General features: G+C 43.8%; 1 protein-coding gene and 1 pseudogene across 2 annotated transcripts; one reads left to right on the top strand and one right to left on the bottom strand.

Annotated features, from left to right (window-relative positions):
- Positions 1-25,244: 25,244 nt before the first annotated feature.
- Positions 25,245-141,259, bottom strand: COX10 (cytochrome c oxidase assembly factor heme A:farnesyltransferase COX10). The gene is made up of 7 exons (XM_081161910.1): positions 139,574-141,259; positions 132,766-132,899; positions 130,762-131,083; positions 107,493-107,617; positions 57,130-57,200; positions 37,260-37,492; positions 25,245-27,000 (listed from the first exon to the last, which is right to left on the bottom strand). Exons 1-7 carry the CDS (start codon positions 139,614-139,616, stop codon positions 26,594-26,596), a joined length of 1,335 nt encoding a protein of 444 aa, XP_081018036.1. The 5' UTR covers positions 139,617-141,259; the 3' UTR covers positions 25,245-26,593.
- LOC308568755 (cysteine and glycine-rich protein 2 pseudogene) lies at positions 45,518-46,142 on the top strand (annotated as a pseudogene). The gene has a single exon. The product of its transcript is annotated as a cysteine and glycine-rich protein 2 pseudogene (transcript).
- Positions 141,260-144,179: the final 2,920 nt, after the last annotated feature.

Genomic DNA, 144,179 nt, shown 5'->3' with positions numbered 1-144,179 from the left:
CCACCCCCCCAAAAAATTTATGGAGCAATATTGGTAGGATTAAAGGGAGAAACAGACAACTCTATAGTGATAGTCAGAGATTTCAGTGACCCACTTTCAATAATGGGTAGAACAACCAGACAGATAACAAATAAGGAAATAGAGAATTTGAACAATATAAACCACTTTAAATTATTAGGTATATAGTATACCCCACCTAATAACAGCAGAATATACATTTTTATTAAAAGCTTGTGGAGCATTCTTATGATAGACCATATGTTAGGCCACAAAACAAGTCTTAATAAATTTAAAAAGAATGAAATTACACAAGTATCTTTTCTGATCACAACGGAATTAAACTAAAAATCAATAACAGGAGGAAAACAGAAAATTTCACAAGTATGTAGAAATTAAACAACCCATTCTTTTTTTTTTTCTTTTCTTTTTTTAAAAAATATATCTTTATTGATTTCAGAGAGAGGAAGGGAGAGGGAGAGAGAGAGATAGAAACATCAATGATGAGAGTCATTGATCGGCTGCCTCCTGCATGCCCCCTGCTGGGGATTGAGCCCGAAACCCGGGCCTGTGCCCTGACCCGGAATCGAACCCCGATCGCCCGGATCCTAGGTCGATGCTCAACAGCTGAGCCACACCGGCTGGACAAGCAACTCATTCTTAAATGGCCAATGGGTCAAAGAAGAAATCACAAGGGAAACGATGGAATATAGTGAAATTATACCTTATTAATATTGATGCAAAAATCCTCAATAAAATAATAGCAAAGAACATAACAGAATATGAAAAAAAAATTATACACCATGACCAAGTGGTATTTATTCCTGAAATGCAAGGATGGTTTGATATATGAAAATTAATCAAGAATATACCACATTAATATAACAAACAAACAAAACTCTCAGGATCATTTCAATTGATGCAGAAAAACATTTAACAAAATTCACCCTCTTATTATGAAAACACCCAATAAGCTAGGACTATAAAGGAGATTCCTCAACAGAATAGAGGCCATATGTGTAAAGTCCGGAGCAAACATCATATTCAATGGCTAAAGCTTTTTCTCCTAAAATCTGGAACAAGATAAGAATGTCCACTTTCACCATTATTTTAGATAGTATTTGAAGTTCTAGCCAGAGCAACTAGATAACAAAAAGAAATAAAAAGCATCCAAATAAGAAAGAAAGAAGTAAAATGATTTCTGTTCAGAGATGACATATTATATATATTAAAAAATCCTACAATTCTACATCCCCCACCCCCCAAAAAAAGAGACAAACAACTGTTAGAGGTAATACACATACTCAGAAAAGTTTCATTTCTATACACTAATAATGAAGAATCCAAAAAAGAAATTAAGAAAGCAATTCCATTCATAATACCATCAAAAATAATAAAACACTTAGGAGTAAACTTCACCAAGGAGGCTAAAGATTTATACATTGAAAAACTATAAAACATAGCTAAAAGTAATTAAAGAAAATAGAAATCAAATCTTGTGTTCATGATTTGAAAAAACTTAATATTGTTAAGATGGTAATACTACCCAAAGCATTCCACAGATTCAGTGCTATCCCTAACAAAATTCCAATAGCATTTTTTGCAGAAATAAAAAAAAAAAATCCATCCTAAAATTCATATGGAATCCAAAAGGACCCTAAATAGCCAAAACCGTCTTGTAAAGGAGGAACTTGGAGAACTCCAACTTCTGATTGCAAAGCCTATTACAAAGCTACACTAATCAACACAGTGTGGTGCTGACATAAACGCAGACGTACAGACCACCGGAATAGAATAGAGATTTTAGAAATAAATCCCATTGTATATGGTGAATTGATTTTCAACATGGGTTCCAACTATTCAAAGGGAAAGGACAGTCTTTTCAATAAATAATTCTGGGAAAAGGGATAATCATAAAAGAATGATGTAGGACTTTTCCCTTATATCACATATAGAAATTAACTCAAATAGATGAAAGCCCTAAGCTGGAGGGCTAACACTGTCAGACTCTTAGAAGAAACCGGAGGGGAAAACCTTCATGACATTGCATTTGGCGATGCTTTCTTTGATGTGACACCAAAGGCATAGACAATAAAAGAAAAAACAGATAAATTAGACACTCTGAAGAGAATGAAAAGACAATCCACAGGGTGGGAAAATATTTGCAAATTGTGTATCTCATAAGAATTAATATATTGAATATATAAACTCAGGAACAAAATTATAAACAACCTACTTGAAAAACAGGAAAAGACTTGAGTAAACATTCCTCCAAAGAAGATATACAAAAGGCTATTAAGCACAAACAGATGCTCACCCCGGCCCGCGTGGCTCAGCGGGTGAGCATGGACCTAGGATCCAGGAGATCGCGGTTGGATTCCCGCTCAGGGCACATGCCCGGGTTTTGGGCTCGATCCCCAGCCGGGGACGTGCAAGAGGCAGCCGATCAATGAGTTTCTCATCATTGATGTTTCTCTCTCTCTCCCTCCCTCTCCCTTCCTCTCTCTGAAATCAATGAAGATATATTTAAAAAAGAAAGAAAGAAAGAAAGAAAGAGAGAGAGAGAGAGAGAGAGAGAGAGAGAGAGAGAGAGAGAGAAAGAAAGAAAGAAAAAGAAAGAAAGAAAGAAAGAAAGAAAGAAAGAAAGAAAGAAAGAAAGAAAGAAAGAAAGAAAGAAAGAAAGAAAGAAAGAAAGAGAGAAAAAGACACTCAGCATCATTAAGCACTTAGTCAGGACCACAGTGAGATACCACTTCACACACATTACGATGGCTGTTATAAAACAAAAAGCAAACAGAAACAAAACAGGAAATAAGTGTTGGTGGCAATGTGGAGACGGAGCCTCCGCGCATTGCGGTCGGGATGGAGAACGGCACACCCGCTCGTGAAAGCGTTCTGGCGGTTTCCTTACAAAATTACACTTCGATTCACCATGTGGTTTGGCGATTCCGTTCCCAGGTGTATGCCCAAAAGGACTGAAAGCGGGGCTTCAACAGACACTTGAACATGGGCACTCAGGGCAGCGTGGTTCAGAAGCACCGAATGGGGAACCAGCCCGAGCCGGCGGCAGGAGCGGGCACGGGTGAGACCCGCGCCCAGTGGAGCGGAGTCCAGCCCCAGGACAGAACGCCGCCGGACACACGCCACAGCGACGGGCCCGCAACGCGACACGCGAGCCAGGTCCCGAAGGACACGTATGGCCCGAGTCCACTTGTGCCACCTCCCTAGAAGGGCCACATCCTAGGGACGGGACGCGGGCGGCGGGCCTGGGCTGCCCGCCGGGCGGGCGCGGGAGTGGGGCCGGCTGGGCGGCGTTTCTGTTTGGGAGGGAGGCAGTGTCAGGCCCTGCTGGTGGCTCCACGCACAGGACGTGCCCAGTGCCACTGGCGGTGCACTTAATGGTGAACGTTATGTTACGTATATACAGTAAAAAAGACGTGAAGGGACGAAGGCATTTACGAATCCATGACTGAGTGACACAGAAAAGGGCAGAGGCCAGGAAAGCCTGGGACCGCACTGTTGGTGGCAGGAAGCGGCAAATGGAGCGAAATGAAGTGGCTCACTTGGGGAACGGTGCAATGACTAAACTCCTGGGGACGCCAAGAGCACATTTGGTGGGGGCCGCAGGGAGGTCCAGGGCCAGGATGCCGTGTTCGTTGAGCTCTGCGGCGGCAAGGGGTCAGGACGCCCTCGTTAGCTCGGGTGACAGTTCCCTTCAGAACCTCTGGAGAAGGGGAGGCCCAGGCAGCGCTCCTCACAGCCACCCGTGGCGCCCCAGGGCCTGAGCGGGCTGCCCAGGGGGCCCCTGGAGCTTTCAGCGCCGCCCTCCCGCGAGCAGGGAGCCCCCGGCGCTCCCGGGCCTGCGTTCCCAGGTCTGCCCGGCTCTGCCCCTGCCTCTCCCGGCCTCCAGCTTCCAGTGACCCCGATGCTCCAGGCATTCACGCTGGGCTTCAGCGAGCCCCGCGGGCAGAGCCCCGGTCCCAGGCCCCCTGCAGGGCACCGGGCGCCTACAGGCCTCTCCCTCCATCAGCTGTGGCCTGCGTGGCGCGGAAACAAGCACCGTCTGAGGAGACGGCCTGCACCGCGTCCATGGGCACTCGGCAGGTTGTAGCTGGAGACAGGGCGCAGGTGCCAACAGCCGACCAGAGGCCCAGCCCACGGGGTGCGGGGGAGAGGCCACGGAAGTGAGTGAGGGGAGGAAAGCGGAGATGCTACTTTGCGGGCACCTACTCCCTGAAGAGCTTGGAAGAGGCGGGCGGGTTGCGGGTTGCGGGTTGCGGGTTGCGGGTGGTGGGTGGCGGGTTGCGGGTTGCGGGTTGCGGGCAGGCTTGCCCACTGCCTTGTGCAGAGGGATGGGAGGAGGCCCCAGGCCGGGGCTGGGGGTTTACCCACCTGGTTTGCTCCTCTGCCTTCCCGTTGGCCGAGGTCCGTCCGCTGGGAGTTATGTCCTCACAGGTCCAGGTTGCATCTCCCGTCCTCGTTGGCAGCAGGAAGCCGGACCCCAGCCCTACAGTGACGGGTGTTTCCAAATTTGTAACTGGACACCTGCGGTGGTTTGAACGGCGGTCTCCTGAAAGATGTGTCCGCCTGGAACCTGTGACTATAACCTCAGTTGCAAAAAGGGTCTTTACAGGTGTAATTAAATTAAGGGTCTTGAGATGAGCTCGTCCCTGCATTAGGTTCTGTCATAAGTCCAGTGGCAAGTGTCCTTATACTAGAAGGGGAGGAGACACAGGAGAGGCCACGTGCAGACAGCCTGGAGGGATGGGGCCGCAGACCGAGGACCGAGGACCGCCTGGAGCCCCAGAGGCTGAGGGAGCCAAGGAGCAGACCCTCCCGCGGAGGCCCGGCCCACACCTTGATTTCAGACTGCCCTCTGCAGCTGGGAGAGAATGAACCTGGTCTTAAGCCACCAAGTTTGTGGCCATCTGTACCGCAGGCCGAGGAAGCCAGCACGGGGCTGGGTAGGCACCGGTGGGGCTGTCCACAAAAACAGAGAGGGCAGCGGAGGGAATCTGAGGTGAGCAACATCTGCGGGAAGCACAACTCCCCCTGCAGACCTGTGTGGCCAGGGAGGCCTCAGGTGCAGCCTGCCTGTGGGTGGCAGGTGGGGGTGGAGCTGGAAATCAGGCGAGGCTGGAGGCTGGGAGCCGGAGATCAAAGGGAGTCACTGGTTCATTAAAAATGGATGTTGTTGTCAGTGAGGATTAGGGCAGGGGATGTAAAGAGAAAAGGGGATGAATGGGTAAATACAGGGTTGAGGGGAGCTGAGAGGCGGGGATGAGTGCTGGGCGACCGGCTGCCAGCAGCGCTGACGTGGCGAGAGCTGAGCAGGCTCAGGCCCTGCGGCTCAGGCGGCCATCGGCGGAGACCGGCGAGGGGCGCTGACCTGGGCCTGGCGAAGGTGGAGAAGTCTCCGTAGGAGCCCGGAGGGGGGTGTCAGCGTGGCTGTGGTAGGTAGATGCCGCCGGGGACGTCCCTTAGGGTGACAAGCTAGGTGGAGTAGCGAGAGGCTAGGAGGAGAGGGTAGCCCTGGCAGGACCGGGGGCTCTGCTGAGGGGGGCGGAGAGGGAGAGGAGCGTCTGGGTTGGGGGGCTAATGGTTCCCAAGAACAGCAGCTACTTATATTTTAAGTACAGGATAGTGGGATTTTTTTCCTTTTAAGGATGAAAGAGCTAACCTCCTGGATGTGCAGGGGTAAGAAACAAGCGGCTGATCATACAGGAACTAGAACCCGGGGCCCTGCCCTTCTGGGGGCTGAAGGGCAGCCGTGTCCCAGCCGCCCGGGCAATTCCTCCAGGCTCCTCTCCATCAGCGCCAGCCCCCGAGGACCGGGCTGTCCCTGGTCTTCAGCTCACCCCGCCCCCACCCCACCCCATGCATAAGGCCTGCCCCCCATGGCACGCCGCCTCCCGACCTATGTGGACTACGTCAGTGTGCGGGGTCCTAGCAGAGAACGGACCCTCCTCCCCGGAACTTGGCCCTGGGCCCTTGATACCCGAGCTGGGTGGCTCCTTGTGGCCTGTAGACTTGTCCTCCTGACTCAGGAGCCCACTCCAAGCCAGCCAGGGGGGTCATTGCCAGGGTCGCTGCCCCGGTTGATAGGCCACCTGGAACAAACAGGGCCACCTGGGCACACCTGTCAGGGGTGCTGTCTGTGGTGTGGTAGGCTGAAAAATGGCACCCAAGATATCAGGTCCTCACCCCCAGAAACTGTGACTCTGATCTTACAAAGCAGAACACGTGATTAGAGTAAGGATTTTGAGGTGGGAGGTTACCCTGGATTATCCAGGTGGGTTCCTTATGTGAGAGGCAGAGGGAGAACCCACACACACTCACACACCCACACACCCACACACGCGCACACACGGGGAGAAGGCAATGTGACCAAGGAGGCAGAGCTCGGGTGACGTGGCCATGAGCCACAGACCACGGAATAGCAGCGGCTGAAAGGAGCAGGAAAGGCCTCTCCTGGGCGCGCACTCCAGCTGACACCTTCACTTCAGCCCAGTGACTGCTCCCCGCTGCCGACCTTGAGAGAACAAATCTGGGTTGTTTTGAGCCCCCCGTTTGTGGTCATTTGTCACAGCAGCCCCAGGACACTAATGCACATGGGGGGGTGGAACTAGGCTGATGAGGTACCTGCAGGAAGGAGAAGCCAGGAGAACTTGGGCGCATGTCAGAGGTGAGGGCAGCTGGGTTGGATAAACGTGCCACAGCACAGCAGCCCTGTTGATGCCCAGGAGATGGGGACCCTTGAAAACAGGACAGAAATGCCATCTGCCAATGCTGCAATGCAGATCCCGGGAGGAAAGGGTGAGTGGGAGATTTGGGGCCTCTTTAGGAGGCCCTGTTGTGTGAGGATAGAAACAGTGTGTGGGGGGCGGTGAATCATGCGCCTAGGCGGAACCAGAAAGGACCAGGTGCCAAGACTGAGGGGGCGCCGCTCGCCGCAAACAAGGAAACCCAGCCAGGCACTGACACCCAAACACACACCTACACCCCGCACTTGATGGTGTTGCGATTTTGTTTTCAGTCTTGTTCTACTTCAAGGCTGCTGGCTGCATGTACATGAGGCCAAAACAATTAGGCAATTCAGTAAAATCATTAGTCAAATGAAAAGTGCAGCAGGCAGCACAGTAAAGAGCAAAGACTATGAATTATTTACTCCAGTGCCCCCCCCCTGCTTCTGCAATGGCTGGGCACTGTCCTTACAGACGGGAGGCGGGCAGAGCCGGCAGAGGCCGCAACACCTCCAGTCACACAGCCGGCTGAGAGCAGAACTCGAATCCGGATCTGCCTGACCCCGACGTGCAGGGTTTGCCGACTCTGTGGGACTGAATACACGGGCTCTCTGAGCCTTCGGAAGCAGTTTGCTTGAGATGAAACACGAGTCAGGGAATTAAGACACCATGTTGCCGACAGCGGGTTCCTCCTGCAGCCTGACTTCCTTAGGGAACCCAGGGGCCCTCCGCAATTGTTTGCAAGTTGTGCCAGCATAAACAGAGTCCGTTCACCAGGTGGCAAGGGCCCTGCGTCTGACGGGAGTCTCTGAAGATGCTAACCTTCCTGCTCAAGACGTAGGAAACCGTGGCAGGTTCCATGAGTGACCATCTTTTAAAATATAACACTCGCTGCCCGTAATTCACATGTGAAGATGGCATTTTGAGAGGAATCTATACAATTTACATATAAATACGTTTGCTTTTTTTTCAGCTTAGGCACTTCTGTGCAGGCAGTTCTGGTCACATGTAGGTGTGATATAAAAATATGAGCCCTGGCAGGTGTGGCTCGGTTGAGCACCATCCTGTGCACCAAAAGGTCACCAGTTCAATTCCAGGGATGGAGCCTACATGTGCCCAGGTTGCAGGCTCCATCCTCGGTCGGGGTGCATGCGGGAGGCAGCTGATCGATGTTTCTCTCTCTTTTTCTCCCTCCCCCCCCTCAAAAAAAAAATCAAGAAAAACATATTTTTAAAAAATTCTTTAAAAAAAAGATATGAAGTATCCCCCAAAAGCAAACCCAGAGGTTACCAAGTCATTCCCAATTACATGAAAACTTTATTAAAATTCATGGAAGCCTCGTGTCTAATTGCTCTGCTCATTTCACTGGAACTTTCTAAACCACCCAGATCTCAATATAGTGGCAAAGGTGGATTCACAGGGTAACCTCACCTATATCAGTGAAGTGTAAATAACCGAGAGAGAGCTTGGGTCAGAGGAAAGCATGGGTTTCCTCCTTACCCATTTATTCTGCCAAAAACTTCTCTGGGTTCTCCAGAGAAACAGAACCGAGAGGATTGATTGATGGATGATGGATTATAAAGAATTGGCTCACACAGTTATGGAGACTAAGAAGTCCCAAGACCTGCAGTTGGCCAGCTGAAGACCCAGGGGAGCTGAGGAGATAGTCCAGCCTGAGTCTAAAGGCCTGAGAAGCAGGAGAGCAGATGGTGTGAGTTCAAGTCCCAGCTTGAAGACAGTCAGGCAGGGAGCAGATTCCCCTCCCTCCCCTTCTTGCTCCCTTCAGGCCTTCCACAGATTGGAGGCGGCCCCCCCGAGTTGGGGAGGGCAACCTGCTTTACCAAGTCTACCCATTCAGGCGCTCATCTCATCCAGCAACGCCCTCAAAGACACACCCAGAATGATGTTTAACCGATACCTGGGAATCCCCACGGCCCAGTCAAGCCAACACAAAATTACCATCACAGCATCTGTTTCTTTACTCAGTGGTTCACCCCACTCCCAAGGTGCAGGAAGAGGGTCCCCCTTCCTCTAACGTGAAGTCCTCTCCTGCCTTCATCCCTGCCCTTCAACCCCCAAGCGTCCTTGAGAGTTCCCTAAAGGTAAGGAAACCGGCAAAAAGAAAGGTTTGCTCTTCCAGGTAATCTATCGCCCTTGTGCAGGAAAGGCTGTGGATATTGGGAAGGGGAAATAAGATTTTAGATTGCAAGCAGATCAAACCTCATCAAACACTGCAGTAGGGATTCTTTGCAAGTGAGAGAAAACACAACACAAAATAGCTTAAGGCCAAAAAATATCAATTGGCTCATGTAAGTGGAAAGACCAGAGGAAAAGCCTAGCATCAGACATTACTGAATTTAGGGGCTCAGGTAACATCGTCAGGACTTAGCCCATCCCCTTCTCTTTGCTCTGCACTCATCTGTGGTGGCTACTTTCTCAGAGTCCCTCTCTTAGGAGTGACAAGACGGCAGCCAGCAATTCCAGGCTCATATTCCCATACGTATAAGTCCAACAGTTCAATTCAAAGTCCTAGACTTGACTCTCACAGCCATGAACTGACCACATGACCGGTCCTGAACCGATTGCTGTGGTCAAGGGAATGCTGGACTTCCATTTTTCAAGCCCAGGTAAATGTCACTGGTTATAGTCGGTCTCCTCCAGATGCTGTGGGCTGAGAGCAGAAGGACGGAGTCTTGCTGGGAAAGTCAGGCTGCTGCTAATGGAGTGAAAGTGAATGATGTCTTCATGGTGAAAGCAATCTATAGATTCAATGCAATCGCTATGCAAATACCAATGGCATATTTCACAGATCTAGAACAAACACTTAAAAAATTTATATGGAACCAGAAAAACCCAAAATAGCCACTGCAATCTTGAGAAAGAAGAACAAAGTTGGAGGGATCACAATACCAGATATCAAGTTATACTACAAAGCCGCTGTAATCAAAACAGCCTGGTACTGGCACAAGAACAGACATATAGATCGGTGGAACAGAAAACCCAGAAATAGACCCAACAATAAAGATAAAAAATAAATAAAAATTGTCTGTGAGTATTTGAAAGTAATTCTAAGAGAGTGGTTCTCATGGGCTGGAGGGGGGGGGGGTTGATTTGGCCATGTGCCCAAACATTTTTGGTTTTCACAGCTAGGTGATGCTACTGGCATCCAGTGGGCCAAGGGCAAGGATGCTGCTGAAATCCTATGATACACAGGACTGACCCCTGTGTATCACTTAACTCAAAGAATCACTTAACAAAGAATCACTTAACTCAAAATGTCAGTAGTGCTGAGGATGAGAAGCCCTATTCTAAGACCTAGGATGCAGCCATGAAAATTGTGGCCCATGCCATCAGGAGGAGGAAGAGGTTTCTGCCCAGCATCCTGAGCATGCTCATGCCCTTGGGGTTCATGAATACCTGTTGGTCTTCAAGATGGGAAAGAGGCCCCAGACCCATCCCTGCTTCTTTAACTCTCCAGCCCCATCCACCCATATATCAGGGGTCATGAGCATTGACGTGGCCATATTAGAGTCAAAGTAATTGGGTGGAGGAGTCATAGTGGACATCTTCTCAGCCAAGCTTATGGGCGATAGTTAACACAACAGGTGATGAGCGCTGGCCTGTGATCTCGGTGAAGATCAGCCAAATGGCTCAGCATATTCTGTCAATTCTGTCGCACGTGCGGAGGAAGCCGCCTACCCTCTGCACCTACTGTCCTTCTGTTCGTATGGGCTGGTAAGAGCGGCACCAGGGTTAGAGCTTCAGGAGCACATTCCTTGGGGCTTCCAATGGTGCTGCTGTAGGATGTGCACCCTGGGGAGACAGGGTAAGGCCCATGTACTTTCCCTTCATGTTGTCCATCAGGATGCTTTTGGCTGCCAGTGACTGAAACCCTCCTCAAATTGTTTTAAGCAGCAGCAATTAATATTTCCAATAACAACAAGTCCAGAGGTTCTAGTTTTAATTCCGGCAGGCCTCTTGGCTCTATGCTCCCTGAAACAGTTACAGGCATCCCATCCAGGTGCTACATGCCCAGGGCAAGAGGAGGGGCCCCAATTCTTACAATTGAAAACACCTTTCCCAGAAGCCACCTAGCACGCCCCTCCGGTCTCATTGGCCAGGATCAGGTTCCATGCTCGTTCCTAAGCCAACGCCTTGTGAGTGGAATGGGATGACAATGGTTGGGTCAGGGGCCTAATCATGTGGAGCAGAATGGATGTAGGGTGTGCACCTGATGACCACCGAGCCCATTTTGTAGAGGGCACGTGATGCCCCTTGGCAAACCCAAGTTGCCCTTCCTGATGTGTCTGCAGCAGATCAGGGTTACAGCTAACAGCCAGGTCTGTTGTTGTTGTTGAAACTTGTCTGGGGCAGTTTGTAAGTTTGAGCCACAAGGGGATTGGAGCAGAATTTCCTTATGAATAAAGAACAAGCTTGGAGCAGCTCACAGGGCTGGGGGTAAGCGGGCATTTCTCTTGAGTAAAGAATTCCTCGAGGGTGGGCATAATTAGAATATTTGAGAATATCAGAATTAAAAGGAACTTTGGGTTTTGTATCAGATGTATGTATGTTTTTATCTGTGCAGCAAGTCTCTGGAAAGTAGCCCAAAACTCTTAGTTTCTATAATCCTGTGGGCTGAAGTCCAACATACCAAAAGTAGCATTTAACTAATCACTGCCCTGTAATGCAACAAACACATCCAACGTCCCCATCAGAGGCAGAAGGGCCCTTGCTCATGATGACTGAGTTGATCCCACAGTTTAGGGACTGGCACTTGCAACATTCCATTCCAGGCGCCGATGACGACCTTCAGGAGCACTGAGGGTGTATTAGGGAAATAATGTGGGAAGATACTTTGGAAGCCAAAAGTTTTAACACTTGTGGTACATTAAAAAAAGTGCAAACACAAATGAAAAACAATAGCCCTAAAGAAGAAGCATGCACATTTAAGATGCAATTAGGCACCCTTTATTAACTTTTTATTATTACCAATCACTGGATAACCTAGCTCTAATTTTGAATGCAGATGTGCCTCTTTTAACTGAGCTTTGTTTTACTGTGCTTCACAGATACTGCATTTTTTACAAACTGAAGGTTCGTGGCAGCCCTGCTTCAAATGTCTATCATCACAATTTTTCAACAGCATTTGCTCACTTCATATCTCTGTGTCACATTTTGGTAATTCTCACAATATTTCAGATTTTACTATTATTATTGTATTTGTTATGGTGGTCTGTGATTGGTGTTCTTTGATGTTACCACTGTAATTATCTTGGGGTGCCACAAACCACTCCCACGTAAGATGGAGGCATTAATCAATGAATGTCTGTATTCTGACTGCTCCACTGACTGACTGTCTCTCTCCTTCTCCTCAGGCCTCCCTATTCCCTGAGAAACAACAATACTGTAATTTTGCCAATTAATAAGACTACAATGGCCTCTCAGTGTTCAAATGAAAGAAGAGCCACACATCTCTAACTTTAAATCAAAACCTAGAAATGATTAGCTTAGTGAGGAAGGCATGTCGAAAGCCAAGACAAGGTGAAAGCCAGGCCTCCTATGCCAAACAGCCAAGCTGTGAATGCAAAGGAAATGTTCTTGGAGGAAATTAGAAGTGCTGCTCCAGTGAACACATGAATGATAAGAAAGTGAAACAGCCTATTGTTGATACGGAGAAAGTTTTAGTGGTCTGGATAGAAAAGCAAACCAGCCACAACATTCCCTTAAGCCAAAGCCTAATCCAGAGCAAGGCCCTAACTCCAATTCTTTGAAGGCTGAGAGAGGCGAAGAAGCCGCAGAAGGAAATTTGGAAGAAAGCAGGGGTCAGTTCATGAGGTTTGAGGAAAGAAGCCATCTCCCTAACAAAGAAGTGCAAGGTGAGCAGCAAGTGCTCATGTAGAAGATGCGGCAAATTATCCAGAAGATCTAGCTAAGATGGTGAATGAGGGTGGCTACACTCAACATATTTCAAAATAGCCTTATATTAAGGTGGCTACACTAAACAACATAGACAAAATAGCCTTATCTTGGAAGAAGATGCCATCTAGGACTTTCATAACCAGAGAGAAGTCAATGCCTGGCTTCAAAGGACAGGCTGACTCTCTAGTTAGGGGCTAATGCAGCTGGTGACTTTAAGTTGAAGCCAATGCTCAATTTCCATTCCAAAATCCTAGGGCCCTTAAGAATTATGCTAAATCTACTCTGCCTGTAATGGAACAACAAAGCCTGGATGACAGCACATCTTTTTACAACATGGTTTACTGAATCTTTTAAACCCACTGTTGAGACGTACTGCTCAGAAAAAAAGACTCCTTTCAAAATATTACTGCTCACTGACAATGCATGTGGTCACCCAAGAGTCATGGAGATGTACAATGAGATTACTGTTGTTTTCATGGCTGCTAACACATTTATCCCATGGATCAAGGAGTAATTTTGACTTTCAAGCCTTATTATTTAAGAAATACATTTTATAAAGCTATAGCTGCCATAGATGGTGATTCCTCTGATGGATCTGGGTGAAGTGAAAACCTTCTGGAAAGGATTCACCATTCTAGGTGCCATTACAAACACTTGTGATTCATGAAAAGAAGTCAAAATATCAATATTAACAGGAGTTTTTTTCCAGCCCTCATGGATGACTTTGAAGGTTCAAGACTTCAGAGGAGGAAGTAACCGCACATGTGGTGGAAACAGCAAGAGAACGAGAATTAGAAGTGGAGCCTGAAGATGTGAGTGAATTGCTACCATCTCATGATCAGACTTTAACAGTTGAGGAGTTGCTTCTTATGGATGTGCAAAGAAAGTGGTTTCTTTTTTTTTTTAATCTCACCTGAGGATATTTTTTCCATTGCTTTTCAGAGAGAGTGGAAGGGAGAGAGAGAGAGGGAGGGAGAGAGAGAGAAACACATCAATGTGAGAGAGATACATTGATTGGTCACCTTGTGCACGCGCCCCGACCACGGCCAGGGACTGAGCTGCAACTGAGGTCCATGCCATTGGCTGGAATCAAACCTGGGACTCTTCAGTCTGAAGGCCGATGCTCTAGCCACTGAGCCAAACCAGCCAGGGCGAAAGTGGTTTCTTGAGATGGAATCTTCCTGGTGAAGATGCTGTGAAAAGTTTTGAAATGATAGCAAAGGATTTAGACCATCACATAAACTTGGTTGCTATAGCAGTATCAGGGTTTGAGAGGACCGACTCCAGTTTTGAAAGAAGTTCTACTGGGGGTGAAATGCTATCAGACGGCACTGTGTGCTTCAGAGAAATCATTCACGGAAGGAAGAGCCGGGTGGTGTGGTGGGCGCACCGGGCCTGGCCCCCTGGCCCCCAGCAGCTGCGCGATAATTAACGCCTTTTGCATCACGTTGCAAGTGTGTCGTGGTTTGTTAGGTAGTAATAGTCTGACTCATTCTGTGAGTCTTTTCTAGACAGAAGATTCCCCACTCTCTCAACACAATTCATTCAGTGCTATATTATTGAGGACCTACCACTGTCGATCCCTGCCAAGACCACCGGCCTGGCATTGTTTTAGGAACCTGGGATTGAAAACTGAACTAAATAGACAAAGATACACGCCCTAAAGCACTTACAGTCCAGTGAGGAAAGGAGGGGGTGAGGGAGACTCACAGCCCTGTGGCTGGATGGGATCCCCAAGGGGCTGAGCAGGGAGAGGAGAGGGTGGCGACCTGAGCAGTGGAGGCCCCGCACTTAGAGGTTGAGGGAGAAAAGAGCCAGCAAAACAGGCCGAACCCCCGGGTGAAGCAGGAAGAAAACCAGGAGCTGGGGTCCTGGGAGCCAGGCGAGGAAGGGCACAGGGGAGGGGAGAGGGCCCGGCCGGTCAAAGGCCGCGGCGGAGTCGGGCAAAGTGAGGATGGACAGCTGTCCGCTGGGCTCGGGAAGTGGAAGCCGCAGCGACCCTGAGAGTGGCTGAGGCAGCGGGGGGGCGGGGGGGGGCCGGGGGGCCGGGGGGGGCCGGGGGGGTGCTTGATGAGGGTTGGAGCACAGGGGGAGGAAACAGCTGACGACAGCAAGGACAGACGACTGTCACCAACCTGCTGCAAGGGGAACAAGAAGTGGGGTGGCAGCCAGCAGAGTCGGGGGGTTGTTGTTTGTTCCCTTTTTAAATGGGAAACAGCTCTTTGCATGTTTGTGCGAAGGATTCAGTTTCTTATTCAGAAAATAAGGAGTCGGTGCTGTAGGAAAGACAGATGGACTTTCTGGAGCAACGTCTTCGAGCAGATGAGGGAGGAGTGGATTAAGGGCACACGCAGAGGGTCTGGCTTTAGGCCGGAGCAGGGACAGCCCCGGGGACAGGCCAGCGGACTTCTGGAGCCGATGGTGGAAGGCAGGGCAATGGTCCGAAGTCTGGAAACTCCGTCTGGAGTGCTTGCGCCTCCCAAAGGGGCAGCCGGCGGGGCCCGGCGAGGAGGGGCGAGGCGGAGGCCAGGGCTGGGAGGGGCAGGAGAGGGCCCAGGGCCCAGGGCCCAGGACAGGGCAGGGAGGGGCCCGCGAGCCTTGGGCCACACCGAAGCCCTTGACCCCAGCTGAGGTGAGGCGGACGGAGGCTGGGTGTTGCTCTTGTCACCGGCAGCTGGTCAGGGGCAGGCGTGAGGGGCAGAAAGCGGCCTCTACCAGGGTTGAGGGTTTTGAGGGCGCGTGTGCCACGTGCAGGCGCAGGGAGCAGCCTGCGGGCTGAGGGGCTGCGGGCAGCAGGTACACTGGGCTGTGAGCTGGGAGGAGGGAGCCCTGCCCTGGATTTGAAACTAGGAAGCCGGCCTGCCCCCAGCATCCCTGGCGTGGGGTCTGCTCTGATTTGAAGTTAGTCTCCCCGACTTCCCGGCTCCAGGGGCCACCGGACCTCCACCCAGCTACTGGGGCCCTGCGGCTGCTCTGCCCCAGCACCAGGCTCCCTGTACCAGAGGCCACCTGGGGAGCAGGGAACCAGAGCCCCTGGACGATGGGGCTCTCGGGGCCTTTCGAGTGACAGAGGTGTCCCCACTTATGAGAATGGGTGACCCACGGAGCATGCAGGCTGGGAGGCCAAGTGGACAGAAGGGTGAGGAAAGGACAGGGCTGTGGCGGAGGCGGAGAAGCAGGGGGAGCCCCTGGGGGCAGGGCAGCAGGAGGCCCAGAGGGCGCCGGGCCGCCTGGTTTTGATGTTGGGGTCTGATCACTAATCACACGAGTCTCAAAGTGGCCTTTGTCTGGGAGCAGGCTCAGGGACCAGAGGGCACCATCGTCACAAGCTAGTGATGGCCAGAGCCCCGTCCCACCCCTGGCCGTCCACCTCTCCCAGCCGCCGCAGCCTCCTGCCTCCCGCCCAGCTAATCTCAGAGCAGGCCCGGCGAGTCCCGCTCTCAGGCTGTCCCTGCCGGGCGTGCCACACCGTCTGCTGGGATGCTGATGCACGAATACATGTCAGGGCCTCCGATCTCTGAGCACGACAGAGATTCATCAGATGTTTGCCTCTCTGCCTCTTTGAAAGGCTGGTTTATAGGCTGCAGCCTCTGGCTCCTTCCTTCCTGAAACATGAAGGGATCGTGAGCAGCCAAGGTAACTGCTCACATCCTGCCAAGGAGCCTTCCGCACTTGCTAACGAACGAACTCCATCCCCGCCCACGTTTGGCCCGCGTCTGGGCTCCATGAGACTAAACAGGTGAGCGTGAAATACCTTGCAGAGAATGTGTCGTGTCCCTTTCTAGACGATTCTGAGGGGAGGGACCACTGCCCGGGGGTGGAGCACTGCTGGTGGCAAAGGTGTCATCTTCCCAGAGTGTCTGGGCACCAGCGGATCCCAGCAGGCCCGTGGCGGGCGGCGCGGGGACAGGACTGGAGAAGCCTCGCCCCCCACTGCCCACAGAAACTCGGGGTTCAGGGCTACTGTGAACAACGGACTTGGCCGGCTCACTTCTGGCTCCTCAATCCTGAAGCGTTTCCTAAGTGATTCCTAAGAGAGTCGCAGTGTCTTCCGAGACATCTGATCTGGAGAAGCTGCGGAAGACGGAGGGTGCTGGCTCCCACGCTTCCACAGGGACTGACTGGGCTCTGGGGTGGCCCTGCCTTCCTGAACGAACCCCGGGGTGTGGCTGACTCGGCCTAAGGAGCAGGAGTGCAACGAGATTTTCATCTCGTTAATGGCCTTGTAATAAACTGGCCCTAACCCGGGCCTGTGTGTAAGTGTGGTCTTTTCTTACAACGAGTGGGGACCACGGGTGCACTGCGGTCAGGACAACCTCGCCAGGGTCAGGGCGGCTGGTTACTGGTTGGGGGGTGGTCTGCGGTCTGCAAAGCAGCTGGGCTCTACCTGGCGGTAACCCTTCCCCAAGGCCCAGGGCTCTTTTCAGGGGCTCCAGCTGGGGGCCCCTTTCTTGACCCCTGACCTCTAAGCCTCTCTGAGGACCAAACTAGAGGGTGTGTCCCCTTCTACCCACTTCCTACCAAACTTCCTCAACCTTGCTCATGGGAGGGGAGGCCTGCCTCCCACACGTGGGCTCTGACCGACGTGGACAGCTGGGTTGCTCAAGAATGGAGCAAACACTAACTCAGGGCACTTGGGCCAGCATCTCAACCCCAAGTCTTTCTTTCTTACTAGGTTAGAATGAGAAGCTGTCTTCCAGCAACGATTCCCTACTACAGAAGCAACCAAAGTGGCCAGGACTTTACATTTATTCTAGACATTCCAGATGTGAGGGAGGCATGTTCACGTGCGTCCTTCCTGGCTGCATCCAGCACCAGGCACAAGGCAAGTAGTCAATAAGTACTTGTGAATAAAAAATAAATAATTAAGGGGGTTTCTATATCATAAGGGGAGACAGCCTGCCAAGAATGGTGCCAGAAACAAGTGGAGACAACAACCTGCCTGCTGGATCGAGCCATGCCTGAAGCCAGCCTGCTTCTGGGCCTTTCCACTACATGAATCAATATATTTCTCCTTTTGATTAAGCCAGTTTCAGCTGAGTTTTCTGTCACTTGCAATTATGAGTCCAAACTGATCCAGCTCCCTGCTGACACACACATTATTCTGAATATGTAATTACATTGCAGGCAGCACAGTTTTCGCCTGGGATGTGGCACATTTAGATAAAAACTAAGTGCGCTCGACTGGGTGCCTCATCTAAATCTGGGTTGGAGAATGCATATAAAGTTAGCATTCCGTTGAAAGTGAGCAAAACGTGAAGTTCAGCTATGAAGAGGTGTGTGCATCACCCAGAGTGTGGAAGTGCAGCAGCACGGACGCTCTGGCTTCCTTAGGGCACCAAGGTGTGTGTCAAGCCTGTTGAGGCCTTAGACTGCAGCTGACTTTTCCGAGGCAACCAGGACACCAACTACTTATCCAGCAGTTAAGTCAGACAGTCCTGGGCTAATATTCTGGATCTGACACTTAATAACTGTATATAACTTTGGTTAAATCTCTTAACGTCTCGAAGACTCAGTTTTCCCCACTGCAAAATGGGAGAGCAATAGTATGTACCTCATAGGATTAAATGAGATGACGCAGGGAAAGCATACTACCAGGGTACAGGATACGTTTAGGTAATACTAAATATCAATAACTCTGCAGTTGGTGTAAACTCACCCACTACACCAATAACAGACTATTCGAATGAAAGTCAGGAGTCCTGGGTTTGAATCCCCACCTTGCCAGTTCACGTTTCCATGGGTGGGTTCCTTGCCCTCTGTAGATTCGAACATGGAATCCATGGACTCAGTCTACGAAACTGGTCTCCCAACAAATACTTCCTGAGCATTCGTGATCCCAAAGCCAAGCTTTTTGTCAGCTCACCTGGTTGGCTGCTGTCTATTTGCAGAGAAGAGCAGCGCCAGACCCTGTTTTCTGCAGATCATTTTATAAAAAAGCATAAGATGTGGGTTTCTTACCCTCAACAAAGGTATAATGAAGCTCGGGACATGGGACAAACATGTGTAAGTAGTTAACATGGTAGGAGACTGTAGGAAAGCAAGTAAGAAATGACCTGGCACACGCTCTGTGATGTGCTGTACCTAGAGGAGAGGGAAACTGAGGCCGGAGCAGTCGGAGGACTCTGTAGATGGCAACATTTAAACCTTGTAAATACAGAACTTGCGCAGAATGAGGGGCAAAACTGTGCCTTCTGAGGCACTGCAGCTTCTCTCCAGTCTGCCCAGGTCTCTTCCAGGTCTTGTGAGCCCCCTGCTTTGTTTCATCCCCCCCGGCTTCCCTGGCTTCCCTCACTTCTGGAAGTAACTATTCTCTTCCACACTCCCAACCCTGTCGTTCTAGGTTCAAGTGTTTTGGGCTTTTTTCATTGTAATTAAAAATAACTTTGAATCTGACTTCTCCAAGTTCAAGCACAAATCCACAGGCACAGCAAGAACAAACTTGGCCTCGAACACCTTCAGGAACCCTACACCCAGCTCCTTATAAAGGATGTGACTTGCCCGGCCGGGCGTGGCTCAGCGGTTGAGCATCGACCTAGGATCCAGGTGATCGGGGTTCGATTCCCGGTCAGGGCACATGCCCGGGTTGCGGGCTCGATCAATGACTCTCTCATCATTGATGTTTCTATCTCTCTCTCTCCCTCTCCATTCCTCTCTCTGAAGTCAATAAAGATATATTTAAAAAATAATAATAATTTAAAAAAAAAAAAAAAAGGATGCGACTTGGATCAGTGGCTGTCCTCTCTGCAGAATTAAAATGCTCTTTTAGGTAGGGATTTGCTGCTAATAAATGTGGAAGCTTAGGGGCCAAAGCCTCTGAGAGAAGCTTGCAGGTGCCCCTACCAACTTTGTAATGGAAAAAACCAAACCAAAACAAACAAAAAACCCAGTTGACTAATGAGGACACTCTCTGCTTTGAGCTGGGCTGTGACTTTCCCCCTAGTCCAGCTCTGGGAAGGTCACTGTAGTTTGGAGGTGAGCAAGTGCGAACGGCACCTGAGGGGATGGAGCGAATGTTGGCCACCATGTGGGCTGGCTTGCGGTAAAGTTCCTGTTCTCATTTGGGAAGTGAGTTCAGATCCTCTCGCTGTTATTCAGATTGGAGGGACTCCGGTGGGGAGCAGGAGGGGAGGGTGAGCATGAGTCCCCGCCCTGAGCCTTGTGGGCAGAGGCACTGACTGAGGGTGGCCCTGGGGCCATGCTGTAAACCCAAAGCCACGCACATTGAGCGAGCTGAGCTGGTTCGGGGCGCACGCGGCACCGCATCCCGTGACTGCAGCCGGCCCTGGGGAGGCTCCAGGCAGAAGCACACCCTGGGGAGGCAGCGATCCGCGCGCACGAGGGGTGGGCCACAGGCAGCCTCGGTCTCCCGCAGGGGGCGACACCGGCAACTGAGGCCATGGGGTCCACAGGCAGAGAGAGAAGGGGGGCCCGTAAAGAGGGCTCCCCACAGTGAACAGCAGCCCAGACCCGGGGACTGGGCCTTCCTTCCTGCCAAGCACCGCCAGGCCTGCGGGTTCCCCTGCCCTCCTCTTCCCCTCCCGCACCGGCCCGCGCGGGCCCCGCGCCGCTCGCCTGGCCTCCCCGTCTCCCAGTCTGCCTTCCGCTGGGCGCCTGAGCGCTCTCTGAAGCAGGGCCCGGCCATGCTGCCTCCCCGTGCCTCCCGGTGCTCCCGCTGCCCTGCCGAGGGGAGAGGCGGCTGCCGAGGCCTACGAAGCGGGTCCCGTCTGGTCCCTCGCTCCTCTCCTGGCCCTCGCTCCCCGCTGCAGCCCTGAGTGCTGACGCCCTCCCGGACACTCAGGCCAGGCCGCTCGGACCTCTGCCCACCCCGTCCCGTCTGTGGTGCCTCCTGCCCTCTCCCCCCCTCCCTCACGTTCGGCCTGATGACCAGCGGTCTGTCCTGAATCCTTTCCTTTGAACACCAAAGCTCAGTGAGGTGATGCAGGCGCTAGGCTGTCTGTAAAGAGGGCGAGTGGGGCGGGAGAGAGCTGGGGCTGGGCTGGACTCTCAGCGGGGCGCACAGCTCAGTGGACAGGGACGGCCTCCAGCCGGCCCAGCCCCACGATGCGCATGTGGCCTGAGGCGGGGACCCAGAGTCACCGCAAGAGACACAAGCAGCAGGACCGTGGAGAAGAGACGCTGAGGAGGCACTTGGGAGGCTGAGCGAGGCCACCCTGGGCAGGCAGGGGTGAGGGGGGCCTGGTCCGCTCCCACCCTCCGCTGCACCGTCTCCACCGCATCTCTGAAGCCCGGTGGGCAGGCCGGTTCTTCTCCGTCACACACAAGGCCGAGTGCAGAGCACCCTGGGGGAATTATTTGCTCAGCAGACAACAGAATACACGGCTGTGCGTTAACCGGCCACGGGAGGGAAGGTGCCTCTCGCTCACGCGTAGTTCTGTCTGTCTGCTGAAGCTGGGAAGGGGTGCGCCTTGCTGAAGCTCTCCGATTGTCAGTCACCCCCAATCTCTCAGATGTTCCTCCGAGCAGGAGGGGTTACTCACCCAGATGATTTGTCTTGCACCCTCTGAAGTGTCCTGTGTAGTCCCCCCCTCCCCCCGCGTGCGGGTCCCCAGCTCTGGTCTCCTCTGCTTAGTGAGAGGAGCTGAGCCAAGAGCAGGCTCAGGAAGCGCCCGGCCTGCAGCGCCCCCTGGCTGCTGTTGCAGAGGACAGACTGGCTTCCACCCAGACCCTGGGACCCACCTGCCTTCACCCACCCAGTCTGGCCAACCTGCCTTCTTGAACTTCTCTGCACTTGGGGCCCCCATTCTCTGGGCTTCCACTTCCCAGGCAAACCCGATTTATAAACCGGGTCGGGATCCATTCAAGCTGCACCTGGTGCTCGCCGGCTCTCACACCCACCCGGGGGTAAGAGCTGAGCTCACAATGACTTAGTCTTAGGGGAAGATGACCGGGGAAGATGGAGTTTGATTTTCTGCTAATGTATTTGAAAAAGAGAAGCGGAGGAAGAAGTGGCCGAGAGACGCTGGCCAAGAAGCCAGCCTGACCAAGGCCTCTTCGCTGCTAAGTAGTTGAGCAAAGCAGCCCTGGAGATTGAGAAAATGGTGAAAAGTTGCCAGTGTGGAAAACAAAGACTGAGTAAAACCAGGGAGAAATAATAGTTACTCACCTTGACTCAACTCTGGCCATGTTCTTCTCAAAGCACAGCTCTACCCCGATGCCATCACAGGGTGAGCCACCTCCCGGGCCTCAGTGCCAGCCTGTGAGCTGAGCAGAGCCAACTGCTCCTCCCCCAGGTTCCTCCCTCCGGCTGCGCCTCTCCACCTCCAGCCAGTCCCCTCCAGCCACTCCTTCAGTCCACCCCTCGCCTGTGGGGTGATGGAGCGTCTGCCACAGTCACTTCGCGAGCCTCCTGGTCTAGGTGCCTAGGCCACAGCCCTGAGAAACAGCCGCGTCTGCCTTACTGAGTTTAGAGTCTAATGGTGGGAAGCAGGGACGCGGTCATAGGGCAGGTGAGGAAAACTGCAGGCTGCATATTGACGGCAGGTGCATGCAGCAGGAAGGGGGGCTGGGGGCGGGGGGCTGGCAGCGCCTCTGGCTGGTGCAGCCGGGAATGAGGACTGTACCAGCAGAGGGACAGGAATGGTTCTGAGGCCACCATTCCCCACATAGCCTTACTAGAAACGCCTTTCCGAAGCAGTGCGTTCCTGACTGCGGGCCCGCAGACCCTGTACCGCTGACCCAAGGGCCTCACATGGCCCAGGTGGGGTGATCTGTTTAAAGAGCCCTTGTTGAGCACCGACTGCACCAGGCCTTGTTCTAGATACAGGGGATAAAGTGATGCAGAGAGGAAGCCCTTGCCTTCATGGAGCTTATATTCTATGGGGGAGATGGATACGATAGGTAATGAGATCAACAAAACATGGACAGACATCGAAGGTCTATTAGTGTCATTTCAGGGAAGTCAGGAAGGGATCCTTGAGCAGAGATGGGGAGAGGACTCCAGGCAGAGGGAACAGAGGTGGGGGTGCTCCGTGGGGGGTGCACTTCCCATGCTGAAGGAAAATCGAGGAGGCCCGTGGGCAGGCTAGTGGGGCTGGGGCAGGGTGCAGGGCCAGGTCCTGTGAGGCCTTGCAGGCTACCCCAAGGACTTTGCATGGTTTCTGTGGTGTGACAGGAAGCCCTTGGCGGGCGAACAGGGGATGTCATGGTCTGCCCAGCAGGATCACGCTGGCTGCTGTGTGAAAAACAGACAGGGGAGGGGCAAAAGTGGGAGAAAGATAAACGAGGAGACTTGTCGGCGTGTGGGAGACGGTGGCAGTGCATGAGGTGAGGGGGGTCAGTTGGGGGTGCATTTTCAGAGCACTCAACCTGGTGGTCTTGGTGGTGGACGACAGAGCGAGGGGGACCCAGGGGGGCCAGTCCACATGCGGGCTCGGGGTGGCCGGATGCTGTCAGATGCCTGGCCTCTCAGCTGGTCTGTGACATGAGGTCCAGCAGCTGAGTGACGGACCTGGGGTCAGGAAGTGAGCATCAGAGGTTCTTTGATCCAGAACATCTCTACATATTACATTTCGTTAGGAAATTATGGCCAAAAGATGCTGGAAACTGCAATCTGTCCAGCATGAGGTCAATTATACTTGGGTTTCCAACAAAGCACCAAGTATATTGTTCCTGCTTAACTTCTCTAGGCAGCTTAGTAGATGTGAACTTATTTTAAAAGTCTGACAGCTGACGGGTAAAGACCACGGGCAGCCTGCCACATGTCCAAGCTGGTGGCTGGACCGCTTATTGTCCACTTGCTTTTTCTTTGGTTGCCTGGCCAGCTGACATCCCTGATCCTACTAGACAGGATGAGGGACTTCATGGGTGATCACTAACTGGCCTCTGATCCCAGGGACCCCCAGCCCAGTTCTTCATTTGTCAGATGAGGGGTGCTCCTGGATGGTGAGCGTGTCTTTATGAGGCTCGAGTGGGCATTTTCAAGCCCTTTCCCCGAGTTCCTCCTGCAGTCAGTCCCAAGCATCCTATCACTTGGAGTGTGTCGGGAAGGGGAGGGCGGTGGACAGGAGAGACCTTGCTCCAGCTGAACTCAGGAGTGGCCCCTGTGATGCCAGTCAGCAAGCAGAGCTTTGCTGTCCCTGGCACTGCCTACTGGGCACAGTGCCGAGTCCCAGCCGTTTCTGTAGCCAAGCAAACAGAAGTGGGGATATTGGGCAGGATGGGCTGCAGAAAAGAATGAGCTGTCACAGGGAAATTCAACCCTGTACATACTCAGCAAAGCGGTGGCCGGTAGTTTTGCTTCTCTCCCCCAGCACTGGGGGTGGGTGGGGTACACCAAGCCCTCTGAGGTGCCATGAAGGAGGTGCTTCCATTGGCCAGGACAGACCCCATTTCTACTTGGAAAAGCTGACCCTGGGGTGAGGCAGTGGCACCTCCATCACAAAGCCAGACCAGTGTGCAATCTGGTTTCATAATCCAGTGCCCTCACTAAATGTAAAGGAATTACAACAGTAGTTCTAGGTCAGAGGAATGCTAGCTTAAAATTCATGTTTTTAAAAAAGCTGACTAAGGGAGCAGACATATCCCTTTTCCTTTTTCTTAGCTGGTTTATTTAGAATACCAAACTGAAGTGAAGCCGTCTCAACTCTCCAGCCCCTCCTGGAGGCGTGGCCCCAACCGAGTCAGGGCCTCAGGCCTTGTCCACACTCACAGCCTGGAGGCCCGAGGCCAAGGGCCACTCCGGAGAGTAGGTACAGACCACATCTCCCAGACTGCACCCCCCAGACTGCACGCCCGACCACTAACGCCACACGAGCGCTGGGAAGTGCTGCACAGGGAACAGGTTCTGCTAGCAGGTTTGGGAAACTCCAAGGGGAGCAAACTCGGATTTTATATTTTTAACCTTGAGTCTAAGGCCTTACTATGTACCTGTGCCTAATGCCTCGCCCAGAGCTGTAGCAGCCAATATCTCCCCAAGATGCCTGGGACATATGCTTTCCCCCATGGGAAATGCTGATGGACTGGGGTCTGTATGAAAGGTGGTCAAAGTTAGAGCCTCTAGGCCGGCCTGGAAACGAAGTCCCAGGACTTCAGGAGTCCGGGTGATCGAGGACTGTCCTTGCTGGGGCTGCTGGGTCCTGGGAATGTGACTTCCACATTCCAACCTGGGACACAGAGGACAGGGCTCAGCGGCGTGAGAAGCAGCGAGAAGTCAGAAAATGGCTTCACATCGCAGCATCCTGCAGAGAAACTGGAGTGTTGGGTCTGAGCGCGGAAGCACATCTTCCTGTGCTGAGGGTCGGCAGGCCACTGGTACTTTCTGAGCAGGACAGGTCAGAGTCCCCAAGGAGGGTTTCTTCGGCGCCAGTTTTGCAGGAAGAAGGGAAGACCGGGTGATTCTGAACGGAGGCCGGGGGGCAGCAGGTCACGGCACTCGGCTTATTCGTCTTCCGGGTGCACAGTATCAAATCCAGGTGCTCCCTCCCACCACCTGAAACAGACCTGTGCCTGGGCCTGCCTTCTGCTCCTCTGCTAGCTCACAGCAGTCATCCGATGCTGTCAATTCTACCAGGAACCATCCAAACTCAGCACAGGACAATTAAATAAACTGCACCACACACTCCGTTCTTATGTACTCGTTTACTGCAGCAGAGAGAGAACCGAAGCATTTTACACATTTCAGGGCTGCAACTAGACGATCTTCCCAGACATTCCTGGGCCATGTTCCCCACAGTGAATAACCTGGACACAACCAGGAGGTAACATTTTAATAAGTAGAAACAGGATCAGATGCTGTCTGTAACCGCTTTAGAAATTTTTGAGAGAATAGGAATATTTCAACAACTATTGAAATGTCGCTTAAACTTTCCCAGTGAATTCCTACAGGGCAGCCTTGCCCTGGAGACTAATTAAAATGCCCTGTTAAGCTTCAAGACCTTCAGGCAAATGGAAATGGACAGTGGATAAAGGGCACACAGGTAGACTGATGGGACCACAGGTGATGAGGTCACACGTGGCTACAGGAGATACAGCTCCCCAACCAGCAGCAGTCCCCCCAGGCATCTGACTCAGGCTCTGGCTCTGAAAGCTGTTGGATGGGTGGAGGCTAGTTTCTGAATTCGGAAGAGGCCAGGACGGAAATGTGTTTCTCGCTAAGGGGATGAGAGCGAGAGCTATGTGGCTGGTGGCTGGGCTCACCTTTTCCTGACTTCCCTTCCCGTACAGGCCTGAGCAAGCCATGCAGCAAGGGCACAGATGGTCTGCACAAGGCTGAGGGCAGGGAGGGAGCGATCCGGAGGGTTCCTGGTACAAAGCCTAGTGCTACCCTTCCAGAAAAAAATGCTCCCGACACCTCCTGTATTGAGTGACTCTACAGATGCCTGTGATTCCTCGGAGTTTCCGAAACGCTGATGTGCATAGGCCACCGTTTGGATCCCTCCGAGTGGCTGCAGAAGCCCATCCTTGGTAATCCACAGTCATCGGAGGGGCTATTCAGCTCAAAGGATGGACGGGGTAGAGAAAGCTGGAGCTGGGGGCATGGCTTACTCTCAGGGAAAAGGGGCGCTACAGCCAGCAGCGTGATGTCCTCGGACAAGTCCTCAAGGGACCGGAGGCCACAGAACTGGGGATGTTAGAGGATGAGTGCTGGCCGGCTGGTCCCCTCGCGGGGTGGGGTAGAAAAGGAGGCACATTGCTCATCTACTCCAGGAGAAGACAAACAATAGGCTGGGGCTGGAGGAAGAGATATGTAAAGACTTCCAGAGATAAAAATACTCTATTAACCTGTTGAGCATTTTGTATGTCATTAAAAAAATTGTCGTGTGATCATTAAGCACCAAATCGTTTTGCAACCTTGTACTAAACCCAGTGATTTCTTTTTTCTGCTCCGGAATTACCAAAACATTCTCGCCTCACAGCAACAGGAAAGAGTGCTTCTCCCTGTTTGTTTCTGTTTTTCCCGTGCCAACAGGCTTTCAGCTCCGAGGCTCCCCCTTGTCGCTGCTCCCGCCTGGCGGCTGCTTACAGGTGAGCATGAGAAGCAGCAGCAAGGGCAGGTGCCAGAGGCTGCAGAAGAACAGCTTCCGGGAGCTCCGCCGGTCCGCGTCCCTGTGGAACCGGAAGCCGAGGTAGGAAATGTACAGGTTGATGGGCAGGGAGATGGCCGGGAAGGTCCACGTGGTGACACCCAGGACGGGGGCTGCCGAGGACAGCGCGATCAGGGCCAGGCAGTGGCGCAGGGCGACGCGCCGGCACAGGGCGGGGTGGGTGACCGACATCATGCAGTAGCCCCCTCGGGAGTAGTCCTCACGGAGGCCCCAACTCAGTGCGTTGAAGTGAGGAAACTGCCAGGAGTAGAGGATTCCCCCGAGAAGGCAGGCTCCTGTGGCGGGTAGGAGGCGAGAGGGAAGCAGAGATGTCACTGGGATTTTCACAAACGCATCGTTTTCATAAAGGCACCTCTGCCAGCTTCGCTTTCATCCCTGCTTGCCCAAGTCAGCCCAGCACCTACCAGCCTGGGTGGGGAGCCGCATGCTCGCCAGGACCTGGACCTCCTCCTAACCCCCAGCTTTCTCACCTCAGCAGGGAGGGACACTGGCACGGGGCAAGCCTGGGCTTCCTGGGGGGTTTTCCTACTGCAGGCTGTCGAGTCTGTGGCTCCTGCCCACCCAACACCCCCTGTACCCCAACACTGTGACGACGAGAGAAGCCTGGATGCACTGCACACGTTTAGGGCTCTGCCCACATGCTGGCCTGGCCAGAGGAGCCTCAGCAGCTGGAAGGACACTCCACACCCACTCGCCCCCTTGACAAGGCCCTCCCAGGGGTGCTGGCGGCTCCCTGCTCAGCACTAACAGAAAGGAGCCCAGCTCCCGGCCCACACAAGACACCTCCTAGGCTTCTGTCTGTGACTGAGGGACTGTTTCAGCAGGTGTCTACGGGACTTCGGGGCGGGTGCCCAGCTCGCCCTCCAGGGCCCAGAGCCTGCACGCTGCGGCAGGCAGGAGGTACTAAACCAGTGCCTTAGATGGACGGACTGGCATAAAGGCAGCAGAGCAATAACTTCGTGGCTTTACAGTGTTTCAACAAAGACCCGTTACTGCCTGAGCACAGGGACTGAGCACTATTGTGTGATGGAGACTTTACAGTTTACCCGTTAGTCCTGGTGACAGAACTGCAGGCAGGTTTACACTCAATAAACAAACAGGCCACTGACAGTTCTCCGGAGATGAAGGAGGGTTTCGGAGGAGCCCATCTCAGGGTAACGGGGCCCCGCAGGACACTGAGCCACCACCCACAGGTCAGCCAGCAGCAGGGGCTCTGTCCCCACTGAGCAGGAGACTGGTCACTCTCTCACTCAGGCACACGTTTCCGAGCCACGGAGTGGCCAGCAGGCTTGGCACGGGGGATGCACCCTGCGCTGAGCTGTGTGTGTCCCCAGGCACTGAGCTCGTGTCACTCCTCAGGCCAGGCCAGTGAGCCTTCCTCACCCTCAGTGCTGTGCAGGAAGCCACGCGGGGAGGGCCCGCAGCAGAGCACTGACCTGGCCCAGGGGAGGTGGCACGTTCTGCGGAAGGGGCGCCTGAGCTGAGCTCCCCCGGAGAAGTAAGGGAGCCCAGAGAGGGTCTGCAGAGGCCCTGGGGGGGAAGGCGAGCGGCGTGCTCAGGTATTGAAAGAACACTATACACGTGGTAGGATTCTTAGAGCTGTAGAGCGAAAGGAAAACAGGTCAGTTTTACTGCATGATAACTGAATACAACAGCAGGAAGGAAGGCTGGTGTGGCCAAGGGCAGGGAACAGGGAAGACCGCCCAGGATCCCGCTGGAGGGGCGGAGGGCAGGGCCGGCCCCGACCTGCAGGTGCGAGGCCGGCTCTGCCCTCAAAGCAACAGGACGACACGGAAGGAGCGTAATGTGTGGGCGTGTGAGGGTGTGCAGGTGGGGGTGCCGAGGAAGATCACACTGGGGGGGGCCCACAGCAGGTCTGGAGGGTCTCTGAGGAGATGAGATGAAAGGGGGGGCAGTGAGACAGAGGGAGTGAGGAGGCGAAGTGACAGGACCTGTGCTGTCAATCAGGATAAGGGGAGGGGGGTGTCAGGGCAGCCCCTGGGTGTGGGGTCCTGGCAATGCCACTGAGAGGACACACGGGAGAGGGGAGGGCGGTTCACGGAGGTGACCCTGGGTGTACTGGGTCTGACATCAGGGGTAGTGGGAACCAGCAGCTGGGAGGGGTCTGGGCTATGACATGGCCTATTGCCGAGTGGACCATGGTGGCCAATCGTGAATGATTCGTTCCTAACAGAATGCGGACAAGTCCTGAAGGGTATGTTCATTTTCCTTTGTATTGTGAGAGGGTAGAATATAGAAAGTGCCCAATACTCCTGTAAGAGAGGCTTCAGACTCATCAGTGGAAGCCACATGTAAAAAGAATAGCTTCCTTTAATTTTTATTTTTAAATTGATCTTTAGAAAGAGAAGGCGGCGCTGGGGGGGAAAAACACTGATGTGAGAGAAGCAGCGATGGGCTGCCTGCTGCACACACCCAGGCTGGGCACCAAGCCTGCAAACTAGGTGTGTGCCCTGGCCTGGGACTGAGCCCCCAGCTCTTGGTGTGCAGGCGGTGCTCCAGCTGAGCCACAGCGGCCAGGGCCAATAAAGCATTTTATTTTATTTTTTATTTATTTGCTTTTGACCCTCACCAAGGATACTGTCTCCAATGCTTTTCAGAGAGAGTGGAGGGGAGAGGGAGGGAGGGAGCGGGGGGACGCGAGAGAGGGAGAGAGAGAGAGGGAGAGAGGAAGAGAGGGAGAGAGGGAGGGGGAGAGAAAAACATGGATGTGAGAGAGACACATGGATTCGTTGTCTCCTGCATGCACCCAGACTGGGGATCGAGCCAGCAACTGAGGTCTGTGTCCCTGACCAAACTGAACCCAGGACCCTTCATTCCGTGGGCTGACGCGCTAACCAGTGAGCCGTACAGGCCTGGGCAATAAAGCTTTTTTAAAAGGAAGTGCGTACATTGTGTTTTTAGACATAACACTAATGTGCTTCTCTGGACAGTTAGTAGTTTTGGGAAATTAGGAGGCGCAGAGGGCAGGTCATACCATCCAGGTACAACCAAGCAGTAAACAGGTGACAGAAGGAGACTGCTCCTTATATTCTGATGGGAAAAAAGGACCTCTGGGTTTTAAAGGGGCCAGTGAAGAGAAAGTGCTGTTAGAGCTTCTCTAGGCATAGGGTCACTGTGAGGCTTTTGAGCACAAAGTCTGTGGAATTGCCCCCCGAGCTCACACACAGGCTCCCCTCCAGGTTTAATGCCTCCCCCACCCCAGCTCATGCAGTCTTCCCTCCAGGTTTAACACCCCCCTCCCCCACCCCAGCTCATGCAGTCTCCCCTCCAGGTTTAACACCCCCCCCACCCCGCCAAGCTCATGCACAGTCTCCCCTCCAGGTTTGTAGTCACGACAGCCATAGCACAGGGGGATGCTGGCTGGACTAAGATGTGTCCAGTCAAGAAAAACAATGTCTGTGATAACTTAGAAGCGGGGCAGGGATTGGAGAAGTCCAAGTGCAGTATCTGTTTTGTTATCGAATGGCTGAGAAAGGGCAAACTCGGTTGGGAAACCAGACTTGAAATGGTTAAAACATCAGGCCCAGATGGATTTTTCTTGTCTTTCTCAAAAGCCCTCTTCTTAGTGTGCCAACTGGAGGATTCTGTTTTGCTCAATATACATTTTTCAGTTATGCTTCTGCTTAAAATAACAATTTAAAAAATCATTTTCCTAAGAGTAGCACGCTGCTTTCTATGGGAGAGGAAATTGGGTACGGGTTTGGCTCATGTCACAAATGAAAGCGCCTTAGAAATCTCAGCTTAGCCTTAATGGACTGTAATCAGAAAACCGTCGCCCCCACAGTTCTACCTGAGGGGCTGCAACTGCCTGGGCTCATCTACAAGATGGAAAACAAATTACTCTCTTCACTAAGATAAGGTGGACTAGGAAGGAAGAACTTGAATTAGTCCGGGGGCTGTGGGGACCCACCTTCCTTGTGCAGAGAACATAAAGCACTCAGTTTACTAATTCAAGGGCCTCCCCAGCCTCGTGCCCCAGAGCAGTCTATTTTATTGGGCTGATCTTCTGTAACAACAGATACTCATGGGCGCCCACTACGGGATGGGTGCCGTCTGCTCCCTAGGCCTCAGCTGGAGTCGGGGGTTACAGCCCAGGTGGGGAGCACACAGGAGGAAGGCCAATATCAGCCTAGGAGAAGTCAGGGAAGGCTTCCTGAAAGAATCAATTTGTAAACCGAGGTCTGAAGATGGTCTGGGAGTTTTGACGCATTCACACAAACTCTGCGCTTTCTGCTTCTATTAAATGCACTTTCCTACCTAACAGCAGAATCTTTGTACATGTTTGGCTTAACTGTATCTGGAAGAAATGTCTGCTTCCTTTATTTTAATCAAGTATTTATTGGTCTATGATTATATAAAATACTGAAAATCTGAGAAACAGGTGGCATGTCTGAGGGTAAGGTTCTCCAGAGGCCAGCAACTTCCTGAGACCATGGTGCAGAAATCCCAGCTCAGAGGCCACGCCAGAGACTACGCAGGTTCTGGCAGTGTTTGCTCCCCTCCATACACAGAGAACGTCCAGGAGCACATCTCCTATGATGTGTGTCAGTAGCTAGAGGGAGCCTTACCTTACACACCCTGCTCTGACTAGGGGACATCTTGGCAGGGCAGAGCTGACAGGGTCTTCCTGGTGACTCTCTGAAAATACAGGCACTTCTAAACTCTCAGCACATCTGCCAGTCACCTCCAGAGCACACTGCCTGGGGAGAGCCCCACTCGTGGCCACCTCTGCTCATCTAACAATGTTGTCCCTGGCACACGCCCATCATGCTGCTGGGAGAAAAGCCAAGGCAAACCTAGCTCAATCGTTTCCCAAGAATGGAGAAAGAGGCTTCCAAGCTGGCGCGCTGACTTGGTACCTGTTCTTCCTAGAAGAGTTCAGTGGCTTCAGCGTGTGTCTCTGTGGTGTGCTGGCTCACATACATTCCCCCCTTCACACCCAGACCCATCCACTGCCACTCACTGTCCATGCACGGCCCTGGAGAGGACAGAGGAACGGGCCCCAGGGAACCTCATGCTGGGTTCCAGACTCCCTCCCACACAGTGGGCTCCCTCTCCCCGTGGCCCTCGCAGCTTGTCTGTTCGTGACTGGTTACCTCTGTGCCATCAAGGTTCATGGTCATGGAAATGGGGGGCTAGCTGGGGAAGCAGAGCCGAGCTCAGAGCTTCATGTTCACAGATCCCAAAGCCTCGCCTCTGAGGCTTAGCTCTAAGGAGCCCATGAGACAGACGGGGCCCAGCAGTGCAATAACCTCGTGTGGCACGGCAGACAGAGGGAGAGGATATGGGACAGTTTATCAACTGCACGGCCACATAGGCAGGACTGAGTCCTCTGAAGCTAGGACAGAGTTCAGCAGCAACTGCTCGCCCTTGAAGAACTCGTTGGCAGCGACCCAGGAACACTGAAGGGGCACAGAGGGAGCACTGACGCTTGTCCTCCACACCTCACTCAACACTCCCTGCTGTCCAGCGGGCACCCAGCCACCCGGGGTTTCATCTGAAGGGAAACACGAGTAACAGAAACACCAAGCTTTGACTCTGAAAAAAGTGCTCCCTTTTCTTTCCCTTCTTACCACCCCCCAGAGGGCAGTTTCGAGCATCTGTGGGGTCTAACATATTCAGGTGCCCCGAGCTCACACTGAAAGTCTTTCCGTCTTTATTACCCAGCACTAATCTGTCCTGCACCATATTGATCAGATGTGCACTGGGCCAGGCACTGTCCTCCAGGCCACCACACAGGCCTCAGATGTGCTCTGGGCCAGGCACTGTCCTCCCGGCCGCCACACAGGCCTCAGATGTGCTCTGGGCCAGGCACTGTCCTCCCGGCCGCCACACAGGCCTCGGATGTGCTCTGGGCCAGGCACTGTCCTCCCGGCCACCACACAGGCCTCAGATGTGCTCTGGGCCAGGCACTGTCCTCCCGGCCACCACACAGGCCTCAGATGTGCTCTGGGCCAGGCACTGTCCTCCCGGCCACCACACAGGCTTCAGATGTGCTCTGGGCCAGGCACTGTCCTCCAGGCTGCCACACAGGCCTCAGATGTGCTCTGGGCCAGGCACTGTCCTCCAGGCTGCCACACAGGCATCAGCTACCACTTCCTTCAGGAAGCCGCCAGCCCAGCTCCCTAAAAGCTCGTCACTTACTGTCAGCCCAGCACAACTGACAAGACCAGATGGAGCACACCTCGAACCAAAGTCAGCCTTTGTTATACCTCCGACCTCGGCTTCAGCAACGTTATTTCCAAAACGTTCTTTTTCAGCCTTTTGCATTTTTGTGTTGAAGAGAACAGGGCTCTAAATATTGTTTGCCGTGCTAACATTCCCATGAAAACATTCCCTGTTCGCTCTGTCCTTAAAACTATCATTTATCTGAAGCTCTAAGGCTAGTTATGAAAAAAAAAAAGCTCACACAAAATGAACATACTCATTTTGGAGTTTGATTTCAACTAAGGCAGTATTTTAAAGGAAATCTTTAAAAGTGCTTGAGTTAAACAGTGCCTGGACTTACTAAGCCCTCAAATATTTGCTGAATGAACGAGTGAATAAATTCTCTCTATTCTATTTTCTTATCCTGGAATAAAGGAGGTAAATAAAGTGAAACAGGGTTTAGCGTTTTATAGGTTACCAGCTGAGGCTAAAAAAACTCATTCTCTTTTTGTTACTAAAACCATCCATCTGCCAAATGTCACTTCCTGATAAGAGCCCATTTCTGAGTCCTCATTTGTAACTGAATGTTGTCTGACATAATTAATGTTTACCACACAACAACATCTGAATTACAAACCAAAGGCAATTTAGGAATCAGCTCCACAGACTGTCACCCAGGCCCACGCCATAAACTGGGATTTACTCAAATTTAGGAAAATTACAAAACAGAATCTGAGCCTTTTTCAGAAATGGGGGTGATGGAAAGAGAAGTGGCCTTGGCAAGGAGGAAAGAGACTTTAACCTGAAGCCACCAGAAACTAAACAGACTCCTGAGATAAACACTGTTGAGAGGCCTAATGTATATGGCTCCAGGCGTGCGTGAAGCTGGACTGTCTGCTGTCCACACTTATCTGCTGCGCCCTCCCCCCCCCCCCCCAACCCCTGTGCTAGGGCCCTGGCAGGTCACTTTCCTCCCTGCTTACTGTGAGCAGAGTCAAACCCAGCTCTTCCATCCCTAAGGCACCAGCTGGGCAGACCAGGGACCAGAACGCAGACCCTCATGTGCCCTTCCTGAGTTTTACTTGGTATGCATTTAAATATTTTCTAGTAGCAGCAGTTTAACTTAAAACAAAACAAAACAAAACACAGGCAAAGTAATTAGGCAGGTGGGAGGCCAAGGCTGAGCCTCAGAGGGAAAGGGAGGCAGGTAGAATACCATTCTCACAATGACCTTGACTGACAAGACAGCCACCGAGAGCGCTTCCTGGGCTGGCGGGCACCCGACAGCACAGCGCAGTCCTCTCTGAAACAAAACCCCACGGACAGCTGTCGGTGCTGCACACCCCAGAGAAAAGCTCGCTGCTTATAGTTCTTCTGTCGCTATAAGGCAGCAAATATCAAGAACAACTAACACTTCCTCGGTGTTCACAATTCCCACACGCTGACCTGTTTAGTTTTCTTCACCCCGCCACCACCCCGACCTGCCTTGCCTACCCTGAGCTGGACTCCCTACCAGAGGGCAGATCCAATGAGCACGGGCTTTGAGCCCACACCACTGGGCCATCTAAACAAGGAGAGATCTTTTATTTACTATCTGATAGGAAAACCCCCAGAATAAAACACAAAACAGTAAAGTGGCTGTGGGGGAAAAATCAGAGCCTGAAGAACCATCGTAATTACCCTCATTTGATGTTTTATGAAGAGGCAGCAGGCCCTGTTTGTGCTGGGCCCTCTGGAGGCTCTACCAGCCCAGTAGCCACCCCAAACCACAAAAGACCTAGCCGCTAAGACAGGGGGGCACCTATGAACAGCACCTCCTGCTCCACAGGCCACTGGACGCACACCATTTTCTATAGCTACTTGTTTCCTGTCCTGTCTCTCCCAGCTAGACAGTGCCTGCCAGGCAGAACCTGCCACAGCTGAGGCTGGAGGGTCCTCATCTCACATCGGCCCAGCTGCTTCCTCGCCAGTCCTGCCCATCATCTGCTGAGCCAGGGAAGGGCTTCTGCACAGCTGTACAGAGCCAAGTGTCAGAAATGACGGTGCTGGGTATCTGATGTCCTGGCTGAGCAGCCAGGGAAGGCGGGGCAAAGGCATGAAGTACATTCAGGGGAATCGCCCCTTCAGACATCTATCTTCCATTCTCACCTGTAGGTCATTGGTGTTCGTGAGCTGCTTTCAAAGACCACCAGGTCAATGCTTCACTAAACACTCAAAGGGTCAAATTTTGATAGGGAGGGGGGTGGGCAGGCCTAGGATATGTACAGCCCTACTGGAGAGGGGCAGGCTTGGGCAGGGGTGGGAGGGAAGCAGGTGAGAGAAGACACAGAGCTCGGGAGGACAATACAGGCAGGCTCCGCAACTTACTGATGCCAGACACCCGGGAGGAGCCAGCCTGCTGCACGCTGTGAAATAATCCCCAAGTGGAAACCGCTGCTTCCTGCCTAAGCCTCCTATGGTCTTCGCTGCTTTACGATAAGGTATAAATTCCTCAGGAGCGCAGCTCCTCTCGGATACTGTCCCTTGTCTCCCACTTGCTCTGGTTCCCATGCCTACAAACCTATGTGCACAGGCTCTTCCCTCTTCTTGGAAAGCGCGTGCCCTTCTCAGGTAAGCTCATCATGACATAATTCAGTCACTGTGTCCCAAAGCCTTCTAAGACCAGCTCGCAGCCCTCTGCAGACCCCTCTCCTGCTAAAGGTCTTAGCTCAGTCAACTATGCGATCACCTGCCTGCCTCTCCCTGAAGATGCTGAATGAGACATGGTTTCCGTGAGGACTAGACTGTAGTAGTATTTGTATCTGCCAGTGCCCAGTACACAGTAGGTCCTCAACGGACCCCTGCACAATAAAGCCTTGATGGCTGTGGTGAGCCCCAGCGGTTCCCGGTCCTGGCTGTTCCGCTGAGGTGACCTCCCAGCCTCCCCCTCCCGTCCTCACCTTCCACCCCCCTTCCTGTCAGTATCATTCCACAAGGTACTCCAAAGACTACTCTGCTCACAGCTTCTCTGCAGCGATTAGTCTCTGGAGTTCAAAGACGAAATGGTTTGGAGATACCAATGAAGAAAAGAAACACTCTGGGCCATTTTATTCTCAGAAAGGTTCTTTTAAGCAAACAAGTCCCTCAGATAAGAACTCAGAGGAGAGATGCAACCTCTGTGGCTAATACAGATGACACCATTAGTGCATCTCGAGTAATGCCCTCCGCCCAACCCCTAGGTGCTTCCAGGTATTCCAAGAGCTAAAGCTCTCTCAGGTCTGCCTGACAGTGTGGTCTCTGCAGGTGGGCATAAGCATCACCTGGGGACAAGTTAGAAGTGCACACTCCCAGCCCCGCCCCAGGCCCGCTGCTCGGCGGGAAAGAGCCTCCCACAGGCCCAGACTGACTGAGGCTTACCACAGACCAAACAAGCATGTGCACTTAGAATACTCTGTCTGTAGACTCATGGAAGGCCAACACTTACAGGATATTAAAACCTTTCTAAGAGACAACCGTAACAAAGGTGTAACCATCTTTGCACACTTGCCAAATCAGAGCCTAGAGCTTTTGTGAAAAGTTTCAGAAATGTGGCTACGGGGCAATGGTTTATGGTCAGCTGCTTTTTGATCTCTCATGTGAAAAATATGTACTTACATATACTGCAGGAAACCTCACCACTTCCTTCCTAAGTGTCGGTCAAAAAACACTAATTACTTGACTAATTAGACTGTGAAACTTCCCTTACAGATGGTAAAAATGGGCTATTTCACCCCACAAATTTAGTTGTGACATACCACCGAAAAAATGTAGAACTGTCTCAATGGTTTTATTGTAGACAGCATGAACAATTTAAGCAAATCATATAAAAATAAATGAGAAACTAATGAGAATAGTCTGTTCTTTCAGAGGGGAAAGACCGGGTCTGTGGGAGGGAAGAGCCAGTGTAGCAGGCCTGCCAAGGAGGGGATGTCCCATGGACAGGATAGCGGAGGCCTGGGGCCAGACACCTCCACGGTGGGGGTATCCCAGGGAATCACCTGTGCCAACTTGATTCATGATTTTTAGGTCCTTTCCTTTAATTGCAGTTGCTGCAGACTAAGGCAGCTTGCTTCCTTTGTTTCCTCTCACATCTTTCCAAGTCTAAGAGAGAAGCCAAGGAAACAGTCTCCTGGGGGCTCTGAACTCACAGTATTTCTGCCTGCCCCCCCGGACAGCGCCGAGGGGTCAGCACCGAGTAACGGCCTGGAACACCAAGGCCTGCAGTTCGGGGAAGGAAGCGTCTCTGGCCAGCTTTTGCTAATGCCTGCATAGGAGAGCCTCTGAGCTCCTGGACCGCGCACCTGCCCACGTGTCTGCTGCGGAGATGCTGAGACGCCGTGACACTCACCAGCATCGAGGCTGCCGGTAGCTGCTGTCCAGCCCATGACAGGCGGGATGGCCCCAACCACGGCCCCAACCCAAGTGTTGGCGATGCTGATCCTCTTCAGTGGGGTGTAACAGCAGGTATACAGGAAGATGTTGAAGAGCCCCAGGGCTCCTGTGAGTGGGTTCACCCCCCACGTCAGAAGGGCAATTCCTGGGACAGCACAGCAAGTGGCAAAGGACACAGCGAGCAGTGGGCTGGAAGAGAGCAGAGAACACAGCGCAATCACTTTCAACGCCAGTTAACTGCGTGATGGGACAGGAGCTGATGGAGAGAGAAGCATTCACCCCATCTGAGGAAGCAACCTGGGGGGCAGACCTGGCTGCTTCCTGCTCTGGGGCAGCTTCCTCACGAAACTTGTAAATGTGAAAGAAAACTGTCAAATGAAACTATGCAATGGTGATGATACTCCTAAGCCTGACTCTCAACAGTCCAGTCCAATTTTTAGAGTAAACTTTGTGTAGTCTTGTGGAAGACTCTTTGAAAGTGTACATAAATTGGATCTACTAGTTTCTGATAAAATACATGCTTATTTATTCTTTCTTAAGAAATCTACGGTTACTCCACTGTGTCCTCCCCCTGTAGAAGCTACCTGCTGCCTCTGAGGAACCGTTTCCACAGTGCTCAGTGACACCACTCAAGCTGACTCCACGCTGTGCTCCCCAGGAAGCAGGGGTCACTGGTGTGTCACTTCTTGGGGGCCGGTTCCCCAGGAAGACAACCTTTACCCCCGACATGGGAGCTAACACCCTCTATTCACAGGGCTGCGGTGTTCCCAGGGCAGGAGGAAAGCCTCATGTTCACAACTCTGCCCCTTTAGGAAAAATTTGTAGAATTATGAGAAGTTAGGACTTGGCTGGGAATGGGGGCTGTGAGAACAGGGGAGCCCAGCAGCTGGAAATACCCAGTGAAGTCAGGGAAACAGAGAAAGCTGGAAGTGACTCAGAATTCCAGCTGCCACTTTGATATGGTGATCACTCTGCCCTGGAGACAGCACCCAACAGAATGGGAGTTTGGGCGGAAGAGAGGAATGTACGAGAGGAATGTACAAGGGATACGCTACTGTCTAGCTGCTTGAGATGGAAGAACCACGCACGATGCCGGAGAGACTTGGTACTGATGTTCAGTCTGAGGGTGAATTTCCTCCCAGTCTTGGCCACCTCTTCTAAATCCTGCTGGCTACTTCCACAGCCCTTACTCTGGCACCCTCAATCTTTATTCTGCCTTTTCCTTCCATCATTCCCACCCCGATGAGTCCCATTTCTGAATCTGCTACTGACCTGCCGTCCCCACTCCTCTGGAGAACGCCCCACAGTCAACAGTCGGCCATGACAGGAGGATGGTTCCCAGGGCTGCTGCTTGGTCGGAGCTGATCTCCTTTCCCACTCTGTCCAGGTGGCTGTTTAACTCCGCTCCCACTTTCTCAAGTCTCCAGATTTACCCTGGCCCCTAATACCCTCGACAGTGACAAGTGCCCTCCTCTTTACTGCCTTTTCCTTCTCCCACTTCGGGGGAGAGGACAACTCCATTTTAAAAGATAAACTCTCTACTTTTCTCTAATATAATCTCCTCCTGAACCTGCCTTTAGCTTCTGTCTCCACTGTCTACTGATCCTTTTGATCTTCCAACCAATTACTTTGTTCATATTTCCCCTACACAGGGGACAGTTCTTTACATCCTCCAGCCCTCAACTTCCTATCTGCTCCCCACTCCACCTCTCAGCACCTACGGAAGCGGACTTCTCACCTGGCTTCCCAATACAGCACACGATGTAAGTTTTCAGAATAAAGTTTAGACGATGCCCCTGTGTTGTTCCATCTCACATGTGCCCAGAAAGGAGGAGTGAGATGGCTAAAAAGCAGTGCAAATATGATAACTGTTTTCTTCTTTCATAATGTGGTTTATAGCTCATAAGAACAGATTTTCCCCCTATGGGACTCTAAAAAGCTAGCTTTATTTTGGGTGGGGGAAAAATGTGGCTCATAAACATTTTTATTTTTCCTCATTTGGACCTTGTGTAAAAAAGAAGGCTGCTCACTCCTTCTCAAGGTCTGAGGAAGCCAGTTGGACTCAAAAGCATTAGCTATGAAAAGCCCCTTTAGAAAAGCACACCTGAATTTAATTTATCGAGATGGGCAACTGCATGTGGAAGCTTAATTCCTGACCCTTCTTGACATCACAGGAAATCATGAGGCTTAATTTTGGTGTTTAAACCAGTGTGCTCAGGGGCATGAGTAAAAACAAAAGAGGCTGGTAGGCACGTGACTGAAAACGAGAATATGTGCCCAGGGAGCCACGATCACTCCCAGCACCCAGGTCCCTCAGGGACCCGTGCCCTCCTGGGCTGGAGCCTGACCTGGTGAATGTCAGGGCTTCCTCACACGACAGACAACAGTGCTCCAATTCAAACTCTGTGAAGTTTCTTTTCATGATACTTTAATTTTTCTAAAGCATATACCATAAAAGCAATATATATTCATCTCAGAAATATTGAAACTACCAAAAATCACAAAGAAGAAATTCTAAATTGGTTATTCAGGGAAACATATTGGTTTCTTTCTTTCTAGCCTTTTCTTAATATCTATCTAAAAAATAACCGAGAACATAATGAATTGTGGTTTTGTTACTTAATTTCAATATATCTTAATAATTTCCCTATGCCATTAAGAATTCTTTTACATCATCATCATTAACAGTTATACAGTGGCCTATTCTATGGATATACCACAGTTAATTCCATCTATATACCCGGTTTGGATACTTGGTATTTTTCCATTTCTTTAAACAGAAATAATGTTGGGATGAATACCTTCTAGATAGACTGCTGTTCACAGCACTGATCAGGACAAATTCTGAGGATAAGTTCCCAGAGGTGAGGCTGTTAGGCCAGATTTTAAGGATTTTGATTTGCAGCGTCTGTCTACACTCCAGAGTTTACACTAGTTTATGCTCCAATAGCAGTACCGGAGGAAGCTATTTCCAGAACCTATATCAACACTGGGAATGGCATTAAAAACAAAACAACAAAAATTAACACAGTGAAACATGTTTATTGAGATCCTCATTTTACAGACGAGACACTGAGAATCAATAAGTAAATAACTTGGAAAAGGGGCTTGTACTCAGGTTTACTTGTTGGCTCACATTTAATCCAGAGCCCCCCAGCCCTCCGCCCAGTGAGGGGGGCACACTGGGATAATAGGACTTGCTGGCTCACTTATTTCTTGGGTCTTCTGAAAGCTGGAATCTTTAGGCTGGTTGCCTTCTACTGTGAGCAGACTCCTGTTGAATGTAAATGTTCCTTCAGTTTACCCCATTGTATAGAGAGTCTAACTTTCTACTGCACTCCCTGAGATGAAAATGACTGGAAAGCACTACATTAAAAAAAGACCAGACCTGGGAAATAACAGGGTGAGCGATACCTCGGGAGTGGGAGACAGGTAACTAGGCACTGATGGTGGGTGTGGTGCGGCAGAGGAAACCACAGTCTGGGGGCACCACGGACAGGATGCGGGGCTGATCGGGGTCACAGGGAAGGGTTCAGGAGAGAGATGTGCACACTGAGACCTAGCGGATGAGAGGGAGATGGGCAACAAGGGCAGGGAGCAGCATGTGAGAAAGCACCGCAGGTCCATCCACCTGGAGTGCAGCGCGAGGCGCTGGGGAGAGAACAGAGGCTACGAAGGCCGCGTCAGAAAGCTGAACACCGCCTCTGGGCAAATGCAGAGTCAGCATTTTTTAAAAGGGGAAGAAAATGATCAGATCTGCTTTTCAGAAGGATTACTCCACGTGCTGTGATGGCCAGCAACAGACAGGCATCCGTCTGCCTCACAAGGGAAGTTCACATCAGGGATTTCGAGGAGAAAGAATAACAGACACACTGCCACACAATGTTTATCAAATGCTAGCTGAAAGACACAGAATTCACCTAGCTTGTTCTTTAATCTACCATCCAGATGTTCCAAAATATACGGGTGGCACAGACCAAAGCAGCAGGGAGCAGGCGCCCGTCCCCCGGGTGGCCCTTAGGTAGACTCACATGAGGGTGACTATGGTTTGCATTTTTAGAATGATTATTTTTGGCTCTACTTTATCTTTCCCAAGTCTTCCTTTTATGAGGTAGTTTTTGAGTTTTTGGACAATTTTGACATATTTTACATAGCTTTACAAGTTAACTGAAGCCTTGTCTGAAATAAGGCAGAGTACAAGAGTTAGATACACAAAGGGTTTATCTCGATAAATGGCAGGATGTGCAGACAGTGAAAATATGACAGTAACAGAGGCAAAGAATTCTTTGTGAAACTGCACGTAGGAGGACTCACAGGGATAATGGTTATGGGATAGAGAAAATGTATTGAGTGGATTATTTTTTAAAGTTTCCTTTACCACGAAATCTCTGAATATCGTGATTTAAAGTGAAGTTTAGCTGTTCTAATACAAATCTATTCCTGATAGAGAAGGTGAGAGCCCCTCATTTCTCAGCTCGGCCCAGCATAACTGTGAGGCGGCCTTAGCCCTCACCAAGTCAGAGACAGAGCACAAAGGCCAGGAGGGCAATTCTGCCGGTGACTGACTTGTGGTATTTTAGGTCAATTATTCAATATATACTCTTCCTCCCAATCACACTGCTCAGCCCTTGATCAAAAACCCATTTGCTCCCCCTATTCCTAAATGGGTATGGAAAGTATCCCAAACCCGTAGAGAGAGACAGACAGACAGACACACACACACCCAGAACTGTTTCTCCTTTTATCATTTATTCTTTAAAATTTTGTTTAAATTTTTTTCATTAGCCTTTTTGTTCCTTTTGCCATTTAAACTCCTTGTGCCCCTTTCACCATGTAGGTCCACTTCCACTTCAAGCGCTGTGCTAAGGTCTGGTTTCTAGAGGCAAGACAAGAGAGCTCAGGAGGCTGCCTCGTGTTTCCCGGGCTGCGGGGAGAGGGCCGAGAGGGAGCTTCCCGGTGAACCCCTGGTTCTAGCTAGGAGTGGCCGCTGGACGCACAGTGCAGCACCACCGGAAACCTGCTGGGCATCCAGGCAACTGGGAGGCTTGCCATTGCCAGGGCGATGCCGCTTTCACCTGCACGCCCGGCCGAGCCGACAGAAGCCCTCCATGGTCCCTCCACCTCCACGCCGTTTGGTCACCCGCTTCCAGGGGCCTTTTGACATATACCAAGGAGAGGACACAGGGCAGCAAGCCAGCTCCGTTACAGTTGAGGGACTACAGGCTCATCCCGCCACCTCCCTGCTTCACCTGCCCTAACGTAATCTGGCCGCACAGCTGACGGTGCTTTGCCAGCAGAAGGGTGAGGTGGAGAGAGTGTGGCAAAAGGCTGGGCACTGCTGACACTGGTGTGGGTCTACCGGGTCCACTGTACTCTCTCAACAGGCGTCTTAGAACATTTTCATAAGGAAATGTTTGGCAGTGCTTTAATGTTCTTTGTTAGCATTGCTATGCTCTGGTTTCCGTGCAGTGGCGTAACTAAGCTTGCTCAACAGGGAGCAGATTGTCTGAGCTCAAGCCATGTAAAGTGGGCAAATTATCAGACCTCTCTGGTCCTCAGTTTCCTCAACTAAAGAGTAAGGGATACAGTAGGGCTCTTCTATTAGGCCAGACTGAAACCCGTCAAACTGGCTTATATAAAAAAACTCAGTAATGAGACAGTTAGGGGAGCCAGGGACTCCACCCTATTTAGCTGTGTGATCCTGAACAAATTATTTAACACGTTGGTGTTACTTTCTTCAGTTGTAAAATAGAAACAACTTACTACAGAGAGTCAAAAATCAAACACAATAGTGCAAATAAAGCACTTGGTGTTCATTTGTTCATTCATTTATTCATTCGAATTTCTCACTGCCTGCATAGTCAGCCACAATGCTAAGTGTGGGTATACAGCTGTGAACAAAATAGAAAGCAAAGTTTAGTGTAGAAAGGAAGACAGACATTAAACAAATAAACACAAGTACTATAAACTCCCAAATTATAAAATCAACTATAAGAAAAAGAGCAGGTGAAAGAATACAGAATTATGTATTTAAATAGGGTGGACCTATTTAAGTTGGAAGGAGGGGTAGAAAAACTTGGAATAAATTGTTCCACTAATTTATTGTTTTCAAACTCAAAAAGACTCATGAATATATATATTAGAATATGAAAAAATACACATATATACTCAAGAATGTCATTTCTCAACCATAAATTATAAATGATGCCTATGAATTAAAACGGCAAAACTATTTTTATTTTCAATTATAACTTTAAATTAAAATTTTATTATATCAAATTACAAAAAAATAAACCACCAGGAAAAACTAGGTAGATCACATGCCAGCTACTTTTAAAGGCCACTGCTGCTCCTGCGTGCCTTCAACAGTTGCTGTAATGGTCTTTATTAAGAAAAGAGAAATTAACGTCTGTGAGTGGTTCTCCCTGCAGTGAATTTATACAGGAAAGATCAGGAAAGCATGTGAGTGGGGCATGATGACATTGCAAAAATATTCTAATTTTTAATAAAACAGAATAAACGGGTGAATAAAGAAAACAGCTCTATTTGATGGGAGGATGGTGGCAGAAAAAAAATCTAGTGATTTTCTTGAACTAAAAAAAAAAATTTTATATTCATTCACTCACTCATGCAAATAGGTTTATGGCTCATGCTGAGGGTTGAGTGATGATCTATTTCCAAACTCATATCCAAAACGGAATTACATTTTAAATTGCGGCATCTTTCTACTGAGCATCAATGCGTGGGATCCTTCCACGTGTGCCTTTCCTGCCCAAGGCTACTGCAGAAAAGAAACTAATAGACTGTGAGGGAGGGGAAATTTGTCAACACATTTCTATGAATTATTTATTCCTCTTTTAAAACACAATATTTCTTTGTTTACTAAACACCAATCCTTAGTAGCCCAATCAAAGTGGAATTTTCTATAAAAATTAGGAACAAATGAGAAGAAATATATAAGCTTTAATTTGATTTCTACTTATTACACTTAATAAATGTAATTTAAATTACCTTGCTGGGGAAATCTGGCTTTTCTGTTTAAGCAGCGTGTCAAGACTATGAAATGTTATATTAAACCACAAAAGCTTTTATTTTAAGCAGCTCTGAAGCTAATTGGTTTACACAAAAATTAATCTCATACTTCTGGCTCATTATTTCAGAATAAATGATTTTTAAATTACAAAATAAAATTTCCTTTCTTCAAAAACAAAAGAAAACCCCAAACCTTAATCAAACCGAGCTAATTTGACTTTAATTTCATGTGTAAATTTGACATTTGAGTTTTGGCTTGAGTTTTTTGGGGAAATTCTCTACAGGTATCTATTCTAAAAACATCTCCCCAGAATCTTATTTAGGAATCTTCTATTTCTAAAGAATCTCAAGTTATTGATACTGCAAGGTAGCAGGGGACTGATGTAAACTTGCAATTTCAGGAATGTGAGAAGAAAATGAGAACACGAAATATATTTTAAAAGAAAATTGATTACAGCAATGTTCGAACAGCTATTAATTACATAAAAAGTGATGGTAACTTGCTTAAAAATTAAATGTCTAAACATGTTTAAAAGAATTTCAAGAATAAGGGAGTATTTTTGACATGATTATATTTAGAACATGGGGACTGTGGCATTATATTAGAAAAGCTTTTTTTCAAGGAAAAAAACCCAAAGCAGGTCTTAGCTGAATTTTGAAAATCGCCAGAATCTTATTAATCTAGAAGGGAGGTAAGAAAAACAAAAACAGAAAAAGCTAGGAAGACCCTTGCCCCCCTGCTGCCCCTGAGATTCAGCCGTCTAGCTCAGAAAGAAGCAAACGGTGACTCTTGAATTATGCTACATCAGTTCAGTTTAAGTTTTGGATGAGCTATTTGTACAAAGATTCTGGAATTTTCAGAGGGGAGGCTCCTATCATTTGATCCCATCCATGAAAGTCAAGTTTCTAGTGTTGTGGTCCAACCTCAACGTATTCGTCAAAGCTCCCTGAGCTCAGGGACCACCTCCTGAATTCCTCTACTATACCCAGCTCCCGCAACACCTGCCACAGGGGAGACACATACTTTCCCTTTTTCCTGGTCGAGCCAAATGTTTTAATTATCTAACTCACTCCCTTTTTAGTTTATAAGATCCTATATAAAAAATGCAGTGGCTCCCGGATTCCCTGCCACTCCGCTTGCCTCACTCTGCCCGCTGCGCATGGTCCAGCCTCCGACACGAAATGCAGGCCTGGGGAGGTGGCAGCAAGTGTGGCGCCTGCGGGAGGACTGTGCACCACGTGGAGGAGGTGCAGTGCGATGGGGGGAGCTTCCACCGCTGCTTTCTGTGCGTGGTCTGCAGGAAAAACTTAGGTGGCACAACTGGCAATTCACGATGAAGAGATCTACTGCAAATCCTGCTACGGAAAGAAGTATTGGCCAAAAGGCTACGGTTATGGCCAGGGCGCTGGCACCCTCAACATGGACCGGGGCGAGAGGTTGGGCATCAAGCCAGAGAGTGTGCAACCTCACAGGCCTGCAACAAACCCAAACACTTCTAAATTTGCTCAGAAATACGGAGGTGCTGAGAAGTGTTCCAGATGTGGGGATTCCGTGTATGCTGCTGAGATCATTGGAGCAGGAAAACCCTGCCACAAAAACTGTTTCTGCTGTGCCAAGTGTGGAAAGAGTCTGGAATCAACAACTCTGACTGAGAAAGAAGGTGAAATCTATTATAAAGGATGCTATGCAAAGAACTTTGGGCCTAAAGGACTTTGCTATGGCCAAGGAGCAGGAGCCCTCATTTATGTCAGTAAAGGTGTAAACCCAGAACCAAGATCACACACTGAGAATCTCTACATAATCTAGGCAGATAATCTAACACTAAACTGTGAAATTCTACCAGCACTTATGTACTGTATATTGCCCTGTACTTGGATAGGCTGGCTGACTAGTAGGAAGAGAGCACTCTATCCTGCTTTATTCATCAGCATTTTCAAGAACCATTTCTTTTATATTTTAAATAAAACTTGAGCTTGAAAAAAAAAAAAAAAGCAGCTTAGTTCACCTGCATAAAACGTAGGTCACTCCACCTTCGGCACCACCACTGGGCAGGAGCCTTTGGTCTAGGACAATGTTGGCAAACACAGACATAGACAGGGCCCAGGCTGGCGATATAAAGCAGTAAGTGGGCCTACTTAAAAAAAAAAAAAATTAAGAGTGGTTGGTAAGGACTGTGGGAACCGCTGTTCAGGTTTGGCTGGCAGATACCATGAAGCAATGTGCCAATAAAGCCCAGAAATCTGGGGGTTTTATGTTAAACTTTTCTATTTTTAAATGTTGGCACATGTAGAGAAGCACAGCAGGCCAAACAAAAAGTGCCTCTTGGGGATCTGGCCCCTTGCTGCTGCTCGCAGTCCACAGTCCAGGTGAAAGAGCAATCCTGTGGCTCGTGTCAGCTCCTCCCTAGAGCCGACCCCACGCCCCACCATCCCCTCCAGTGCCCCTCTCAGTCCTGGGGGAGCATGTCCTCTCCATCCTCTAGGACTCAGCCGAGATGCCAAAACAAGTCCTCCAAGGACACTTTCCCTTGGCCTTGGCTCCTTCCTCGCCCTCCCCATGGGCGGTCCCCGAGCCTGCAGCTCTGGGTCCTTCCCAGTCCTATGGCCAGTCCTGCTGCCCACCTGCCCGCCCACCCACGCACCCTACCTCCTTAGTGCCTGCACTGTGCACCGCTCATCTGTGCAGTCCCCGTATCCAAGACTGGGCTCAAAATGTTGGCTGAAACAAACCTTTACCAACCATGCCTGCTCACCTAGCATTTGATCATGTCAGACCTTCCAGATCACCTTAATTGAGAAGGCCTAAAGTGATGCGACATCAGAATAAATGACTCCAGATTATTAATAAAGGTGTTTTTCCTACAACTTGTTTCTCATGTGGCTACAAATGATCAACTTAGTTACTATGATGATAGTTAACTCTTTATATTTATTAAAATACCTGAATATTTTATGGTTATAAAAAGGGACAAGAGAACTGAAGAAGCCCCATCCCCAGGATTACTGTCAATAAATGTGCACACTCATGAAGCTTCAGAATAATCATAGATGCTTTCTCTCTTTTCTCCTAGGACGATGAGAGAAAATGCCTTTTGGTGCTCCCCCCGTCACCCACTGTAACAACCAGGCATGACGGATACGCACAAAAACTTTCTGTTGACTCTTCATATCGTGGCTCATAATGTTGAATGACTTCAAGAACAAAGTCCTCTATGTGAGCACCACTATTATTAGGTAGAGACCAAATTTGTTCTTCCTGCCACTTCAAATGACTAACAGTAAAAACAGAAATTCCCATACTTATAAAATGTTTACGTTCTTATTACATTTGCAATATATCCACACCAGGAGGCTAATCATAACAACCCTCGGGAACTCTGCAGAGCGTCAGCTGGGCCCGGGCACACGTCTGTGAGGCCAGTGTGACCAGGATGACTAATGCTCACAGCTCCCCTGCAGCCCGCAAAACATTTACATTTGCTTAAGTGCTTACTGGTAAAACCTTCAGTAAATTTGAAAAATGTCTCCTGTAAATCCCTATAATACTTAAACTAAACCCTGTTCTTTAAGTTAATAATACCAGCTAAATAATCCATTTCATTTTGAAAACTCAATCTTCGTCATTCATTGAAAAGCCAGGTACCGGCCGACTGGACTGCAAGTGCTGAAGTTTCTCCTCTAAATCACCTTTCACTCTGCCTATCGTTCCATCTCTCCTGCTTACAGCCCACTCCCAAAGCCTAGAAGTTATGGGTCGCTCTCATCTGATCCATTAAGTTGGAAAAACTAATGCTGACATGTATTATTTCCCTGTCAACAACACCAAGCTGAAAAATGGATAATCAAAGGAGACGTAATCAAAATACAGATGTTTTAAAATAACAAGGAAGCCAGCCCAGCACAGGCCCCTCCTCTGGAAGCCCCTCCACAGGAAGCTTTCACGCGCCAGCCTGTCCTGACCAAGTCTCTCTTTCTGACCTCCCACAGAACTTCGTGTTTGTACCAATTCAGTCATTTGACTCACTGCATACTTATGGGCTCCTCTGTCCTGCCTGCTAAGCATTTTATGCATCTGGCTAATTTTTTCACTGAGATTACGAGCCTGTTGAGCATTATAAAAACAGAACTGACAGTGCCAGTAACATTATAGGTAATCAATAAATTCTAAATGAATTGAATTAGACAAGGGAATTATTTAATTCTAAAATATATAGAAGAAACATTAGGCCTTGACATTCTTAAGAATGATTAATTTTAATTAGGGTAGACCAGAAAAAAGGCCTAATACATGTGTAAAGTACATTACAAATTTAAGTCTGAGTGACATCAATTTAGATAAAGATGGCAGAGCAAAGGTGTCTGTATCCCTCTGTCCTCTCTGAAAACAAAGAAGAGAACATAAAACAGAAAATTTACACTTTGAGAGAACCAGAACACAGTCCAAATTTCCCTGTGAATATAGGGAAGACAGTGAGAGAGGACACATACCTCTGCATGTCTGAGGCAAAACAGGACTCAGTAAATGTTACATGTAAGTATTTCTACCTTAGGCTTTGACTGCAAACCTCAGAAAGAATTTGATGTAAAGTGTATGTACTGGGGTGGGCGTTAGATCGTAGCTAGAAATATACACAGTGAATCAGGGCTTGAGATGCACACCTGACTGAGCGCAAGCTCCCTCACGCAGCAGCGGCCCTGCCAGGAGTAGCCTTGGGTAGTCTGTTCACCCCACTAACTGTCCCCTCAACCCCTTTCCATTGCCACAGGGGACTGAGGGCCCAGGGATGGAAGGCTTGGGCCAAGCTTGGGCAATCCCATTCCCTCTCACCAGGCTTTGGGACTGGGACAGAGGACTCAGCTGGAAGACCTCGGGGGCTACGGCTGAGGTCACCATGCTGATGATGCGTCCGTTTAAGTGGAAGTGGATCAGAAGAGCCATGCAGAGAGAGAAGGCAGTGCAAGTACAGGGAAAAGAAGAGACGCACAGTGAGAGTGGAAGCTGAACTGTAACTGGTGAAGTGGTGACGGGCCACTCTTTCCAGAAGTCCGGCTACAAAAAGAACAGAAGAAAACCCACATGCAGCAGCTGATGTAACAGACTTCTCTAAGACAGAGGGCCACTTGTCCAAATATTCAGTCAGGAGAGAAGGACCCAGTGGGGACTGAGAGAGCCCCCAGGGCAAGTCTGAGCGGAAGACCTGCTCCAGGCAAGCTGGTCTTCAGGTCTTAGAGCAGGCCGACCACAAGTGAGGAACGGGTCCCACAGGTCCTATGGGCTCCAACAGCCTCCAAAAATAGGTTAGATTCTGGCAGCTATAATATTGGAACATTCACTTGTAACTACACGTCTTCCTCTGACCACCCTAAAACGACGAAATCCTTTTCATCCAGTTACTCAGTGCTGCAAGTAGAGTAGCCACAGGGCTTCAGGAAGTGGAAGGGGTTTGAGGAACTGGGGACCTGTGCAATACGCAGGGTGAAAGGAAGGCGGTTACTGGTGAGGATGTAAAAACTGCAGAGAAATACGAGGCGCCAAAGACAAACCACATCTTGACTTTGCCTGTGACAAGTCCCACTGCCACACGTGCGTCCATGCCGGCAGCGGCACAGATTCTCCGGCTGGGCCGCGGCTGTGCTTACACTCAGCCTCGGGGACAGATGCAGTGGGCTTGGCTCCAAGTTAACAGGGACCAGCCCGTGGTGGGGACCCGAGGCCGGCATTACAGCAGCGCCACTCGGACTCTCTGGGCCTCTCTCCAGGCGTCCTCGGATGCTGATGCTGGAGCAAACGGTGCCGCATGCGCCTCGACTCTGAGTTGGTCCGCGTGCATCTGGGCGTTTCTGGAGCGATGTGCTAGACAATGAGCTCAAACCCAAGTGGCCACAAGCCGTTAAAGATGATAAATAATTCTACCGCAGAGGCCCCGGGGCCGAAGCACAAGCAGAAAGCCAGGGGTCAAGCGTTTCCACGGAATCACATGGGTGAAGAGAAGCTGCAGAAGGGTGTTTTTCTTAACCACCTGCACGTCGAGTGAGCCCACCGTGCTCTCTGACTAGACAGCGGTCCCTGCAGGAGTTAGGATGGGTTTAAAGGTCACCTTAGCATAAAAATGCCCTTTCTTTCCACTAGTGAGGAAAACAGAACAAGCAGTGTTTTCCCAGAGAGTTGATAAGGGAGACAATCTTTTCCTCTTTTCCTTCCTTCCTTCCATTGTTTTTACTGTAAGTGATACCTTAGACATACAGAATTGGCACTTTATGCAGGTAGTAAAGAGATAAAGTGCTGTCCTCTGAATTCTCCTTGGGAAAATGAAACAAATTACAATGTAATTTCAAAGATTTTATTCTCATTAAATGGTATTTAGTTGTAAAGGTTTTCCCCTTTGATTCTAAAAAAAATTATAGAAAATTTCTGTTGCCTAAAATATAAAGGGTATGTTTATACTGTAACTGACAATTTCAACAACAGGAAATGACCCTACTATTCCTTTATTAAATATATTCAATGTCATTTTCCCCATCCCGACACAATACGGACAGACGGCAGCAGCCCCGTGAAGGGGGAGGCAGGCAGCTCCAAGACTGGCAATCGCACAGTGGGACTGAGGTATGGGATTCATCCTGAGACACAGCACAGCTGCAGTCTACTGAGTTTCTTAGGTCAGCCCTCAGGTAGAAGTACATTATACTCAAAATTATCTTACAAAATCCCCTTTAGTCATGCATGAAGGACACACAAGGTTATGTGTGTACAATTCCGGAAAGAGAAGAACTGTGTCCACTAAAGTTTGAGGACCACTGAGTTACAGCAAAAGGGGGAACAAAAGGAAAGTCTGCACTTCGATGGCCAGGCATTTGTGCTGTCCTGCCAGCGGCCTGGCCCAGGACAGACACGGGAGTTCTAAAGGGCGCAGTTCCCTGCAGGGTCCGCTCGGCCTGTGCTGATTACAGCCGCGCACTCCTGCTGTGATGCTTGTGAAGATGCCCCCGGAGTGCAGCCGCTTCTCTGCGGTTGGGTTCTTGTGGTATCTATACAACGAGCTACAGAATTTAAGAAAGGTGGCCACACCTGTAGACAGTACAGAGATACTCTTTATGGGACAAACGAAAGTTGTAGAGGAGAGAAAGGGGAGAAGACGCAGAAAGGAACGGGAGGAGCCAAGGCAGAGGCGGGTGGGGTTCATTGGTGGGGGACCAGTGATCCCCAGGAAAGACGGAAAGGCTCTGACAAGCAGACACAATTGAACTGAACTTGTAGGCAGCAGGGGCGCCTCAATTCTGAACTGATCGACAGCAGAAGGTCACTTCACCGTGACTGCCTTGGTCCAAGCTGTCACCACTCCCCCCAGGGCCTGTAGCAGGTCTCGGGCACTCCTGCGACCCTGCAGCCCACTCTGAGGAGCATCACTCTCGGTCTTGTTAAAGCTCCTGGAGCGCGGTAATCAAGAGGCAGTAAACAGATGGCACACAGTGTGCTAAGCAGCGCTCTGACAAGTGTGCGCAAGGCACAGAAGGACAGAACATCCACCACCCCCGACTGGAGTGTGGAAACAGCTGTCCCTTCCATGGGAAGTAACACTTGGCACAAAACTTACCAGGGCAGGGAGAGGGCCAGGTGAGCACTGCTGGCAGGGGCGAGAGAAGGCAGGGCACTTAGTACTGAGCCCAGCAGCTCCGTGTAGTCACAGGGTAACATAAGAGGCTGAGGAAATAGGTGAGCACAGGGGGCTGAGGCTGGAAGGGGTCCGATCCTAAAAGGCCTTACATGATATGGTGAAGAATTTAAAACAAGTATTTTTCTTAAACATATTTAGGAAACCCCACAAGTTTTAAGACAGAAACCAACGTGACTGTTTAAGGAACACCTCTCTGCCAGCTGAGTGAGAGAGAAATGAAGGGTTGGATAGAAGGTTGCGGAACCAGCTGGATGCTGTTGGAACAACCTGTACAAAACCGACGGTGTCTGAGACGGAGCAGAGGGTGCGGACACAGACCAAGAAGACACGACCTGCCGGATAATCAGGTGAAGGGAGTAAAAGAGAAAGTCCAGAATGGCTTACAAGTGCCTGGCCTTGGAATGTAAATTAACGAGCATCTGATGAAAAAAGACAGTTTGGGAGAGAAAATGATGAACTGGGATGGTATCATGAGATCTGAAATGCCTACGGGGCATCCCAAAAGAGATTTTCAAAGGGTCCGGGCTCAGAAGAGTGATCTGGGCTGGAGGGCTGGAGGTGCAGGCAGGTAGAAGGTAGTACCTGTGAGGGTCGCGATGAGGAGGAGGCTGATAGGAGCAGAAAGAAAGCCTGGAGAGGAACAGCCAGAGCGGCTCCGTTCTTACTCATCCCTCAGATCGTAGCTTCAAGGCTTCATTCTCTGCAAGTCGCCCGTGACCACCCCAGTCTGGGCCAAGACCTCCTTGTACTCCCAGATCACTCAGGCGCGCTGCGATTTCAGTGTTCACAGCAGCACCTCCGGCGTCCAGCACGGGGCGTGGCTGGCAGGCGTGCTGACAACATGCCTTTGTTAAGTGAAGTGAGCCTTTGCCAGTCCTCGTGCACGTGCACCGCCATCTCCTCAGGTCAGTCTAAGAGGATGGAGTCTACGCCACTTACCTCTTAGCAAGCTTAGCAACTAGCCCACTTCTCTACAGGGACAACACCCTCCGTAAACGTCCTGACGATGACAGCATGCATGAAGACTCAGTAGCTGCCTACTTGCCACCGAGGGGCTGCGCCAACTCAGGCATGGCAATGCAAACATTGACTTTGACTCTCCAGGTTCTCGGATTTGCCAAGTGTTTTGCTTTCTTCCTCCTTTCCCTTGAAACTACTCTGAATTGCCTGATAAACACCGAAACATTTATTTTAAAGCAAATTTTGAAAACAGGTAAAAGTTCTACAAACAACTCTCCATTTCTCTAGAGTTTTAAACCCACTCCCCAACAATGAACTTTTATTTACATGATTTTGTTGACCTAACTGTTATCCCTACAACAACACTACGTATGAGATGAACATGGTGGAATGATGATCCCCCTACATGTGAGGAAGTGGTGGTGTGGAAACATTAATTCAATGACATGCCCATGTTTAGAGCTAGGTAACCCTTTTCATTACATGTGAAGAATATCTGAAGACTGAGATGTTTTCTATTATATAAATTTTTAAAAACTGCTAATTAACCTCCTTCAGGCACCAAGTTAAAATTGGATTCTACCAAATCTGACTGCCCAATAAGAAGGTCGGCTTCTCTGATTCTTACCTTCATTACATTATAGGAATTCAGCTTCTTCAGTGGGTTTCACCTTCAGTGTGAGTTCCCAGAAGTGACATCTGAAAGGGAGCTCTAAGCCCAACTTTCCTGAAAACAATCACTCGGAGCCATGGCATTTTAACCAGAAATATCCAAAGTCAGCTCACCTTATTCATATTTTCTAATTTATAAGAAAACATAAAGATACTGACTGTCACTTTTAAAAAACAAGTTCCAGAGTTCTGCATTACAGTTTCTACCTACAAACCGATTTAGATATAATCATACTTTCCATTTATGTGTTTCTTCCTCTTTTGCACAAAATAAGCAATTGGAATTTGTATGAAATAGCCTTAAAAATAAGGAAATTCTGTGATCATAACCATCACCATCAGATGGCATATACAGTAGTTATCATCCAAACTGGACACTGCTGAGAGTGAGAAGGGGCACTGTCAGCAATTCCGCTGGGACCACAGGAGTAAATCAGGACTGTCCCGGGAAAACGCAAATGAATGCCTGCTTGACCTTGGCATTCCTTACGATCACAGGTTGCAATCACACCATGTGGCAGAGCACTTTCCCTATGTCATCTTAGACCTAGGAGTCACCGGATACACAGGTAACACAGGCACCCTCCCTCCTCTTCCTTCCCGTCTCAGTTAACCCTTGAACAAGCTGCTAGAGATGCATCCTTGGAACAAGAGCCTCCTACTTCCCAACTGCTTCGAGGCCATGCAGTCTACATGGTTCTCACTGGGAGCTGTTTGCTCTTTGAAATTCTGTCTCTGGCTTGCACCAGGATTCCTTAGAAATCTGCTCTTTCTTTCGTCTACGAAATTAGTAGGACATTCTTCTAATATTATCACTAAATGTCCCTTCTTTTTAAGAAGAGGCAGAAACTTGGTCTCCCTTGAGAGGTGTTTTCTTCTCATAGATAAGACACTTTTGGAGACAGTTATGTGTGGTCATGGGAACTCAGGGTGTGGAGTCAAATGAACTAAGCCAATGTTTGTTCTGCCAGTTATTCATAACACTCGGATCCACAGTGTTCTCACCTGAATACTGGGGGAAATTCAACATCATCTATCTCATGACGATCATCATGATGTATGTAACTGTCACCAGGAAATGCATAATGAAATTTGCAGTCCAACCTTATTAACTATGTGAATTTGATAAGCTTTTCTTATGATCTTATCATTTATCCCAAATTCTATTTTTGGCAATGCAGCCTTTCATTACCTACTTCTCTACTTAACTATTAGTGTTATGATACCTCTAATCCTATATGGAATAAAGAATAAATTAAACAAGCAAACAAAAGCACTGTCTTCTGAGTTGGCTCTGTAAGGTGTTCAGGGTGCACCCATCCTGCCCTGTCTTTCTAGAAGAGAGGAGTAAGCACAGAGAACGGCCGTGCCCGGTGGGGTCCACGTGAGCAAAGTGCTCCTTCAGGGTATTTCCCCAGGTTCTCAAGAAATCACAGAATGATTAGTCCAGGCTTATGTTTTTTAAATAAACATTTTCAAAGTAAACTACAATCCCTTGGAAAAGTCAATTAAATATATTTCCTACATAAATGTTTATAAATGTCTTTAGAATGGATAGTAATAGCTTTCAGTGGCAAAAGACTTTAAAAGTTTTCTCTCCCAGACCTACTACTATTCTACTGCCCAGCAATAAGACAGAGATTCACACTTTACACACAAGACTGTAAATGAAGTCTGTGAAGCTGTAGAGATTCAACAAGGCATACCAGCCCAAATCAAATGGGGCAGTAAACACCAAAAAGAGAATTTCAAAATAAACTGGCTATACTTTGCACTTAAATGCCCAATAGCTGCTGTGAATGTGAAAACCACCAAAGCTGAGAAATAAATGTAAATGGATAGTCCACAAGACTTGCTATTGCACCCCTACAGCCACCCGCTCATAAAATATCTGTGTAGTGATAATTTACTGTTTTAAAAAAAAAACACTAACTGACAAGACATAAAGTTTTCAGTTCAATGCAAGATTTCTGCCCCAGAATCTTAACATCTCCTTGTACCTATTTAATAAAATACAACCTATACATAAAAATAAGTTTTTCAGGCCTATAGTTTGCTCTCTAAAATAGCAATTAAGGTTATCATAAATGAGATTCTGCTTGGTTATCTTGCAAACAAAAAATGAAGTTACAAGTTTAACAATACTAACAATTGTACTGTAGCCTCTGTCTTGGGAAAGAAGGGCCTTGTGGATACCACCCACCAAGGCCATGACACTCTTTTGGAAGTGCTGACAGACTTTGCTTTCCTGACTGTAGTGCAGGAAGTGACCACACTGGGCGAAGTGAGATGAGCTCCTAGTAGAATGACTGACTTTCACCTGATTACTGCTGTATGCCTAATGGCCACTTGTAGGGTCTATCCCCGTATTTCCATTGTTCCTAGAGAAGGGCCCAGTGTTACTTAGGAAATAGGGCAGAAAAGAATCTCCAAATACATAAGAGCCTATCTATGGTTTAGTCTGTGGCAAGAGCAGCGTTTGGCCTCTGAAATGGGTTACAGAGTTTGCAGTCTCCCATCCAAAGCAACTTGTCTCAAATAAAGTCCTCTGACGTTTTCTAACCATAATCACAGCAGATATATTTATATTTCAAAAAAGGAAACAAAATATGAGTAGATGAGATATCTGTTCTTATATATTTTCATCTGGCTTTACTGCTCTTTTCAATAAAATGGTATTTTAAAGTCATTTAAGAATTGAATGGCTAAAAACAATATTAGGAATAGTTTTTACATAGACTTACTGACTGTATCTGCACTTGTTTCCTTTATTGTTCTAGTTAACAAGTGTGATTATTTGATCCACAAGTGTTACCCCAATAAATGTTAAGCTCCAAGAGGGCACTGCCTGGCAATGTAAAGAGAGGCCTCACTGATTTACAATAGTCTGTATAAACCATCTGGCTCTTTTTATTCTTCTTGGCTTATGATAATCTATTAGATTAAGAAATATTTTAAATGCTGGTTTCGGGGTCTCTAGGAAATAAAATGTTTAATTAGTAACCATTAGTGACATTAAAATATTTATATGCCTTTTAGTCCTACGTAATTGAATTCAGTGAAAAGGAGAGAAATGGAGGCAGTAAGTTACCTGGCATATAACAGCATTATCAGTTTACCTGATAAAATAGGGCTTCAGACATAACTTTCTCCTGTGACCCCAAATGGATGTGTTAGAAATCACTCGTGTTAACAGAATGATTTTACCTAGAGCCACTCTAAGTGAAACCAGTTCATGTCTCAGAACTGAATAAAGAAATCTGCTGCATGAGTTACTCCCACAAAACTGTACATCTTAGGTCCGTTTCAAGTGCCCTGTAGTATATTTTGGTTAGTGTCGAAAAGTACTAGGTATCCAAACCAGTGTGCCCCTTTGGGTGTGTGTTATTTCCAGTTCACAACTCAAGGCAAAGAGACTGGGAAATGCTTCAGGATGAACAAGCAAAGGAATGCTCTGTAATGTGAGACTTAGATTCATGATTTTACCTGATCTGTCCACGAACCAGAGGTCTGTTCTTTGTCCTGTTCATATTTGAATCAAATGGCACCTCAAAAAACTGCAAAGTTGAAAAAAGATAGACAATATTAACTATAAAGTGAAACAATTCTTCTCTTCAGCTTTAGTTCTACAAATTTTTTCACAGTAAATTTCACTTTAACTTTGATTATGCAAATTAATACTCTTGGTACTGTTTGGAGGAAAGTTCCTGGAAAGACACATTTATTTATTTATTTTTTAAAAAATATATCTTTATTGATTTCCGAGAGAGGAAAGGAGAGGGAGAGAAAGAGACAGAAACATCAACGACGAGAGAGTCATTGATCGGCTGCAGCCCGCAACCCGGGCATGTACCCTGACCGGGAATCGAACCCTGATCGCCTGGATCTTAGGTCGACACTCAACCGCTGAGCCATGCCCGGATGGGATGGGGACACACATTTAAAGATTACATGCATTAATCATCAGGAATACACACAGGTCCTCTTTTATCTGCTCTAAAACCACTTGTTAAACATACAGTTGCATTCTTCAAAGCGACTGTTTTTGGTTGTGGGAGGGACAGTTTCATCGTGTTTGCAAAAGCATGGTTTTGCTATTGCTTTATTTGGAAGTTAAATATGAGTGCCAAGCCTACAAGGGTGAACTGTGATGGCCATGTTGTGTCAACTTAGCTAACCTGGATGCTGCTGCCCAGAATTCCTGTTCCTGTATAACTGGAGGTTAGGGACAGCCCGGGACATGCTGCATGAGAGCTGGGAGGTGGGAAGGAAGCAGCAGCTGTGCTTCCCCATGGAAAGCTGGGGTAAGGTCAGGCACTGTTGCAGCTCACACAGAAGTGGATCTGCTGTTTCGCCTGTTAGCTTAGAGTAGCACTGGGGCTGTAGCTCCACCAGCTCCTGCCAGACCACGGGCTTTGGCTACTCCCCAGCTCGTCTACTTCTAATCTGTGGCTGAGTCTACATGCTGCTCCATGCAGTGCACCAGCTCTTCTGCAGGTCGCCTGCATCACCCAAGCTGCAGGCTTGGAAGTGCAAGAGACAGACAGCCCCATCTGTTCTCATGAGTTTCAGCTCATCCTTGCAGATTCCAGGCACTCTCGCTTTCCTGGACTTTCCTAACTGATGGCTCTGCTCATGTCAGACCAACACCAGATGCAGGCCTAACACCCAGGATTACATGAGACCTAAAGCCTACAATACATCCCTCATATCATAGGGGTCTGACACTCTGAGCATACTCCAACTGATACAGGCTTCTTCTCTATACTTTCAACAGGGCCACTATTTAACAGTATTGAACTCTCCAATGTATGTTCATCTTATCTAATGATCTAAATGGCAGGCTTCCTGAGATATGTGAATTTACATTCTTAATGTTAAAGAGAGCTATGCAAACAGGCACTCAATAAGCAATTTATTAAAGCACCAGTACAAAAAATATATTTGCAGATTGCATTACATTCATTTAAAAATAATACATAATATATGGGTTAAAACATTTTTTGCCTATAAGAGTATATATTCCTTATTGAATTAGTTCAAGTCACATGCAACTAAAATGTCTGTCTGTCCACACTCCCTCCCTTCTCCAGTATTCACACACACTCTATGGGTATTTCAAATAACCTTTCCTTCAGGACTAGTAACTCAGCTTCACAAGACTAATGAGGATTCCAATTAAAAATAACAATACTTAAATGCTGGTAAGGTGTTATTTAAATAACACAGAAACGCTTGTATAACTTAAATAACTATCTTGACAATTCTCAAGTCTGTATGTGTATATATGCAATTTCCTAGTTCAGGAATTCTAATAATCTATTTCATCTGGATGAAAAAGTATATTATTTTTTTCTACATTTCTGGCAAATCAGCCACCCTAAGATGGGAGCTGAGGTCTAGACTGTCGACTGAACTGCAGGCTTCGATCACTTGGCAGCAGCTTCTGATTCCCAGGAATGCTTAAATTAATCAGGACAAGCAGCACCTGGGTAGAAATGCAATGCTAACCAAGACTCAGGATCCATTTCACTGAGGGCTCGACAACTCTTCCCAGCACCAAGGGATCGGAGCTCACCACCTCCTTTATTCCGTGTCTCATGTACTTTCTGTAATGCCTTTCTAACAGGTTTACTGCTTTGGTTTAGATATTTAAACCACATTTCCAAAACATAAACAGTATAATTAGATGAGAAATTTAAACACTTTAGAACCTACAGTTTGCTTTAGTCTGTTCACATTTTTCTTGTGCTTTATAATATTTTTTTAATAATATAATTATCATTTCAGTTGGATCCAATTACTTCTGGAGAAGTGAAGTAAAACTATTTTTATATGTGCCGAAAATAAAATACGAGTGCAGTATTACCAACCCTAAGACTATAAATACACTGTTCTGTCCCTTTTTAATATTTCTCACTGCTTCGAATACCATCAGAAGGAACGTGCTGGGGTGAACACCACTCGGACGGCTGCTCAGACCACACTGGTTCAGGGCCCAGGCTTGTGCTCGACCTGCCTTCTCTTAGAGGGCTCTGTTCATTGGGTCCCAAATGGCCTTCAGCCTAGTTAGTACTTTTTCTGTCCCCCCCCCCTTCCCCGACCCTACCCACCGGCCGGGATTGGTTACCAAGTAGGTATCTGATTCAAACTGGGCCAACGAGAGTCCTTCCTGGGGATTTTACAAGCTAAAGCCAAGGACAGCATGCCCTCCCTTCTCTTGGGCTGCCTGTGCCCATGGAACAGGCTAGAAGGAAGTGGAGGAGAGACCCAACATTGATTCCTTGGGTGAAGTTATGTCCATGGCTCCACTTCTGCCCTTTCCGGTTTACACCAACCCTATATAGTTCTACACCTCTTGCCTCCGATGTCCTAATACATGAAGACTAGAACTGTCAAACACCTGAGCAATGTATTGCATAGAAACAAACACCATGCTCTTTCCTTCAGCACACAACTTGCTTTCTGTCTAAGCTACATTTTCAGAAGAAGTTTCTCTCAGTATCTTTTCTTCATAAAAATCCATCAGTCTTTTGCAATTCTTTGCATTTAAAATTTTTCCTTTTTTATTCAAGTTCACTACTTCGCCATCTTCCTTCTAGTCAGATAATCCTTCACATTTCTTGCCTTTCTGCAAGCCTATGATCTGTTATATTACTCAGGCTCCTGGGGTTGCAAATAGTAAAAACAAAGACAAATAACAACAAAAAAAACCCTAAAATAGCTCAAATTAATCTGGGGCTTTAACTCTTACAACAGAGTTGTCCAGCTTTTGGAAATGACAGGCTTCAGTATCATGTGGGCTATCCGGATTCTGGCTCGTTCCATCTCTGAATCTGCGTGGAGTACTCCTGCACGCAGGCCCTTTCCAGGAAGCCGACAAACAAAGGTCACAGGCAGGCCCAGACTCATCCTCTAGCAACCAGAGCAGAAAGGTTAGTTCCTGAGCCACCATGGCCCTAAACCACCATGGCCAGGGCATGAGGTGACTACCCAGTGCGCACGGGAAGGGTGTTGGTGGAGAGGTACAATGACACAGCCCCCCACAAAAGCCACAAGTATTATTTTTTCTATAGAAAAGAGAAATTCTATTACCAGAAGAAAGTGAGAAGATGTCAGACAGATGTAGTGAAATTATTTAAAACTCAGAGTAAAGTTGACAACCCCAAATCCATTTCATACATGTCACACCTACAAAATAACTTGCGTACTGTAGGAGTATTCTTAGTTTAAGTATCTGAAAGGCATTAATCAATACAAACATAATAAATAATTTATATTAACCTCTCTCTCATAATCAGTTTAACAGTCTATTTAACAGAGTAGTAAGTGGATCATTTCCGCCCCCCTCATAGTCACACAATTAAGACATAGGGCACTATTATACCAATGGATAAATATTTATTAGATGCCTATTATAATATTTTTGCTTTTCTATACTATGTTTTTGTATTAGTAGATAATTATTATGACTCCAAAGAGATGATGCTTAGATATAGCATATGCATATAAATCCTTCTAAAAGACAATATACACTTATGATACTATCAAATTTCATGAGCTAAAATGACAGATACCCAAAGTGGACAGGAATGTAACTTGGCCCAAGTGATGAACTTTTTGTCCCTACTCTGATTAATTATACCCTATGAAAAAAGCAGATGTATTATAGAGATGTTTGTCAGGCTCAGAAAATACTGAATTTGATACTGAGGTACAACTTTTCCTTTCCCTATGCTAAATAATGACAGCAACAGTCTTTCCAAAGACTGAGTAGAAAACACATGAACCTTGTCAGAGCTTGTTTTTCCACCCATCACGTGGTTGTCATTCCAATGTGACTCACAGCTTCCAAGGTCCAAGATAATGTCTCAATCAATCTCAGACCAAGTTAAAACGGATGTTAAACAAAATAAATAAAGCATAGTGAGAGGCACCTTTTCCAGCAGGATCCACATACCATGACTTTCAGCTTACAAATCAGTTAAATACCTGGCCAGCCATTACTTTTTCGTTGTTACCAATGTTTTATTGCCACACCTAGAACAAGCAAATTAACTAAGCCTTGCTGTTCCCACTGATTTTCCCCGTGAGCATGTGGAATAGCCAGTGTAGGTGTGCTCTGGCATTCATTAGAAGTGGCTTTCCCCCACGTGGTAACTGCAGCAACATTCTCCTCTAAGCACACTCAAGCCATCTCTCATTAAGCTGTATTTAAAAGCTTCACCCTTGCCCAGCTGGCATTGCTCAGCAATTGAGCATCAACCTGTGATCCAGGAGATTGAGGTTTGATTCCAGGTCAGGGCACATGCCTGGGTTGCGGGCTCGATCCCAAGCAGGGAGCATGCAGGAGGCAGCCGATCAATGACTCTCTCATCATTGATGTTTCTGTCTCTCTCTCTCTCTCCCTTTCTCTCTCTAAAATCAATAAAGATATATATATTTTTAAAAAGCTTCACCCTTAAAGGGAAATAATAAAAAGGTCTAAAAGGCCACCCAGCACTTATCTGAGGCCAAAGTACCATGTCCTGTAAGTAAAAAACTCAGAAAGTCACACTGGTTTTGACCAGCATGAAACCCTTCCTCCTGCCAGGAAGATCTCAGTTGGTAACACTGCTTTCCAAAGAAAGAAAAAAGGAAACACATGTAAATGTTTATAATATTCATCTCTGGGTAGAACAGTAAATCTGGGATGATTTATTTCTTACCTGTTGTCTTTTTCAATGGTCTATAGAGACAATATATTTTGTACTTGGGGGGAAAAAGGTAACAAAGTCTACCTAAATGATACAAATAAAAAATCTGGATAAACAGCTTTTTAGGTTAACTAATAAAGAATTACTAAACTGATGTAGTATAAAACCAACACCAATGGAGGCATAGTCAATTAGAACCTTTTTGCCCCCAGAAAAAGCCACAGAAAGACAAGATGTTGACCCTAAGTATTTCTCAAATACTTCCACGTTCCCTCATCCTCAGGGCCACTCCTTAATTCTGGCTGCTACTTTATTTTGCCTAGAGTAACACAGCCTCCTACCACTTCCTACCTCGGCACTGTTCCCCTCTCCCCCGACCAATTTTCATGCAATAGTCAAAGGGATCTTTTCAGATGCAAACTGATCGCTTCGGTGTCCTGCTAGCAGCCAACTTGCCCAAGGAAGGCTCTACTGTGGCCTGCAAAGCTCTTCACAAAAGCTCGGGCCCCTTTCAGCTCCCTGGGCTCCTTCCTTGCGGCCCCCTTACCTGCTCCACTCTAAGCATTCTGGACGACTTTTCAGCAACTCAAGGACATGCTGTCAGTTCTTCACACAGCTACCCCTTGCCACCTCCGTAATTCTCCAGGACTGTATTCGACTTCTGTGTGTGTGCCTCAGCAGCGAAGCTATGCTAGGAAAAGCCACGCTACGGGACAGGGACAGCAGGAATCACTGCACATTCAGAATCACCGACTACAAACGGGCTCTCACTCTCTGGCAACCTTACTGTACCTTGCAAGTTGACTCGATCTGCCTCTCTCCACAAGGAGGACTTCACATCTGGTCCATGCTCAAGCACCTGACATCTCTATTTCCACACCATCCCTTCTATACATGACGTGGCCTTCTACTTCATTAAACACCAAAGTCTTCTAACAAAACACTTGTTTTCCTACCATCACCCCTACCGACAGGTGCAACCTCCTCTCCTCTCCTACCTAGGACTACTCGGTCGCGCCTGCACTGGCCACCCTGTTCCCTCCCACCTCCTATGGTTTCTCTACAGCACAGTCTGTCTTTTAGCTGGATTATTCCCATCCCATGCTTAATTTCCGCATCCCAACCCCTCTCCCAAACCCCACGCATCTCCCAATGTCTTTATCTGACTTTAGCATAAGGTTGGTATTTGCAAAAGAGAGAAAACGGCCTCTTCTCCTGATATACATGAAATTTGGGGCCCACATCTTAGCCAGCGTGTTCAGTAAAACAGGGTGTCCAGGGTAAAGTTAAGAGCCTTCTAAAAATCTCCAAATAAGCTCAAGGGAATTTCTACTCTAATAGCTGCCAAGGACTATAATTCCATTTTTTGCAAACACCATTTTAAAAAGTTAATTCTGAAGACCAGTTCTGAAGAACAAATAAGTGCATTAAAGCCCATTAAAGGTACTCATATGAACAGACTATTTAAATTGCAAAACAGAAAATATCTTTTCAACAAGGGCTTAAAAAATTAGAAAATCTTCAATTGGTGCTCCCTCATCATAATCAAATATGGACACAAGACCATCATCTGAATAAACTATTGAGGATCCCTTCACAACTATAAAACAAACAGGCATGCTTACTGACAACATTAACAGTGATAAAATAATGACAACAGTCTAACCTCTGAAATAGTACAGAGTTTAAATGCCACTATTTAAAAACAAATCAGAACATGAACATTTGTAAAAGCTAGAAATAAGTAAGATCATCTTTATCTAGGATCCATGGGATCTGATACTCATAAGGAAAAGGCTGGCAAATAAATGTAAGCAATAAAAATGGCAAATGGACAGAGGTTCAGATGCTGCTATTACAGACATCTGGTCCTGGTGCGGTGGGGGCAGGGGCTTGAAAATCATTAAGCAATCTGAGAACTCCCAAACAAAGGAACTGTAAAATTCTGAACTATAAAGCAAAGGAAACACACTTAATCCCTCAGGAGCTGCAGTATGTATTTCACTGGGCTGCCCCTCCCTCCCGAGGACACAGCAATCCACCAGGGCCCAGTGACACAGTATCGCCACCGCCGCCTGGGGCACGCAGCCAGCTTGCTCCAGCGCTCCTGGCACCTGTTGCTTTAATCAACACATTTCTCTACACAGCAGAGAGAAACGGAGAGGGGGAAGCAAAGAGGCGGCAGCAGGGAGGAATTGGGGAGAAAATAAGTCTCATTCATTTTGCCTATCAGAGAATATACCTTAAAAAAGTTACATATGCTTTCTGTAAGTTTTCAATGTTAAAAGATTAACATTTCTTCTAAGATTAGTTTATTTTAGGTACAATGCAATCAAAAAGGAAAATGACTAGGTTCATTAGGAAATACCAACTTTCTACTATATTGTCTTATTAGCAAAGCGATTTGCAACCTCCCTTTATTGAAGCTGAGTTTCTGTGACTGGGGTACAATTATGAGCATTTCACCGTTAGTAGAATTTTCTCTGCTGCCATTTCCTCCACAATCCTAATATACTCTCTTCTTGATTCCCTAAAATTATTTTAAAATAACTTTATGAAAATCTCCATGTTTAAAACAAGTACCGTATATTATAAAATGTGCTTTATGAATTTAAGTGGGAAAAATTGGAATGGTAAATAAAAACAATGACTATTACGTGAAGCAATAATGAATAAATAATAATAGAAAGAATAATACTTGCATCAAAGGATAAAAATAGCACATAAATATACTGGGACATTTTAAAAGAGGTCTTCAGAAGGAAACCCGGGTGCTAGACAGCAGACACTGACTGGAGTACTTCTAACAGCTCTTACAACTGTTTCTGTTCCTATATTCCTTTTACCTCGCTTCCTAAAAAAGCTTCATTTGTGCCTGATACCTTTGTAACATGTATCTAAGCACAGAGCCGGACCATCCACCACAGGAGGCCCTACCATTCCTTGTCATAAAGATAAGCAGCGGCTGAACATTCTTACAGTGGGGGAAGACACTTGTCATGCACCATGGGTAGGATATCGGGTAGTTTCCCAGGAACCTCAAAAGTACAGGTGTATAGCTTCTTTCCTGGAATGTGCTCTGAGTGCAGCCACGGTGCTGGGAACACAGGGTGCCCGCCTGCCCGCCTTACAGAGTGGTCCGTAAGTAACAAATTGGTCAATCCACACGTCTTTTCAGTCCTTTCGAGAGCAAACTGGGGAGAATTCTCCCTTTGCTAGGATGTATGGATAAAAATTCTTAATTACTAAGTTTCTAGAAAAGGAGATATAATAGGGTTCAGAGGTTTACTCTGAGTTTTTCAGTGGTAATGTTTTAAAAAGAGTTTTAATTAAAAATGGCATAAAAATAATTTAAATATTTCTACCTTTTTCTGCCAAATATCAGTTGAACCACATAAATCAGGCAAACATTATAAAATGCCTATGAATTACAGTAACTGATGTGTGACTATGAATCTTCTGGCACAATTACGCAGCTGAGATAAATGGCATTTGGTCATCAAATCCCAATATTTAAAAAATACAACAGAGTACATGTGTATATGTTTCCTATCTGCATCACAATTTTCTGTCTCAGAGGTAATCCTCAGAGTATTGGGGGAATATTTATGATTTTCTATGTTTCCATAAGCTACCCATGTAAAGTAAAATGGCAATCTAATTTCCTCACAGATATGAGTTAAAAGAGTGCTAATGTCTTAATGAGATACCTCCAGATAGAAAAGGTTTTAATTTTACTGACTAAATTTCTTTTGAGCTTCTTTTAAGTACATTTCAGGCTACTGGGAGGGCAGGTTCTCTGAGGGAGGCCTCACTCCCTTTCTTACTGTTGGTAAGGGGAAACAGTAAAAGCACAGCAGAACAAAGGGCTGTATTAGCAATGGGTATGGCAAAATAACAAATGATGACAAGCGGGTACCAGGCTAAATTCCAAACAATACCAAAGCCAGATTTTTCATACCAAACATTTTAAAACTTATTTGAGTGTATTTCTAATCAGAGATTTTACTTTAGAAATGTCAAATGGATCACAATTCTCAACGTAAGCATCTATTTAAAAAAATCTTCCAGATCATGCACTCCTTCTCTTAGGCGAGGCAGAGAAATTCTAAGTTATATGTACCGGCATAAAATGTGATGTAATAAGAACCATTCCGCCCACACAAATCCGTGACAGATGTAAAGGTAAAGAGGCCCTTTATAATTAAATCTGTAATAATATAAAACAATGTTAGGTAATAAATGTCTTTATAAGGAAATGTTCTGCAGTGCTGAAGATCTAACCATTGCTGCATTTATTTTAGCCTACCCACTTGACAGTTACTTTTATTCCATAGTAAGAATAGTCTAAAATATTCCCCATTCTTACAAAAGGCAGTCTTTACAGGTCCAATACAAATGAGTAAGACAGTCACACCGGGGGCAGGGAGTGGGATTCTGTTAACTGATTTTTAATAGACAGATAAACAAGCACTTTAGTTTTTTTGTTTGTTTGTTTTTTTAAAAATATATCTTTATTGATTTCAGAGAGAGGAAAGGAGAGGAAGAGAGAGAGAGAAACATCAATGATGAGAGTCATTGATCAGCTGCCTCTTGCACGCCCCTGACTGGGGATCAAACCCACAACCGGGCATGTGCCCTGACTGGGAATCGAACCCCGATTGCCTGGATCCTAGGTTGATGCTCAACTGCTGAGCCACACCGGCCCGGCCAAACACTTTAGTTTATGGTTAGGCTGAGACATCCTAGACAGCATCCATGTATACATTTTTGAAAAAATACACGAGGAACAGAAATAAAGTAGCATCTAGTTTACGTCAATATAATTTTTCAAAATGATAGCTTTAATAACTAAGAACATTTGAGGCATGATTTCCTTCATTTATCATAAAGAGATGACTTAAAAATTAATTTGATTAAAAGTACTTTAAAAAAAATTACCACCACCAAAGTTTTGAAAGTGATGCAACCAAGAAGTCAGCTGTAAGGCTACGATTAATGAAGAGCAGGCTCACTGAAGACTCCTGACCACACACTACATGATATTTAGTAACCTAAAGCTTTCACCGCCTGGTAACATGTCAGTGAGATTACTATTAAGAATGTAAAATGCTTAAAATTGTACACGAAAATATAAACAAGGCCACGAAAATAAAATATATTATTTCAATATTATTTACAAATGAAAAGGGAAAATGTCCTAGTTTCATTTATTTCCAATAAATTCCAGTTCTGAGAACACATATTAAGGAAATAATCCATACGCAGAGAAAACCACAGCTAAAAGTAAAGAATGTATCTGCTGTAGTGTTGCTTTAAAAGAGATGAACACTGGAAGGAACCCTACAGGAATGGTTAGAGGAAAGGTTAAATGAGGTCCAACAACTTGATGGACTATCAGGCAGTCATTACAAATAATAAGACTCTAATAATCTGAAAAAATGCTTCAAACACTAATATTGTAATTTATAGTTTGTTTCAGAGTAGTGGGTTTGTGTTTTTTGTTCTTTTCAGAATTTTCATTTATTATAATTAGAAGAAAAAGAAACAAAAAGTATAAATTATACAGATAGATGTGGTTACTACATTCTTTATAAAAGATTTGCACCCAGTTTGGAAATATTTTAAAAAATTAAATGTTACATCACATTTTCCAAACCACATTACATTTTTTAGGTTTTCCAAAACACATTAGAAATGTAAATTTTTCATCACAAATGCTTTTTGATGATTAGTTTGAGGGAGGAAAGTTCTTATAAAGATGGCAGGTCAAGTAGACTTACAGCTAGGTGGCAATCCAGTAAGTCCTACACACCGACATCGTTTTTGATACCAAGTTTTGGAAGCAACAGAGGGATCTTCCTAGGTATAAAGACTCAAATATGCACATCTGCAATTTTCTGCTTTGAGTCATGATGCCGATGAATGAAATATCTAAGCCCGCAGCCATCATGCAAAAAATCCCACTTACTCATCTAGGCAAAACCAACAACAACAAAAATCTTTTAGCTAGGTTATTTCATTTGAAATTTTCTTATGAAAACTTCAGTAATAAAATTACAAAACCTTTTATTTTGATCAGATTTCTACTTGAAAAACAATGCACGTTCTCAGCTATGGAGTCAGTAATTAAGGAAATGTATTTCCTAGGAGGTGACCGGCAAGATCTGTTATGAATAGAAAACTGACAGACCCTGGCTAGTACCGTGAGGATTCATTAAAATGGGAGTCTCCCGTGATAACTATTCACGACTTTATCAAAGCAGGTGGAAATCTATAGTTAGTTTAGGAACTGAATGAATATAATAGACAAGCAGAATATAGAATGCCAATGGGACAGTGCCTTTTTAACACTGATAAGACTACAGCAATGCAGTGATTTATTGTTTACAAACCAGGAACAATGTACTACGATAGGGACTGCAGGTTACTATTACCAAGCCTAGGCTGTTTTGTGCATCAAGGGTTATCTCACTGAACAATCCTCCCCACAGCCCATTAGGTCAGTGTCACCGTTATCGTCACTCGAAAGATGAGGAAGCCGAGGCCTAGAAAAGTAAAGTACTTAGCCACAGTTGTAAGGCCCACATTTGAACCCAGGCAGTCTGACTGCAGAGTCCCTGTGCTTAATCACTCCCCTGGGCACCACACGGCTTGAGCGAGAGACCACGGCCAGGATGAGGAGCTGATGAGGCAGGCGAGACCCCAGACCCAGGCTCCAGCTCAGTCTAGCTCAGGGGATGGGCCTATAAAACAGTAAGAGGCGGTATAACAAGATTCACAGAAATGCAGATAACAGCTGATGATGGTAAGTTCAGAGGAAGGACAGTTTATGACTCAATCCTGATACACCCAAAATTTACATTTACTTATGCAGCTAGTCCTCAAGAATGGTAGGGCAGCCCGGCCAGCGTGGCTCAGCAGCTGAGCATTGCCCTAGGATCCAGGAGATCGCAGGTCGATTCCCGTTGGGCACATGCCAGGCTTGCGGGCTCGATCCCCAGTAGGGGGCGCGCAGGAGGCGGCTCACTCTCATCACTGATGTTTCTATCTCTCCCTCTCCCTTCCTCTCTCTCTAAAATCAATATAAATATACATTAAAAAAAAAAAAAAAAGAATGGTAGGGCAAACGCTTCCAGTTACTTCCAATTCAAGTAAGAATTGTGAACTTAAAAAACCAGTTTTGCCACCAATGCGGCAGTTGTTATGAGGAGGATAATCTGGAGAATAAGTTTCTTATGGTTTTATTATTTTCAAAAAGATTCACTGGTGTGATTAGCTGTAGTGGAATCACTTATAAATTATTAGACCTGATTCCAATGTCCAACAATATGGACTTAATTAATGGCAAAACATACAAAATTTTAAAAGCTCTTTTAAATAAAGCCACTAATATTTAATAACCTGGGAAGTTCATGACTTGATATTGAGAGAAAAAAGTCAGATTACAATATGTGATGCACAGTACACGGCCTACTTGTGTGTGTGTGTGTGTATTGCAAAGACTGGACAAGAGCTATTCCTCTGTAAGGAAGTTTTATTCACACGTGTCCCTTTAGTGATTATCACTTTATGAAATATTTGAAAGAATCAGAATCAGTACTTAGTTTATTTTAATGTAGTAACATTGCTAGGTTGTAGAAACGTTAAAGACATGCAGTTAATTGGCTCTGCCATTCAGGAATATTTTGGAATTAAAGAGGTCTGACAAAATCACAAAACTGAATCCATATAGGAAAAAAACAGGAATATAGGCAATTTGCTCAAGGACATGCTGATTAATCTAGACTTATAAATTATACTTGACAACTGAAAATAGCAATGATTTCCCCAATATTAAAGGGAAGAGATTTTTGCCCCCAAAACGTCAGCACTCAGGTCCTTCCATCCTTCTGACACTCGATATTAGTAACCTTTCTAGTTGACATTAGTGCTGTTTATTTTTCCTCTGTTCACTCGTTTGTTATTTTACAGTGATTTGTTTCAGAAAACTCTATAGTCCATAGATAAGCATGCATGGGAATCCTGACCATACACTTTTAATACTATTCTTAAGATTTTCAGTATTAAAACATAAAATATATAATAATACTCACAGGGAGAATTATTTTTACTCTCCTCATCTTTGTTCAGTGTTTAAAAAAGAGGTATAAATAGTTATTTACTTTAGGTTTAGGTAGATTAATTTCCAAAAGGAGAATTACTGGTTTAAAAGGGATAAATGGTTTTGGACCCACCACTTAGACATATACATATTATATACACTATTATAATTTGATATTTTTTCATTTAGCATTCATAAACCTGTATGATTATTTAAAAATGTGATTATGATATGGTATAGTATCCCATTATATGAATAAAACATAATTTTCTTTATTTGACTTTGTATATTGAAGTTCTACTTCACATATTTATAATATATACAATATTTGCATATATTTTGATAATTTATTTAGGAAAAAAAATTCTAGAAATGGTATGCTGGGTCGAAGGGAACATACACGTTTAAAGAATTTTACACTGCACTTCCAGAATTTCCCAATGTATATTGTTTCAGTATACAGTCTCAGCATCCTCACCAGCTCTAGGTAAAACAAGTAAAAAAAAAAAAAAAAGAACCTAAAAGCATCTTTACCCATCTAACTGCTCACCATCTGACACAGCTCCATCTAGCCTTCTTGTTACAAAAAAAATACAACCCAGGAAACCACATTGTTAGGACACTCTAAGTAAACTTGAAGTTCAAACAATTTTAAAAGAAAAATATCAACAGATGAGCAAAAAGATTCCAACATAGGATGGAAACTGTCCCTACAACTTTATAAACATCTTTAGTGAACAAGGTGCTGGTTTTTAAAATGAAGCAATCAGCACACATATGAACAAACTACAGTCACCCATGTCTTTTCCTGTCTTCTTTTGCTATAATTTCTGACACAGAGAGTCGGGCTGTTCTTGGTCTGCTAATCTCATAAATAAGGTGATTTAAGAAGAAAAATCCTACCAGGAAAATGTATTTTGGGGTAAGAGATTCAGTGAGGGTTTCTACACGTGCGTATCAAGCAAACAAATAAGCAGAGGATCCAAGTAACCAGTGTTTCAATTGTGCTCCACGGTGAGAAATTTCCCGAAACAACAGCATGTCACAGGCAAATCAAACGTAAAAAGTTAAGCAACCTGTAAATAAGCAAAATCAGACCTAGACTTCCTTGCTAACAGCAAGATAAAAGTCTTTTAAAAAGGTATATACAACCACCCATCTTTTCCTTAGAAATGCCTGCCTATTACTCACAAGTCAAGTAAGTCATGCCTCATTTTTCTGTCATCTCTGGGAAATAAAAAGCTGCGTACAAATGAATTTTCTAGATTAATGAAGTTATTTTCCAATTTGAATAGTCATATTTATAAAATTCAAATCAGTTTTTGAGAAAAATGTTTCCAAAATTTCTATTTCTCAATTTTCAAAAGAATTTACTGAGCATCATTTCCCTCGTCTTTGATGATGGATGGGATGCCCACCTTCACATGAGATTGCTCTAACTCCTCGGCTTTTAAAATAAATCACCTTTTTGTTTCTTTTATTTTGTTCTTTGCCAATGTTTTCTTCCTCTCCACCTTCATCTCTAATTCTTAGCTTATTACTTTTAACTTTTTGTCATTACTTAAAAAGCTTGGTGGAAAAATAAAACCCAACCAACCTAAATGATTAAGGAAGGCAGAGTGTTTAGAGTGGCTCTCAATCTCTATTCCAAGTTCTTTTCTTTACTGTGCAAATGCCTTGGCTCTCCCGGGTTCCTGGCCATATGTCTGAAAAAGATTTTAACTAGAGGACAGAGGCCTTACTGAATTACAATGCTGAAATCTAAAAATTCTAATAGCTTAAATAATAGGACTATAAAAAACAATTCCATATTTGAACAAAAATCTGGGAAATGAAAACAATGTTCTTTATACACACTTAGAAAAAAATACAAATATTCTATTGTTTCTACAGTATGATGCTCGAGAGCCTCAAGATCTAATAAAATCAGTGGTGTGCTTGCTACATACTAACACATTTTTGTTCCCACTGAAACAGCTGCAGTAACTCCAAAGAAACTGGTTACCATTCTGATTACCAAAATTACCTAAAGATTTCCACTTAATATAATCTGTATACTATGTACTCTAATAAAAAAAATCAAAACAAAATCTGTCAATGGAACCAATAAATTAAACTGTGTATAAAAACAAAGAGCAGCTCACATAAAATTTATTAAGATCCAACTTTCAAAGATGAACATCTTTATAGTATAAATGCTTGTTCCCACACAGTAATAGCAGAAATCTCATTCCATATTTCAAGAGTTAAATTTTAAAGAAAATGTATAGTCAGGCACCATTGTCCTTTATCAAGAATAAAACAAGATACAGAGCTGTGCTTTGGCCACTCGGAAAGACTCAAGAAGCGTTTTTAAATAGGAAGGAGAGTCACCATCCTGGCTGCGATACTGTACTGTGATTCCGCAAGATGCTATCCCTCGGGGAAACTGAGAAGGGGCACGTACATGGGCTCTCTCTGTATTTTTTCTCTGAACTGCATGTGAACCTACAATGATCTCAAAATAAAGAGTTTAATTAAAAAACACACACCAAGAACATTTGATTTACCCATGTCCGGTAAAGAACTACTACTCTGGAAGGCATACTTTTGGCTACTGAAGTTAAGTGGCATTGCTGGGGTTTTTTTTGTTTTTTTTTTTAGCTTATTAAGCTACTTGATTTCAAAATCCTATCCAATAGTGTACTACAACACACATATTTTTGGGGAACAGGTTTAATCTTTGTTTTATGTGCTTGCTATCCCTTTTTGGAGGTGAAAACATCTGTGTCCCACATTCAAAGCAAAATTAGGCATCTTCACAGTCCTTCCTCCGCGCTCTCTGAAACACTATCTGACAAAGGCAGATGCTCTCATCTTCCGCCATGAACAACCATTTAGGTGGTTCTAAGACCCAGTTAATTTTTTCCAGAAAACAGACATCTTCTAACATATAAGCTGTTTACTAAGGCAAAGACAGAAGGCACTTTGCGTTTCCACCTCTTCAGATTCTTTAAGAACATGCTAACAAGCATGTGAGCATATCATTAATAATATTCCTAAAGGTCACGAGTGTCAGAGACAACGCGATGAAATGTGAAAAACCCTATTCTTCAAAGATCTGTGGGTGACGGATCATGAAGAATCATTGCTTTTTCTTTCAGGCACTAACATTTGTTAAATTTGAAGACATTATGAAATCTACATCACGAAACCTTATGACAACAAGTAACGGAAAAACTATTATTAATATTTAGGGGGTAAAAAGGAATTCTTGAACACTAAGACAAAGAAGAACCAAAGAGAGTTTGGGAACACGGACTCAAGGAACTGCTCTGAAGACCCGGGTTCCTCTCTCTAAAGGTAAGTCATTCAGCATCGCTGCTATTACACATATTTTACAAAAAAGAAAAAGGATTTCTATATGGCAACATAGAGTCTCACTTGTGCCCTGTGAAGTAGCCAATGCAGACCAAAACTTCACTAAGGTTACACTAGAACTCATAAAAATCTGAATTAAAGACTAATTTTAAAAAAGGATGTTTTCTTAATTTCAATTATGCTAAAAGTTTCATGAATTTAAACTTTTATTAACCAGTCGTTTTGTTCTTCAACCATACTGGGATCAGGCCGAAGCTGATCTCCATTCAGGAAACCCTTTCACTGTACAGAGCCATTTCAGTTTTAACAATATCTGGTTAAGTGCTGGTGGTGACGGCAGGCATTTCAAATGCTTGATAACCAACTGTTTAAATGTCTTCACATATTAATCAAGTATTTTAGGTCACACACTGAGTATCATTACAAATCACGCTTGTTAATTCCATGAATTATACAATTAGCTCCTATGGGGCACACAAAAAGAGATACAATAACCACACTCAAAGATTACTCAATAATACGAAAGTCTTCAAGGGCTTTGTTATCCTAATTTAATTGGAGAAATAACAATATTGGATTTCTTCAGAAATATCCCATAATTTGACCCTTTCACAAATCCAGACAGTACAAATTAGTGTAATTAACTTTAGCTACACTAATACAGAGTACAAATTAGTATAATTAAGGTTAGCTACAATAATACAGGTTACAGATAACCAGAGGGTCCTTCAAAGCTCTCTTCAATGTGTGATTCACAAAAGTATTTTATAAGCAATTCTCTTGTTTAGATGTACATATGCATTTCTAAAACACTTTCAATTATTAAAAAATAAATTCAACAAACTACAAACACAGTTACTACATTTTTTATTTTTTTGTTTTTATAGAAAGTACAAAAGTAAACTGCAGCCCAATTGAACTAAAAGAACGCAAAGTCTAATACCTAAAATAAAAGTTTTAAATCTTTACTATATCATTTCTAAGACAACAACAACAGCAACAAACCCCCAAAAGAACTTATTGACTAAATGGCTCATTTTCAATAAATTCCAAGGAAATTCTAGGGAATTTTATCAGCTCCCTAGCTTTACCTGGTTACTTTGTAAAGAACTTTACAAACACCACGCATCATCTCCATAAATAAGCTATAAGAGTTCCCACATTATACATTTTTAACTTAAAAATTTCAACAAAATCTCCATATTGAGTTGTATGTACTGTTTCATTTATGAAGTAAATAAATCTAAAATGAACTAAACTTAAAAAAAGAACGGTTAACGTACTAATTACAAAATTCTTTCAATAATGATTTACTAGATTATTAAATTTCTACAGTAACTGCATAATTTTTCTCTAATACTACCTAAGTATTTTATGCGATGATACAGCATCATCATAAACATAGAAAAACTAAAAACATAACCTGGGCTATTTTCTCATGTAGATGATTCTTAATTCAACAAACATTTCTTTTCTTCCTTCTCAAAATTTAATAGGCTAAACTACTATATATGTTTGGTGGAAAATTTAACACTTTATAAACATATTCTGCAATAGACCAATGTCTTTCTTAAGACTGGGAAAATACCTAACATTTTATTTTTTAAGATTAGGGGGAACTGAAAATATAAAAACATGAAGTAGTATGATCACAATCACATACTGCTACACCACCATTCATTAAACTGCTTATAAACCCAAAGTGATAGAAAGCACAGAATCAAAGGGTAGAATATTGAGCAATAAAAAGATCATACCTCCATGCTGCACAAGTTGATACATCAGTTGTCCAGATGAAATTAGTTTAGGTAATAGATCTGACCATCTACGCTTACCCTCCCTCAGAATTTAAAAATAACAGACTCACAGAACCTGGTTTCACATACGTATCCTAGGCACAAGTAATCGCACAGCTGTGGAAATCTATGTCTCAAGTATCAAAAATCCCTGATATAATAAAACGGTGTAAACTTAAACCACCCATTTCTAATCCAATTACTTTATCTCCTCACCTCATCTGCAATGATTTCACGATGTTGGATAAGGAATGATGTGGCATTTTGTTCATCATTAAATTCTAACATAGAATTTGTGGAAAATAAAACCCAAGCGAAAGCAAATTTAAGTTTTTTAACCTAAATATAAATGAAAATGTACATCTTATTAAGGAAATGTCTAGTTAGTAGGAAGTCATTCCATAAACAACCGGTTTTTCATCACTTTATAAATTTTGTTGTCAGAAAATCCTCTAAATGAAAAGACTTCTGTCAAAAAGCTACTGACTTTGGTTTCAGAATCTCAGACATGCTTTCCACGCATGATGAACGTCAGTATGGCAACATCGATATCAACATTTTTATTACACTGAGTTTGTCTCCTAACGCTCCTATGCATTTGCTACTGTCACATGGTAACAATATAGGCTGTAGTATAATAATTTATTTTAAGGGAAAAAATCTGTTGTGTAATATACTGCTTTCTAAAGTATTGCCATTAGGATATTTGAAATGCAATGTTTTGTCTGTCTGACCTGCCCCATCAGTATATTTTATGGTATAATGTGATCAGCGGGCCGCATTCAGCTATCTGAAACTACTTCACCATGCAAAGCCCAGGCCAGAGCAAATCCCCTCATGGGGTACTTGGCTTCCACAGTGAAAACAAGTTGAGAACTGGAACCTCCCTGTCCTATCCTCGTGGTTTTTGCCGAGGGGCTCTGGCAGACACGGAGGTAGTTTTAATATCACCCCACTGTCCTCAAAGAGAAGAAAAGTCAGAGGCAGAAGCTCCTTTGGGCATAAGAATTCAGCCAGGGAACAGAGAGGAAACAAACTAAGGCGTTTTTTGCGTGTGATCCCTTTAATTGTTTCTTTGGGTCTGTAATAAGATGATCATACCTGCCTCTCAAAGTTGTTATGAGGATTAAAGAATCCAGGAGGTAAATCATCTGTCTGGCACATACTAAGTGCTCAATGAAAGACTGCTTTCTTATTTATTACCATTCTGTAATCACCATTCAACAGTTTTTTAGTTGCAATCAACCTATTGTCATGGAACATTTTAAATCTTTCAGCTTCACAGACTTAATAAATTACCCTTAAATAGCATTTCACAATCTATAAGAAGTTTTCATGTATATTGTTTCACTTGAAAGTGTTTTCTCACAGACATATTTTTATAAAACCGTAGGTGAAATGAGATGGGTAGGGTTGTGCCACTCCTTGCTTCTGTGTATATTACTATTTAGTTGCTTCTAGATTTTCTCTTGGGCTAAGATTCAACTGCATAAAACCGAAGTCTTTTTTGCTAACATGATTGTTGATGCAATCTTTTAACTATGACATTAAGTGATACAAAGCATGGGCAATTCAAAATATTTAGCAACCACTACAGCATAGACCAATCCAAAGGGATACTGACACTTTGCCGTCACCACTGTTCTGGAAGTCTAGAAGTCCTGGGGAGGGGAGGCGGACTGCCCAGGGGTAGCAACTATTTACCAACTCATATTTTAACAACCAGTAACTGCTGTCTATTGGCCCTGCACAGAGGTTTTTGTCCCTGTGTTTAAACTGAACTAGTTCAATGTACTGAAGAGAATGGGTCTAGGAAATCATTCTTCTGATTTCATAATACAGTCTTCAACTTCTATATGTTCCTTTTTGTACATTATACATTTTAAATAACCCTAAAATGGCCATGGCCAGGTGGCTCAGTTGGTTGGAGTGTTGTCCTCCCACGCACCAAAGGGTTGTGGGTCCAATTCCTGATCAGGGCCTATTCCTAGGTTGTGGGTTTGATCCCCAGTTGGCACATATGGGGGGCAACTGACTGATGTTTCTCTCTCACATCGATGTTTCTCTTTCCCTCTCTAACTCTCTCTCTTCTTCTCTCTCTAAAATCAATAAAAACATATCCTCTGGTGAGGATTAAAAATAAATAAATAGCCCCAAATGGTCTCCTGTGGTACAAGTTCTAACTTTTGTACAGCAGCTGACAATTTATAAATCTGAACTACTTCATCACATTTAAGTTTAATAGTATTGTTATTTTTGTTTCAACAGCTGTATTAATGAAATTAATTAAAAATTTTATTGAACCTTCTCTCATATTTACAACATGAGTAGAAAATAAAACAACAAAAGCACTAATACTAGTGATGAGAAAATCCGAGAAGGAAGGCCTGTGTCTAGAGTGCGCCCTCTTCAGCGTACTCCCCAGATTCAGCAGGGAGATGGTGCACTCAGTTGTGAAGAAAATATTCAAAATTTTAAAGCACTGAGAAAATTTCTAGAAATAGATCACTAAAGACTATGTTTAATTAGAAACTAAGACAAATGATAATTTTAAGCTTGACGGGCATATTCATAACCCCTCTAACAACAGGCAAATCACTCTGTTTACACATTATTTAATATATAAAAGTTTTCTTAGGCTTTAAATAAGTTTCACTCTTTGCTAACTATGAAATCAGAAAATATAGAAAAAAAAGATAAGCCATAGTACCAATACTCATGTTTGCCTCTGTCTTCGTATATACTGCTGTGTAACACTCTCTTCCCCGTAACTATAGTGAACATCATTTGTGTTAGAAATACAGACAGACAGACAGACAGAAGATCTACTTCATCATCTGTAATGGCTGCAGAGTATTTCCTTCAATGGACACATCAAAATGTATTTAAACAACCTCATTTTGGTTTTTCCTAAGCTGCCTTGTGGTTATTCTTCTAAATTATAGTAACTACTTAAGAAATGCCCTTTGACTTTCTCGTTAATAAACTGTCCTTTTAGGAAGTCTAGAAATCAATGATCAGTTGGCCATTCATTTAAATTACCTGAATGTATCCAAATCACATATCACAACAAAAATTTGATCATTCATTTATTTGAGAAAAATCTTATTAAGCTTTTGCTATGTGCTGCTGGAGACACAATAGAGAACTGGGTTCCTGACCTGGGTGCTACTACATAACGCGGGCACAATCACAGAACAGCCTAACTCAGGGTTTTCAAGCAGTGTCTGAAGAGGCCCAAGGTTCTGGCAAGTTCCTGGAAGGCCTTCTATTATAGGGGGCAATGGGGCTGCTTAGTGGGGAAGCAGAGGAGCAAATGAAAGGGAAAGGTGGGGAACAGGAAGATGGGTAGGAAAGGAAGAAAGCAGAGGAGAGAAAACAGCAAGGTGAGGATGACAGAGGAAGATGACCATGAAGATGAGTCACAGCAAAGAAAAGATGACCACAGGGTGACAGCCAAGAAACAAAGGCCATGCCAAAGAAGATGACAAAGAAGAAAGTTTTAAAATGAACAGACCTAATTTAATTCTTACACAAAAAAATCTATGGGACAGGTGTTATAGGCCTCGGTTTCTATATGAAAAAGCTGTGGTTCAATAAGATTGATACATAAACATACCCAGATAGTGGAATTTGATTCTAGGCCAGTTAGACTCCCAAATCCATAATCTTAAACAGCACATAATTATAAAGATTTCTATCTAGTAGAGATAACTTGATCAGAAGTTCCTAGTAATTTTTAGCTGTCTATGAATCTGCATTTCAGAGGCAGTAATAGAGCTTCAAATCTTCCAATCATTGATATATCGACATTACAGATTTTACCTTAAAGTGGAAAAATTACTCAAAACAATCCAGTGCCTTTACCTGTCAAAATGTTACAAATATGGAAACAATGTTTTCAAGGAAGGGAGGAATTATTCTGAGGGAGGCAGGATACCCCCCCCCCCCCCCCCGGGGACTTATTTCTCCAATGTAATCTAATTGGGGATGAAAAACAACATTTATGTTCCAAGGACTTGACTTCCTTGACTTCTGTTGCAACTCCAGGCCGGTACTGGCTGACTGCAGCTCTTCCACCAAACTCTCCCAGGAGAGGACGCGAGCAGGCGGCCCAGCTCACAGGCTGGGACGAAGGAGTGCCACAAGCTAATTTATGTTTCTCAATACGCAACTGCAGTGCTTCCTAGACAAGCTGGCGCAGAGGCTGAAAGGGGAAGCAGGCCTGCAATCCCGACTCTTCAATAAACAGAAAGGAAACCACAGGTCGTCGCGGTGGCCCCCCCCCCCCCCGCAGCGCCCCTCCTTTTGCCACCATCCCTCTGAGACGCTGACTTTGAAAGGCATGCTCTTCAAGGTGCAGAGGGCTGTCTTCCTGAGCACAAAGAGCCTGCATCTGCACACCTTTTGTCAGCGGGACACGTGGATTACAGTGCTTACAGTGCATGAAGAAAATTGGGGTGATTATGAGTTTTCTCAAGGGGCCTTAAAGAAACAGTGAACGCAAACAAAACCAGAGCAGGCTTAAAGAGCTGGTTTACCCATACAAGACTAAATAAAAACAGCTCTACTACATAAGCACTCAGAATAATAGCCTGGTAAAGACAACAAAAGATGTAAATACCACCGGAAGTGTGGAACTGCTTCAGACAGTAGGTATATTACTGAAAATCAAACAACGGAATTCAGGCAGGAGAAACTAAGAACCCGAGTAAACAGTTCTTAGTGGCAAGGGCCTCGTCAGCTGAGGAAAGGTAACATTAGTTACACACTGACGTAGAAATGTAAAGTGCCATTTCATCAAAGAGATTTCATTTCTGCAAACAAAAACTGAATCATAATGTACCTAGCAGTATCTTAAAGCTAAAGAAAAAGATTTATTTTTACTAATGCAAAACGGGTGTATAAAAAAATAAATGTAGAAACAGAGATTTTAGAAGTGTACCTTGAGGTACGCTCTTCTTAAAGTTAAATGCCTTTGTTTAGGTTCTGTCCTCTGCTGTAACTCAGTCCAGCTGTACAACCATAAATCCATCCATAACGCACTTCACTTCCCATCTCAAAGCTCCCTACTCCCTCCTCCAATACCCTTTTTATTTAATTATCTAAATATTTGAGGTGGAGCATTTTTATAAGAAGTCATGCATGCAAAAAAATATAGCAGAGAATCCCTACTATATACTTTGCTCTATTAGGAGAAATGTGGATAATTTGCACCATAAGTCACTAAATTTTGATAGTTTATTATGACCAAATGAATATCTGAAAATAGTTACTTTCTGTCCAGAAATATAAGATATTATAAGGTATTATAATCAAGTCATAACTAAAAAAATCAAGTATCTGATAGGATTTTAAATCACGCTGGGATAGCTTTTGTTACATAAGCACTGTTTCCTTATAATGTTCAGAGCTTACATTTTTTTAATCTCATAAGTATACAACAACATAAAAAATAATAGGTCTCAGCTGAAAATGCAAATGATCAAAATTGTATCACAGAAATGTAGATAAAAAGAGATAATTCTATAATCCTTGTGTTTTAAGATCAACTTATAAGCATAAGGTAGTTTGTTAAAAAACTTAAAAAAAAATACGAATTCAACTCATTGAAATTTGCTTATTAAACTATTAGAGGTACCAATAAAAAGTAAAATTAAACGTAAAACGTCTGCACTGTAAAAAAGATAAATCAGATTCATATACCGCATCTGCAACAAATTTGAGGTACTGGCCAGGCCTTCAAGGTTCCATGCTGTAATTTAAAAACCACACACACACACACACACACACACACACAGATTCAAATTATTATTAAAAACGCAGCTTTTGACGAAATTAAAAGCCCTTCTGAAGGCAGTGCTAACTCTGATGTGGCCATGTTCCAGACTGTTTCAGTACTTGAGAGAAAAGTAATCACTTCTCAGTAGTGTGTAACTGACAGAAGAACATCTAAGTGTGTAAAAAATTTTATTTTTATTTTTAAATATAGAATGACAGAGTAACAATATTACTATTTTAACATAAGTTCTCAATGCAGCACATTCACATACATATACAAGGTGTCCCCCAAAAATGTATATAAGCTTTAACAGCAGATAGCTAATTTTGAAGATGAAATGTATTTTAATAAACACTGCCTTTATAAGTATTCAAAGTGTACATACACATTTTCTTGGTACACCCTATATAAAATTTTTATTTAACAGAACTCAACAGTGCAATATAATTTCTTGGTTTTGACATAATAAACACTATAAGCAGAATACATTTATTGCATTTGAATTCTTGTAAGTGATCTTAAAACTTCCTATAGCTACAGAACACTTAGACTATAGCTTATTTTTACTTATAAACACTAAGACTTCACATGAGGCTCTATCCTTCCTCCACTCCCCTGCCACCAGCATGTAAATGTATGAGGGAGCTGAGGTAAGAATAATAAAGAGCTGAAATATGCTTATTATGGTGGAGCTGTCACCAACCCCATCAGAATCTCAGTGCTGTAACTTTACTTACTTAGTAGTAGCACCAGGAAAGTAGATACAGGAAAAATATTCTTCAATAAATAATCTATTCAAAACATTAAATTTAAAAAAACATACAACTACAGTGAAGAAGTTGGTTTAGTAAAGAAAGTAAATAGCTTAAATTTACATATTGCTCCATAATCTGCTTTAAAACTAACTCTCTTTAAAAGAGCCAAAGCTAATTCAAAAGTTATACCACAGTCTTGGTCAAATTAAGCTATATTCTTTCAAGATTATATTTCAAAGATTTAAATATGAAGCCTAGGATTTGCAGTCCTCTGCACCAAATCTATGATTCTATTATTCAAAGAAGCATGAATTATAGTTACTAACAATCTATTTTCTCTAAAGTTAAAAACAAGAAACCAAATCAATATAACTTAGCATATTCAATAATTCTCACACTGATTAATACTTAAAGTATTTCTCCAGAATGTCTAAACACTAATAAAACATTTCATAAAGCAAAAACGAAATAGATTTTAATACTGCAAGGGCTTGAGAGAATTAAATAAAACACTGAATTAGCAAAGGCTGGGCACCGAGTCCTCCCACTACGTTCTACCCCACTGCATGGCCCCCCAGCAGATCCCCCAGCACCCTCAGATCAATGAGCTTACCAAACATAATTTCCATCCAAATAATAAGAAAAACAGAATTGTGACTACTGTCACCATTAAATACCCACAGTTCTATTAGATGGTTTAAAAAATGTATAAACATAAAAGTAAAAAATACCATATTGAAATTTATGTAGTTATAAAGACACCTATATAAAGTCTGAAAGTTGCAAAGAGAAAAGTTTTAGTTTCAGTTGTTAATTAGCTATGGTAACAGGATGTTTATTAAAGCTGGACTTATTTTAAAAATACATTATACATCTTCCAAACTAAGAAGGGGATTAAAGAAATCAGAAACTTTTAAATGTGTGTTTGAATGCAGTAATTCAAGAGTTTATACTGAACCTTTTATTCAATGGTTTAACTAAAAGAATTTAAATTAGTGAGACCCAAATGGTTTAAGTTTAAATGGATATTGATGGAGAAGTAAACATTTGGGTACATTTTAAAATAAAGATGAAATGGTAAAGTGCCTTCAAGCTAAACATATTTAAAATAATAAATAGAAAGTAATGAAAGATGTATCCTTATAAGGAATTAGAAAAAAAATCCCAGCGATGAATCAACACAGTACCCCTTATTAATCGCAGTGTTTTGTTAGAAGCATTTTTCTAATTGACACTGAATTAGCATTTACTATCCCAGAGAGAGTTCCCCGTGGCAAACACTTTAATGGAGGTTGTCTGATGGCTTTGGCTCGTATTAGAGGTGTAGCAAAATAGATTTAGTGAGTAGAGCTAGCCACGGTGGTACAAATGGCACCGTGGAACAGTTTCCCTCCCTCACAGAACAAACTATGCATGAAGCTCCTGCCCTTGACTAATATATGAGGTCTCTAAAACAATGCATTAATTATGCATTCGCCGTGAGTTCAGACACTGTGCTTAATATGATTAGTGCTGCTGTCTACCCTACTTAAGTCCTGACATGTATTTTAAAGACTGAAAGTGAATTGGACGCCTTCTACTGCCCAGAACATTCGCTGTGAAGTCTTCTCAGAGAATGTACAATGAAGACGAACACACACATGCCTCAACTACTAATACTTGTAGGGTCCTGGTTTAGTTCTTTACGCGCACAGGCACTTCCCTTTGTAATCCATTCGCAAATTTATTGGCCTCCCCAAAGTGCTGCATTTCATCATCTGGCTCTGAACACTGGTCTCTGGACATGTTTTAAATATTACAATGTGGTTTTCAGTATTTAAGTAAAAATTTATTTTTCAATAGCCCACATTTTCCCCCCTCTCAATGGCAATGAAACCCCTTGATACAAGGCTAACTCAGCAAAGAATGAATTTAACACTGTAAAAATGAGAAATAATACCTAAACTTCCACTCTAGACTGCCGCGGGACTCGGTTACATTTTTATGACTAAGATGACAGTGTTTGCAAGAAGGGCATGCTGTCACCTCCTATCAGCTGCAGGAGTGCAGCCTCCTGTTTGCAGGGAATGTTGAAAACTGCAGCCTCCGTGAAACGTTTCAACTGGAGGTGACAGGATAAAAACATTCCTGCAGTTACTTTACCAATGTGCATTCATCAGTGACAACCTGTGTAAATACATTTAAAGATGAAGTTCACATTTCATTGTTCACATTTCAGGGGGGGGAAACCCAACCAGCATCTCATAAATCAATTTGTCACCTGCTTTTACTAGCCATTTTCTATTGGATTTTAACCCAAAGTGAAAGCTGATAACACAATACAAAAAAGAATGAGATTTAAATAATTTTACACACACAAAAAAATTTCTAAAATTGGAGAACATTTATTTCAAAAATAACTTGTAAAATGGTTGTGACTCAATATTAAACAAATAATACCCAATGTCTGCCACATTCGCGCAGCATTAGAACAGCCCTCCCGAGTCCCCGGCAGCGGGAGGGAAGGCGCCGCGTTCTGACGGACCCAGAAACCGAGGCGGGGGAGGGAAGCAGAGGAGCCCCGCGCTCTCCGAGGCTCCGAGGGTTCCCCGCTCGATCACCAAAGGCAAGGACAAGACAGGCCATTTTCCCTTCTTAATGCAATTCGCACAAGTAATCACCTAACAACTGGGTGTTATGAAATGAATATACCATCATAATTATCAAGGGGCCCATTAACAAATGGTATGTGCAACGTGAACTGAGGACAAATACGCATCAACAAAGGATGGCGGGAGTGGCAACAGCAAGATCAAACTGTAACACTGTGGATGGAGTAAGAAAAAACAGCTTTGAATTGTTCTACGGAAATTTTACTTTAACTTCTTAATTTTATGCTAAAGGGAATTAGGGGGAAAAAATATGGCTTAATTTCACTAAAACTATCCCTACTTCTCTACCTTCCATGAAATGACAATAAAGTGTATAAACTCTAAATACAAGTCTCTGAAGCGGTGGTTAGCCGTTCACAAACGTGCCGAGTTAATGAGATGAACCGATTCTTTCTATCACCAGAACAGAGTTGTACAAGTCTAACAGTGGTCACCCTGCAGCATTTGATGCAACAACTAACCTATTTATAGCTGAACTGAGCAGAAAACAAGAGTCAGGTAGCTGATTTATTCTTTAGAGACCCACTGTCACATTGACAGGAGTGAGAAATGTGAAACTAACCACCATGCAATCAACTGTAACTGTTGTAAACATTTTATCTGCTTTTAAGTAACAAAAGGCAAGCCTAGTTTCACAGCTGGGTACTACTAATATGGAGCACTGAGAGAAGGGAAAATGTACTTGATACTGAAAGAAAAAATGTCTGTGTCTGAACATCATATGGTTTGACTTAAAACGGACTGATTAAAGATACTTAAACTACTCTTGAACATAAATTGCACGCACCTGTTGTTCTCATATTGGTAGCCCTTCCACGCCCCTGTGAGCATGAGAAAGCTTCTCTGCGGACAGAAAGCCCCTGCTCCCTCCATCTCATGTTGCCTAACACGGGAGGAGAGTGGATTTATTAATCAATTTCACAGATTCTTTAGGATACATTATTTACATTAAAATGTAATACCAAATAGGCCAAAGAAATAACATTTACATTCTCCATTTAATGCCTTTCATTATAAACTGCCTTTCTAATTTTATGATTTGTATACATTTTTCTTTTTAATCAGACAAATTAGTTTCATGTGTTTCCATCATGCTCTAGGCTACTTTATCCACACTGGGAAAATCCTAAATTCGTAAAAAAGTTTTAATTTTCACAGCTCATGCATCAATAATAGTGCCTGTGTAAGTCCATTCTATTCAAATAGTCTTCAAAAAATTACTGAGTTAATGCTGGTGAGAAGAGATTCATGATTTTGGGATCCAGATTCATTATGATGGACTGTGAATCTGCCTGCAGCTTAAAGAAAAATTATGAAGCAATCACCTCCCCAGATCAAAAGTTGATGCAGGAGTTGGCAGGAGAGTGAGGGGTTTGGTGACAGAAGAAAGTGGAACTTTGAGTGTGAGCTTTGTTGGCACCCAAGGCATTTTATCTCCGAGCCTCAGTTCCTAATCTGTAGTCATATGGTGACCCTGTTCCATGTATCTCAAAGAATTGTGGGGAAGATCAAAGACCTGGCCCATGAGATAGCTCTGTAGACTGTAAAGTGCTCTAAAAATGTAAGGCATCCTAATATCACCCTCACTTCTAGCCCTCTCAAGACATCAATTAACACATCCTCTTAGGTACATGGCCTTGGCTTCAGCTCTCAAGCCCTTTTTTGTTTGTTTGTTTTGTTAATCCTTACCTCAGGATATTTTTTCCATTGATTTTAGAGAGTGGAAGAGTGTGGAAGGGAGGGGAAGGGGAGGAGAGAAACATCAATGTGAGAGAGCCACAATTGCCTGCATCCCACACAGGCCCTACTAGGGCTGGGGAACCTGCAACCCAAGTACACGCCCTTGACTGGAAATCGAACCGGTGACCCTTCAATGCAAGAGCTGGTGCTCAAACCACTGAGCCACACCAGTCAGGGTTCAAGCCCTCTTTGAACTAGGCTGATGACATGTGGAGGCAACTCCCCCAAAAGCAAGCACTGGAAACACCATCTCGGTTTTTTGGGTCCAGGTGGGACTTACTTAGTTTCTAGAAGATGCATAACTATGAAAGATTAATTTAATGTGGTTTACTGAAGTAATGGTATTTTAGCCAAAGGACTGTCCAGTACCTCAGCTTTTGCGACGTCTGAGACAGTGAGGTATATTTTCTGGCAGCAAGCAGGCCAGGCCTCAGAGATCATAGCACCATTCGCCATTCGCCGACTGGCAGGACATTGTTCAATGGCCAAGGGCATTTTTCTTCCTCAGAGAATCCCAACAGTCATGGCCATCAACCAGTCAGCCCTGCACCTAGAAAACCTTGGACCGCAGGGTAGGAGCTGGGACAGAGAGAGGTAAGGCAAGGTTTCAATCACCAAGTAGAAAACATCACAGGAGGAGGTCAGATTTGGAAATCTGCTGCTGGCAAAAGGAAGGTAAGAATTGGGGGATAGGTATTTGTAAGTTGATGTTTGGTAAAAGCAAAGTTAGAAATCAGGTGAGTAAGTCAGAGTCAAGACAGAGAGCTCAGGAGCCAGGTAAAACTGGAATGACTTCTAGCTCTGTCATTTGGCCAGTAACCTTAGGCACATAACATCTCTGAGCATCCATTTTCTCACCTGTCAGATAGTAAAAACAATCCCTAGTTTACAGGGTTGCTATGAAGATAAAATCAGCTGATGTATGTAAAATGCCTGGAGACCTAAAGTGATGCTATTATTATTACTACCATCATTATCATCATGATTATGGTTATTTGCAAAGCAGCCAAGCTACAGGCAGAGGAAGCCAAGGCACAGGCCTGGAGGGCTTGCATCCTTCCCACAGAGCAAAATGGGAAGTTCCAACTATAACCAGGAGACACAGGCAGTTAGGGGTGGAGGGCCACCAGCCAGCGGGCAGACGTAGAATTCTGGTGACTTCTTGCCTAAGGCCTATAGCATTAATAAGGTTCCAGTAGAGGCAGGAACCAACCCAAAAGAATCAGTCTACTAACAGATCAGGTAGAAGATGAAAGCAGGTTACTGGGAATACACCTGAGTGCGGGGTGTGGAATGCAGGGTGTGGACCATAAATGGATTAGGAAAAGCAGCGGCCTCTAGCAGGCAAATTTCAGCCCTATATATGCAAGATAAAGGCAAGATTTCTACTGGGAGATCAGTTTTCATAATAGCTCAAGGATACACACAAAGACACAAATTTCCTCTGATAAGAGATAGACCTCTTATCATTTCACCCCATCCCATCCTCACCAAATTTGGACAAGTGAAAATAAAAACATCTACAGAAAGAACTAAATCCAAACAGGAAAGTCGCAGGTTAGGTTGCCTCTCCACTGATATGCCCCTGGTCCTCAGGTCAGCAGCTAAAAAAGTTCATGGTGCCATAACAGCCCTCTTATAGCTTCAAATAAGAATAAAAATTTATAAGAAATGATCTTTGCCCACACAAATTTGTTTCACTTGTCATACAACCAAATTTTAACATTATTGAAATTTCCATGTAGCAAAAGTTAGGGAATTAATAGGTTAAAGAAATAAGTGAGAACTAAAGATTTAAATTAAAAAGTTGGCTTTTTAAAAAAAAAAATAAAAAAATTCAATTGCACGAAAAAGCACTGCCAATCATTTATTTGCAATTAAAAGTACAGAAAAAATATTTTTTCTCATCATAGTCTTATTTACAATTGTATTAGGCTTCTCTTGATTTTCACTATTTTTTTAAATTTAACCAAAGAAACTGTAATAAACTATATAAGAAGTAGGCAACAAAGGATTTGAGAGGAGCACAGCTGAACACCAACAAGTCCGATTGGCGGACAGTGACCTCGACTCACTTGGTGGACAGTGAGGCCAGAGCTTGCTGAACGTTCTGCAGCTCCACGTGTTCTATGAGCGAGAGGACTCAAATCACAAGGCAGCAGCTGCCACCAAGCTAACATGTCATGTGCATACTAATAAAGTTCCTCAGAAAAACGCCCCCTTTTTCCTCTAAAAGCCATTTCCTCTTCTGTATTATCACTATCATTCCTGAATTCACATTTCCTATAGTTCTGGGGCTGTGGTAATAATATCCTAACTGGACAACATGCCTGTAGGCTTTTTCCGTGCCAATGGCTCTTTATTTCCCATTGAATGAAATCTGAATTCTTTGGCCTTGCAATTTTGACACTCAACAACATGGCCTTAGTCTTCTAGTCAACAACTTCCTTTCTGCAATATGACGTCCTACGTGTACGCATGTGTGCTTTCCAGCTCTGTTTGGCTCAGGGTATTTCTTCTGACTGGAGCCATCCTCTCATCTTCAGCCTGCCTGGCTAAAATGTGCCTCTCTGGGCTCCTTCCCCAGCTCTCCGCCTTACCAGCGATGATCTGCCTCCTATGACGTCCTATACCACTTTATTTCTCACTCAGTTTCTACCCTCAGCCTATGTGTATATCTTATATTTCTTGCTAGGCTGTGAGAGTAGAAATAATGTTTAGTTTATATGTCTCCAAAGTCACCACAGTGTACAGGCAGATACTATTATTACTATTCTCCACTTTACAGATGGAGAAATCAAAACATATAAAGGTTAAGGATTTTGCCCCACGTCCTACAACTATTACCAGCCAGGACTCAAACCTGTGTTCTTCACCATCACGCTACCCAGCCCATCCATCAGGTTACTGCAACTGCTGGAACTCACGATTATTTTCATTTTCACTTTGATTACCAGGTTGCTCAAAGCTTCAGTGGCTAAGTTGTAGCTACTATAGCTGCAGGATAACAGACATGCATCTCTAAGCATTAATCTTACTTCTCGCTTAACTTTTTTTTCCAATTTATTATCCTTTTTTGCTTGCCATGGTTCTTAAAAAGTGCCTCAAATACATTTTAAAAATGGACTTCCTTTTTATAGTAAAATTTAGATCATAAAGCTTGAAATCAAAGGTGAGATGAAATATAGCTGGCTGAGGCAGACAAGATATGGAGAGCTGGAAAACATGAATAAATAAATTTAACATTAATTACAGAATTAAAATCAGCACTAGAAATAATAAAGAACAAACCCCACCCTGATGAAAATTAAGGCAGTCACGGGCAGGATGAGCATGGCACGTTCACCCAGAGCACAGAAGGAAAGAGCAGAGAGGAAAATGCCAGGAAAGGAAACCGACAGTAAGGAAGAGACCAGGGAGAAGGAAAACTACTCGCGCCTGAGGGGAAGGCCAAGTGTTACGAGGACACAGACTCTCCACATCACAGCTCCTGTTTTCCTAGGGGTCTCGGCTTTGAAGATACAAAGCGTCAGCTGGGGGGGCCTGGACAGCCCTGGGACTTGGCACTCAGAGGGAGTGCCTGCCGCCCGCCCTACTCCTGTGAGGCTCCCTGTGCCCACTGCCTACGCGCCATCCGCCCCTCCTCCTCCCGGCCTGGCGCCCGGGGCCACCCACTGTCCAACTCCTGGGAGTGCCGTTCATTTCATTCCCCGCGAGGAACACCTGCAGCTCTGCCGCACTGTGGGTTTGCGGCTTCCCCACCCAACAGACCATCAAAACAGCTTTCCTAAGGTCACCAGTGATGGCATCAGCACTGTCGCCAGCACACTTGCCTCGTCCGTCTTCAGCTCACATAACCTCCTGGCAGCTTTCTGCACTACCGGCCAGTCCCTGCTTCTTAATTACGCCCTCCTGCTTCCTTGAGACCTGGATTTCTTCTCTTTCTTCTTAGTGTCGGCTGCAAGGACATTGCTCTCCACATGCCATTCAATAAGGTAGCGCCTCAAGGCTGGTCCTAGGCCGACTAATCTCATTTGTGTCCACAACTACAATTGCCATCTCTATGAAGATGGCTCTCAAAGTTTCACCTGCAACACATTCCTCTATCCTGACCTCCAGACCCATATACTCATCTGTCTACCTGGCATCTTCTCTTTGTTATACTAAAGGCAACTCAAACTCAATAAATCCAAAACTGAACTCGTGATCCTTCCCCTTCCACCAAACCTAGGTTCTCTCTGGGTAGTGAATGGTATCATCATCTGCCTCATTTTACAAGTTAACTCCAGGAGTCACCCTTGACAACTTCTCTTCCACTTTCCTCCACTGATAATCAGTCCCTAAGAACTGTTAATTTTCTCCCTTAAATATCTCTCAAATTTGCCTCCTGGGCATCACCCTGGTGTAGGCCATCCTCACCTTTTGCTTAGTGTCTGGCAAATCCTCCTGGCTGTTCTCTCAGAATTCATTTGGCTAAATAACAAACCTGATTGGTTAACCCTCTCTGTGAAAGCATGACAACGGCTTCCAAATGCTCTTTAAAAAAAGACTTACGTAGCCTTTAGGAACATACACATAGTCTGCTCTCTGCCCTCCCATGCAGCCTCATCTCACTCTTCACTCAACACTCGCCTTTCCTGTTTCTGTCCAGTGACAGAGCTGTTTCTCTAAACCATGCTCCTCCTGCCATGGGGCTTGCGCACACACTACTTGCTCTGTCTAGAATGTTAGCTTTCCTGCCCTATTTGCCTAGCAAACTCCCACTCATCTTTAGGATCTCAGCTCAAACATCATTTCCATCCCTTTTACAAACTCAAATAATACCAGGTACCTCTCAGCTGTAGCACTCACTAAAGCAATAATTTCCAAATAAAATGTGTGATTATGTCTGCCTCCTCTCCTGCCATTAGGCATTAGGTCCATTGAGAGCAAAGATGTCTGTTGCTTGTCTCCAGTGCCTAGTGACTGGTATATATAAGACATTCAGTTGAAGATATAATAGTTGAAAATGAGTTGAACACATAAACCAACTGCTTCCATAAAGGTATAATTACAAACTTCCACAAAATATTGGAAGTGGGACCAGGAAATACCAGCTCAGGGCAGATGAACGCTCCATAAACTGAGTTAGGGGAGAGAGACACATATCCATTACAGCAAATCGCAAGGGAGGAGGCCTACAATGTCAAGTAAATACCATGTACTCCACACGAGGGCAAATACGAGGACTGAACATAGCTCGCTTAGCTCGGTGCTGAATGAACGGGGAGTAACGACAGTGGGGCTGCCAAGACTCCCCGCCATAAAAAGCAGGAACAGCAGTGCTGACAGGCAGCAGAACCTATGGTAGGAAAGATCTAACCAGGGAAAAGTCGGAAGTAAATTTTGGTAAAACATTCGCTTTTTACTCTCAATACCATAAAAGAAGTGAAGGAAGATATGACAACTATTTGAACAACAACAAAAAACAAAAAACTACAACGAAAACCTGCCTGAGTACAGCCACATATAAAAAGAAAAGTAGGCAAGAAACTGTACTATTTTAAAGAAACTAAAAATCTAAGAGCTGGCTAATACATTTGACTAAGAATATAAAGTGTGAGCCAATGGGAAAAATTAGCATGCTGCTTCGATTCCTACGTGTGCTCTTCTGCCCCACACTTTAACATTTCTGAATCTGAGCTTCATGTTCAGGCTGACTGTATACCTAATGCTGTCTGGTGTTCTATTAGCACCCCTGCCCTCCTCATGTGTTAGTCAATGGTCTTAGATTCTAAGCATTACTTTTAGATAAGAAGACTAAATAGTGCAAAGATGCCCACTTTGCCCAAATAAATTTACATGCACAATGTAGTTCTAATTAAAATCCCAAAGGTTTTTTAAAAAAATAACTTCAAAATAATGATTCTTATCTTCATCTAAAACCAAAAACCTCTGGAAAAAGAAGTGCACTGAGGGAAGCCTTGCCTTCTCAGACATTAAATTATAAAATCGAGATAACTACTTAAAAGGGAGTGGTTCTGGACACAAAATAAATACAGAAAGAAATCCAAAGTACAACAGAATGTAGGGATTCTAAAAGTGGCATTTCAAAATAATCCTGGGAAAGCCAGCTAACAATTTGGAACCAAATTAAGTCTAATAACCACCTCACAACCTATTTTTTAAAAATAATCCGCATAGTAAAATAAGACCTTTCCAATAATTATTTATTATAAAATGACAGATTTGAATATCTGAAAATGTAAGACCTCCACATAGTCCAATTCAACATAAACACAAATAAAGGGCCACATCAAGGATAGGCTAGAAAAATTATATATACATAAAAAGTTCTTCCATATCACTTAAAAAGAAAATATCTCCGTTAAAATGGACAAGAGACATGACAGAATAATCTTGACAACTAAGGAAGAAAATGGAAATGACTAATAAACCTTGTAATTGACACTTGATAAACATAAGAACACCCTTTTCTCAAGACTTAAGATAAATAAGGAGAGAAGAATGCATTTGACAGTGTGAAGAAACAGAACCTGGGGGTGGGTGGGGTGATGTTTACGGGGCTCTGGGGAGCCCCTGGAGGCTGCTAAGCAGGAGGGATGTGTCTCACTCCCCTTTCAGAAGGTCACTCTGGGGGTTGTGTTCAGAACAGCCTGGGGAAGGGCATGGTGGAAGCAGCAACAGCAGTTGGATGTTATCACAATAATCCAGACAAGAGAAAACCATCTCCAGCCATTCCTCACAGCGTGTGTGTGTGTGTGTGTGTGTGTGCGCGCGCGCGCGCGCGCGCGTGCTTGCATACTCACACACAAGTTTGTGCATAGTCAGCAAAAGCACCAGGGGTCCTAAATTGCTCCAAAGTCTCTGGCCTGAGTAACCATCATGTTAGATTGATCGACAGCACGTAGCATGGGCAGTCAGAGCAGGATTGAGGAAAAAGCTCAGAAAGCTCAGTTTTAGACATGACATTTCTGGTATCCTGTAGAAATCCAAGTGGAGCTCCTGAGTAGGCAGCAAGAAATGTGGAGAGTCTGGGTTTCTGTACCTATTTTTTTCCCTCAGGTAATGAAGTTTCTGATGAGGAAATGTACCCTTTAGAATACATTTTCACAGCCCGGCTGGGCATGGCTCAGCGGTTGAGCACTGACCTAGGATCCAGGCGATCGGGGTTCGATTCCCGGTCAGGGCACATGCCCGGATTGTGGGCTGCAGCCGATAAATGACTCTCAAATCATTGATGTTTCTATTTCCCTCTTTCCTTCTCCTTTCCTCTCTCTGAAATCAATAAAGATATATTTTTTTTAAAAAAAGAATACATTTTCACTAATAGCCATTTAGTTATAAGCACAGAGAACACTTAACTTATAACAATACCTCCAAATCACTTTGGAATACCAATTAATGACTAATTTTTAAAAGCCTTCAAATAATAAAGAAGATAAAATTAATACATAATTTCATTTAGTATTGTATGAAAAACCTACTTTGCTGTTATAAATAACTTTTATATTTTCATTAACTTTAGTTTGATTTTATCTGCTACCTTAGTGTTACGCAATTTTAATTCAACTTGATTTATTACAATCTCAATGCTAATCCTTTCAAAAATAATTATAAATTTCCAAGAAAATTTGTACACACAATAAAATGATGTTCCTCTCTACCCTATAAAATATAATTTCATTTTTAATTAATAGCTCTGATGGAGTCAGAATAACAGAAGAACAAAGGAGCACTGTTTGTTTAGGCTCTTTTAGCCACTGATCTGACCATTCTCACTGGCTGACTCATTTTCTCATTTATTCAAGTCACTTGCTGACTGCCTATTAGCCCTATTTGCCAAGTGCCAGGGATGCAGATAAATAAAATACACCTTTGTAACCAAACAGGGCTCACAGACGAGTAGAACATTCAGGCGTGTAAAAACAAAATTCAAGTTCAATGTAATAAAGGGTGTAACAGAAATAAATATACAAAGTTATGAGATCAGTGGAGACTGTGTCAAATCCAGAAAAGGTTAAATTAGACCCTATTTCACATACATGCTTTTTGAGAAACAATTACAAAACAAATATTAATGTGACCTTAGTGCAAAAGATTAGATATAATTAACATGGGGATACTTTTGTGCTACCACACACTAATTTCTAACAACCATGCTTAACTAAGAATATCCATTTTAGGTTTTCTAATAACTAAAACTTATATATGCATGTGACTGTAGTTCTTTCAACAAATTACTTACCTCCCAAGTATTCATCAAACACCTAAGAGTGGACCTGTTAAATGAATTAAACAAGGCCAGGAGACTGGCTTGGCTTCAGTGCCTTAGCAGCTACATAAACAAACCTTTTAACACCTAAGCCTGAAGTGCCTTAGGTGAAGAAATCAAATCTAAGGACAATCAACCACAAACAGCCTCTGAGGTTTTCCCAAATAAAGCAACTGCTTAAGCAACCAGCAATCAAATAAATTCCCTGCTTTGCAATGGCATCTTCTCTGAAAGTCTTTCCCCAGCTCCTCTCTTCCCCACTTCCAGTTTCGTGCTACCCAACTTGAATCTTTTTTTGCTCAAATAAACTCTAAAAACTGTTAAGATGCCTCAGTTTCTCTTTTAATATCTCTTTTACAGAAGACAGCAGTGTTAAAGTCACCTGCTGGCAGCCTGAGATACTTTGAAGTAAAACATCAATGGCATAGCCAGAGATATTTCTTTGATCAATGAGTTATTAAAAATGAATGCTGAATTCTTTACTATTACACTATACTGTACAGACATTTAGAAGGCACATGAGAACTTTGTGTTCATCCACTGTTAGATTTCAACTTGATAGAGGTAATAAAATTAAGGATGAAAATAAGCATGACAATAAAAACTATATTTAAATTGGTTTGATAGTTTCTTCCAGCAAAAAGAACAATGGAATGAATTGATTGTCTAACTAAAATGATTTTTTTAAAAAGTTCATGTGAATTTTTTAAAACTATGCTTAGAAAATAACAGAAATTTACAGTATCATACTTAATATCTGAACATTTGTGGAAAAGAAATGGACTAATGAGGGAAAGGATAATTAAGAAATGTGAATAACTACTTAAATAGTAAGCCAAAAAATGTACTATTATGGAATGACATGAAATGTAAATTGACTTTAGGATCTAGTCTTTTAATTTGACAGCTGTTTGACAACTGCAAAAAGGGAAACTGACCTCAGACAACTGCAAATAAGTGAGGGATCATTATTAAGCTAAAGAATTTCATATGGAATGATACAATATGCATTGTAGTAACTCCTCACAGGGGAATAGATAAATGCAGGCAGGAATTTTTATTGTCTTTGAAGGTGCTGATATTCAATGGACTTAAATTTCACAAAGAGCTGTGTGTTACTCTACTACAATTAATGGCACTTTCTGAAACATAATGCCTCATGGAGAAATAATTGTAAACACATTTGAAATCTCCAGGTGTTTCTTGAAGCAATTTTTATTTGACCTTCCTTGACTTTACCTTGTGGATGCTAAAACAGTACCATCCCCCCTTTTACATTTAAAAATAATGAGCTCTAGAAGATACACATGCCCACCAGCTAGCAGCTTCATCTAAGCTAGGACTCGGCACCCCAGCTCGATTCTACCTAAACTGCTGAAATCTTTTGGGCTTCACTTTTCTGGGCATGATGAAAAAAGTAAAGAAAAATACAGTCCACAATTTAGTTATAAATAATTCTGTTTTCAGGGAAAGCATTTTCTTTTCTTCAAAAAGATGTTTTTTTTAATTTTGGTAAATTATGATAATAAAATATGTTTTATTTCACAGGACAGAACTGGGGGGGGGTGTTGGGGGGGAGGGGGGAGATTCCTCAAGGCAAATTCAACACATGGATAGGTTTTGTTTGGTATGCACAGTATTTAAAAAAATTGAGCCAATGTTTAACATTTAACATTCAGGAAATTTCACCCCAAAATCCAAATGTCTACCTTGTATTGAAAAACTGGAAGTTCTAGAAACAAGGGGCCTGCATTTATCTAGGCCAATAATAATAGCGCTCCCCTTGGCCAACGGGTATACTCACCAACTCATCAAGGCCACCATCAGCCCTAAAATAGCAGGTAGAACATGTAAGGAAAGGACCCAAGAGCACTTGCCTCTGAAATGGAAAAGGTCACTGAGGGTAACTGAGATGAGTTCCTTGTAACCAGAGAATAGCTTTTAAAAAATGTTATTTCTGAGGCTTGTCTATAATCACGTTCCAGTAAGACTGGTTCCTACAAATGTAATTATAGTCCCAGTAACTAAGTAGCTGAAAGGGTTCCACAGCTACAATTCCAGGGAATTCCCTCCTCACCCCAGGAAGCAATACACAGGAAGGCCAAGGTACGCACTGAGGGCCAAGCATAGGCCCCCAGCTTGGTCTTCCACCCAATCAATCCACCTGACTGTCTTCCTCATTGTAGGTTAGTGTCCTCTCTATATCCCTGAGTGCCTTACCACTTACCACAATTGTAATTTTACATTAATCTGAGTAATTTTTGATGGATGATCATTTCTCCCACCACACAATAAGCGACATTCATTATTTACTTATTCATTCATATTTTGAGCTTCTACTATATGTCACACAATTTTCTAGGCACTAGGGGGAGAGTTTTATCTATAAAATCAAGTCTCTGCTCTCATGGAGTTGACAGCCTAGTGGGGAGAACAGGCAATGAACAAAAAAAAATGTCAGAGGAGAGGGAAAGAAGTACAAAACAGGGTTGGTGTGCCCTACGTCTCAGAGGAGGTGCTATCTGAGCAGGCTTTGAATGCACCATGTGGATATCCATGAGAAGGCAGAGGGCACCAGATTCTCAGGTAGGAGAGCTCTTGATGGGCTGGGGAATAACAATGAAGCCAGTGTGGCTAAAGTGAAGGGAATGATGATGTCAGAGGGAGGAGAGCAGTAGCCAAGGCCAGATCACCTAGCGGTAAGGAGTCTGGGATTTATTCTAAGTTGATCCATCTGCATGCCAATCACCAGCTTTATGGTACCAGCTCTCACCAGTTTTGTTGTCTCTATCTCCTGCCTAAGTCTCCTGAGATCCAAAGATGGCCCTACTCATCCCCATCCTGTATGTACTAAAAGCACAAGTCACAACTCCCACAGCCAAAATATCCAAACTGAGTTATTATTTTTTCACCAAGACCCATTCCTTCTTCTGTATTTCCTACATTGTATAGTTTTATTTTCATCAGAGTATGAGTCCCTACCTAATATTTTCTTGTTAACATATTTATTGCTCATCTCTTGCTATTCCACTTAAACTCCACAAGAGAAGCGACCTGCCTGTATGCCCAGCATCCAGTACTGTGCCTGGCACATAACAGGTGCTTGGGAAATATTTTTCGGGAGATGACGCTTTAGCTGAGATCTAGGCAGCCCCTATGGTTTAAGATGAGGACAGTGGAAGGAGAGGAGGCTGGAGAAGAAACAGACCCTGCAGAAACTATAGGATCAAAGTTAGGATTTTTTCCTCTATCATTAGAGTAAAAGAAAGCCATTAATTGTGGTATGGCCTTATTAACAACAATCAGTGGTTGCCTGAAACCTACAGGTAGGCCTCAGTGCTTTAGCCAGGGCATGCAGGGCCCCTGATGACCCACCCTGCTAACCTCTTCAGCCAAATCTCTCACAGCGCCCTCCCCACCTTTCTATGCGTCCACTGCACTGCAGTGTTTGCAGGCCCCCGAGGGGTCTCCTGGGTGTAAGAGTTCGCATTTCTGCATCGTTACTCATGATGTTCTCTCTGCCTGGAAAGTTCCTCTCATACGCATCTATGTGGTAGACACCCACCTAACCTTCTGATACTCCAGTCACTCTCCGTGAGGCTCTCCTGTCCTCCACAGGTAGAAATGACTGCTCCCTACATCTTGCACTGCTTACGCCTAAGGCACTGCCTATATGCCACAGCAATACAAACATATTTTATTGTTTTATGTACTTATTTATACACCTGTCTTCCTCTACCATACCGTGAGCTGCTGCAGAGTAGGGACCAATAGTTATATCACTAGCAAAAGTAATCAATAAGCGTGTCAGGATCCTTTCTGAAAGTAACTTTCAAGAAATGGCCACGGCACAGTGTCAGCACTTTCTGTGCTTATGAGCATCTTGCTTTCTGGTCCTGGGAAACTCAGATTCACTTTCCAATGGGCAGGTGAACATCAAGAGGATTTCAACAGCCTCCCGCACCCTCAATAATTTTAACCTGAATTAAAAAGAATAAACAAGATTCTGTGCAAGAGAGAACTGGTTCAGACACATTTTCCTGTCTTTCAAAGGCACTAAAGTAGAGTCTTAAAGCCGAATGTTCACCAAGGACCTATGAAAGGGTCGTTTTTGATATACTTAAGCCAGAGGCACTGGAATGACTGAATACTTGTTGAAAAAGGTATAAACTCTTTTTCTTTTTGTGGGAAAACACGTTAGATTTCGAATTAGGGGACTGTCCGCATCACTATGTTCAAGGCTAACTGCATACTTATTTAAACAAGCTATTCTGCCATTCGGTCAGTCATACACTCAAGCATAAGTGAAAATTACGGAGAGAATCCAGGCTCAGAAAATAGTGTCCTTTACCAACATCCGAATTTACAAATCCCCAAGTATTTTTGCACGTACCCGGAATCTGGTCTGAAGATATTTTTATATTCTTAAAGCCAGATGTTATATTTAATCCCCATTATTTTATATTAGGAAATAACATCTGTAACTTTAAGGGAGGGATATTTATGCACATAGTTTCAGGCAGCTGTTTAAGTAAATTATATCAGCATTGTTTAATCCTCTTGTTCAGCCTACCTATCAGCAATAATATAAGCAATGGTATGTTTTACATCAACCATACTTTTGCTGAAAGCAATACCAGAATAATCATAATTTTACTAAGATGTATCAATGAAAACATTAGTATATTATACCAGATTTTTTATTTCAGTGACAGGTTTTCTTATAGGTTAGAAGGTAAATATTTTCTAGTACTAAAGAAACCTCAGCTGGAATAAAAGCTAAAATTGCATATTAGTATTTTAAGGTCATACAGTATATTTTAAGGTATAAGGATACTCTAGATTACAAATACACATAAACCTTATTAACTACCAAAATCTCTCCTGTGTTTCACCCTATCTCTACATGCCATCATTCAAATCCTTTAGAGTTTCTTTGTTCCCCCTGTGATTGCTGTTTCCGGGGGAAATCTGGCATAGGATCTGAAGGAAATGCCAAAGTGAAATTTGCCTTAAGATTAATCACACAGGTAAGTAATTTCCCTTTTTGCCAAACAATACTTTCTAAAACTTCTAAGAAAATCAATAAGATAGGACTAGGTGGTCATAAAACTGTGAATTTTAGAATTTGCTTAATCACTTGCACATAAATTTTAAAGGCCTAATAGCTTGCCTAAAGAAGTTTGGAGCTCCATTATTAGGTAGACAGCAACAGACAAAGAATTCTCAAAAGTTGATCTGGGTTAAAGAAGTGTAAATATAATAAATCTGCCCCACTATCTAATCACCCCCACCCCAATTCCCATTCCTATCCAGTGTCTGGGAACTCAGTATGGAAATCAAAATCATCAAATAACCCTAATTTTAAAGCATAAATATCAAGGCATCAGATTTTTTCATGTATTAAACTTTAAAAGCAGTTTGAGGGTGTGTATGAGACACACAGTCTCCCAGGGGTCAGTTACTCAGTCAGTTTTTACATCAGTGCCATCAGTCATCAGTTAGCCAAGGGTCACCTAGCCTATAAAACAGTGAGGGGAGTCTGGGGTTCAGAGCAGAGAACAAACCAGCTAACGGGATTCAGAAGAACAAACTACCAGGAAAGGCAAAACAAAGCTGAAGATTTAAAACAAAAAGGATAATTTGGCAAGAAGCTCAGCTTGACTTCTGCTAGGTTGGACTTCCAGGGAAACATCTAGGGAGACAGCAACTCTCCAAGTCAGGTTTTATTACAACATGCTACCCAGAGACACAAACCCAGAATCATAGCTCCAAAAATCCAATTGGTACTGTTTCCATTATTTCTATTACATCCCAATTAAATACCTGCTTTTAAAATTTAACAACCTTTCACCAATATTCCACAATACCTATGAAATGGCGGAGAACCAATAATGTCTGCTGAACCTAAGTTATCACATATTCGAATAGGAAGAATTCCCTATAGGTACATACATACCTGAATCAAATACATATGTACATTCATACGCACATATATTGTAGTTTGCAACTATAACTCATCTTTTAGCACGCTGAGGGAAATAAACACATTTTCCCTATAACAAGACCCTACCTAAATGGAGGTAACTGGAAGAAAATAAGATTCTGAAAGCATGGGGGATGTGTGCCAAAAGCAAACCAAAATTTTATATTAACAACAAAAATAATAGCTACCAGTAATTGAGCACTTAGGGCATAGTATGTACTTTCAGTCCTTCCAACTTCATTACAGAAACTTACACTATGGTACTTTCACCTCCAGTACTTAGCAACAAGAGTGTCATAAGTTTACTTGATGGAAGAAAGTCATTAGTGGGAATAGCTCTATTCCAAGGTGGTGTCTGGGCTAGGACATCTTGGCCGAGAGAAAAAAGCAGTAAACTGAAAGCCCATGGTCCACAGGTTCTGCTCCCAATTTGACAATTTTCAGACGTGGGATCACTGACATTACTAAGCTTCATCTCAATCTTCCACAACACTGGAATAACCCCACCCTTCCACCGAGTTATTGTAAGAAGCAAATAAAATAATGACCAGCTAATGTGGCCTGTAAATTATAAAATGCTATCTACAAAAATACGGTGAAATTATCATCATCTCTGCATCTGCTGGTAAGACTTCACCTAGTGTTATTTTAGTTAGGATACCAACGCCAAGCTCACTCTGCTTAGATGCAGCATCTGGAGAATGGAATCAAATGGAACTTAGGAGCTATTTGGGGTTATATAAACTCAGGGAAAGAGACTCTGCATTTAAAATGCATTTTCCTTTCGATGTCATTCAGTTATGCTCATGATTTTGCTATTACAAACAACATTTAGCTGGAGACTCTTTCCCGCATGCTGTGTAGAGACTCTACGCAACCTGATCCGGTGCAATAGCTAACCTGCACCATCAATAAGCCCCAGCTGTGGATCTCAGAGGCCACTGAAGGAATGCAAGTTGCCCATCAGTTAAAACATCAAAATCCAACAAATCACAACACTCAGAAGAAACATATATTTCTCATATTGATTTTTCTTACTCAAATGATATTCAATAAATGACATCACTGGTGTTTGCTAACATCAGTCTTTTTCTCCTAGAACACATCACCAGGTTTAATAACCACTTTTGTTCATCATGGAAGATGAAAGTCAATTCCTATTGCTTAAGGCAGCCTGTAGTCAAAACAAAAGAGGCATCAGAGAAAGGGGAATGGAGAAAGATGCATTAGGTATTAATCTCATATTCACGAGAAAACTGAAAAACCTTCATCTGCTTCTCCTTCAGAGTTTTACAGGCTGTAAATTTTATTTTGCCCTACCCACCCTATAATTCAGAGCTCTTTATCCAAAGCTCTTCCTTTTTACCTTATTTCAGCCATGAAAATTCTCTCAAGTATTGTCAGTATGAAACAAGAAACGTGTCTCTTCTTGACCCTATTTTATTTCCTTTCATAAAAATTCTTCATTCACAGATACACTAGATCCTAAAAATAACACACTCTTATCAGCTTTATCTTTCTAATTATAACCTACTTCTCAGATCTGAAATTCTACTTATGTTTTGTGCCTTTCTTATAATTTTCTCCAAAATAAAGTCTCTGAGAACATCAATGGTTCTTCTTAGAGCTAAGTCTAGGTTATAAATTCATTCATCATTTATTTGATCTTTCAAAAGAGCCATTTTTTGAAATCCCATGAACCTAGACTTAAACAAATGAGCTAATGTATGTAAAATGCTTAGAACATTGCTTGGCATATAGCAAGTGAGAAATAAGTGTTAGCTGCAATTGTTGTTATTATTAACACTTCTTGCTACAAAGCACAGGACAGACCCCCCACAACAAGATTATCCAGCCCAAACTGTCGAGAGTGTAGAGACGGAGAAACCCTGACTTAAAAATTAAAGGATCTGGCTGGTTAAATATACGAAACATCTGCACTTCAAAAAACCCTTAAAAACTGCAGAAAATATCTGAGCCTTAGTGACAAAGAGTTAATAGTCCAGCCTGCATAAATCAAGACCTATTGGACAAAAGTGAGTGCCTAACAGCAAAATGGACAGAACCCACTGGTACACACAAATGGCCAAAAAGCATTAAAAAATTTCCCCCAAAGAAAAACAGAGCTCAACCTCCTAAGTCATCAAAACAACTTGATTCAAAAGGACACCTCTACTGTTATGTGTAAACCGGGCACAGATTCCGTAATATGCAGGTTTGGTGACGACGACGTCCACATACTGCCAATGGAAGTTTAAGTTTATCTGAAAGCAAACAAAAGACCTTCTGCGAAGGAATTTAGCTGTACTTAAAATACATATCTTTTTACCCTGGCCAGTGTGGCTGGCTCGGTTGGTTGGAGAGTAACCCTGTAACCAGGAGGTGATGGGTTCAGTTCCCTGTCAGGGCACACACTCAGGTTGCAGGTCTGATCCCTGGTCGGGGCGCACACAGGAAGCAACCAATACATGTCTCTCATCGATGTTTCTCTCGCTCACCATTCCTCTCTCTAAAATCAATTAAAAAATAAATATCTTTTAAACTTTAAGTTTTTATTTTGAAAACTACATATCTTTTAACACACCACACGATTTTGGAAATCTACTGAAAGATATAGTTAAAGACGTTCAACAATTTAGCTACAGGAATTTCAGCTCAGCATTGTTTATTTTGAACAAAACTAGAAATCTCTAAAATGTCCAATATGGAGAAAATGATTAAACAAAATCATGGTGTATCTTTATACAACTCTTAAAATCATGTTATAGCTAAAGTGACATGGAAGGATGTTTTTGATATACTATTTATGGGAAAATATACACATTAAATATAACACATAATTCATTTCTGTGAGAAAAATAATACATATTTGAAGATGTGTGCATGTGTGTTAAAGAAGTCTATATATGTATTAGGGTGACACCAGCTAGTAAGACTCTACAGGTTCCAGGTGTTAACAAGGGGTCATGTAAGCATTCTGAGGGCAGGGATCTGGTTTGCTTTCTACTGTGGTTCTAATACACAACAGTGTCTGGCATAAAGGAAAAATAAAATAAGAACTGCTATTATTTTTGCTTAGCTACATTTTCTCACTGTTCTGCAATAAATAAATTATTTGCATAACACATTTTTTTTTTAATTTTAATTTTATTTTAAATACATCTTTATTGATTTCAGAGAGAGGAAAGGAGAGGGAGAGAGACAGACAGAAACATCAATGATGAGAGAGTCATTGGGGATCGAGTCCACAGGCCAGGCATGTGCCCTGACCGGGAATCGAACCTCGATCTCCTGGATCCTAGGTCGATGCTCAACCGCTGAGCCACGCCTGGCCGGACCATAACACATTTTTTAAATGCTGCTTTTGGAAATAACAATTTAACAGCTAAACTGAATGTTTTACAAATAATAGAAACAGAAATGCCATCTGCTTCGCAGGTCCATAGATTTAAATAATAATTTATGTAAATATGCTTTGTAAACTCTAAAGCACTGTATGAATGTTAGAAATGAGTTATTTTGTTAAGATCATACATTTCCCAGTTAAACCAGCTTCAGATATGCTTTGGCAGGCAGCCTTCCTCTCAGCAGCTTCTCTTCCGGTAGTTTGTGTTACTTCAGAAGGAAAAGTTGCAATAACAGAGAATTGGTGAGAACTGGCGAGTCCATAAAATGGACGAGTATGTCACAATTAAAATTTACCCCGTAGAAATGTATTTATTGACATATACTCTTAACCTCTATTAAAAAATTCATATATGTAGCAAGTAAAATAATTCTCAATACAGCTTATTATAGCATTTATTAGGTCAAATACTCAAATAATTATGATTATTCTTATGTTTTTTCTTAATTCATTCTACTTGAACTTATTCAGCTTTTCACTTTTAGTCATTTGTTTCTCAAGACTCGATCAGTCAAAGCCATCGACAATATTTTACGTTTTAGTATCTAAATTAAAAACATTTTATAGATTGGTTTCATCCTTAGAAGGCACACCTGCTTTAAAGTCACACTACAATTTCAAATTAGCATGTGTATATTTTATAAAACATGCATGTAATTCCTTTCTACATTTTAATGTTAGTGGTTTCACAGGTATATATATATGCACTAGCCACTCCTCCATAAATCAGAAACTGAATCTCATTTTCTCTCCTTAAAACAAATGTAAGAATAGTTTTCCATAGCTTTATTTTTCCTACTTTCACAGAGAGATCATACAAGTAGGGTACAAAGAAGAATCACTCAGAACTAAATCAGCAACAGCTAAAAGAAAGTATTTAAAAATATGAACTGGATTTGAATTCTTTTATACACGGAGAGTAGAACATTTTTTCTCCCACAGAACTCTATTAGAAGCTACCAGCCACGTGTATGCATCCTTTACGCTGAACACCAGCTCCCTAAAAAAACCCAGTAAGTTCTTCCGTTTCGCCAAAAACCATTTCTTTATCTGCCATTTAAAAACACAGTTAGTTAAGCCGTAGTTGTCTAGTATTATTCTAATTAAAGGCACTAATGAAAATGGCCTCACATTCCTTTAATCTTATTTTATGAGAACACCTCCCAACACTAGAGCTAAAATATTTCCATGTTATTTACAGGATATTGTAATTTGGGAAGCTGATCAATAACATAACAATGGAATTGTACAATGATGGGAATCATTAAGATTTTTTAAATACTGTGAAGCTTCCAAAAGAAATTAGAGCCCAAGAAAAGTTTAAGGAAGCAATATGATAAATACAAGATGAAGATTATTCATGTGCCCCAAAAGCACCAATTAAGGTGACAACATGCCGGACACTGAGAGGCCTGTGGGTGATGAGTGATGTGTGGAGGAGGGATGTAAAAGTGTTCCAAAGAAGAGCAGGGAGCGTGTGAGACAGAGTGGGACTGGAAACCAACCTGCGCAGGAGACACTAACAGAAGAGGCAGATGCTGCGATCTGTCGGCACCAGAAAGACTCCCACCATGTAGTCTGTGGCTTTCCTCAGGAACAGATTTAAAATCAACAGGCCCCACTCCCTCCCTACGGCAAATAAAATTCCTACAAACTACAAAATAAAGTGGCCATCTAAACTCACAGTTTCTAAAACCTTGGTCTATATTCTGTAAATTATTGACTGAATGTAAATCATTTCATTTCTTTCCTCCAGATCCTTTCTTCTAACAACTGACAGGTTTTTGTTTTTTTTTCCATGATAAATTCTTGAACCACCTTTTTTAGAGAGATGGGCGGGTGGGGGGTGTCACAGCTTCAAATCAAGGTGGATCTGTATTATCTTTCATAAAATCTTGGCATTTCTGCTGAACCATTTGATGTTTATTAGTTTGTTGTTGTTATTGTTTTGTTTTTCCCGAACCCCCACACTTTTATTTTAAACGTTTCATTTCAATCTGTAAAATTTAAACAGGAGCCAGCCCTTAGTATCTTAAGGGTAAACATAGCTCTTCAATGTAAAAAACAAGCTTGAAAACTAGAATAAGTTCCTGGCTGAATCTTATGAGCTAGATTTACAACTAAATAAAGGTAAAAATTTTTTAACTTTTTGAAAAATAGTCCCAAAATAGCCATATAAATCCATTTTGCTTATATTGCTTTTCATTCAAATTTTCATTAAAACCATGTTCATTGTGAAACCATAATTATTCTCTTAGCCAAGAAATATGGGAGGGAGGAAAGAGCGACCTGGAAGAGATGGCACCAGACTCAGGAGTGGACAGTTCTGTAGGTAAACTGGGAGGACTGCTGAACCTCATTATAAGACTATTCTGAATTTAAAAATAATAACAAAAACAAACCTTACTTGAAATAGATTCATACTTCTCCAAGTAACTGATAATATATTATAAAAACACAATCATTTTAGGCATTATAAAAGTAAAATTCCCATATTTTGTGGACTACCAACTTATATATCCACTCAGCCAAGCTGTTTTCCTGCTGCTAACTTAAATTCCTGTTTTAAAATGGTGCCAACTCCTCTTGGGTGTTCTGAGGATGAAAGCAACTTTCCCTAAGTTTTAGCCAAGCTTTTTCACTATAGTATCTTATGAAAAAGCCACAAGGTTGGCGCACACCACAGTGACCAGATGGGGAAAAATCATTTTAGAGAATAATTTTGATGTTTAAAATAATTGGGGGTGGGGGAAGATGCATTAAAATAATATGCTAATTAAATAATGTGCTAACTGAAAATAACATGCTAAAAAAATATGCTAAAATAATTAGCTAATTAATAAGATATTAATTTTGACATAGCCTAATGCCATACACCAAGTTTACTATATACTGAATACTAATTTTTTTAAAGTTGGATATGCATTCTGTTTGGCATAGTAGTGATTTAAAATGCAAACAAATGAAACAAAAGGAAGAATAGCCCACAATGATGAGCTCAGGGAATGGACAAGAATGGAAAGTTTGGCAGCTTTAAGACACTTTCTAACACAAGGCATCCTGGTCACTTGAAGCAGATACACTATTGCTCTCTCACCAGAACATAACTGAAAATCATTCACCTCAAAAGAAAAGACATGCTGGTTATGTAACCCTTGGACTCTATAGGATACAGTGTTACAAGTTCACAGTTCCTAGTCATGTCCATGTGACTTCGGAAGATTTTTTAAATGCGGTAATACCACAAGCTGGGAAAGAGTAACAGTATCATGATCTACCTGAAAGGCGACAAACTCACCTGATTGATGGAATTGGCAGCACAGGATGCCAGGCCTGTTCCAACAGAAGTGAGCAGAAAACAGGACCAGTCGAAAGGCCCAGGAGCCAACGCGAACCCTGCAGAAGTGGTGCTGACAACCAGAGCTGCAACAGAGAAACAGAGCAGACGTCTTGTTACCAATGCAGGCCCCACAGTACAGATGCCACACAAGCATCCTCCAGAGAAACCAACTGATTACCTTAATAACACAAACCAAGGCTAATCTTCCATTAAAAAAAAAGAACACTTTCCGATTATAAAAATTTTATGTGTTCATCACAGAAAAATGCTCATTTTTCTTTAATTCCACTATACACAAGAGAAAAAATAAGGTGGATGTTTTAGATTGAATCACTCAGTTACAGATTCAATGAACATTTATTGAATACCTAATTCACAATCTACTGATGCTGGGCATTAGGCACTGTGTAGGATAAAGGAATGAGAAAGGTCTTATAGGAATTTATCTGACAGGGAGACGACAGACACGCAGTAATAACTATGTAACACAAGGCAGTAAATAATAAGGTCCTAACTCTGTGGGCCTTCACTCTGCCTGAGTAGAGGGCTTGCCCGAAACAGACGATGGTACCAGAGCCCAGATGATGATTAGAGGGTGACTAGAGGGAAAAGACAGTCCTGCAGCCACTACCAGAAACAAAAAGAAGAGTCAAGGTGCCGAAGCAAAACCGTGCAATCCAAGTGTCCACGGTGACTGCTCCTTTTCTTAGGCCCCAGTTCTCTTTTCCTGGGGATTACAGGAGCTGACAGGGCCAGGAGGTGTCTAAGAGTGGTACTGGCACAGGGCTGCAGACTGAGAAAATGTTCACCACTGGTGAACTAACTGGAGAGGCGTCAAAAAGGTGGCACTGAAGCTGGACCTTCGGGAGGGGCTGTAGAAAAAGGAGAGTAATGGGATGGGCAACATTACAGGTGACTGGATAATTCCAAGAACCAGCACAAGGGCAAGAAAGACCACTGTCAAGATTCTAAAGCACCAGTAACATCTATCTAGGTTTTCAAACCAAACAGCTAGGAAGCATGTTTGAGGCTCTCCTTTCTCACCCTTCTCTACATCCCATCTGTGGCAAAGTGCAGCCTGCTCTTCCTCCATAATGCACTTCAAACACACCTCTACTGCCATCCTCTAGTCCACTGGTTCACAACCAGGGGTGCTTCTGCTACCAGGGGACATTTGGCAGTGCCTGGAAACATACTTGGTTGTTTCCAACCATACTGGAGGGGATGGACACTGCTGTCCTCTAGTGGGTGGAGGCCAGGGATGTTTCTGAATACCCTATAAGACAGTCCCCCACTACAAAGACTTTTCTGGCCCAAAATGTCAATGTGCTGACGCTGAGAAACTTGGGATCTAGTGCAAGCTATTACCTCGCCTGGACAACTGCAAGGAACTCCTTCCTAACTGGTCTCCTCTCTCTCCCACCTTGCTCCACTTAAAATGTAAACAGATGGTATCGCTCAGCTGCACAGAAAGTCCTTGACACTAACCTGGAAGAAGAGGTACACTCCTTCCACAGCACACGAGTGCGTCTCATCCCCCTCTAGCTCACGGACTAGTCTCCATCACAAAGGTCTGTTTTTAAACAGGCCAAGCTCCTTCTTGCCTCCTGGCCCGCAGTCTTTTGTTTCCTCTGCCTCTCTCATGATCGGCTCCTTCTCACCTGTCAGATCTCCTCTTACTTCTTAGAGAGAACTTCTCTGCTCACCATGTCTGCATCACTCCTCCCACAGCACTCACCACGCTGGGGCCCCACATGGAACACAGGCTCCCTGACCATGTTTCACTGCCACACTTTCAGAGTTACCATTGTGCCAGGTACAGAGCAGCATTTACTGGAGGAAGAGGAGGGGAGGTGGTGGCTGTCTGACTACAGAATTCTTGAGGGGTTTGCATGTCGTTTGCTTGGCAGGAGAGTCAGAGACAGTCTAACGCAAGACAGTGACTTGTCACTGCGGTGCAGCCTGGCGGCGACGGGCACAATGATGCAGAGCACGACCTGAGAGGCCATGCGGTCCATCCACTGTGCACAGATGTAGTGAAAGTGGGACCCGAATAGATATGAAGGGCACTTTGAGAGAACACTGTCAGGACTTCCGAGCTGCGAGAGGGAGGAGGGTGAACAAGTGGACAGTTAAAAGGAGTAAAGGCACAGGGCTGCCCCTGGGTGACACGCAGAAGAGTGATGACAGCACAGAAGCCAGGGAGCCGGGGAAGCTGATCTAGCCGTCTCAGGAAACAGCGCTGCTTCCGAGGAACCATGGCCGAGCCCGAGGGGACGGAGGAGCTCGATGACGGAGAGCAGATAAGCAAAAGGGGTGTATGAAAAAATCAGGATTTCACCGCTGGGGTAAAGGAAATGACGACAGGCACAAAGAATGTTTGGAGGCAGAATCGGGAGGCTGGGGTGTCATGAATGCAAACGAATGAGAGGGGTTGGGGGAGCAGGCCCAGAGGCACCACCTCGCACCAACAGGTACATGCCAGAGACACTGATACTCCTTCGTGTGGCCACAAGCTGGCTGGAGTGCCCCTCCGTCTAGCTTTATCAGCCACAGACAGACTCTTTACAGTTCTACCATGTGGACATACCCTGTCCCTAGCACCAAGGCCAGCCACAGACTTCTTGGTATTTCTATTTATTTGACTGGGATCAATGATAATTTGCAAAGGTGACTTAAATACATGTGTGGAGACTGTAACCTAAACCAGAAGTTTCTAGATGGCATGTATTTTGCACAGGGGTCCTCACACGTGGTGTGCACCGGAATCTCCCGAAAGATGTGCCTCCAGGAAAGAGGGTAGAGGTCCAGGTGAAGGTCCAGGAGTGAGAACACAGGCTTGAACAAATAGTGCAAGACAAGCAGCAGACTAGCAGCTAAAGGCAATGAGGAGGCTTATTCGAAGTCAGGGAGGCCCATGCAGGGGAAGAGCGGCTGGCTCGGGGCAGAAAGTGTGCACTGTCCCTTCCCCCCAGAGCATGGCCTGCCCTGGCCCACGTGCGGCACTACAAGTCAGAACACAACAATTTCACATCAGTACAGAACAGCGGCGAAAAACCCCACGGACCCAGGGCAGCGGTCCAAGACTAAACACTATTTCAAAGGAAACACTCTGAAGAAACTTTTAGCTCTCTAATTCTCTAACGACTTATGCCCCAAAGAAAATGCCACAGTGATTTCAAGCTTTGAAAACAGTAGTTGAGGAGCATATAAAAGGATATTTTCCCCAGGTGAGACAGGAAAAGAACAGCCTCTCCTATAAAAGCCATACCTGCACACATTTAGTGACCATCAAGAGAAGCACCATTTTTTTTTTAGAGCAAACAAAAGTCCTTTTAAGATATTCAAACAGCACCGTTCTTTGAGTGGCTTTTTCATTTTTCACAGATATCACACCGTCAACCGCAAAGCCTCATGGACAGGCTGGCGTTCTACAATGAGAGTCATCTTGTTCTGCACCACTCGACAGCTCTCCAGATGGGCTAGGCGACTCCTCGCACAGCGCCCTGTGTGTAGCGACAAGCCAGGGCTGGAAGAAAAGTCCTTAACACCCAGGCTACTTCTCATTGTACCAGAAGAATGCTACCACCCAAGAAGAAAGGTTGATGGCGTCAATGGGAGAACTTGAGGGGAAAGAGACTGCATGGTATTCCCTCTCAAAGAAACTAAGTAAATTGCTTTAATCCATAGAATAAATCAGTCAAAATAATTCATGACTACTTTAAAGCCTTGAACCTTAAATCAGAAGTAGACTGCTTATAAACATCTCTAGTGGTTATAAGAGCACAGAAAATCCTTTCTCAATATATAATTAGCAGAAGCTAGAGTCACCAAAGTAAAGAACTACTTTAGATGTCTCTAAATATCCAAATTACATTTTGTATTGTGTTTTATAAACAAATAAGAAAAATCAATTACCACCTAGTGGACAAGAGAGCACCATAATCATTAAGCTGTCAAAATAAAAATGCTGTAAAAAGAAAATTCACTTTGTTTAAAATAAAAAAGAATATGTAGTTACATGAAACTGTTAATTCAGAGGAAAATATATCGTTTTCCTTTTTCTTTTTTTAATCCTCACCTGAGGATATTTTTTCCACTGCTTTTTCAGAGAGAGTGGAAGGGGGAAAGAGAGAGAGATGGAGAGAGGAACACCGATGTGAGAGAGACACATTGACTGGTTGCCTCCTGACTGGGGCTGGGGATGGAGCCTGCAACCGAGGCATGTGCCCCTGGCCGAAATCGAACCCGGGGCCTGTCAGTCTGCAGGCCGATGTGCTAGCCACTGAGTCAGTCTGGCTAGGGCTCTTGTTTTTCTTAAATTCACCTTAGGGCCTCAATATAGGAAGCACATCAAATTTTTAACTAATGGGGTCAATGATAAGCTGATAGCAAGTGGTTTATAAGAAACTGACAGGGAAAAGGTAAGACATACTAATGACTGAAAAACAGAAATAACTGCCTAATTTAAAAATGTGCAAATTGTGAATGGTAATATACATTAAAAAATGATAGGGGTTATTATAGGGAAGGAAATTGGAATTTTGTAGCACATTTCCAAAAAAGATCAAAAGCTAACAAAGAATGTATTTATATTTACTGCATCAAAGCAATTAATTTAAAGAAAGAGAAAGGTGGAGGATTGATACATTGTGCAAGCAGGACTGACCAGAGCAATACTCTCATAGGCACTGCCACACTGTAATTAAACTTCTCATTGATTTCCTGGGATTCATTACATGGAATCATTTTACAACACCAGGATCTCATTAAAAGTGAATGTAATATATTCTTTCATTAATAACACTTGAAATTATATTTTATTTGGTAATCTCATATTCTGTCTCTTCACAAATAAACATAAAATCAATGCTGCCCACAAACCATGACCCATTCAACAGAGGCCCAGAGCACTGCTCTGCGGGTCCGAGGATGACACTGGAGGCCCAAGGAAGAGTAGCAGCCTTCCCAGCCCAGCGAAGCCTGACCCGTCCCACCTGCCCCTGCAAAGATTTACTAACAGCCTGTGATGGTGCTTGGTGATAAAGATAGTCCTGACTATTAGGCACAACTCCAACCTTACCAGTCAATCTCTTCTGATCCCATCATTAACAGGATTCAAAAAATATGGTCTCATGTCTACCTGCTTTCTCCAAGGAGTTCTTATGTACGCTCTCTATAATTAAAAAAAAAAATTATTTTTTTTTCAAAATAGTCACCATTAGGCAAGTCCAACTGGCCTGGAAGAAAGCAAACATCCCTGATGTGGACTGCCCAGGAAGGCCACATGGCAGCACTACGGGCGGCCTCCAGGAGCAGAGCACCCACAGCTGACAGCTGGAAGGAAAAGGGGGACCTCAGTCCAATAGAGGCACAGAAATGAATTCTGTCAACAACCGGTGGACCTGGAAGAAGACCCCAAGCCCCAGGGAGAACCACAGCCCTGAACAAACACATTGATTTCAAGCTGGTGAAACCTTTAGCAGAGTCCAGCCAGGCCATGCCTGGACTTCTGAAATAGTAACTTCGTTTGTTTTAAACGGCTAAGCTTGTGGTAACTTGTTTGTAGTAAAAGAACACTAGTACCTATTGTAACCAGGGTGGCATTCAGGAAAGGCCAGTCTATCAACAACACAAAGGACTGACTACCTGGAGTGGAGGCCACTGCAGGGCATGGGCAGGAAGTGCCGAGGGCCTGGAAGGATGGCCTCAGTGCAAATAGAGGTGCAGATATGTGCTTTGAAGGCAGCTGTACTTTACAGAATTAATATGCATGACTAGAGCAAAGGAGCTAAACGTAACTCAGTAACTATGAGTCTAATTGCAGCCCTAATTTAAGAATCTCTTCCACAATGTTTCTGATAGATGTTATCTCCAATCCGGTGACAGGAGCTGATTTCTCCCTGGGCAACCTCTTCTATCGAGAAGAGCTCTAGCTGCGGCAGTTCTCTCTCAAACCAGGTCAAGTCAACTTCCTGGAAATACCTACCTACGGATATAACTTCCGTCTGCTCAGGCAACAGTCAATTAACTTTTTCTTAGCACCACCCTTCAATTATGTAATGAAACAGTCCCACAGTCCATGCTTCTCCAAGCTAAATGTCCCCAATGACCACCCACTCCTGACTTCCACACTCATGTGCACACGGGTGACACCTTTTAGAGACAGGCTAGTTTCTCACTGTAACTAAAGCACTTAGCACAGTGCCTAGCAAATAATAAGGGCTTATCAAATGGCGTTCTTGGTAACTATTAAAATGTGGTTCCTGGAGTTCTACAATGACATATTTCTCTGACCACTAAGCTTAGACATAAAAGCACTGCATAAAGGAAGTTCGAGAAACAATAAAATGTTTCATAAAAGCGCCACACGTCTGTCTTAGGACCTAAGTTACCTCTTTGTCACTCTAGGTGCGTGAGTGGAAAGTAGCTCTTAATAAATGTGGACTAAAGATGACGATGAAAACAAAACACACACTTGTGAAGCACTTTACAATGCCTGTGTTTTCACATTTACGTAAATCTCAGAGACACTACACTTCAAAACAGTGTGGAGACCCCAGGGTAAGAGAAGAAAATGTGGAAACTTTCCCTTACATTTGACTTTTAATCCTTTCTTTAAAAGCACTCATTTGGCATACCTTAAAAAGAATATAATACATTGATGTAAGAGTCCATGAATTTTATTTACAAATAACTGTACATTTTATCTTATGTATGACATATACAATAGTATAAATATTAATATATACGTGTGCACTTAAAACTTTTTACTGATAAAGAACAGGACTAACAAACTGTGGAGAATCTGCTCTAAAATAAGCAGCAGGGCCATGGGGCAGGTCTCGCCTGTGATTTCACGCGGGAGGCGCCGTGCAAGCCGTGGGGGTGAACTCGATCGAGGGGCTGTCACGCGGTTCGCCGCAGTGCCGGGCTCTCTGCTCTACAGTCTTTGACAAGCACCCCAAAGACTCATCCTCAGAAGAAAGCTCAGCCCTGAAGGAAACGGACACGCACCTTCACACACTCAGCAGCTCACGGGGCCTGCGGACACCTCCCCCGCCCGTGGGTCGGGCGGCCACAGAGAGCGGGTGCGAGGGGCAGGGCCCGCGGCACCAGGGCCGCTCTGCCACCCGCCCCGGCCACCGGCCACCGGCCACCAGGCTCGGAAGCGCCGCAGGACCAGAGGGCGAGCTGACGCCTCCCGCTCCTGACGTCACCGCACACGGCCCGGAGCTGCACGAAGACCTGGGAGGTTCTGCCTTCACTAGCATGCAAGAGGTTTTTTTGAAGAAGCAGTTTTATCAAGAATAAATATATATTTTTTAATATATATCTTTATTGATTTCAGAGAGAGGAAAGGAGAGGGAGAGAGAGAGAAACATCAATGATGAGAGAGTCATTGATCCGCTGCAGCCCGCAACCCGGGCATGTGCCCTGACCGGGAATCGAACCTCGATTGCCTGGATCCTAGGTCGACGCTCAACCGTTGAGCCAGGTCAGGCTGGGCAAGAATAAATTTTTTAAAAAATGCTCCATACTTTGAGAACTATTGGTCCCTGAGCCTAAGCATAATGAAGGTACTTTATTTCCTTTCTGAGAGCATCAATTAAAAATAACTATAAGGATTACATTTAAAAAACTGGTCATCTATATCCTGCTTTTATCTCTGCCTTTTAATGCCTCACTGTTTTTTACCACTGGCCCCAAAGAATTAAGTGAAAAACAAAACTCCAATAAATCAATTGGGGTAATTATCAATGCTGAAAAAAGATTTGGCAGGAAGATTAAAACCACTGGCTAAATGAGTTTGAGATTCTCTATAGATTTTAAATTACCCTGGTGATCTATTGTATCTCACTGTCCTGACAGTGGATAGTATGCAACATTGTATTCCAAATCCTACAAACCCCAGACACACTCTCTTTAAGGCTCTCCTGTCCATAAATCTGATAATAGGCAGTTAATAAATTTGTATGTGGTTCTGTTTATGTGTGTCCAAGCGATGGAGTAAGTTTTTTCAGTTGGCCTCAAAGTTCAAAATTATGTAAGTTAATGAAGAGGCAGGAATTAAGTCTCTTCTGATTTTCAAATGAGCACAGCATGTATTTTTAACTTCATAGCTGTACTTGTGATTTCCTCCTCTCTCTCCGTTTCTATTAACACCTTAAGCTTCAAATGGTTCAATTTCTAATTTGAGTTTTTTAGGCTTCATGGCTTAGCAGTGCTCTGTGAACCTCCTGACACAGTCATCTTACCAGCACACATATCAAAGAAGGTGGTAATTCTTATGCCTATTGTTAAGTTCAGATGAAAAGTCGATCGATGAGAGACACGGTATTTTTTCCTCAACCACATTAAAGAGTATCAATCAGAGGTAACTGATTACAAACCATAACCACTTCTGACTAAAAGATAAGACTTTATAGAGATTTTTTAATAACACAGCTGCAAAACTAAGAAATAATGGTGCCTTCCTGTTTTCCTCCTACTTTTTTCATATAGTTAATGACCAAAGCTGGTCTGAAAAATCCTAGGACCAAATTAAAACTCCTAACTTCAAATACTGAGCGACACTGTTTACCAAGTGAAACATTTCAGTATGATCACCAAGGCAGTCAGACCAAGCATTTGGCTTGCATTTGTAGTCAGCATTCAGAAAGGGAAATGAATATCTACCACACCTGTTAAATAAATGCATAAATACAAGCTGTTTATGTAACTTAGCTATGCAGCACTGAGGGAGAGCCTCAGATTGTTCTTTCAGTTAGTGTTGCCATTGCTTTTTGGATTTTCTACTGTGTCATCCTAACCTCAGGTTCTTTTCCTTCTCAATAAAGAAATGTTTCTTCTCAATATACTTTGTAATTAGCTAAAAATTTTCCATAAAACTGATGCCTATTAGACTTTTAAAAAGAGGAAACACCTCTTTTGAAAAATAAGTTTGGCAAAAGGGAATTGTCAGCTGTACAGTTTCGACTGAAGTAATGAACCCTTTTCTCATTTCATATCAAAACTATGTCATTGTCCAAAAAACAGACATTTTATAATAAACACTTAAAATAAAAATTAAGATTAAGCATTCATTTAGTATCATTCTGATTTTGACAGTATTCAGTGTTTATCTACACTTGATTATTTTATACAACACATGTAACAGATCAGTAAAATGAACCTACTCACCTGTTCTTCGCATTTGGACATAACTGCATGCAGGCATTACTATATCACTATTTTCTTTTTCACTGACTGCTTTCATTTACTCCTGGTAACTAAACAGTTATGCAATAATATTGGCTATGTTATTATTCTAGGCCTGGGGTGGTGAACCTTTTTTCTGTCAAGGCCCATTTGGATATTTATAACATTCTCGGGCCATACAAAATTATGAACTTAAAAATTAGCTATGAAAAAAGCTCCTAGATTTATTGAATTTTGAATCCTGTCTGCGGTTGCCTTGGCAGGGCCAGACCAAATGATTCTGAGGGCCATATATGGCCCATGAGCCGGATGTTCCCCACCCCTGCTCTAGGCATTCAAGAGGATTTTCTAGCAAGAAAAATATTTTATATACTTTTATGATGATGAACAATGGGAAGAACTCCCTGGTATCAACGTCCTTTTAAGTGAAACTGACAATCAATAGTCATCATTTACCAACCCAAATAGCTGATTCACTGATAACATTTATGGTCACTAGTAATCTGAAAAAGAAAAGCATTTTGGCTGAGGACCAGATCATTTAGAATAAAGCAAAGTCATGTCTTGCAGGATCCCTCCAAGCTTCCAGGGGTATAAGTTTCACAAATTCAAAAAACTAGTAGAGCCCAGTGAGGTGTAACTCAGCAGCTGAGCAGTGACCTATGTTAAATAACATACCCCCACAGAGGGGAATCTGAGTGGACCTGCAGAATCTAAGAGGGCTCCCAGGTGTCACACTGAGGGAGCCATCTGCTGATGGGCTGTTGGAGAGGAAACAGGTAGAGGAGAGAAAAGGCCATGACAGGTAAGGATGCAGATAAACTGCATCAGCAGGAAGTTGTGGAGTTCCCACTTGATGAGAACTCAGCCTCTACTTTTGTTAGAGATGGGGAGCAATGAGCCTACTGAGGGAGAGCGGGTAATGGAGAGGGTGCTGAATGAGTTTGCCAGATAAAAAAAATTTCTCAAAGTATGTCCTGGGACCATGCCTAACAGGTCTATCTGTAAAAACAGATTCCTAGACTCCACCCCAGACCTAAAGTGAAGGAATTTATGGAGATGAGGCTCAGAAATTTGCATTATAACAAGCATTCCAAGAATCTCAGATGGTAAATAGTTTTAGAGCCACTAAAGATAGTGAAGTTCTCGGGGCTGATGGTGGGAATTAGGGTGAAGAAGAAAAATGAGCAAGATACCAAAGCCTTGGGTGACTGCAACAAAGAAGACAGAGGGGACATTTCACGGCGCCACCAGGCTCATTTCCTTTTTAGCTGACATTTCACCATCAACCTAAACTTTTTCAATGTAGAGGTATGCTTGGGCTAGAGGGCTTTCCTCTGTTGTATAATCCAGTACTACCAATTCTCCAACACGAACTAGAAGTCACAAAACGCGTATCTGATAATCAAGGTGATGGGGAAAACGACTAAGAGTGGTACACATCTACCACCACCACTGGAGAAGGAAATGTCGAGCTGGCAAATCAGTCTTCATTTAAATATACTACATGTGAAGTGCACATGTGAGGCTGTGGCCCCAGAGCAGACTAAGGAGTTGTTTTGTGTTCTCTAGAAAACAGGGTAGTGGAGAGGTGGGCAAGCTCATGTCCCTTTCTAGAAGGGGAAGCACTGCATAAAGAGGCAGTCCAGTGGGCGCTATGAGAACACAGGGAAGTTAGCTACTGGCAGAGGTGACTACGCTGGATTTTAGATGCTTTAGATTTTGAAATGACAGAGATAAGAATTACGCCATAGTTCACACCTCTCTTGCAGCTAGAGGTAGTCAGTGTTGGCCAATGAAATATAAGAAGTTCCTATCAAGAGCTGTCCTTCCCAAACAGAAAGGCAAATCCTTGTGAAGAGGCTTCTGCCTTTCCACAAGGTCCCCCTTCTCCATTCTTTCTGCGTGGAATACAGCAGGATGATGGGGGGTGTGACAGTCATCTGTGGTCCTGAGAACAGGAGCCTCAAGCTAATAATTACAGAGCAGAGAGAAGGAACCCGGTATGTTGACAACCCTTTAGCACCAGCTCTTCCTCCTATTTTAGACTCCTTGATGCAAGAGAAAAATAAACCCTTAATTCATTTACGTCGCTGTTCAAGTTTCTAGTCACGTGCAGCTGAGCCCATTCTCAACTCACAGTTTTTCTCTCTCTCTTCTTTAAAAGTGTTACTATTTTTTGAGATTATCATCCTCATGAAATTTATCTTTACATTCCTTTACACGTCTCTACCATAGCATCTTACACTTACAATCAATTCAGTTAACATCAAACTGAATTTAAAACAACTCAATCATTTGAAAACAGAATAGCTTAGATAAATGTATATTTTATCTAAATTAGAACACTGTCTAAAGCATCTACATGGCCCTCTCCCACCAGAAAAACCAACTGGGATGGAGGAATGAAAATAAATATCAGAGAAAAACCTACATCAGTGATAAATTAGGTAGAGAGAGGATACTAAAACCCCCAAGAAATGTTTGTCAAATATAGTACAGATGACATTAAATTGAAGATAGTGCTGAGAGTTGACATTACTTTCATTACCTGAATAGCAAAAAATTAGACTACCTAAATATCAACTAATAAGGAAATGGATAAACATGGGAAATAAAGGCTATGTGAGAGTACCCATTACTCCTTCCTGCTGGGAGAGGTGAGGGGTAAGGAGCAGAGGCCTGGGTGGACCATAGCTGTGAGAGGCCACCTCTATGAAAGTGCCTTCTCCGTCGAACCAGGAGTCTTCAGACACAACTGCATCACAAGCTTGCGGGGAGAGAAAAGCCGTCACATCAGCAAGAGAGCAGGTCGTCGCCTTGACATAATTCTCACTGCGACAACGCAGAGTGGTTCTGCATACTCTATCCAGTGTAGCAAGCCACCCACTGACTCTAGGCCCTGGCACAGCAGGGTATTTTTCCAGCTCAACAGGAAGTAGCACCAGAGAAAAGGCTGGAGACAGACACACTATACTCTGAGAGCAGAGGCAGGCTACATTAAAAACCAGATGTGCAGAGTAGGACACTGGCACTGTGCGGTTTCAAAAACCTTGAAAATACCTTGTAGAGAAAAAGTTGCCCTGCTGGTAGTTCCCGCCACATCTCCTTCAGGCCACAGGAATGTTACACCAGTAATGGAACCTGAGAGCTTCCATTTTTTAGCTTAAACTGCAAGAGGAGAAGTCCAACAAAGTCAAGTTACACTGTAGGTAAGGAGGAAAAATCCCAGCACTCACTCATTCAATCAATACACAACGAGCACCTACGGTGTGCCAGGCCCTGCACCAGGCATGGGCCTCAGAGTGTAACAGACAAATCATCCTGTCCTCACAGAGCTTATGCTCTTCTGGGGGACTTACTACTGTCGGGAACTGTCTTCTCTTCACCCAGGAATGGATAACGATAAAGAGGTAAAATGGGTCAATGTAAGACTTAGAAAAAAGATTCTACAACATAAAAAAAAAAATGGAGCATGGACGAAAAGGAAGCTGAATATACTTATAACAAAGATGCAACACAGAACCAGGCTGTGAGCTCCTCATGAAGACCAGGACCCACAGGGCAGGGGCTCACACTCACCCCGTCCTGCCCAGCTGGACGGGTACACTTGGGACATAACAGGGACTGAATGAATAGCAGGTGGGTGAGTAAAACAAGTAGGAAAAAACACGCATGAAACAGATGAAGTGGGTTTAAAAAGTGTAGAGAAGCCAGCGCTGCCGCAGAAAGTTCAAAGCCATGAGAACAAACAGGACACAGTGGAAAATAGAGTCGGTGCCGAACACTACGCGTCTGAGAGGGTCCTTCAGTGAGAGGCGAAAAATTAGCAAGAAAAGAGGATGGGGAGAGCCCAACAAGGCAATTACACTGAAAATGAAAGGGCGGCATAAATACAAAAAAGGAGAACCTGATCATTACTTGATTGGCTATCTAAAAACTCACGAGTCAACTGGAAAAAAAAAACAACCACAATTTTTAAAAATACCCCCAAATTAGTTTATCAATAAATGTATATAATCTATTTAAAGAAAACTATAAAATTTAAGAGGCATAAAAAAACTCTTGAATAAATGTAGATGAAGAATATGGTAAAGATCTCAATTCCCCCAAGTTAATCTATAAATGTGTTGAAATTCCATTAGAAAACTAATAGAATTAGAAATTCTATTTTCTAATTTCCTTTAGAAAACTAAAAGGTTAAGGGGGATTAAGATTTATACAGTGAGAGAGCTTCACAAATTCTTAAATTTGTGAGACATTCAACACTGATAAATGATTTATTAAAAACTGGGTATATGTCCACCTTACACCATTACCTATAAATGAAAATTTTAAATGTAAAATATGAAATTATAAATATGTAAGATAAAAAAATACAGATAAATATTCACAAACTTTTGTGTGGGAGAGCCTAAGCATTATACAAAAAACAGAAACTACAAGAAAAAATACCGATAGACTTGATTATATAAAAGTAACATTTGCAAATGAAATAATAATAAATGAAAACAAGCAACATATAAGGGATAAGACATCTACAACAGGTAAACAGAATGCGTTCAAATCTTTACTATAGAAAGGACTCTTACAAACACTGAACAAAGACAAACACTGACGAGAGGATAGAAGGTGAACAGGCCATGCACAAAAGAAATATAAGTCACCAGTCAGCATGTGGAAAATATCACACCTCACCAGTTTAAACACAGACTTAAAACCTTAAGTGCCACTTTTCACCTATCAGATAGATAGTTATTTAGAAAAATATAGGATTATCTATCATTTATTGGTAAAGATATGGTGAGTTGGTGGGCACTCCAGTAATAGCATAAACAGGTAAATCCTTTCTCCAGGGAGATTTGTCAGTGAAAATCAAAGTTTTCAGAGTATGCATATCCTTTGAGCCAAGAAGGCCACTCGGATGCACTTATCCTAGGAAAATCGCCATAGATTTAACATCAAAGATATTTAAGACAGAGAGAGAAAAACATTGATGTGAGAGCTACATCAATTGGTTGCCTCTGAATGCATCTGGACTGGGGATCAAACCAGCAACCTGGGTATGTGCCCTGACGGGGAGTCAAACTCGAGCCCTTCCAGTGCACTGGAGGACTCCCCAAATGAACTACAAGAAACATCGATGTGAGAAACCTGGGTAGGGTGCTTCCCATATGCCCTCAGACCAGGGATCAAATCAGCAACCTGTGCATGTGCACGGACCAGGAACTGAACTGGTGACCTTTTGGTGCACATGACAATGCCCAACCAACTGAGCCACACTGGCCAGGGTCAAAAAGGAGGCAACTTTAATTACACTGATGAGAAAGCATGCCTATCTATTTAGGGAAAAAAGCAAATAATTGAACAGAATGTGTATTATGATCCTATTTTTATAACACAAACAACAGAAACTATATATGCATTAATAGAATATAATTAATAAGATATGATATGATATTACATACTAATGTAATTAATCTTCCTTGAACCTTTACTAATATGCTAGGTTCGGTACTAAATTATTTACCTGTATTACCTCATATAAGCTTCAAAACAATCCTATGAGGTAGGATTATCCTTGTTTTACAGATGAAGAAGCTGAGGCTTAGAGGTTTGAAAAAAATGTGCCCATCATCCCAAAGTATTAAGTGGCAGACCAGAGATTCCAACCCTGCCAGTCTGACTCCAGAGGCGCTGTCATTAATATTAACATAACAACACAGACTGGGCAGAAAAGGCTGGAAAACTATGCAAAAGATCAGTAACTGCACAGCCTGGAGGGGACTTTTTTTTTTTAAAATATATCTTTATTGATTTCAGAGAGAGGAAAGGAGAGGGAGAGAGAGAGAGACAGAAACATCAATGATGAGAGAGTCATTAATCGAGCCCACAACCCGGACATGTGCCCCGACCGGGAATCGAACCCCGATTGCCTGGATCCTAGGTCGACGCTCAACCGCTGAGCCACACCCAGCCGGGCTGGAGGGGACTTTTTGTATGTTATATTTTTGTCTTAAGAAAACACTACTTTAAAAAATTGTTTAAAGTCACCAAAACAGGGTAAACTTATTAACACAGAGTAATTTTTAAAAATTACATAAAGTATTTACGTTTTGAGTTTACATTTGTCTAAAAACAAAACTATATGAATGAGTTGTACAGAAAAAAATTCTAGAATACACCAAATCATGAAAATGGTTATTATTTTGAGGGGATGGAATTCTTTTCACTTTTGCTTATCTGTATTTCCTATTATTTCTAAAGCAAACAGGTAATATAATAAAAACTCTACTTTCACATTTAGTAAGCACATAATTATTAAGGTAATTATTTCAAAATATAAATTGAAATTCAAGAAATAATTTTACTCAATATTTTTATGAAAATATGTGGAAAATATCTTGTCCAGTATCTGATAACTGAAGATTGCAATACACTCAAAACTATACAACCAATCTAAAAATAAAACTGAATCCTCTATTCCTGCTTCTTTTTCTCTTTTAATGAAAAGCAACATTCTGGCCCTAGGGGGAAAAATCTATACACTGATAGACTTTACATCAGTTCCATCAACCACATAACCTATTGGTTCCAATAAGCAATCTATTTTAGTGCTCTGGCTGCAGAAAATGTGTTGTAGCTTTTCAGCACAGATGTTATTTAGGAAAAAATTTCTGCTTTTTATTGACCTATATGAAGTATAAATTCAGTTTGGTCACCAAAGCCCCTTATGATCCACATCCAAAATTTCTTTACCCCAGTGTGGTCCTTACAACAAACTCCAAAAACACATTGTAAATAGCTCAGTTGGCAAGAGAAACTCAAGGGGGACATATTATTTCTTTATAAACTCAATCTTACTTCCTTTCATAGAATAAAAATCTTTAAATGGCATTAGCACCAGCACACACTTGGCCCAGATCCTGGCATCAATGAGAAGGCATCAGGCTACTGCTGCTACTTACTGTCCCACAAATGACCACGATATGGCCCTCCACTTTCTCTACAGTTAATTTTCCTCAGTATATCAGAGGAAGCCAAGAAAGAATGACTATTTCTATAAAAGTAATCGCTAATTCCCAGATAGTTCTGCGTCAGCTATCATTAGCTATAAATGAATTGCCCTTAAGAGTCCAAAAGAAATCAAATGATAAAGAAAAAATTCCCACTGACTCTAAGACATGTGTAAATTCAAGTAATAAACTAAATGGGGAGGGAAAGGTCAAATAAAAGGGTAGAGGTCACCTGAAGGGTGCTGCGTCTTTAAATGGAATAAGCAGAAAGAAATGACTTTCATTCAATTAGTTCATCCAGAAACCTGGGGCATGGAATATATAAAATGGTCCTGGAGAAATGTACTGCCCCAGGACTTTTCTATCTGTGGCAATAGGGGAGACTGCTGCTCCCTTTCTCCCGGCGCGTCCTGCTTTTGCACAGCTCTCTCGTGTGGTCCAGGTCCTGCCCAGCTGCTTCTCCTGCTGCCCAGTGGGAGGACTACTCTGGCTCTCACTGGGTGAGTTGTCATCCAGCCCGACCCTATAGGCCTGGGACCGGCACTCTGCCTGCACAACACCTACTTCACTTTCTCAAAGGGTGGTCCAGGACCACCTACCATCAGATCATCTGGCATGCTTGTCAAAAATGCAGATCTCTGGGTCCTGTCCCAGTCTGCAAGATCTGCATTCCCGGGGACAGTGGCCAGCGAGCACTGTCTGAACACTTGTGCTATTGTAGGCTCCTTCCTTCGCACAGTGACGACATACGGGAAACAGGGAGCTGACGGGCACCATAGAGCACAGTATGTACCATTAAATAAGTAATGCAATCACTGTTCTGGATTTTAGACACCACGTTTTAAATACCAAACTATGCATCTGCCTATTTAGATATGCAACAATATGAGGTGTATAAAAGGAAAAACAACAACTAGTATGAAGGTAAGAAAGATGTGGCCACACACACACACAAAAATCCTAAGCTAATTATCACACTTCACTTTGTTCCTAAAGAAATAAGCATTATGAGAATAAACTTTAAAAAGTGATTTTACATTAATTATTTAAAGTAGCTCTTTGAAGGCTCTAAGAAGAGGAAACATTGATAATCATTTCCTGATTTGGCAGTCAGTCAACACTGATTTCCTAATTGCCAAATAAAATAACTCTTTCTAGCCAGGCATATTAGTAGACCTCTAGCATCTAAAATGTTGATCAACTTCCTTTATGTACTATGTCTTCTCTCCTGGCTTCTGTGACAAAGCCTTTCCCTGTTTTCCTTTCTCTCATCATGTTATTTGCTTGCAGCCTCCATAATATACTCTATCCAATCTTTAAAAGGGGAGGTACCCCAAAGTCCTGTCCTTGGCCTTCTGCTCTGTTCTTCTACATATACACTAACCCATGGCAATCTTGATCACCACCATGGCTCACCCAACTCCATGCTGAAGACCCTCCTTCTTCCAGCCTCCTGTGCTACCTGAGCTCCTGTCCTTCACAGCTAACTGTCCCTGCCCACTGAACTTCCTCACTGCATATGCCAGTGACAGCTCCAATTCCATGTGTACAAAACTCAACTCATCATCTTCCCCCGAAAGTTTCTTCCTTTAATGTTCACATTCTTAAGTCTCAACACCACCATTCATCCAGTCTTCCATGCTAGAAGGCTGGAAGCTTTTCTAGAGTAGGGGCAGCAAACTCAAATGCCTGTGAGAGCACCTAGGCATTTTTTTAAGAAACAAGTACATAGCTCTTAACACAGTCATTTCTATGTAGTTGGCAAATGTTAACTTACTTAATACTCAGAACAACCCTCTGAAGTAGGTATTATTATTAGCCTTAGTTTACAGATGGGTAAACTGAGGCACAGAGAGATTATGAAAATTGTTCAAGGTCACTCAGCTAGTGAGAGCCAGGAACTTGAAAGAAGGGACTCTGGCCCCGGGGCTGTACACTACGCTCTCTCAGAGACCTGGGTAGAGTGCAGAATCAGAAGCATAGAAAGAGCATAGAAGGAGGACATAAGGAGCACAGGGCCCAAAGAACTAGAGAACGCTTGCTTCACTCAACAGCAGTCAAGGTCTTTGCAACTCCAGGTCCTAAACCTTTTATTTAATGCCTCCTCAGCCCTCTACCACATCCACTGCTCTGTAACTCTATTTCCTTAATGTTTCTCTCCCGCCCCCGTTTTTCTCCCTCCCCATCACAGCCTTAGTTTAGCCCGAGTCATTTCTCAATTGGCTACCACTGATTTATTCACCATCATTTTTGAGTCTCTCCATGCTCTATAGCTGGAGCCAGAAAACTTTTTCTATAAAGAGTGAGAAAGAAAATATTCAGGCTTTCCAAGCCATAGCTTTCTGTCATAATTACTCAATTCTGCCAATGTAGCATATCAGTTTAAAACAAATTGGCATGGCTGTGTTCCAATAAAACTTTATTTACAAAAACAACCCTTGCTCAACAGTACTGCAACCACAGTCTTCTTAATCAATCCTACTCCTTATACTGAAATACATTCCACATGCTCCCCACACCTTAGAGAATATAATAAAAATATTGAAGTATCAAAAAAACCCAAAAACCCACCCACCAGTGAATGCTTTTTTAACCATAGGGCGGTAAACATTTTTCTAAGCATTAAAAAAAACAACAACAAAAAAACTAACAAGTTTGAATACATAAAAGTTAAAAATCTCAGCAAGGCAAAATAAAACAATGAAATATCACAAGTAAAATACCGGGAAAAAGCAAAATATTACCAAAAAAATTAATGCACATGATGGATGAAATGCTAAAAAGAGCTCTAAAAAAGATCATTAAGAAATTACCAAGGGTATGAGGTAAATAATAGAAGGAAAAGTAGAAATGATCAATAGAGAAAAAGATTCCACCAAAATTCCATCAAAACTTAAAAATAAAAACCCCACACACAAAAATCTTTTCAGTTATCCAGTAGGCAACACTGGTAAAGACTGCCAATTACAAGCATGAAATACAGGAGCAATCGGATTTCCACAGGCTGTTGGAGGGAATGTAAATTACACTATCTTTTTTAGGCACAAACTGGTCAATCTATCAAAATTAATATGTTTAAAGCTGGCAATTACATTTCTAAACACTTACCCTACAGACAGACTCACATAAGTATACAAAGACTTATGTACATAAAAGTTAATAACAGAATTGCTTTTAATAGCAAAAAACCTGGAAAGGCCCTGACTGTTTACCTACAGAGGATGAGCTAAGTAAATCATGGTAGTTCCATATAAGGGAACAGTGCGCAGTGAAGTACACCCTGTCAGGAAGAACTAATGTTAAGAGAAATGGCAAGCTGTAGAACTGTGACTGCCTGTGCGCACCATGACCCTATTTCCACTAACATACAAAGCCTTCTCTGTACCTTTCTATCTGCATATACAGGGCTACATTTTAAGTAGCGGTGTTATCTAGACTGGATGGAAAAGGTACTTTTTCAGTTTAAGGTATTATGTTTCCATATTAATTGAATTTCTTTTTCTTACAGTAAACTTATATTAATTTAGTAGTATTTAAAAGCTGCTTAAAAGGTAAATAAATAAGACAAAATACAAAGTGACTGTGTTCCTCCAAAGAGCCTCCCACGACCTTCCACTGCTGGGGCATACCAGCCAAGCTGTTTAGCATGACACACAAGCCATGTGACAGAATGGCCCTGCTTCACTCTTCAGCCTCAGGAAGGAACTTTCCCCACAGAACACTCAAGCCACACTGCACTGATCAGGCACACTTCAGCCTTCTGATAATGCAGGAGCCTCTGCTTACAATCCTTGCCTTTCCTGCCTAGTAAATATTCGTTCACTTCATCCCTCCACAGGAGGAAAGCACACTCCCTTCTCTGGGACCCCACTCTGCCTTATGCACACACTTCTTAACAATACCTATAACATTAACTTCCCTAAGGATGGATATAGCAATAACAATAGTATTGGAAATAGCTAATTAAGTGCCTGCTAGTGCTGGCACTTTGGTGTTTTACCTGCATTATCTCATTTAATCCTCACAATGAGGCTATGAAGTTAAGTATCACTATCTCTATATTACAGGTGAAGAAATGAAGCCACTCTAAGGTTAAGATATTGCTCAAGATCACACAGGTATTAAGAAAAAGTTCTGGGTTTGAAACACAGATGTATCAGACCACAGTTGTTTTATTTTTATATATGTGCATATGTATAAAATCTCCCCATTCGACTGTGAACTTATTAATGACAGAATTCACGTGTTATCTCCGTATCTCTGACAACCAGTATCAAGGGGTTTATGGTAAACACCCAATAAATACTGAAGGCAGGGAGTCTCTTAGTATGAAAAAGGGACTTAAGTGTCATCATCCAGTCCCACCCACTACACAATGCAGGAATCCTTCTTCAACTTCCCTCAAAGATGATCTGTTTATACTTGGATAGTTCCCATGACAAAGAACACTGCCTCAGGAGGCAGCTCATTTTGCACCTAAACAGTTCTCCTAAGAACTTTCCTTCACACTGAGAGAACCTGCCACCTGTTAGCATGTGCAATCTCTTAGTTCTGCCTTCTGGACTATAAATTAACAGCACTGTTCCTTTAAATCAATGGAGCTACAGATGTTTGAAGATGGCTATTATGTCTTCTTTCTCCTTTCCCTCACTTCCTCCCTCCTCCCTCTTCCCTTCTCTTTTCTAAGCAGAAGAATCTCATTCCCCAAGTGACAGGGTTTCCCCATACCCCTTCCTTGTGGCTGCCCTCCTCTGGAGGACTTCAGTCTGTCACTTCCCTCTCAAAAGCAGGTCCTACCAAGCGAGGTGCATGTACCTAGAGAGCTAGAAGTGGTCAACAAGTGTCATGATTTCTGCCCTCAGATTCTTAGGAAAATATGACATACATTAAATAGATAATCAAGTGTTTACCTGGAATTATTTGAAAACTAACCTCTGAAGTTCTCCCACGAATCAGTCATGCTGCTGGGTACTTTAAATGCATTTTATGATTGAATCCTTAAATGATTTATTATTATTTATAGTTTAAAGATGAGAGAATTGTCTCAACAAGATCAAGGAACCACCCCAAGTCTCACTGGCTAGTAAATGTTCCAGCCGGGATCTGAACTCAAGTCAGCTTGACTTCACAGCCATATTCTGAGCGTTGAGAAGGAGACTGGGGCCACGAGCAGCAAAAGAAGGCTTAGTGGAGAAGCCTTGAAAGGATGTGACTGGTTTCCATGGAGGAATGAGCATGGTGGGATAGAAGGGGTTAGGGAAGGAAGAAATATGTTTCTGCAAAAGAGTCTAACCATTTCAGATGACAATGTTCCTTTAAAATCGGGCAGAGATGAGGCAGGAGGCAACACGGAGGAGCTGTGGGCTCTTGACAAAGTCAGGAGTAGAAAGCAATGCTTCAGGGAAGTTACGCTGGCAGCCTGGGCAGCATATACTGCAGCGAAAGGGGAATGAAGGCAGAGAGGACAGTTCGGAGCTGGTGCAATAACCTAAGGCCTCAGATGCTTGGGCCGAATTAGGGTGGCAGCTTCAGAAACAGGATGAGTACCACACAGGAGTTAGCAGGACTCCACTGTGCAGTGGGTGGTAGACTGAAGCGGAGAATGGAAAGCAAAGAATGACGCTAAGATTTCTCCTAGAGGACAAGTGAAAAATATTAGCATTGCTAACAGAAATGTGACAACAGAGAGGAGACGGAATCTGCAGAGTGGTGCACACAGAGAAGCTCCTGCTGATGGCAGCGCTCACTTCTGACGCCCAGATGGAGAGGCCTTGTTTTCTGGGTGACATTCTAAAATCACACCTTATTTACAGTCATTCTTAATAAGTCAACATGACGCACAAACCAACTGTGTAAATGACAAAAGGTAATTTCTCTAGAAATGTGATGACTCCTTTGCTTAGCCACCGGAAAGCACTGAGATGGAGTTTCAAAGAAAGTCATCACCTGAAATTACTCCCACTGCTTTAGTTTTACTATGATTCTTCATCAAACTCCTAATGTCCAAGTGCCATCCCCCAAGAAAAAGTTTTCTATAAGTAAACTTGGTCACTGAGGAAACACGTGTCTGGTTTACCTCCTTTTACCCTGGATTTCAGGCTCAACTCCCTTGAAAAACGAACAAACAAACTAGAAACCCTCTCTGATTGTCTCTATTCTCTACTCCCCAAGCCTCTGTCTCATCTGTTCACGTGCTGACTCTAACTCAGTAACATTATTCACCACTTTCTGTCCTCAGAGTACCTGTGTAACTTTATCGTTTCCCCATTTCTTCTCATTCTTATCCAAGAATGGAGAGACCAGGTCTTCAGTCTGCAGGATGACCCAGAACATATATTCTAAAGTGGCCCAGAATAAGCTACTTCTAAGTTTAGCTATGAGATGGGATGATAATAACAAAGCTTCGCCTGACTCACAGGGTGGCTGTAACGACCAAGTGACATAATTATGGGTTAATACCTAAATGCATGCAATCAAATTTGGTGCAGTTTGCTACAGTAAGGCAAAAAATCTGGTTCTAAACCTCCTTTCAGAGATGCACTCAAAATCCCTCCACACCTGGAACAACCCCAGAGGTCCTACAAGAAGCAAAAGGCAGTGAGCTGAGAGTCCCAGTGGCCACTGCGGTTCCACTGCAGGCTAAGCACAGCATGCAGTCCATCCTGCGCAGAACTCAGAAGGACAGAACTCACTATCTCATGGCATCTTTAAAGGACAGCAGGTGTAAAATCATAAAAGACAGAAATAAGCAGGATAAGTGTTCTACTTTAATTGCAAATAAAGAAGAATGTTTTTAGTACAATATGTTTAGTAGAATAGTATTTACAATTCTAAGAAAATAGAATTCAGAAAATCTGACTTCAGATCTCAATTAGAGAGAGAAAAATTATTAATGAGAGGATCCACAGTTTCAAAACATTCCTTTTGGGGCAGTAAATAAAATCAGCTTTTTGTTTAACTATAAATAAAGTTTCAAGTAAGAATCCAACCACACCAGAAAAGCAAAGTACCTGTGAGTTTGATTTTAGACAGTCGAGCCAAAATTCCTGGCAAGTCGTCCACATGCAGCTTCATCTCTTTCCACCGCGTTTCTTCTTTGGTCTCTTTTCCCTCATCTATTGAACCTTCAATTATTGAGGCAGATTTTAGTTCTATCAATTCTGTTTCACTTGGCTTTCTGGACAAAGGTAGGCTAGAAGGTGCAAAAGGCTTCATCTCATATACTTCTGCTTTGGCTTGACTTGAAGATGTTTTCTCAAGGAAAGGAGAGGCCACTGGTTCTGACTTCGGCTTGATTTGCTGGCTGAGGCTTCTGTTCTGCTGTGTGACGTACTAAATGTAAAAAGTACATGTTACTATACAAGGCCTAAAATGCTCTTAAATGGTTCTTTAGTTATATCTTCTATCTGTCCGACTTTTATGGCACTTAAAAGATTTTCCTCCAACTTTATAAATACATGGTATGTGAAATAATATGAGAGTGCTTGTTACGTGGAAATCACTACAGTAAGAGGTAAGCAGAACACAATTAATTCCTTGGCAATAGTTTTCAAATTCTGTGGCTTAGGAAAATCCTAAGAATTTAAGTTCCTTGAAAAAAAAGTTATTTTTATTTCTTATTCATCTCCTCCAGAAGTTCCCCCAATGAAGTGCCAGAAACTGATGGTTTAACATTCAAATACAATGAAAAAGATTTCTATCATGTTCCTAGGCAAACACTGCAGAGAGGCGCTCAGTGGTGGTGCACATTCCAGGCCTAAATGACATTCCAGCAGTGTATATGAGGAAAAATCATGGGCTTTAGAGTTAGACAGTATCCATCACTTACTTGCAAAAAGTAACTACTACAAGCATTCAGTGAGGCACTTCACAGTTTCATATGTATATTGTTATATTTTATATAACATATATCTCACTTAAGCTCTGCAACAGTTGTTAAAGAAGATGGATCACTGTTAATATCTCTCTAATTTACAGATCAGGAAACCAAGGCTGAGAAATAAACTGAAAGAGCCAAGAGTGAACAACCAGTTAGTGACAGGTGGCCCTGAGACTTGAAGCTACTACTCTGGAACTAGTTAAGAGACTTTTTCATTACACATTTCTAGTCTTAGGAATTACAACCTCATAAATGAATCCAGAGTTCTGATTACATAAAAAAGGCATGATACATACCTGAGTTCCTCTTCTAAATATCCATTATCCTTGAGCCCCCGGCTTTACATTACCCGGAAATTAAATCTCTTACCAGAACAGTAAGTTTTATAAAACTTGTTAAATTAAAGTGGGCATTTTAAGTTAAAAAAAGATGAGAGAAATGTCAAATAAGATTTTGGATTATGAATCTGTTATTATTTCAACTTGCACTATTAAGAGTTTTTAGCTATCATTTCCCCATTCTATGATACTTTTCTATCTGAGAAAATGTCAAATGCCTTCATTGATAACTTACAGTAAGTTACCATGTTGCCCATAATATCATGGAGCTGACCTAGATACAGGCCTACAAGAGGACTGAGATATATTATCAATGCCCACTACAAAATGTCAAGCAAAGTACTAAAAACTTAATTTGTTGCATGTGTTAAAAGGCTTTTTGAATGCACTGCTAATGTAAAAAAACAGGAGGGTCACACTGTTAAAGCAATTACTTCTGAATTACTGATATATTAACAGAATTTTAAAGAATTTAAAGAGATGTATTATAACAGTTCAGTTTTCTCTAATTTTAGCCTAGTGAAAATATGCCAGAAATTTTCAGTCTTTCTCCAAACTTAATCAGTAAATTAGAGATCATACTTTTAAGCTCAAACAACAGAACTCTTCTGGTATCAGTTAAGGATGATCAAAACAAGGGATTAAAGTTCTGAATAAATGGAAGAGGACCCTAAATAAACATCCTTTTTAAACAGCACTCCTTACTACTCCTCTTGTAATAGGAATTTCTGAAATCCCCGCATACAGAGAAAGGAAAGGCAGACAGTGGCAGAGCAAGGACAGTCCTCTGAACATACCATGCGCTTGAGGAAGGTGAAGTGCTGAAATGTAATCCACTGCTTATTGATGTTCCTAAAAAGATGCATAACCGTGTGAGGGGATTCCTGCACAGCTCTTCTTTCCAGATACCAGACACATCCTCCAACCCATCCTGTAAAAGAGACAGAGCGGGGAAAATGTTAAAATAATTGCATCTGTCCAGGAGCAATGCCTGTACATGGTAAGCAATGCATATGCCATGGGTCATAGGCTGAAATTATCTAATCCAGATATGTAAACCAACACAATTTATCAGTCTTACTCACTGATAATTGAGCAAAATTCTTCAACAGGGCTAGAGAAATCTTCCATGTCAGGGTCATTATGCTTTTGTTATATTAAATGCCAAAATGACCACACTATAGATGTTAAGAAAATATAAAACAATCAGTTCAATCACTTTTTTAAATATATTTTTATTGATTTCAGAGAGAGGAAAGGAGAGGGAAAGAGAGAGATAAAAACATCAATGATGAGAGAGTCATTGATCGGCTGCCTAGCCCGCAACCCAGGCATGTGCCCTGACCGCGAATTGAACCCCGATCGCCTGGATCCTAGGTCAACGCTCAACCGCTGAGCCACACCCAGCTGGGCTTGATCACTTTTTTAAAAGTATAAAATGAGAACCATAATTTTCATCAAAAACTGCAAACTTGAAGATAAATTTCTATATAATCTTTTTTACAGCACTTCCTAATACAAACTGTTTTTGTTTGTCTCCACTGTATTTTTTTTAATTTTTTTTTTCAATCCTCATCCGAGGATATTTTTTCCATTGCTTTTCAGAGAAAGTGGAAGGGAGGGAGGGAGGGATGGAGGGAGAGGGAGAGAGAGAGGGAGAGAGAGAAACATCAATGTGAGAGAGACACATGCCCCCACCGCATGTGCCCCAACCAGGGCCAGGGATGGAGCCTGCAACGGAGGTACATGCCCTTGGACAGAATTGAACCCTGGACCCTTCAGTCTGCAGGTGGATGCTCTAACTACTGAGCCAAACCGGCTAGGGCTCCTCTGGATTTTTTAGTTCCTTGGGACTTACTCACTTTTGCTACAACAGACAGCAGATTTCTTTCCATATAACAATGGCATAATGTTTGATGAGTAGATCACCCCCACAGCTTACTTGGACTGGGGGAAGAACGGTTCTGCCTTTTGGAATATATAGCAATTACGTTAGACTAGAGATAAGTCACTTCTTCAATGAAATCAGATTCTCAAGCCACAGTTAACTATGAAATGCTTATTTTCCATACGGGTCAATGTGACTACCTATATTATGTATACATAAAGGGATAGCAGTGTATTTTTGACGTTTCTTAAAATCAGTGCTCTGATGTTTCAGTTTTATTTATAATTTTGATGGTGTATATTTTCCCTTTTTGGACTTAACACTGTTCTTTAAGGTAACAGGACTTCAATATTAAATAATTGTGTCTAGAAGACATCAAAGTTTTATTGTCTGGCCCTTAATTTCAAAACCAGTTTTTAGTTCTTCAGGTACAGTGAGGAGTGCTTGCTGCTGGGAGGGAAAGAACCACCTGGAACAATCTCTCTCATGAGATGTCCAAGATGGTGGCGGACTGAGTGGGAGCTACACTGACACTCCCCCAGGACCAAACTGGAATGACAACTAAAATACAGAAAAACCATCCCGAATAATCAAGTTAAGACTAGCTGGAGAGCACCCTCATAACCAAGGAGAAAAAGTGGAGACGGCCCAGAGACAGGTAGGAAGTTCGGAGGCACGAGAGGGCTGGCTGGGCTCCCACAGGCAGCAGCTGAAGGTCCAGAGGGAGATCTCAGCTGTGGGGGGCTCCCACTGAGGACTCTGGGGCCTAAACCTCAGGCTGTGTTTCCCAGCCCAGAGCACCAGGACTGAGAAAGGTGCCCACATAACTTCTGGCTGAGAAAAGCAGCTGGGTTTCTCTCTGCCAGGGAGAGACATCTGGAAATGCAGGCCCCCTCTTAACGGGCCAACACACAATGTTTCATGTGCAGCCACTCACCTTGGGCTCCGGAGAAGGGAGGGCAGAGTGGACTAAACTGTGTGAGGAGAATCTAGGGATGCTGTCTGGGGGAATAGAGCTCAGAGGGCAGCCATCTGGATCCTTGTGCTGAGTCATCCCCCATACAGCAGAGGACATCTTTCTCAGGCTGACATTAACCATCTAAGCAGCTTTTGCTTGGGGGGGGAAGCAATTGCCCTACCCTGGTGGAAAACCTCTCACCCCACCCTGTGGAGTTCCTACAGCCTGAGGCTCATTAAGAGACTGAATAACAATCAGCCTCTGGGTGTTTTGACTCTTCCTGACTTGCTTCTGGACCCAGGGCTTGGTGCACATTTTGGTCCTGTCCAAATACATCCAGCCCCAGCAGAGGGAACCATGAGCTGTGCTGTGCAGAAAATTTCAAATAGGGTACTCAAGGTCAGTCACAAAGAGCATCTGACATTGGCCTGAACCAGAGACCATCCAAAAGACAGAGAGTCCTAGTAGATCTACCTAATACATAGAAACAAATCCAAACAGGCAGCCAAAATGAGGAGACAAAAAAACAAGCCCCCAATGAAAGAACAAAAAACTCTCCAGAAGAAGAGCTAAATAAAATGGAGATAAGCAATCTCTCAGATAGAGAGTTCAGAATACTGATGTAAGGATGCTCAACAGCATGAGAAAAGAAATGGAAAAGGTGAAGGAAATAAGAATGACATAGTAGCCCCAACTGGTTTGGCTCAGTGGTTAGAGCATTGGTCTGTGGACTGAAGGGTCCTGGGTTCCATTCCAGCCAAGAGGATGTACCTCAGTTGCAGGCTCAATCCCTGGTCCTGGTCCAGACACATGCGGGAGGCAACCAATCAATGTGTCTCTCTTGCATTGATGTTTCTCTTTCTCTCTCCCTTCCACTCTTTCTGAAAAGCAATGAAAAAAATATCCTCAGGTGAGGATTTGAAAAAGAAAAAAAAAGTGACATAGTAGAAATTAAAAAAAAAAAAAATCTGAAGGAATAAACATCAGAGTAGCAGAAGCTGACGACTGGATCAGAAAATTAGAAGACAGAGTAGAAAAAATAACTCAATCAGAGATCAAAAAAGAAAAAAAAACAATTAACAGGAGCACAGTTTAAGGGAGCTGTGGGACACCATGAAACGTAACAATATTCATATTATAGGAGTGCCAGAAGATCTAGAAAGTAAGCAAGGGATAGAGAATCTGTTTGAAGAAATAATGGCAGAAAACTTCCCTAATGTGGTCTAGGAAAAAGGCACACAAGTTCAGGAGGCACAGAGAGTCCCAAGCAAGAAGAATCCAAAGAGGCCCAGACCCAGACACATCATAATTAAAATTCCAAAAATTCAAGACAAAGAGAGAATCTTAAATGCAGCAAGAGGATAGCAATCTCTTACTTACAAAGGAGCTCCCATAAGGCTGTCAGCTGATTTCTCATTAGAAACTCTATAGGTCAGAAGGAAATGCTATGAAGTATTCAAGGTAATGCAAAACAAGGATCTGAAACCAATACTCTATCCAGCAAGGCTACCATTCAAAATAGATGCTGAAATAAAGATCCTTCCAGACAAAAAAAGGCTAAAGGAGTTTATCACCACCAAACCAGCATTGTAAGAAATGTTAAAGGGACTGCTATTATAAGAAGTTGAAATAGAGAGAATGAGAAACATAGACATAAAGAAATAAAATGGCAATAAGTACCTATCTATAATAACCTTAAATGCTCCAATGGAAGGACATAGGGTAGCTGAATGGATAAGAAAACAAAACCCAAATATATGCTGTCTACATGAGACCCACCTCAGAACAAAAGACTCACACAGACTGAAACATACACACACAAACAAAAAAAAAACTTCTGGAGGACTTTAAAGGAGAAATTGACAGCAATACAGTCACAGTAGGGGACTTTAACAGCCCACTGACTTCACTGGATAGATCTTCCAGACAAAAAATCAACAAGGAAACAGTTATTCTAAATGACATACTAGATCAAGTGGATTTAATTGACGTTTACAGAACATTTCATCTCAAAGCTGCAGAATATACACTCTCCTCAAGTGCACATGGGACATTCGCAAAGACAGACCACATCTTAGGACACAAAACAAGTCTCAACAAGTTCAAGAAGATTGAAATCATATCAAGCACCTTCTCAGACATTTACACCATGGAATACTATGCAGCTGAAAAATGGAAGGGTCCCTTACCCTCTGAGACAGCATGGTGGGACCTGGAAGGTATTATGCTAAGGGAAATAAGCCAGCCAGAGAAAGACACGATCATACTTATATGTGGAATCTAATGAGCAAAATAAACCAATGAACAAAATAGATCCAGAGACATAGAAGCATGAAACAGAGTGATGAATCTCAGAGGGAAGGCAGGTGTGGGTGGGTGGAGAGAGATTAACCTAAAAACTTATATGCATATATGTATAACCCATGGACACAGACAATAGTGTGGTGAAGGCCTGGGAGAAGGCATGGGGGGGGGTTGTCAATGGGGGAAAAAAGGGGACATTTGTAATACTTTCAACAATAAAGATAAATTTTTTTAAAATCTCTCATGACTAAGTGGGCGAAACTCAGATTTTACAGAATGGCAGTATGAAAAAAACAATCAGCTAGGAGACTGCACTTTTAAATGATGAAAATGCTTCATTTAGTCAAAACATGTTACATTTGTATGAATCAGTGCCTAGAAATTCAAAGACATTTCAGCCCTTTGTAAACAAATTTAGATTAAAAGATACACAGGGTTTACAACAGATACATTAAAAATCTGGAAACATGTAACCATATCCATTATTCACCATCAACAATGAGTCATGAATGTAGAGGTTTGAAAATGAGGTGAGCAGACAAGTAACTGAAGGTCCTGAATTTTCTTTTAATGGCTATAAAATACTTGAAATTTTAAAAGCAGAATCAGACAGGACCACAAGATACCTAATATAGTTCCAGATTACCTCTCTGCCACCCCTTTTCACCATGGCTCTTTCATATCAAGCTTTTGTACTGGGTCTTCCAAGTGGAACAGAGTAAGTCATACAGAGTTTTTGGCAATTATGTTCATAGCTTCAAGAAGCTAAGCTGTTTATTAATTCCTCTTACCAGCATTGAAAAGAATGATCAAGCTACAAACCATGTGGAACCTATGTATATGTAGCCCACTTACTGGCCCTGGGGGATTCTGAGCAGGCAAGGGCAACTGTCCTATAGAAAGCTGGAAGTATGGAACTGAAAGGCAGAAAACCACCTTAGTCTCAGGAACCGGAATTAGGAAACCCTCCGTACAGAGGTGATAATTCAAACAATAAGAAAGGCAGAGCTCTCTGAGAATGAGTGTCTAGAGTCAGGATCAAAGAACACTGACAGTCAGGGATGGTAGAAGGTAGCAAGTAATTCAAACAGAAATCTCAGACCTTAAAAAACAACAACTCTTCATTAAGGAAAACTTCAGTCATATACAAAAACAGAATACAATGAGCCCGCTACTTTTCCCTCAGCTTCAACAATTACCAAACCACGGCCAATCTTGTTTCACCTATACTCCCTCCTCCTTCCCGCCCTCTTCCCGACTTTCGAACCAGAAGGGACCTTTGAAACCATCTAATCAAATTGCTTCACTTTATAGATGAGTAAATTCAATTCCAGAAACAAATGATTTGCTCTGAGATCACACAGACCAGAAAAGACCCATGAAATAACCGTGCCGTGAGGAAAAAGGCATTTCGGACGCGCAGCGGTCAATATTGCCAGGTGCTGGGGAGCTCGTGACACGCGGGGCCTGAAAACAGTCAACGGCATTTGACCAAACAGGAGCCCCTGGGGTCCCCTGTCCATCCCCAGCGTGGGCCAGCTGCGACACAGGCCCCACCTAGCCATTACCTATCCTCCTAAACTACTGGGGGCAAAGTAATTCTGAGCCTCCTCTCTAACGGCTCCATCGGGGCAAATTTCATTCATTCACGAATAATCACCGAGAGCCAACAATGGACACCAGGTCCCGTTCTGGGGGCACTGGGGTCAAGGAGGCGAGGCCGAGAGCGGCCCCTACCCTCACGACGTTTAATCCTGGTTGGGAGAAACAGCCGATAAGCCGCGAGAAACAGCCAATCACCGGCTGCGCCAACCGCGAGGGAACCCGGCGACGCGAGAGGGGCCGGAGCTGCCCGAGGAAGGGAGGCCGGGTCGGCGTCTCCGAAAAGGTGACGTCTGCGCCAAGGCCTCGCCAAGGGCCCTTCCACATGAAGTTGTGACGCGTTTTTCAGGCGGGAGGATGAGAGCAGGGCCACGCGGAACGGTCCGACGCTCCGGCGCGCGGCCGCAGCTGTCACCACCTCCATCGCCGTCGCCACCACCGCGCCCCTCTACACCGCCAGCAGGCTGCGGAGGGGCGGCACGGCGCTCCCCCCGGCCTCCCCCGCACGCCCGCGGCTGGGAACCGAGGCCCTGACGAGCCCCGGGGCCCCTGGAGCCCCGAGGTCCTGCTCCGTCCTCTCTCCAGCCTCCGCTCCGTGAAACCAAAAGCGGCACCGGACAGCGGTCCTCCCGGGGAGCGGGACAGAAGCCCGTGCACCACCCGCACCGCAGCGCAGCCCAGACCCCAGGTCCACAGCCTCTTCCCTTCAGGCTCCTCCAAAGGTCACACCCGCGCTGCTGCCCCGCCGACCTCGCCGAGGGCTCCCAAGGTTGCAGCCAGCCGGGACGACGTTGAAGTACGTGCCAAGAACAAGAGAATTACCCCAAAGTGGTGCCCCAGGGCGGTGCAGTACCTGTCAGGAGGCGTGAGGAGAGAGTGTGCGGGCAGGCGGCCATAACGCGCGAGCCTGGCCGCTCCCGGGGATCCCCGTGTCCTCTCTCCTCACCGGTTGCTGGGCGCCGCCATCTTCCTTCCCCGCCCCAGGAGGAGAGAGCCGCTTCCGGTGCGCCACTTCCGGGGGCAGGACGCGGAAGGGAAGGGCCGTCGTTAGAAGCGAGTGGAATGGGAGCGGCGTGAGAACGCGGGACTGAAGGTCAGAGGCCGGGCGTGCTTTCGGGAAACGCGAGGAGCTCGGTGCGGCCACGTCCCCCGGAAAAAAGGCGGTGGCGGAAGGCGGGCCCGCGCCCCCCGCCCCCCGAGGCTGCCTGCGCCTTTGGCCGCGGCCCGGGTCGCCCGCGCGGTGGGCGGGGCCTGGCTGCGGCCGGCTCGCGGGCGATTCAAAGGCGCCTCGGGGGACCTGCGAGTGCGGAATCCTGCGCCGGGAGGAAGCGGGTCCTGCGACGGCGCTTCCACCGCCAGTGTGATCACAGCTGCGGCTTTACTGTGCTCGCTGTCGAGAGGGGACCGACGGACTGGAGGCCGCGGGCTCCCGGCGCGCGCCTGGGACCGAGTCGTCAGCGTCTCCGGATGTAGAAGGTGCGCTTAGAGGTCAAGGTTTTCTGGCTCTGGAGTGAGGTCAGCCGCTGAGTCCTGCGGGTCCTCCTGGCCTGTGACCTGCCCCAGCAAACTGCTCAAGTCCTCGGAACCCGTAGCTGTACAACAAGAACACTACTGCTATATGTTTTGTAGGTGGTTGAGAGAATTAAATAGTGTCTCTCCAGGGGTTTGCCAGGTACCTGCCCGTGTAAGGACTAATAAATTATCACTAGTGTAGCGATTACTAGGGCAGATCTCAGCAGCCCTCCCATCCTCTGTTTTTCTCGTGTGAGTTCCACACTAAAGTACACGGAAGAAAAAAAAATTTAGGTTTTGAAAAAGAAGAAATAGTTACCTGGGATCTATAAGGGCAATTTCTGTCTTCAGTGATAAGGTGATAGCCATTCTGGTTCAGGTCAGCCAACATTGCTAGGCACAGGGGATGCTGAAAACACAAGGTTCCCCTGATTCTGTAGGAGCTGACAGTGTACCAGCGGGGGTCAGGTGCTGGTCAGTTAGGGAGTCAGTGTGATGGGGTAGGAGAGTCTGTGATGGGGGTAGCGGAGTCAGTCTGATGGGGTAGGGGAGTCAGTCTGATGGGCTAGGGGAGTCAGTGATGGGGTAGGGGAGTCAGTCTGATGGGCTAGGGGAGTCAGTGATGGGGTAGGGGAGTCAGTGCTGCGGAAACGTAGCAGGCCTGTGCAGTTGGAGCAGGCAAGGCCTCAGAGATTTAAATTTGGTACACAGTTGGAGGAACAGCAGATTTTTCCTGCATGCAAGGGAGAAGATACTCCATGAAGAGAAAAAAGCATTAAATACTATATTAAAAGTTTTGAAACTCCTTACAATTTTCCATGTGTTTTTATAAACATGATGTTTATCTCTGCAGCAGATGTTATCCTCTTCATGAATAACATGTTAAGACTCGGGTTTAAGTGACCTGTCCAAAGTTACCTAGCTGCTGAGTTCTATAGCTGCTACAGCGTTGCTTCTACCGTGCCATACAGCCTTATTCACCTAAGCATTTTGAGGGACCACAGCTTCTGTGATTTATAAAGCACAGTATTCCAACCTTATCTGCCTGTCACAGTCATCTGTAGGGCTTTAAAATTATAGATGTCGCCCGGCCGGGCGTGGCTCAGCAGTTGAGCATCGACCTAGGATCCAGGCGATCAGGGTTCGATTCCTGGTCAGGGCACATGCCCAGGTTGTGGGCGTGATCAATGACTCTCTCATCATTGATGTTTCTGTCTCTCTCTCTCTCCCTCTCCTTTCCTCTGTCTGAAATCAATAAAGATATATTTAAAAAAATAAAAATAAAATTATAGATGTCTGAGCCACCTCCAGACCTATTGAGTCGGAAGGGATGCAGAATGGATGGAAGGGACCTGTACTTACCTTTTTAAAGCACCACAAGTAATTGGGCACATACAACTGAAAATTACTGGATTTCAGCTTTTTTTTTTTTTTAACTTGACAACACAATTATGTCTAAAAGTTTGATTAACATGAACGTTTTATTTCATATACTCGGAAAATATGAATTCCCAAATTCTCTAGGCTTATGATAGACAATGGGTTTTATAGACATGGTTCCTCCTTGGCCAATAGATTTTTCCTTCATTTAAAACCCTTTCTAAATACAGTGCCAAGGTATGATCAAGTACACAAATGAATGCATAGGTTATTATTTATTGAGAGAAACCAGAGTAAATGTTTGATGGGAGAAATGCCTAAAAGATGAATACATTCTGGCCTAATTGGTCAGGAAATGCGTTCATCTATCTAATGTTTGCAATGAAGGTAACCTAGGTCAGTAGTACCAAAGCAACTCTCCTAAAAAGTAATCCCTGGAGATACTTTGGAAAGAACAGGGTTCATGGTCACGTACATTGCTATGGCCACGCATACTGTAGGGAAGGCTGAGTAAACAGAGGATCGCAGTGATTAGCTTGGCCAGCCACCATCTATCACTGTGGACCTAGACGTGCTGTTCTGAAAACCATGAACACTTGGGAGATGCTAGCCTTATACACACAAATCCAAACACGTAAACAAATAATTTTGGAGATTGGAGTATATTTGTATTGACAATTTTTCTTTATTCTAAAGTGAATCAGACTTCCTGGTTTCAAACTATCTTGCTTTGTTAGACTTACTTTTCCTGGACAAGTTTCCTTAGAAAGTGCCATATATAAGCTCTGCCCTTTAGTCAGTGTAGAGTAATAGGGCTTATAGAGATAGGTCTCAGATATGTCCATGCAGCACAAACTTCTAATTTCATTAAGAATTAGAAACTGAGGTCCAGACAGGTTAAGTAACTTACTCTAAGTGATAAAACTTTCTCTCTGCACATCCAGGCCAGCATTTTTTCCATCTTATTGTCTTTTTTTGTCATTCTACCTGTATCTTTTTCACTAGTGAAATGATATAGGGTCTTACAGTTACATATATTTATAACTCTGGATTTTTGGATATTTACATTTCAAGTAAAACATACTTTGTAGATTATGTTTTTAATTATCTGTTTATTTTGTTAGTATTGCTGTGGAAAGAGATACAGCATAAAGGATTAAAAACATTTTTAGCTAACAGCATAATTTTAATTATTTCATACCAATTATTGAAAGTAGAGTTGTAGCATTCAATTTTATGTTAATGTGGTCATTACAGTTATCATTTGCTTGAGTATCTTTAAACATGATTCTAAATAATATAAAGCTTTGTATCTTGTCTCTTAAAAATTGATGTTATCAAACTTTACCTAGATAATGGCTCTTCTTATTTCTTTAATGTTTCAGAACTTAGTTAAAAACCAAACTGTTTTCTATCGCTCTCTCTCCCTCCCTCTCCTTTCCTCTCTCTGAAATCAATAATGATATATTTAAAAAAAAAACACCAAAAAAAATACCAACCTGTTCTCAAATCCCACTTTGTTATGTAGTGGGTTTGCTTTAGAATTTGAAAGCAACGTTTCAAATAAAAGTTCTCCTTAGGGAGTCTTTCTACCTGTGCTGCATTTTATACTATATTACAGCTTCTGAGTAAATGCTAACTCTTTCAAAGTCCAGAATAAAGACTACATTCCCAGCCTCCCTTGCAGCTTGGTATGACTTTGTGACTAACTTTGGTCAATGGGATGTAAGCAGAAGTGATGTGTTTAACTTCCAAGTTTCCTTAACAGTAGACAGCAAGTCTTTCCCTGCTTGGTAGCATTCAGATGAGATGGCTGGAACTTGAACAACATCTTTTTTTCTTTTTTTTTTTTTTTTAATATATCTTTATTGATTTCAGATAGAGGAAAGAAGAGGGGGAGAGAGAGATAGAAACATCAGTGATAAGAGAGTCATTGGTCGGCTGCCTCATGCACGCCTCTGACTGGGGATCGAACCCCAACCCGGGCATGTGTCCTGACCAGGAATCGAACCCCGATCACCTGGATCCTAGGTCGACGCTCAACCGGTGAGCCATGCCTGGCTGGGCTTGAACAACATCTTGGATCACAAGATCCAAGCCACCTGTGATTACACAGAAGCCAGCAGAGCAACAAAATAGGTGGAGCTTTGGGTACCTACTGGGTACGGAACTGTGTTACTAGCCCTGGACTAATACATGGGGGAGAAATAAATTTCTCACTTGTATGTGCCCCTGACCGGGAAATGAACCCACAACCTTTTGATGTACAGGACAGTGGTCCAACCAACTGAGCCATCCGGCTAGGGCCCTACTCATCACTTTTGATAGTTCTTCCCTTAGTCCCATGATTTTGGGAGTGGGTGGTGACAAGTTAGGCCTGGATATTTCTTGCATGAGAGAGGTCCTCTGCTTTGAAAGGAGGCCCTGGAAAGATGTGGGTGCTCAGACTCCTAGTCAGATGGGATCTGCCCTTATGCTCCTTTGGAGGCTTAGCAAAGGTTTCTTGTGCTACACTAGTCAGCTCAGATGTAGGGAAGCATGGAGTATTTATTTCATCAGGACCCTGC

Source organism: Miniopterus schreibersii (genome assembly GCF_964146895.1).
Source record: "Miniopterus schreibersii genome assembly, chromosome: 16".
NCBI classification, from domain to species: domain Eukaryota; kingdom Metazoa; phylum Chordata; class Mammalia; order Chiroptera; family Miniopteridae; genus Miniopterus; species Miniopterus schreibersii.
Note: the sequence above shows the minus strand (reverse complement) of the source record. Positions and strands in the feature narration are given on the sequence as shown.

What these genes read in the sequence shown, in the direction of transcription:
- COX10 (XM_081161910.1), bottom strand. Translation starts at nt 139,616, where the DNA reads ATGGCCGCCTGCCCGCACACTCTCTCCTCACGCCTCCTGACAG. An exon ending in GTCTAAAATCAAACTCACAG is followed by an intron (nt 107,618 to 130,761) that starts GTACTTTGCTTT and finishes TCTCTGTTGCAG; the next exon opens with CTCTGGTTGTCAGCACCACT. An exon ending in CTGGTTCGTGGACAGATCAG is followed by an intron (nt 37,493 to 57,129) that starts GTAAAATCATGA and finishes GCTCTCTTCCAG; the next exon opens with CCCACTGCTCGCTGTGTCCT.